Raw genomic sequence first — 121,896 nt, forward strand, 5'->3', positions numbered from 1 at the left:
CTTCTCTAGCCCGTGCCGCGCCCGTTTAGCAACCCTCGATCACGGATTGGGCATGCGGGCTACATGACCCAACCAACGCAGCCTTGCCTGCCGGAGGAGCTCACCGATGGGACTTTGTCCAGATCTTTCAATGATTTGTGAGCTCCTCACACAATGCAGTCTGGTTAAACCCAGGATGGATCGTAGGCAGGCCAGCCTAAATGTTTCCAATCGGCGAAGATGCTCCATTAGGGGGGTCCACACACACACACACCGACACACACACACCGACACACACACGTGGCATACAACCCACTATGTAACTAAAAAGGCAGACCATTCGCCGCATTCCCATGTCCATCTCTCATACACGTGCGTGAGTTTGTGTGCAACACGTGTGCATCATGTTTGACTGTGTGTGTGTAACTGTGTGTGTGACTGTGTGTGTGACTGTGTGTGACTGTGTGTGTGACTGTGTGTGTGACTGTGTGTGTGTGACTGTGTGGGTGTGTGACTGTGGGGAGCGGTAGTGTAGCGGTTAGCGCTACGCTGCGCTATGAACCTGGTGACCCGGGTTAGATTCCCGCTCACCTAGGTCGACTCAGCCTCAAATTTGTACCTGGTACGGTGTGTAAACATCGCCACTAGGGAGACAAAGGCGGTCGGGGTGGCGCTGGCCACCCACCCCCTCGTGTACCGTTCTGGCCTTCATAGGTGTTCGCTAACAGCACTTGCCCCTACAGTCTGTTAAGGCTATATGGGGGATCTTTGTCTTTGTGTGTGTGTGACTTGTGTGTGTGACTGTGTGTGTTACTGTGTGTGTGTGTGACTATATGTGTGTGTGTGACTGTGTGTGTGACTGTGTATGTGTGTGTGTGACTGTGTGTGTGTGACTGTGTGTGTGACTGTGTATGTGTGTGTGTGACTTGTGTGTGTGACTGTGTGTGTTACTGTGTGTGTGTGACTGTGTGTGTGTGACTGTGCGTGTTACTGTGTGCGTGACTGTGTATGTGTGTGTGACTGTGTGTGGTGTCTTATACAAGTACGGGGGGCGGTAGTGCAATGGTTAGCGCGCTGCCCTACGAACCTGCCGACCCAGTGACGTTTTTCTTAATCGGACCTGGGCCTCCCCGAGGTCAACTCAACCTGGTGCGGTGTGTGAACGTCGCAACTGGGGAGACAAAGGCGGCCGTGCGTGGCGCTGGCAACCCACCCCCTCGTGTGCCGTGCCGGCCTTCATAGGTGCTCGCTAACAGCACTTGCCCCAACAGCCTGTGTGGGCTACACTGTACAGGGAATCTTCGTTTTTTTGTATACGCTTAGCAAGCAACCCTTAGGGCTGGCACCGTGCACCCATTTACATCTCTTTCCACTGGCACAACCGGGCGGCCGTGGTGCCGGCCGCCCATCCACCTCCTCGTGAGCAGGCCGTGCCGGGCTTCAGAGGGCACCGCTGCTCGCTAACCAGCGCTCCCACCCCCCAGCAGTCCGTGCTGAGCTATACGGGGGGTGGTGGTGGTGGTGGTGGGGTGGGGGGGTGGAATCTGTCTTCGTGGGCCTCCCCTAGGTCGACTCAGCCTCAAATGAGACCTGCTGCACGCACGCACGCACCTGGTGAGCCTGCAGCAGGGACGCCGTCACGGGCTCGTAGCAGTACTGGCACGGCAGCTGCTCGTCAAGAGGCTGCGCTGCTGCTGCTGTTGCTGCTGCTGGCGGCGGCGGAGGCGGTGGAGGTGGAGGACCAGAGGTCGGCACCCCGTTCAAGTATCGAACTCGGCCGTGAGCGACGGTCGGATTGCATCCACTCTGCGACAGGGCGGGTGGGGGAGAGGGGGGAGGGAGGGAGGGAGGGAGGCTCAAGACAACGTGAATGCTCACCGTTCAGGGTGTCGCCTGATGTCTGCATCTGTAGGTCAACTCAAAAAACTATAACAACAACAACAACAACAAAACTGCGAACTATTAAAAAAACAAACTGTGAACTATTGTTATGTTACCAGGTAAGGCCCCACTGAGCTATGTAGCTCTTTTTCAGAAGCGGCCTGGCTATCAGCAATGAGAGCTCAACGAAGTGGCTTGTCATCGTGTACGTGTATAGGAGCAGCCAAACACTCTGAACGCGTGGTGATGTTGATTCTGAACGTGGAGGGGAAAAAACCGGAGGATCCGGAGAAAAAGGCACTCGACCACGGGGAGAACATCCAAATATACGGCAGCAGCAGGCGTCAGGGTCGGGATCGAACCCACGACCTCCTGCACACCAGGCGAGGTAGTTAACATCTCCTAGCCACCGTGATGATGAGAGAGAGAGAGACACGCAGACTCCAAATATACAGCAGCAGCAGCAGGCGTCAGGGTCGGGATTGAACCCACGACCTCCTGCACACCAGGCGAGGTAGTTAACACCTCCCCAAAGGCGGCCGGGCGTGGCGTTGGCCACCCACCCCTTCACAGGTGCTCGCTAACAGACCCAACAGTCTGTGAACGACAACATGAGGGGTGATCTTTGCGTTGGTGCATGCACGTCCTCGCGTTTCATCATGGGTCCCCCATGCATCCAACCCGAGCCTCTCCCCCCCCCCATCTCACCTGGTGCAACACCAGCTCGTGCGCTGGCACGGGCTTAAAGCAGAACTCGCACGGCAGCAGCTCCTGGTCGTCCTCCAGGAGCTGCGTGTCCTCCTCCCCCCCCTCCTCCCCCCCCTCCTCCCCCTCCTCCTCCTCCTCCTCGGCGCCCCCCCCTCCCTGCATTGAGGATAGCAGCGCCGCCGTGGTCAACTGGGCGGCCGTCTCCCACAGGCTGGAGGCGAACGAGCTGCCGCTCGCCGGGCTCCCCTCCTCTTCGTCTGCGGGTGGCAGCGTCGCGCCGTTAGGGGCGCCGTGGTGGCTGGGAGATGTTGACTACCTCGCCTGGTGTGCAGGAGGTCGTGGGTTCGATCCTGACTCTGACGCCTGCTGCTGTATATTTGGAGTTTGCGTCTCTCTCTCTCATCATCATCACGGTGGCTAGGAGATGTTGACTACCTCGCCTGGTGTACAGGAGGTCGTGGGTTCGACCCTGACTCTGACGCCTGCTGCTGTACATTTGGAGTCTGCGTCTCTCTCTCTCATCATCATCACGGTGGCTATGAGATGTTGACTACCTCGCCTGGTGTACAGGAGGTCGTGGGTTCGATCCCAACCCGTGGCGGCTGCTGCTGCTGTATATTTGGAGTCTGCGTGTCTCTCTCTCTCATCATCATCACGGTGGCTAGGAGATGTTGACTACCTCACCTGGTGTACAGGAGGTCGTGGGTTCGATCCTGACCCTGACGCCTGCTGTTCTGTATTTGGAGTTTGCGTCTCTCTCTCCCCGTGGCCGCGTGGATCTTTCTCCGAGTCCTCTGATTTTTTCCTCCCACATTAATAATCAACATCACCACGTGTTTAGAGTGTTTGGCTGCTGTACATTTCCACGTGATGATGATGATGATGAGCCACTCTGTTGAGCTGTCATTTGTGACCCCAGGTCACCTCTGAAAAAGAGCTACACGGCTCAGCGGGGCCTCATCTGGTGAAATAAAAAATGGTTTAGTTATTTTGTATTTTCATGACCGTCACTCACCATCGTCGCTGTCCAGGAGCTCCAGGTACTTCTTATATTCGGCCATCACCTCGGGGTCATCGTGCAGAGCACTCATGGCGGCCGCCAGGGCGGCGTTGGCCGCCTCCGTGACGGTGGCGGTGCCGGCTGGGTCGGGGGCCACCGGGTGCCCGGGGCAGGTGACCCGGTGCACCTCCTCGTCCTGCTTCTGTACGTAGACGAGGCAGGCGTCGCACCGCTCGGTGCGAGCGCCGCAGAAGTCCTCGTGCTCCCGCGTGGTGGCGCGCGGCTGCTCCAGCCCGCAGTAGCGGCACACCGCCGCCTGGCGCGGGCACTCGTGGACCTGGCGGGGCGCGGGGGGAGAGGATTGCCGGGCGGTGGCGCCGGCCGGGGAAAGCGAGGAAGAGGTGGCGGACGGTTCGTCCGTTGACGGTTTCCCAGATTTCGCACGCGGCTTGCGTCGAAGGCATTGCATGGAGCCGCCCCCAAAGTGTTTTGAAACCGAGTCGTTTCGTCTCTTGGCACCTCCATTCTGAATTTCTGTGTGGGTCTCTGTGTGGCTATGTGAGTCTCTATGGGTCTCTGTGCGGCTATGTGAGTCTTGCGTGAGTAGTCCATGTGCCTCTGCGTGAGTACATTCTTTGTTTATTTTCGGTAAATTCACCTAGATAGATGTGATAGTAGAAATCAAGTGAGTAAAAATATCACGACGTTTTGATCGCAACACAAGCGGTCGTCGTCAGGCAAAGAGGGTTGGCCTCTAAAGACAAACTCTTCATCAAGGTTTGGAGATGGTTATAACCCAAGTGTGTCAGCAGCACCAGCAGCATTGGCGGGGCAGCAATGGAACCGCGGGATAACATTGCAAGCCGGATAATCGCGCGGTGCTGGATAATCGACGATCAACTGTAGTTTAGTAGAAGAGAAAAAAAAATAGTAGTTTAGTGTTGACACGAGATGGGATTTATCGCGCATAAAGCGACTCCGTGACGCCCGGGCGTAAAGGAGGGTGTCTCTATCGAGACCAAAGATCGAGATTACTATAATACAACGATTATAATAATACAACTATTATAGAATTATTATTGCTACAGCCTTCTCCATGCCGCCCGGCAGACAAATGCCTGGACACAGTGCGCAACTCACCAAGTGGTCTTCCAATTTGCACTTCTCCAGGGCCTTTCCACACTTGCACCTTACCTGTGGCACACACACAGAGACAAAGTTCCCCCGCGTAGCCTTCAAACAGACTTCTGGGGCAAGTGCAGTGAGCGAGCGTGAACCTTTTGAAGGCCGGCACAGCGCACGAGGGGGTGGGTGGACAGCACCCTGCCCGCCCGCCTTTGTATCCCCAGTGTTGATGATTTAAACACACCGTACCAGGCACGCACACACACATTCGCATTCACACACAGAGCATTCAAAATTACGTCATATCGTCTCGTGTAGGTGTACACGCGTCACGGCTCGTACTGCCTCGTGCTGTCTCATGCTGCCTTGTGCTGTCTCGTGCTGCCTCGTGCTGTCTAATGTTGTCTCATTCTGCCACGTGCTGTCTAATGATGTCTCATTCTGCCTCGTGCTGTCTCGTGCTGCCTCGTGCTGTCTAATGCTCTCTCATTCTGCCTCATGCTGCCTCGTGCTGTCTCGTGCTGCCTCGTGCTGTCTAATGTTGTCTCATTCTGCCACGTGCTGTCTAATGATGTCTCATTCTGCCTCGTGCTGTCTAATGCTGCCTCGTGCTGTCTCGTGCTGCCTCGTGCTGTCTAATGCTGTCTCATTCTGCCTCGTGCTGTCTAATGATGTCTCATTCTGCCTCGTGCTGTCTAATGCTGCCTCGTGCAGCCTCGTGCTGTCTAATGATGTCTCATTCTGCCTCGTGCTGTCTAATGATGTCTCATTCTGCCTCGTGCTGTCTAATGCTGCCTCGTGCAGCCTCGTGCTGTCTAATGATGTCTCATTCTTCCTCGTGCTGCCTCGTGCTGTCTAACGTTGCCTCGTGCTGTCTAACGCTGCCTCGTGCTGCCTCGTGCTGCCTCGTACTGCCTCGTGCTGTCTAATGATGTCTCATTCTGCCTCGTGCTGTCTAATGCTGCCTCGTGCTGCCTCGTGCTGTCTAATGATGTCTCATTCTGCCTCGTGCTGTCTAATGATGTCTCATTCTGCCTCGTGCTGTCTAATGTTGTCTCATTCTGCCTCGTGCTGTCTAATGATGTCTCATTCTGCCTCGTGCTGTCTAATGTTGTCTCATTCTGCCTCGTGCTGTCTAATGATGTCTCATTCTGCCTCGTGCTGTCTAATGATGTCTCATTTTGCCTCGTGCTGCCTCGTGCTGTCTAACGTTGCCTCGTGCTGTCTAATGTTGTCTCGTGCTGCCTCGTGCTGTCTCGTGCTGCCCCGTGCTGTCTAATGATGTATCATTCTGCCTCGTGCTGTCTAATGTTGTCTCATTCTGCCTCGTGCTGTCTAATGTTGTCTCATTCTGCCTCGTGCTGTCTAGTGATGTCTCATTCTGCCTCGTGCTGTCTAATGCTGTCTCATTCTGCCTCGTGCTGTCTAATGTTGTCTCATTCTGCCTCGTGCTGTCTAATGTTGTCTCATTCTGCCTCGTGCTGTCTAATGATGTCTCATTCTGCCTCGTGCTGTCTAATGTTGTCTCATTCTGCCTCGTGCTGTCTAATGATGTCTCATTCTGCCTCGTGCTGTCTAATGATGTCTCATTCTGCCTCGTGCTGTCTAATGATGTCTCATGCTGCCTCGTGCTGTCTAATGATGTCTCATTCTGCCTCGTGCTGTCTAATGATGTCTCATTCTGCCTCGTGCTGTCTAATGATGTCTCGTGCTGCCTCGTGCTGTCTAATGCTGCCTCGTGCTGCCTCGTGCTGCCTCGTGCTGCCTCGTGCTACCTCACCTCCGTGTGCTCGCTCTGCACGTGCTCCTCCATTTCTGCACGTGGCACGCGCTCATCGCAGCGCTTGCACACCAGCAGGTTCCTGAAGCAGTGCGTCTCGTGCAGGGACAGGTTGCTCACGGCGATCAGATGCCGACTGCGGGGTGACACGGGGACAAACAAAAGACAAAGCTCCCCCCGCGTAGCCTGTAACAGACTGTTGGGGCAAGTGCTGTTAGCGAGTAGTAGCACCTATGAAGGCCGGCACGGCACACGAGGGGGTGGGTGGCCAGCACCACGCCCGAGCCGCCTTTGTCTCCCTCGTGGCGATGTTTACTACGCACCATCACCAGGTACTCAATGGAGGCTGAGTCGACCTAGGGGAGGCACAGGACCCGATTCAGATAATCGTCACCGGTGTTGGTGGCCGTGGTGGGGGTGCGGGTAAAGGGGAACACGCGCACTCTATATACACCAACCTCTCTACGACTTCTCCATGCGTCTCGACGTATCTCGATGAGCCTCGACGCGACATCGCCGGCTGAACGGGACCGTCCACGTGACCAATCAAAATAAGGCCCGAGCGTGGCGCGGGAGCGCAGCCCGCTGGCTAACGCGCGTCACCACCGTCGCCCTATCCAGGGCGACGTCGCCCGCCCCCCCCCTCCCACTTCCAGACAATAAAAACTAAACTCGTAAAAACTGTAGTTACATTGGAGAAACCAAACGACATGTCTCGGACCGCATTCGTGAACACAAAGCAGACCTAAAACACGGTAGGACCAACACCTCGGCCGTGGCAGATCACTGTTATAATTCAGTAGGCTCACATGACATTGACTTCTCCAAGACAGAGGTTCTCTGCAAGCCATCTGACTACCATGAGAGATTCGTTCATGAGGCTATCCACATATACAAACACAGAGACAATTTAAATCGAGAAGATGGATTCTGGCTTAGCAATCATTGGAAGGATTTGATAAACCATTTCGGGTCTTAAGTTATTGTTCACGCTTATAGTGGCTTTCAGACCGCATCCATTATTTTCGTCTCCCCCTCCTCTTTTCCGAACATAGATGGACTCGTCCATCTGAACAAACTGTCAAATCGCTCTCCGTGGTGCTAACGTTAAAAATAACCGCCACTTTTTTAATTTCTTGCTGTGGTTTTCACACCTGATGATGGTTGCTTGTGTTGCAGTCGAAACGTCGTGAGAATTGTATTGTTTTATATTTTTATTATTTTATTGTTTCCCTTCTACGTGACTTTACCGAAAGAACCAATAATATGAATCCCTGCAGTCACGAAAGCTTTAAATAAAAATTTTAACTATGTTTTATTTTACCAGGTAAGGCCCCACTGAGCTGTGTGGCTCTTTCTCACAAGCGACCTGGCCCATCACAAACGATAGCTCAAACGAAGTGGGCTTATCGGGCGGATATTTATAGTCGCAGCGAAATACTCTGAAACGCGTGGTGACGTTGATTGTAAATGTGGAAGGGAAAACCGGAGGACCCTGGGAAAAATCCACGCGACCACGGAGAGAGAGACACGGGGAGAGACACGGGGGGAGAGACACGGGAAGAGACACGGGGAGAGAGACACGGGGAGAGACACGGGGAGAGAGAGACACGGGGAGAGACACGGGGAGAGAGACAGGGAGAGAGACGGGGAGAGAGACACGGGGAGAGAGACACGGCGAGAGAGAAACACACAAACTCCAAATATACAGCAGCAGGCGTCCGGGTCGGAATGGAACCGCTACCGTTCTCCGCGGCGAGCACAACGTCTTTAAAAACAACGGACGCTACGACGCCTCTCTAAATGAAACGAACGGCCGAATCGGCTCACGCGGCCCGAGATTCAGCGGTGAGCGGGACACCACCCACCCTGCGACCCGCAGACCTTCCCGGAACGGGAAAGCGGTTAAAGACGAGTTGACCGTCAAACTCCCAACCACGCGCCGCCTCTCACCAGTTGCCGCACGGCTTGGTCGCGTCGGCGTCACCGGTCCCCGGGGCGGGCGCTGGCGACGGCCCCCCCGCGGGATCCTTCCCTGCGGAGGCTGCGGCAGCGGCGGCTCCGCTCGCCGCTGCCGGCAACGTTTCCTGATCCCCCCGCGGCGTCGATCTCCGGCCGTCCCGCGGAAACTTTTCCGCCGCTTCTTCCTCCGGAACGCTCTCCGAGGCTTCCCGCCCCTCATCCTCGGGACAAACCTGCGGGATGCGTCTTGGGACCCTCTCGGGAATACCGGCGCGGGTAGGTTCGGGAATGCTTTCCGTGCCGCCCGTACTCCAGCCGTTACGTGCGCTCGTCCCCGCGGAGTCTCCGCGAGTGATCTTCGGTCCCTTCACGTACATCACCCGCCCGGTGCCCTCGTCCGCGAGGTCCACCGAACAGTCCTCCAAAGTTTTTTCCGGGCACACTTGCGGAGTCTCCATCTCAGCTTCCTCCTCAGCGCCCACAGAGAACTCCCCGTTCATATCCATGATTCCCTCCTCTTCCTCCACCTATAATAATAAAAATGTTCAATGTGCATTCCATCCCAGGATCACAATGCCCAATACATGAAAAGCAGGAAACAAAAACGGTGCCAGGGGCAACCGACCGAAATAAAGAGGGAAGGCCACTTTAAAGCGATGGGGTTTCAAAGCGGACTTAAATCTATCTACCGACTCTGATTGCCCTGATTTCAAGTGGCGAGACGTCCCATAGTTTGGTTGCCATGCTAACAAAAGCACCGATCGCCAAAAAAGCGCAGCCTAGACCTGGGAGTACTGAGCAGTTGGAGATCACAAGATCTTAAGGACCTTGATGGAACATATACATTTATTAGTTCCTGCAAGTAATGTGGGGTGAGCCCTTTTAAAGCTTCATAAGTTCATAGCAGTATCTTAAAATCCACTCGGAATTTGACCGGTAGCCAATGAAGAGATGAGAGGACCTGGTGTAATGTGCTCACGTAACGGTGCACGTGGTGTGAGCACTCGAGTAGCTGCATTCTGAACAAGCTGGAGTCTGCCCAGTACTCTGCTCGGTCTCCCAGCCAGTGAGGCGTTGCAGTGGTCGAGTCGGGAAAACACAAAAGCATGGACCGGTCTCTCCAAGTCAGCGGGTGACAGGACGCGATGCATTCTGGTAATATTTCTTAGGTGGTAAAAGGGCATTTGGAGCACCTTAGATAGATGTGCCTCAAGGGATAATGACCGGTCAAACTGAACCCCGAGGTTACTGAGCTCCCGTGTGGGACTGACACCGTGACCATCTATCAACAAACGAGACGAACCAATTTTAGAAAGATGCAGAGAAGAGCCGATGAATGTGGTTTCGGTCTTGTCGGCGTTTAGTTGCAAAACGTTTTGGCGCAACCACGAATTCACTGCAGTTAGTGATGCAGATAGCGCAGAAGATGCTGTTGCAAAATCTGGTCCTAACCGGATATAAAATTGAGTATCATGTGCGTAGCAATGGTGATACTACCTAGTCACGGATCCCTCTTTATCTCCGGGTTGGATCTAAACACAAAAACACATCCTTCAGCAAGCTTCAAAGGAGGCTGCGGAGACACGTCGTGGGTTTTTGGCTGAGTCAACCTAGGGGAGGATCAGGACCGGTACAAACATACGCCACTGTTTTTGGTTGTGAGCGGGAATCGAACTCCGGTCGCCGGGTTCGTAGCGCAGCGGCTGCAGACATGCACACACACATTCACACGGTATTTCTAGAGTTACCTGAAATGATGATCATTTCATAGATCGTTTTTGTGACAGCAACTCCGCCATTGGATACAGGGCCTCCCAATGGCATTGTGGTCATGGACGTGGTTTGACCACACTTGACGCTTATCAGTGCGGCTTGGTGACGTTGTGGGGAGAGGGGTGGGAGAATGGGTAGTGTCACCCAGGACCGGTTTATGACGACAACTCTGCCGCCACTGCTGTTAGCCGTGGCCGGGAATTGAGCTCGGGAAGCCAAGCAGGTGATGAGCCTTTGATAAAACATTTGATGGAATCAAACCACCACGAGTGCCCCAGGCGCAGCGCCACCACTGTGCCCAGTGAAACGCAACAGTTCCTTCAGCAGAAACGGGAACTTTGGCAGTAAAGCGAAACTTGATGTCATGCCAAAATTGCGACGTAAATATCCTTGTTCGTATCGAAGCAATTATTTATTCGTTTGCGCTGGAGTCTGAGCCGAGACTCGGCGCTACGTTGTGCTCCATTATCGTACTCTACTTCTATGTTCCCATAGAAGGGGCTGTGTATGTACAGCTCCTTTTGGAATGGGGTGGGCAGGAGTGGTGGTGCAGTGGTTAGCACACTGCACTCCTGACCCGTGACGAATATCTCCAACAGAGCTGGTCCTCCCGTAGGTCAACTCAGCCTCAAATGAGTACCTGGTGCGGTGTGTAATAAACATCGCCACTGGGGAGACAAAGGCGGTCGGGCGTTGTGCTGGCCACCCACCCCCACGTGTACCGTTCCGGCCTTCATAGGTGCTACTTGCTAACAGCACTTGCCCCTACAGTCTGTTAAAGGGTATACGGAGGGTCGTTGTCTTTGTTATGTAGGCGACAGTACACGTCTGATGTGATCTCAGCTCGCTCCACCATTCCCCTCCCCCCAGCTATAGAAGTGGCAAAGTGCAGATTGGACCCAATGCGAGTCCACATTCACCAGCCGTTACCGTAGTAACGGTGCCAATCTAATCCATTTGCGCTCCAACACTTTATCAATCCACTGCTGGACGAAGGCATCCCCACACCGTGTCAGTGATTTAACCATACTTCACCACGCTGGTCAGTGCGGGTTGATTAAAGAGCGTGTCCCGGAGTGGGGCGGTTCAGATTCCACTCGCCGCTGATGTTTTGGTGGTGAGACGTTAACTACCTCGCCTGGTACACAGGAGTTGGTGAGTTCGATCCCGACCCCGATGCCTGTATATTTTGAGTGTGCATGTTCGCCCCGTGGTCACGTGGATTTTTCTCCGGGTCCTCCGGTTTTTCCCTCCACATTTAGAATCAACATCGCCACCACGCGTTTAGAGTCTTGGGCTGCTGTAAATTTCCACGCGATAAGCCACTTCGTTGATCTATCATTCGTGATAGCCAGGACGCTTCTGACAATGAGCGGCATAGCTCAGTGGGCCTTACCTGGTAAAATAAAAATAGCATAGTGTTTAGTTTATTTTATAGCCGGGGCCCGGGAATCGAACTCAGGTGGCTTGCACGGGTTGACGGTGCAGGGCGCTAGCCGCTGCATCACCGCCACTCCACTCCCATGGCGTGTCTCTGGAATGCCTCTCTGACTCAGATACACTGAGCTCGCATCTACTATTTATAGCGTTCGTTACGTACGGGTAAAAAAACCCATAGGGTCGCATTTAAAACACACTAGGCCAGACAAGACCCACACTTCTTCTTTGGTTCTTTCGGTAAAGTCACGTAGAATGAGAATAAAATAATAAATTGATAAAATAAAATAACACAATAAAATTCTCACGACGTTTCGGCCACAACACAAGCGGCCTTCACTCCAGCGCAGTCTTCGAGACAGGCTGGTCCCTTCACCTGATGAAGGCCGCTTGTGTTGTGGCCGAAACGTCGTGAGAATTTTATTGTTATTTTATTTTATCAATTTATTATTTTATTCTCATTCTACGTGACTTTACCGAAAGAACTAAAGAAGATGAATCCTTGCAGTCACGAAAGCTTTAAATCGAAAAAGACCCACCCTGCCAGCTCTCCTTACACAAAGACAAAGGTTCCCCGTATAGCTCTTGTGTTTTTTTGGGGGTTAGATCGCATAAATATAAAATGTGTCTTTAAAGCCGCCACCACCCAACACAGCCAATTAATAAGGTTTGTCATGTAAACAGAACGTGGCCAATTCGTTACTACTACAGCACACCGATCGTGTGTTGGAGAGCTAATCCACAACATTTACAATCCGAGCACGACGTTTTGCCAGTAATTACAACCAGCATCATCAGGCAACAGCCAGAAGCCTCTATTATACACAGAGGTCCCACAGAATGACCGGAGATGACTGGCAGGCGGAGGACCTGTGTTCCCCACTCAACACAAATAAATCGTTCACAGTTTACGCACACCCGGGACTAAAGTTCGAGCGTGACCCGGAGGCACGGAGCCCGGCTAGGAGTTCCTCGGACGTCGGAACAGCGGCACCTTTAGGAGTTTACTTCTCCGTGGTGCAAGATGACAGAACCCTGCGTACGTCATGGGGGGGGAATTCCAGGCGACTTGTGTGCCCTAACGCAGACAAAGATCCCCCGTATAGCCTTCAGCAGACTTTTAGGGGCAAGGGCCGCTTGCCAGCAGCCAGCACAGGCGCACGATGGGGTTGGTTGGTGGTGGTGTGGCTGGGGGAAAAAAAAAACAACCCACGCCCCGTCCGCCTTTGTCTCCCCCAGTGCTGACGTTTACACGCTGCGTCAAGTACTCTCTCTTGCGGGGGTGATTGTCCTTTTATTGAACAGGTGACAGTCAGCTGAGGTTCATTATCTTTTGAAAATCGCCGCCTGTCTCTTGTGATAATATCTTGGGGGGGGGGTGTTTGTTACGGTGGGGGGGGGGGGGTTCTGACCATACTTCACCACAACTTGGCCACTGGATTTTAGGCGTGGCCTGGAATCAACCGACGATGGGAGTCGGGAACGTGGAGTGGGAGCGCGGTGCACTGACCACACTCCACTTCTGCTGCCACTGTAATCTCTCAAGACAAACACACACACCATAGCTGTCAACCCCTTATCAGTGCCTTATTACAGACCAACTCACACCGCACTGGTCACCCCGTGCCCCTTATACAGTTCAAAGTTCATCCTACAAAGTCCCGCATGGACGTGAAAACTCAATTCCCCGGCTTCACAGCTGTGCACACACATTTTATAAGACGCACAAAGTATATCTGAAAACTACTGTGTATTTTTTTAAGGTTCGTCAAGAAACAAAAAAATACATAAAGGATGAAAAAGAGCAAATCGCGTTAAAGTGTTAACGTGAATTAAACCCAGAAAGTATTTCACAGCAGAAGACTCTACATCATTCAAAACGGAATGAAGGCTGAACCATGAAGAACTACCAACAGACACGCACACACACATAGATGATTTGTACATTATTATGATTGCTTTGTTAATGGGATGGTTTATTTCATGTAACGCACTGTGAGGCCTTGCGAGCATGTCGCCGTGGAGAATCAGATTTCAAGTTCTTTATCCTGGTAGGAACTATCCTGGTTACACCAGCCCACAGGGGATTATTGTGTCCGTCCGTCCGTCGTGCATCCAAAAATGGGAGGGGTGGGGCTGGGTGGAGAGGGGAGGGTGGGGAGGGAGAGGCTGGGTGGGGAGGGGAGGGTGGGGCTGGGTAGGGAGGGTGGGGAGGGGCTGGGTGGGGAGGGCTGGGTGGGGTGGGGCTGGTCACCCCGTGGTGCCCTTATAAAACTCAACGTTTAACCTACTCACGCCGGCTTGTGCCCGCCCTCACAGTCGGGCATATTTGCGGAATACACCACGTGGTGGTGCCGCCGTTGACCCTGGCCATTGACCGAGCAACCCAACGTTCCTACCAGCTCCTTCCGCAGGAATGCATTATCGACACACGTGCCCAAACACTCAAGAAGAAATTGGCCAAAGGGGCCGTCCATAAATGACGTCACGCACCTAGGGGGGGGGTCAGACATTTGTTCCGATGTGTGACGAGGGGGGGGGGGGTTGAGAAATATGACGTCACATAAAAATGCGCAACTTTAAATTAATATAGACAACACATTCTACTTAATTAAATATACTTTATAATAAATGTTTTCTCCTACAACATCAGAGTGCAGCGCCACATTAAATACGCACTAAAATGACAATAGTTTAAAACGATTTGAAGCATGTTTTATTTGGGGGGGGGGGGCAGAGCTTTGTGACGTCATATTTGAGGGGGGGGGTCTGACTTTTTGTAACGTCGTGTGACGAAGGGGGGGGGGGTCAAAAATCGTCCAAAATCGCGTGACGTCATTTATGGACGGCTCCAAACAACAAGATCAACAACTTACCTTCGTTCGGCACTCATCAATTAACGGGCATCCCACTCATACAGGATGCTCAGGAGCTGTGGGACACAGCCCTTGTGGGTGCACTACTACGTGGAACTTCTTTTGCACCGTACCATGCTCATCGGGGGGCCTGGGAATCGAGGTCACCGGGTACATCGCGCGGCGTGGCGCTGACCACCTGGCCCACCGCTCCAACCACACACAAAGACAAAGATCCCCCCGACAGCCTCGCACACTTCTGGTGGCAAGTGCTGTTTGCGAGCACCTATGAAGGCCGGCACGTACACGCGTGGCCAGCACCACGCCCGGCCGCCTTTGTCTCCCTCGTGGCAATGGTTTTGTTTTTACACATAGCACTAGGGTACGCAATTGAGTCTGAGTCGACCTAGGGGAGGCCCAGGACCGGTTCAGATAATCGTCACCGGTGTTGACCGTGTGAGTGGGAATCATATCGCCCGGACATGCACACCGATATACATATTTGTCCACACATTTATACAGCATTTAAATCTGGACACACATTCGTACGTATACACATGGACATATTGATACGCACACACATGACATAAGTACCGTGCCCTATACACAACGCACATTGATACATACACACGTTGACAAGCTCTGTGTGCATTGCGTACACAGGATTGTCCCAGATGTCTTGTGACCCCAAATTAATTTACCCATTTTCTTTTGTTTATCCCTTTACACGACGTTCATTCCCGTTCTAAATGAACCTTACTTCAAAAAAATCATTACGTTTCATGGAATTAAATGGGGACCACAAGACATGTGGACCCCCCCTCCACAGTACTACTGTATTGTCGACTACAGCTGTAGCACGTTTTACATTTTCCGTACAGGTTGTTGTTCTGCGATGTCCTCGCACGTAGATGTTCCCCCTGTTCAACAAACCCGCGCTGACCAGGGCGGTGAAGTATGTCCCCCCGCCCCGATAGACACAATAACCCACAACCACTATTCATGTACCTTGCAGAAGGGCCATTGCCCGAAACGTCTACAAAACACTGCTGCGTAGAGACGCACCCGCGAGCTCTGACGATGATATCGCGACGTGTACGCACGAACTTCCCCGTGAGCCCCCCCCCCCCCATCACAACGTGGCAATTGCCCTCATCCAGCAGTGGAGTTAACAGCAGGGCATTGCGAACAACGCAGGGGACGGGGGGTTGGTTAAACCCACAGTGGCAACGTCGTCTCCCGACGTCTGTTCCGACGACAAACGCTGTCGCCCTTCGCTGGGAAACATAAAACAATACGCTGTGGCACACACACGCACACACACTGACGAATGCGCACGGCAGGCACCCATACAGCAGTGGATTTACCAACACGGAGCGGCACACGCGCGTACGTTGAGAACAATTGCGACACCGATTTGATGCAAAAACAAAACGAATTTATTGACGGCGAAAGCTCACTTCTTGATTTTTTTCCTGTGTGCAGTTTGGTGTCTCTCTCTTTTCCCCCTCATGAGCAACGGGGTTTGGCTACATGCGGTGCGAAAGAAGTTCAACACACACACATCACAAAGACAAAGATCCCATCGCCCTATAGGCTCAACGAGCTGTTGGGGCAAGTAACGTTGAGCGACGCACGGCACATCGCGAGGCGCTGCTGATGTTATCACACCCAGACCGCACCACCAAATAATCCCATCACTCGTTTAACGCCGAATCACCCTAGGGGAGGCCCAATAATTAAAAGGTTTCAGATATCAATCTGCGCCCATGGTTAGTCGAGGCCACGGTGTCAGAAAGAGTGGCATCACCGCAACGCGCTAAGCACTGCGCCACCGCTCTCACCAAAAACAGACAAAGATCCCCCGTGTAGCCTGTAACAAACTGTTGAGGCAAGTGCTGTTAGCGAGCGCCTATAAAGACCGGAACGGCAGAGGAGGGGGTGGGTGGTCAGCACCACGCCCGGCCACCTTTGTCTCCCCATTGGCGATGTTTACACACCGCACCAGGTACTCATTTGAGGCTGAGTCGACCTAGGGGAGGAGACCTAAAACAGGTTCAGAATAATCGTCACCGGTGTTGGCCGTGAGCGGGAATCAAACACACAACAACCACACACAACAACACACACAACAACACACACGTACACACACAACTACACACACACAACTACACACACAACAACCACACACAACAACCACACACAACTACACACAACAACAACAACACACACACACGTACACACACAACTACACACACACACAACAGCCACACACAACTACAAAGACAAAGATCCCCCGTATAGCCTTAACAGACTGTAGGGGCAAGTGCTGTTAGCGAGCACCTCGCACACAACTACACACACAACCACACACACAACTACACACAACAACCACACACAACAACACACACACAACAACCACACACAACAACACACACAACAACACACACAACAACCACACACAACAACACACACACAAACACAACCACACACCACATTGGGCAGCCTTACCTGCGCACAGGAATTCCCCCAGTGGAAGTTCCCCTTCTCCCAGATGCTTTAGTCCCCGAATCTCTTGAAGTCAACCCCAGGTATCACTCGTCGGGGTCCGGTCCCCGTTGTTTTTTGCTGCTCGAGCCGAGATGGCAGCCAATTGGTTTCAGTTCCGCAGTGGAAATTAACAAAAATATAATCAATTTAATCAATTAACAAAAATATAATCAAATAAGCACTCACAAGCACTCACAACCAGGAACCTTTGCTCGCGTATATATATATCTCGGCGGGGTCTAGGAAAGTACCGAAAATTCACACTGCACATACACACACCCCACACGTGTCACTGTGTGTGCGTGTGGTGGGTGGTACAGGCTGTATATGCCGAGAGCGGTGGCGCTGTGGTTAGCGCGCTGCACAACGAACCCGGTAACCCGAGTTCAATTCGTGCTCACCGATCAATGAACTGGGCGGATATTTGAAACCGGTACTGGGCTTATCCCCAAGGTCAACTGGGGAGACAAAGGTGGTCGGACGTGGTGGCTGGGTCGCACCGTACAATCCATTTGTGAATCGACTCGCTAACATCAGGGGCAACTCAGCCTTAAATGAGTACTGTACCCTGTGAAGGCGTGTAAACATCAGCCCTGGTGAGATAAATGCGGTTCTGGCCACACAACTCCCACACCGCTAACAGGGGTTGTTTGACTATACATCACCACGTTGGTCAGTGCGGATTGACGAAGTCAGGGGCCCAAGACCGATTTAGATATCATCGCCACTGATGTAAATCAGCTGGAGCCGGAAATTCATCTCGGAAGCTAAGCAGCGACGGGCCTGGATCGTGCTTGTACGGGCCGCAAGCCCACAATCGTGCATAAACAGGTGTTATAGGCTGCGGGGTTATGTGTGGAGAGCAGCAGAAGTCCGTCCAAAAAAATAAACTGTTGTACTGTACTTCAATGTTCCCTCCTTCATAAATCCTCACTGCCTTTAGAGGCTGACTCCTTTGCCTGATGACGACCGCTTGTGTTGCGATCGAAACGTCGTGATTTGTTTTATTTTATTTCTAACTACGTGACTTAACCGAAAGAACCAAAGAGTATGGATTCCTGCAGTCACGAAAGCTTCAAATCAAGATTACTCTAATGAAGTTCAACATCAGATGATGATCCAAATTTAATTTCTGTCACTCGAACACAGATAATAATTCCCAGAGCAAGTTGCAATTTAATGTGTTTGTGAGCTGACGACGAACACGGACAGCTAACGCCAGTGATAATTAAGTGGCATTTCGCCCTCTTCTGGAAATTAAGTGGCATCTTACCCTGTTCTGGGAATTAAGTGACGTCTGACCCTGCCAGAGGAATAAAGTGACATCTGACCCTGTAATGGGAATTTTGTGACATCTGACCCTGCCCTGGGAATTAAGCGACATCTGACCCTGCCCTGGGAATTGAGTGACATCTGAACCTGCCCTGATAATTTTGTGACATCTGACCCTGTCCCGGGAATTGAAGTGACATCTGGCCCTGCCCTAGGAATTAAGTGACATCTGACCCTGTCCTGGGAATTGAGTGACATCTGACCCTACCCTGGGAATTGAGTGACATCTGAACCTGCCCTGAGAATTTTGTGACATCTGACCCTGTCCTGGGAATTAAATGACATCTGACCCTGCCCTGGGAATTGAGTGACATCTGACCCTGCCCTGGGAATTGAGTGACATCTGACCCTGTCCTGGGAATAAAGTGACATCTGACCCTGCCCTGGGAATTGAGTGCCATCTGACCCTGCCCTGTGAATTGAGTGCCATCTGACCCTGCCCTGGGAATTGAGTGACATCTGACCCTGTCCTGGGAATTAAGAATCAAGTGACATCTGACCCTGCCCTGGAAATTGAGTGACATCTGACCCTGCCCTGGGAATTGAGTGACATCTGACCCTTCGCTGAGAATTGAGTGACATCTGACCCTGTCCTGGGAATTGAGTGACATCTGGCCATGCCCTGAGAATTGTGTGACATCTGACCCTGTCCCGGGAATTAAGTGACATCTGACCCTGCCCTGGGAATTTAGTGACATCTGACCCTGCCCTGGGAATTGAGTGACATCTGACCCTGTACTGGGAATTAAGTGACATCTGACCCTGCCCTGGGAATTGAGTGACATCTGACCCTGGCCTGGGAATTGAGTGACATCTAACCCTGCCCTGGGAATTGAGTGACATCTGACCCTGTCCTGGGAATTGAGTGACATCTGACCCTGCCCTGGAAATTGAGTGACATCTGACCCTGCCCTAGGAATTGAGTGACATCTGACCCTGCCCTGGAAATTAAGTTACATCTGACCCTGTCTTGGGAATTAAGTGACGTCTGACCCTGCCCTGGGAATAAAGTGACATCTGACCCTGCCCTGGGAATTGAGTGACATCTGACCCTGCCCTGGGAATTGAGTGACATCTGAACATGCCCTGGGAATTAAGTGACATCTGACCCTGGCCTGGGAATTAAGTGGCATCTGACCCTGCCCTGGGAATTCAGTGGGATCTGACCCTGCCCTGGGAATAAAGTGTCATCTGACCCTGTCCTGGGAATTGAGTGACATCTGACCCTGCCCTAGGAATTAAGTGACATCTGACCCTGTCCTGGGAATTAAGTGACATCTGACCCTGGCCTGGGAATTAAGTGACATCTGATCCTGTCCTGGGAATTAAGTGACATCTGACCCTGCCCTGGGAATTGAGTGACATCTGACCCTGCCCTGGGAATTGAGTGACATCTGAATATGCCCTGGGAATTAAGTGACATCTGACCCTGGCCTGGGAATTAAGTGGGATCTGACCCTGCCCTGGGAATTAAGTGACATCTGACCCTGGCCTGGGAATTGAGTGACATCTAACCCTGCGCTGGGAATTAAGTGACATCTGATCCTGTCCTGGGAATTAAGTGACACCTGACCCTGCCCTAGGAATTAAGTGGCATCTGACCCTACCCTGGGAATTAAGTGGCATCTGACCCTGTCCTGGGAATTGAGTGACATCTGACCCTGCCCTGGAAATTAAGTGGCATCTGACCCTGCCCTGGGAACTAAGTGGCATCTGACCCTGTCCTGGGAATTGAGTGACATCTGACCCTGCCCTGGGAATTAAGTGACATCTGACCCTGTCCTGGGAATTGAGTAATATCTGATCCTGTCCTGGGAATTAAGTGACATCTGACCCTGTCCTGGGAATTGAGTGACATCTGACCCTGGCCTGGGAATTGAGTGACATCTGACCCTGTCCTGGGAATTGAGTGACATCTGACCCTGGCCTGGGAATTGAGTGACGTCTGACGCTGCCCTGGGTATTAAGTGACATCTGACGTTGTTCTGGGAAACCCCTTCTGTCGAATTAGCTTTGATGAGTATCTCAATGCAATGTGGAAATACCAGCTTATGGGGAAGGACAAAGGTGGCTTGGCGTCGAGAGGGCCACACCACACCCCTCATAGGTGCCATTTGCTCCCATAATAAAGTATTCTTAATTTTTACGTGCTATAAAAAAATGGCCATTTCCCGAAACTCTCCTGTAATTTTTTTTTTACATTGAAGAATGTGTTCGAGTGTTTTTGTTAATTGTCCTGTCGCAACACTGCCAACACAGCAGCAGCATCACCGAATCATCATGCGCAAAAGACGGGTAGTAAACTAGATGTCATGAGCAGGAGGAGGCACAGGGCAGCGATATGGAATTGCACATCAATCGTCACTCACCCATACAAAATGGGGTGAGAAAGCCCTCATCTAGCAGTGGATTGGCAAAAGAGTGCACACATTTTTTATTTGGTCACGTAAGTCGAGAGTAGGCCTCCTTCACGTATTCGTCCATCCGCGTAAAAGTATTTTTCCACAGCAACACGGCCTGCTTTTTTTGTAGGAGTGTACACAATCTCAGCTGCATTGGCTCAACTCAAGCACAACGCTGATCCCGGGTTTCGATTTTGAGTTTCACATCAGCTGTGCTCAGCGCGCGCAGTCGCCCCCCCCCCCCATCTCTCTAGCCCCTCCCCTCTTACACCCCCACCCCGCCCCTCCCCCCCTTAAACCCAGGCCCCTCCCCTCAGAACTTGGTCTTCACGAGCGGCCGTGAGACGGCGGCGCGGTGGGGGGAGGGGCTTCTCCTGCCAATGACGCGCACGCTAAGCCCCTCCCCTCACCGCCCCTGCCCTCACCGCCCTCGTGACGTTCCCTGGTGCAGTGGCAACAGCGGGCGCGAGGCGGCGCTCTCTCGCCAAGCGGCGCGCGCTCACGACCTCCCACCCCCCCCTCCCCTCACCCCATAACCCCCTCCCCTCACAACACCCCCCCCCCGGCCCCGCCCCCTCGCCTCGCCCTTGCCGCCATGGCGGATAGCAGTCGGACTCACGGACCAGGCCTCAAGTTTTGCGTGGCGCAGCTCCAGAGCGGCTGCGCGACCGCCGTGGTCAATGCCCTCGTCACGATCCGAACCAAATTCATCAAAGAGAGGGGCGGCATCGAGAAGTTCCGCCTGCACGGCGGCCTCAGGCCGCTCGTGGCTCTGATACAGAAGCCCAATGTGAAGATAGTTGACATTTCGCTGAGCATTATCGCCAATTGCTGCACAGAGAGCGAAGCGAGAAAGGAGGTACAGCGATCGAAAGGGGGGGGGGGGGGGCATCATTTGCGAGAGTTTGTGGTGTTTTTATTTCGTGTTCAGTTGGTGGGGGGGTGGTGGTGGTGGTGATGGTGGTGGGGGTTTACCCCCTCAGGCATGCTGTGTGTGTAAACCGCGTGTGTGTTGTGTTGTGTGTCGTGTGGGTGCGCAGGTCCGCAGGCTGGGCGGGCTGCCCCCCATCGGTGAGTGGCACGAACCCGCACGTCGCGCGCGCCCATTGGTGGCTCGACTTGCCCTCCCCCCTCCCTCCCCGAACACGTGACGCGGCTGGGGTAAACACCGCGTCACGTGGGTGGGCGTGCAGGAGGGGTGGGTGGGGGGGATGGCAGAGCGAGCGCGCGGTGGAAGGGGGGAGGGGGGAGCTATGGGCCCGCATTGTCACGTGTGCCAGGGTCAGGGGTTAGAATCTTAGGAGTTATAATCTTAAGAGTTATAATGTACGAGTTATGACGTAAGAGTTATGATGATTACACTGTAACAAAAAAAAATTCCTGGGTAGTGTAATTTCCTAATTGTACAGAAAAAGGCTATTATTACTCTTTGTTTTTTTCGGTAAAGTCACGTAGGTAAAATAAAATAAATGAAAACAACTAAATTAAATGACGACGTTTCGGAGGCAACTCAAGCTTCCGTCTTCAGGTGGAACAGACAGCAAAATTAACTGTTAACAGTTAATTAACCTGAAGACGGAAGCTTGTGTTGCCTCCGAAACGTCGTGATTTAATTTAGTTTTCATTTATTTTATTTTACCTACGTGACTTTACCGAAAAAACCAAAGAGTATGAATCCTTGCAGTCACGAAAGCTTCAAATCTAGAATTAGGGCTATTATTCCCCACAAACTTTGCTTTTGACCAGGACAGTGCTATTTTGAAATGTACCTATTTTCAATGATAAAATGTGGTGTGCATTTGTGTCTTTCCTTCACGTATAGTCCTGGTTACAAAAGCAAGTTTATGGGGGAAAAATAGCCATTTTATATATATATTTTTAGGCATAAACAATTAAAACATAACACTTACTACCCAGGGACAAAATCGTGTTACATAGTGTTATTGGTGTGATGGTGATTGATGTGATGGGGCTGGAGTGAGTGTGATGGTGTTGGAGTGAGTGTGATGGGGCTGGAATGAGTGTGATGGGGCTGGAGTGTGATGGTGAAGTGAGTGTGATGGGGCTGGAGTGTGTGTGATGGGGCTGGAATGAGTGTGATGGGGCTGGAGTGTGTGTGATGGGGCTGGAGTGTGATGGTGAAGTGAGTGTGATGGGGCTAGAGTGAGTATGATGGGGCTGGAGTGTGTGTGATGGAGCTGGAATGAGTGTGATGGGGCTGGAGTGTGTGTGATGGGGCTGGAGTGTGATGGTGAAGTGAGTGTGATGGGGCTGGAGTGAGTTTTATGGGGCTGGAGTGTGATGGTGTTGGATTGAGTGTGATGAGGCTGGAGTGAGTGTGATGATATATTCAGTGATGGCGGATGAAGTTGAATTGAGTATGATAGGGGTGATGGTGGTGATAGTCTCTGGCCGAGTGATGCTATCATCAGATGGTGATGGGGCTGGCTTGAGTAATGGTGTTGTTCAAGCCTAAGTATGATGGCGTGATGGTGGTTGATTCAGTGATGATGAGACTGGATTGGGGATGGGACTTGATTAAGAAGTATGATGATGGTACTTAAGTGTAATGGTGATGATGGTGCTGTTTATTGGAACTTGATAGGCTGTTGTTTAGGCTTATTCGCTTTGGCTTAAGTATGATAACGATGATGCGGCTTGACTGAATTCCCCTAGAAAACTACATCATCTTACAAATGGAATGGTTGAAATTAACTTTGAACCAGTGGTGGAAATTCCACTTTCCTTTGTCTGGCACAAGGCACATTGCACATTTTAACCTTATGGCGGGACCCCGGGGTCCCGAAAAAACGGAAGTCAAAATCGTAATTAATGAAAAAATTTTTGGCGACTCTGTCCCACCGCGCACACAAACGCCGCGACCCACCTGGCGCGGATCATTCTGTGGTCCTGTCATCCAAGCGCAGCGAGGACGAATGCGCAGAAGAAACAAAACTTTTAAACTGTGATGAGTGCATCGTGTAAAGCTCGTCGAGAGGAACAGATTGCCGTGTCGTTCGCCTTCAACAGACATAAAATGACGTCGCAACGCAGTTTATGCGCGAGCCGGGGGTTTATGGGACCCCGGGGTACAGCCATAAGGTTCATTTGTATACTTGTACATTCCTCTTTTCGATCCATTGCCATATGCGACGGCCTCTCCACACCCTTCGTGAGGGTTACTTGATGATACATTACGCTAGTCGGTGCAGGTTAGCGAAGGCTGTGGTGGTGGGCATAAATATGGAAGCATAGATGTACAGTACAAAAATGTTGTATCTGCACCACCCACATCATAGCTCTGCAGCAGCCTTCAACACCTCTTTAATTCGCAGTGTTCATCCATTTAAACCTCCGATTATCACGGTTGGCTACGTATGGTGCAAAAGAAGTTGAACATACATACATAAACACCGCCCTAGGCTCAACCCTGCTTGGTTACTGAGATCTGATGAGATTTGGTGCATTCTGGCTGATTTGGTAATGGGCTAGTCATTAAAAACTCATCACATGAAGCATAGATCCCATACGTGTGTGTGTGCGCACAGTTTAACACAATTTTATGTTTGTCATAACCGCCTGTGTCTCACCGAGCAGTGTTGGTCCTGAAGTCGGTGACGGTGGAGAGCATTCAGAACCGGGCAGCGCGTGCGCTGGCCAACCTTGCTCAGGACAAGCAGAACAGCGAGATTCTGCACAAGGCTGGTAAGCGCTGCAGAGAGGCTCTCGGAGTTTGCCAGCCGGGTCGGACCCCAGGGCGCCTGAGCGGGCACTGCTATGACCTATCTGAATTGGAATCCAAACAGCCGCCTGTGATAAGAATTCGACGTAAAAGCAGGTGGATTGATTGTCCAGCACTCGCCCATTCAAGTCACGCTCTCGCCTTATCTGTTCTCTGTTACTACCACGGTCGCTGTTCCCGTAAGCTTGGCTCATTGATTCCTCCAGTGATGTTTGGGGAGCAAGTCATATTGGGTACAGCCGATAATAATGATGTCTACTGCTAGTTAGGAGTGCTGGCACATGCCTGCAATTCAACACTGCGAAGACGGGTGGACTAATAGGTTCGTGAAATTCCTGAATCTAGTGAGATGAAAGATGGTCATGGCATGGCAGAACAATAAGTTGGTTAGAAAACCTGTCTGTGTGGCACTTAACCAGTGTTACCTGCTCATAAGTAGATATGTGGTCGTTTCAGTTTCTTTCATATGCAGAAGATTTGTATTTCTGTTTCATATTTCTTCATCCTGAGCACGTAACTGTGTACAGTACAACGGTGCAAATCCGATCGACTGGAGGCATGGGCAGATATGTGAAAAGGTCAGATTATGTGAACAAATGTAAAACGACGGCTAACACCATGCACAAAAGAGTTACCGGGCAAAGTAAGTAGGTTATTAAAGAATACAGATATAATATTTCTATTTATATTGTACCCATAAAGTAACAAAAAGTCTCGGAGGCAGCTGTATTCGCCGAGGGGACTCCGAATGGCAGCTTGTCCATTGTACTAGACATTAATATGCAGTTTATAATTTAAGACAAGATGTCGTTTCCTACCAAGAAGTTTAAAAGTTATAAACGGACAGCAACTTACATTGAATGGCTTCTTGTTAACTTTTAAAATCTTAAAAAGTTCTTCGTGTTTTTTCTCTGCAAAGGATTTCTGTTGTGAAGCCATGTTAACCACTGATCGGGCCGAGTGTTCATTGCTCCGGTGTTGCCTCGGGCCGTCTCGGGCTGTCGTTTTACTCTTTGTAGCCACTGCGGATGCTGCGAACGTCGCGGACTCATTTTTCCCTGAACTGTGTGGGGGTGGGGGGTGAGATAATCGATGAGGGCCGACACGCGACACTATAGTCTTACGATTTTGGTAATGCGCGCAGGCACGGTGTCGCATCTCAAAGCGCTGCTCGAGTCCGGCCGCGACGACGAGTGCCTGCAGAGCGCCGTCCGTGCCGTGAGGAACCTGGCCGACTCCCCGTCTCACCGCGCCGCCATGGTGAGCCAGGGCGTGGTGGAGCCGCTGGCGCAGCTGCTGAAGAGAGGCGACCGCTCGGGCGTGGTGGGGGCCAGCGCCCGGGCGCTGGCCGAGCTCAGCCGCCAGTGCTCGACGGAGTGCGCCGAGGTGCTGTCGCGTGTCGATGCGCCGTCCACGCTCGTCGCGCTGGTCTGTGGCGGCGACGCGGCGGTGCGCGCCGATGCCATGCAGACGCTGAGCAGCCTGTGCTCCCAGGCTATCGTGCGGCCCACCCTGGGCAGCGCCGGCGCGATACGCTGCTTCGTCGACGAAATCAGAAGCGCGCGCAACAGCGGCGGCGGTGGTAACAGCGGCGGCACCAGCAGCGGCGGCACCAGCAGCAGCACCACAGACAGCACCACAAACAGCAGCACCACCAGCAACAGCAGCACCACCACCAGCAGCACCACCACCAGCCATACCACCACCACCAACAGCAGCACCACCACCAACAGCACCACCACTAACAGCACCACTAACTGCACCACCAACAGCACCACCAACAGCAGCAGCAACATCAGCAACAGCAGCAGCTGCACCAGCAGCAGCACCAACAGTAATACCTGCACCACCAGCAGCAGCACGTGCACCAGTAGCACCACAAGCAGCAGCAACAGTAAGAGCTCTTCCAGCAGCAGCAACAGCTGCACCAGCACCAACAGCTCCAAGAGCAGAAGCATCAACAGCTGCAACACCATCAGCAACAGTGGCAACAGTACTCCAGCTGGCAGTGCAGTGCTGAACGTTGTCCGAGCTCTGTGCCTCTGCTGTCGTGAGGCTGTGAACCGGGCGAAGGTTGTGGAGAGCGGTGGCATCGAGCTGCTCTTCTCGCTGCTCAAGGACTCCCACTTCAAGGCGTCCCACGACCGAATCATCTTGGCCTTCCTCAGTTTTTTCTATGAGGAGTCCGCGCTGGACGTGCTGCTCGGGTACGGGTTGGTGCCCATCCTGGTGAGGCGGCTGGAGGAGTGGACCCTCGTGTCCGATAAGTTCCAAGCGACCGCTGTCGTTGCCGACATTGAGGACGAGAGGTATGCCGCCTCGTACGACTTCCCGACAGAGTTCAACCGCAAGCCGGACATGGAACCAAATGCGGAGTCCTCGAGCTTTCTTAGCATGAGGTGGGGGTACTGCTGATTATTTTTGTTTCTTCGCATGCACTGCTCACCTTAAACACAGGTGGCGGAGCTCTTCCTTGCCGAGGAGTCAATAGGATTTTCATATACAGTCTGTTCTCCTGTAACGCCGCATGTTTTCTTAATGCGAACTGGATATAACGCGATTGAGTGATCAGAACTACGCTGTAGCGCGAGTAGGAACAAGCGATTGTACGAGTGCCTCGGTGTAGCATCGCACAAGGCGGGATGCTGCTGGATGCTTCTAGATGCTACCCATGCACCTCCGTCTTTGTTCAGCCCGCGTACGCATCTCACGTGTTATTACAGACTGCGATTTGCCCTGCATTATATATTATTTATTATAACGCGGTGTTCTTCAGGAACGTGGCTACCGCATCATAGTAGAACAGACTGTACCTTTGGCAAACAACCACACATGAACACACACATCAGTTTATTCTGTCACTGCAAGAGGCCCCCTCGGTGATGGCAGTGATTGAACGGACTAAAATTAGGAATGCGGTGTTGCCAGGTCAAATACATTCCCGTCTGGTACCTGATTAGTGCATCTAAGATGCTTTGAACGACAAATAAATATATTTTTTGAAGGCTGTTTCGAAGTCATTAGCTCTTCGTGTGGCCACGGGGCTGTATAGAATTAAGGTGTGGGCCGTATGTTCCCCCACCCTGCCTTAAAAGCTGATCAGGTGGCACTGTGGGTAGAGCACTTGACACAATCGGAAGGCTGAAAGTTCAAATCCCTGTTGGTTATAACTCAGCCAATCAGCTGTTTGACATCCATAACACGAGTCATACTGTGGGAAGTCTGCATCACGGGCTCTGGACCACTGGTAGGGATGAGCGCCACTCGTGGGAAGTTATTGATTTGACATTGTGAAAAGTAAAACCGTTATATAATTCATGGCTCTTGCTGCCGCGCCAGTGTGAACACAAATTATTACCATTTGGTTACTGCAACTTTTATTAGCCTCATGGCTCCGCTATGCTCTTTGCGTGTAACTGTCCATTAATGGCAGTGTGTAGCGAGGCGTGGCTCACCGATGTGCCCTAATTAGAGGAAAACGTGTCCACGTCTCCTATGCTGTGGACTGCCCTAATGACTTGAAGCCCGATGAGCAATTGAGATATATTGAGTGAAACCCACTTTGTGCTACAGTGCTTTTGTACTCATTGCTTTACTTAATTGCTGTTCTCTGCTTTGCTGTTGTCATTTTGGTGACCCAAGACACAAATGAGACTCATACTGGTCTCTTTTAAGTTCTCACCTGATTAATGAATTGAACTTGTACTGCTTGCCAAAGCAGCATCATTAACCAGTGGGTCCCGTTGACCGCTGATTCTCGGAACGCGCGAGCGGTTCAGCCTTAATTTTATTTCGAGAGGCGTAGCGCCGCTGTTTTTAAAGATATTCACGGCGGAGAACTGTAGCGACACGACCGCCGCACTCTATGATAGCTGACGCCAAACTGCGCCACACGCCCTCCTCCCGCATTGGCCTTCTTCTTCCGATCCTGTTTGTAATCGATTCGACGTCATTCGGAGTCGATTCCGTAACACAGTCTGCTTTTCCGTAATGTTTTCTCACTCGTGCTTTTGTGACGACAGGTCATGGCTTCTCACGCAGGGCTACATCGTGAGCCCGGGCGACATCTCCCCGCGTTGGTGTCCAGACGGCAGCACGGGAGACACGGAGCTGGAGGACCTTGAGGCGGTGCCGCGGTGCAGCAGCCTCGTCACGCTCCACTCCTCCGTGACCGACGCCGAGGCCGTGGAGGAGCCCGGCAGCCCCCGGGTGGCTCGCCGTTCCGGCGGCGACGTCGACAGGGCGTGCGCCGATGCCAAACGGGCGAAACTTGACGACGACGATGAAGACGATGGGCGGACGGCGACGGGTGCTCACGCGGGTCGTAGCTCGGAGGTCGAGAACTCGGGAGGAGCTCGGCAGCAAACTCTGCCGGCGCGCCGACGGAAACGACTGCTCACCCACCCTCAAGACCAGCGGCGATCCCCGCAGGCCTCCTCCACCCGTCTCCACTTCAGGCTCCTCAAGTTCTGCCAGAACGCCCGATCGGAAGCCACGTCCGTCAAACTCAAGAAGGAAGCTTGTTTGTCGTCGTCGTCGTCGTCGTCGTCGTCCTCACCGGCTCTGCGTGCTTCCGACCTCGCGAGCGGCGAGGCGAACCGAAGCGCCGCCACGAAACGCAAAGAGAACGACGCTCGACGACACGACCTCCCCACGCCTCGTAAAGCCCCCGCCCAGGGAGCGGCGACGACAACAACAACAGCCGTTGCCGCCGCCGCCGCCGCCGCCACCGCCGCCACCGACAAAAACTCCATCGCCGACGGCAAAGCAACGGCGAGCGGCGCGGCGGGCCCCAGCGGCGCCGCGTCCCAACCGGAGCAGGGGCACGGGTCGGAAACGGAGCGGGCGGTGGGGCCCGACTTCGCCATCCTCTGGCTGCTGTCGCGCTTCTCCATGTACGTGGACCCGAGCTTCCTGGTGACGACGGCCGTCCTCCGCGGTCTGCTCAACTACGTGCTGGGCGCGGCGCGGCCGAGCCCCCGGGCCGCGCGCATCCTCCTGCGCCTCGCCGCCAATCCCAACTGCCTGGAGGCGTTCGTGCGCACGCACGGCATCTCCACGCTGCACCTGCGCCTCTGCCACGGCCTGTGCCCCGACGGGGAGGTGGAATGGGCGCGGGGCGACCTTTCCGCGGGTGAAGGGAGCGCCGGAGGAGGCGTCGAGTCTCTCGTGCAGAGGACTGCGAACTTGAAGCTGACCACAGCGAGTAACCGCGAATTGGGTAAGGGCGGTGTGATATTTCCGGTTGGGAGCAAATGCCGGTAGATGACGATAAACAACTCGTAGAGGGCAGCCGGCTTTGTTAACCACATGAGGGCGTTTAACATCGGCACTATACGTGGGGGACACCGCTTTGGAAACTGTCGCCCGTGTTATGGCCATGCCCAGGCGGTCACACGTCACCATTACTTCGTTGCCCTGTTGACTTGGACTCAAGCACTCTGTAGCGGTAGTGTAATGGTTAGCGTGCTGCCCTGTGAACCCGGCCACCAGAGTTCGATTCCCGCTCATGGCCAACACCAGTGACGATTATTTGAACCGGTACTGAGCCTCCCCTAGGGTCGACTTAGCCTCAAATGAGTACCTGGTTCGGTGTGTAAACATCGCCACTGGGGATACAAAGGCAGTCGGGCGTGGTGCTGGCCACCCACTCCCTCGTGTGCCGTTCCGGCCTTCATAGGTGCTCGCGAACAGCACTTGCCCTTACAGTCTGTTAAGGCTATACAAGGGATATTTATCTTTGTATCCTGGTAGTGGTTGGCACACTGTGCCACGATTCCGGCGACCTTTAGATTTTACACCCGCTCACCGCCAACATCAGCTACAAATATCTAAACCTGTCCTGGGCCTACCCCCTAGGTCGACTTGAGTACCTAGTGCAGTGTCTAAACATCAGCATTGGGGAGATAAAGGTGGCCCAGGCATAATGCAAGCCGCACCAGCCATGTATGCGCCATACTCGCCTTCATCGGAACGAACAACACTTTTCACAACAGCCTGTTCAGGCAACCACGGGGATCTTTGTTCCCAGCCAAGGGTCGACTTGGCTGATCATTGTAATAATTTCTTCAGGGTCAACAAAACAAGTACCGCTTTGTGGAAAGCCGGGCGGCTGCACGTACATTTCAATATGTGGGTAGAGGCCTGCGTATAATTACCTGATGGGATTTTGAAATTACAACTGCGAGGTTGCCTGAAATGTCCGGAACGGCTCATCACGGCTCCCATTTCCGACGTAGGATGTGGAATTTCCACCACTGGCTCGGGGCCGCCGGTGCATTTGCTGTCATGCCACGCATGCACTCTTTTACATTTCAGCATTTTTTGGGGGGCTTTTTAATTTAAACATATTTTGAGTTCAACTTTCAACATTGCACCAGTCTGAAGCAGACGACTACAGCCGACGGCAGGATATTTTCAGCCGCAGCAAAAAGAAGTTATATTTAGTGCTGCCATGTGTTCTGCCCATGCCAATGATGACCACCTATCTTTGGCCACACCCTGCTGCAGCAGTTATTGCTGCAATGCACTTGAAACAGTTATTGCAGACTTAAGTTAAACCTGCTAGTGCGGTAGCTGTATTAGAATGGAGCGGCCAAACGTCGCTCTTTTAAACACTGCCCTGTGTGTATGTGTAAGCCTCTGCTTGTATGGGCATGTGTGCTTGAGTCTCTGCAAATGTGTTTGCATCTGTGTGTGTGCTTGTATGTGCGGGGTGAGTGGTAGTGTAGCGGTTGGCGCGCTGCGCTATGAACCCGGCGACCCGAGTTTGATTCCCGCTTACGGTGAACACCAGTGACGATTATCTGAACCGGTCCTGGGCCTCCCCGAGGTCGACTTAGCCTCAAATGAGTACCTGGTGCGGTGCGTAAACATCGCCACTGCGGAGATAAAGGCGACCGGGTGTGGTGTTCGCCACCCACCCCCTCGTGTACCGTTTCGGCCTTCATAGGTGCTGCTCTCTAACAGCACTTGCCCCAACATCTGTTAAAGGCTATACGGGGGATCTTTGTCTTTGTGCGTCGATGTGCTAGTTGCACGTATGCATATATTTGTATCCGTGTTAGCCCATGTGTGTGTGTGCATTGTGTATGTGCTCGCACGTGCATGCCTGCATGCACACGTGCCTGCATGCCTTTGCGCGTGCATACCTATACGTGCATTCGCGTGTGCGCACGTGTGCGCGTATATTGCCGTGTTTGTGTGTACGTTTGCTTGCGTACGTGTATGTTTACATACTTTGCCGCACGTGTTTTTGCACGTGTGTCTGTGTGTGTATCGGCAGCGTGGGGAATGTTGCGGAGTCTGCGTATTCAAGCCGAGTCGGGGTTTGGAACCGGAACCCTGAACCACCTCCTGCTGTCGACCCGACAGGGAGACAAGGCTGCCTGCGCCCTCGCATTGCTCTACCTGTGTCGGTAAACGATGAACACTTACAGCCATCACTACCCCCTGGTGCTGTCCCTGTGTCGGTAAACGATGAACACTTACAGCCATCACTACCCCCTGGTGCTGTCCCTGTGTCGGTAAACGATGAACGCTTACAGCCATCACTACCCCCTGGTGCTGTCCCAGTGTCGGTAAACGATGAACGCTTACAGCCATCACTACCCCCTGGTGCTCTCTCTGTGTCGGTAAACGATGAACACTTACAGCCATCACTACCCCCTGGTGCTCTCTCTGTGTCGGTAAACGATGAACGCTTACAGCCATCACTACCCCCTGATGCTGTCCCTGTGTCGGTAAACGATGAACGCTTACAGCCATCACTACCCCCTGATGCTCTCTCTGTGTCGGTAAACGATGAACACTTACAGCCATCACTACCCCCTGGTGCTCTTCCTGTGTCGGTAAACGATGAACACTTACAGCCATCACTACCCCCTGATGCTCTCTCTGTGTTGGTAAACGATGAACACTTACAGCCATCACTACCCCCTGGTGCTGTCCCTGTGTCGGTAAACGATGAACACTTACGGCCATCACTACCCCCTGTTGCTGTCCCTGTGTCGGTAAACGATGAACACTTACAGCCATCACTACCCCCTGTTGCTCTCACTGTGTCGGTAAACGATGAACACTTACAGCCATCACTACCCCCTGGTGCTCTCTCTGTGTCGGTAAACGATGAACACTTACAGCCATCACTACCCCCTGGTGCTCTCCCTGTGTCGGTAAACGATGAACGCTTACAGCCATCACTACCCCCTGATGCTGTCCCTGTGTCGGTAAACGATGAACACTTACAGCCATCACTACCCCCTGGTGCTCTCTCTGTGTCGGTAAACGATGAACACTTACAGCCATCACTACCCCCTGGTGCTCTCCCTGTGTCGGTAAACGATGAACACTTACATCCATCACTACCCCCTGATGCTGTCCCTGTGTCGGTAAACGATGAACACTTACAGCCATCACTACCCCCTGATGCTGTCCCTGTGTCGGTAAACGATGAACACTTACAGCCATCACTACCCCCTGGTGTTGTCCCTGTGTCGGTAAACGATGAACGCTTACAGCCATCACTACCCCCTGGTGCTGTCCCTGTGTCGGTAAACGATGAACGCTTACAGCCATCACTACCCCCTGTTGCTCCCAGTTCCACACTTGTAGTCTCTTCTGTTGTGGTACAGTGCTAGTGGGCAGCCCTTCCTGTGGACAGCGTGACATGACACTCGCGTGACACACTCCGGTGACATTCACCACTCGGCTGGCACGTCTGTGATCCAGCCAGCCTTATTGAGGCAAGGATTGGTGGATCACACAGATTTTGTGAGCCTCCCATGCCCACGAGACTGCAATGTGGTGATGAGGTGGCAATATAGCAAGTGTATTGAGAACCCATCTCCCAAGGGTATTATTATTATTGTGCATGTACATATTCAATGCGCTGCCAGATAAGCCTGGATTTTTTTTCCGGGTGCTCCGGTTTTTCTCTCCACATTTAAAAACACGCGTTGGCTGCTATAAATGTCCACGTGATAAGCCACTTCGTTGAGCTACCGTTTGTGATGGCCAGGTCGCTTCTGAAAAAGAGCTACGTGGCTCAGTGGGGCCTTACCTGATAAAATACAAAATGCTTTAGTTTCATCGCTTTTATCACCGTTGTTATTGACGCGTGTTGCGCGTGACGCGACTGTGATGGCACAGGAACGAGCCGCTGCGGCGAAGGCTGCTGGTGGACCAGTGCGGCCTACAGCTGCTGGTGTCGCACATGCTGCGCTCCCCGGACCCCAGCTACGTGGTTCGCGCCACGGGGGCCCTGCTGGAATTCTGCAGCTTGGAGGGCAAGAGCGGCACCCCCTCTTCTTCTCCTCCTCCTCCTCATCCTCCGCCGGGAAAATTAACTTCGGGAAAGTGGCGCAAGCCGCCGGGCTCGGAAGGCGGAGTCGCCTCGGCTTCGAGCAAACCGTCGGGCGCGCCGCCGCGGGACGGGACCTCGTCCTGCGGCTACGCGCGCTGCGTGGCCGACGACGCCGCCGCGGACGTGAAGTTCGTCCTAGACTGCGGCGCCAAGGTGTCCGCCCAGCGCAAACAGCTGGTGTCGCGCTCCGAGGTGTTCGGCGCCATGCTGCAGGGACACTACTCGGAGGCGCAGCAGTCGTGCGTCGCCGTCCGCAACGCGTCGGACGCCGCCTTCACGCTCCTCATGCACCACCTGCACGGCTGCTGTCCGCCGGCGTGCTGGGCGCTGCGGGCGGCTTACTCGCCCGACTGCGTGACGCCGCCTGCGGGAGAAGGGGCGGCGGTGGAGAGCGCCGACCCGGGACCTGCGGGGAGCGGCGAGCGGCGCGGGAAGCCGGGCGGCTCGCTGGCGGGCAGCCTCCTGGGCGAGCTCATGGCGCTGTCGAATCAGTTCCTGCTGCCGGACTTGAAGCGCGAGCTCACCGCGGTGGTGCGCTCGCGCTGCCTGCACGCCGAGTCGCTGCCGGCGGTCTACGCGTTTGCCGAGCGGCACTGCTTCGGCGAGCTGTGCCGCCAGTGCCTGGAATTCCTGCTGACGGCGCCGCTCACGATCGCACAGCGCAGCAGGGGTTTCTGGGAACTCTCGCAGGTGCAGTGCAACGGCAGCGAGATGGAAGCCACCCTCCACTCCGTCCTCCTGTCCTTCATTTAGAGACACGCGCGCCCAACAGCAGATGCGCCCATGATAAGGGTTGACATTGTTTGTTCACGCCGCTGCTGCTGGCACAAGGGCCTCCACTCCGCTAGAGGAAGCTCTAGAGAGCCCCCCCCCCCTCTGATGGAGGATATTTGATCTACTCTTTCACGCTGAATAAATGTCTTAGAAGAGGTGGGAAAACCAACACCTGCTGGCTGACTAACTACGGTGTAAGCCAATTATACTGCTCGGTGAACAGAGACGCCGGAAGATGGAATTGAACTGGCGACCTCTGGATTGCAGTTCCAGCGTGCTCATCATAACGCCACGACAGCAGCGATCCCTGCGCTGATGGACTCTGATGTTTAAAACTGACTTAACTTGACGGGACCTGCATCATGTTGACTTCACTCCACAGGTCGAGGCATTTCTGAATGGAGTTCATAAGTACGGATATCATGGCTTCACATAGCAGCGACAGAAATATATTGAAGTATATTGCAAAGTGACGCTTGAAATTAGTCTCGAGGTTCATTTGCTCTATAAACAAACAATACCCCACCTCGTTGCTTTGAATTTGTGGTATTTTTTTTTTAAACCGGAGCAACGTTTGGGACCATTGAACCATCATCGTTAACGTCTTAAGCCGTTGTCCGTCGACTGCTGGATTAGACAAGGCCCTCCTTAATCCATTGCTGTCCCTCGTGATCACGTGATGCTGCACTGCCAATGTTATTGACGGCGCAAGCCCTATCGTACAAGAGAAGCATAATGACTACTTTTTAAAACATCGCTAAAATGTTGATAAAATCCATTCTCTCAAGCTACATCTCATCCGAGCGTTCGTTAGTAAACCAAGTAACCCTTCAATATGCGCGACCTAAATCACCTGCTGCTTTGCCCGCATCTGAGCAAGCATTTGGTGCAACAAGGGGAAATTTAAGCTCGTATTCAGGGTCGTAACAAATAAAGCGCAGCTCGCAAACGCGCGCTCCCGCGCTTCGCGGAATACGTCGCCACAAATCGCTGAGCAGATCGACGCCTCTAAAGCCGAGTCTGTCTCTCCCCCCGCAAGCAACCAGTGGTGCAACTGCTCGCAACCGGCTGCAGACATCCACGTGAAAGCGGTTCACTTGTTGTTTGCGAAGGAAGTTGCATGTGAACGATCGCTCAGCTGTTGGACGGGCGCTTGAGAGTCGATATTTTGTCAAACTCTTTTTGTGGGGAGCGAGTCAGGACGAGGTCAATGGGCACCTTGTGTTTGTTTGATAATGTCAGTCGCGTTGAGCGATCCCTTCGCTGTAAGACATTTACACATTTCATTTGCAGGACCTGTGGCTATAGCACGAATGAATGAACTCGCAACCGTTGTCATTACTCCAGTGCCCTACAATGGAGAATTAATTAATTCAGTAGCCCCAGTTTTCGAGTGCTGGCTTGTTCAATGTAGTTTGTGGTAAGGCGGTGATAATGACCCACACGGTGAGTGAAATTAGTGCTTGTGCAATAATCAATGTAATGTGGTCCCTTTTGTTTAACTGACCGCACTCTTTACTATTTTGCTGTTCGATTTTATTTTGTTTTCATTCCCCCACAACGTTTTCCCCGATTGCGCCACTATCGCCGCCGTCACCACGTTATTTGATGAAGAATGAATTCTCGCAGAGCGGCGCAACCCTTCGTTGTTAGAGAACGGCGCACGGAAGCGGATATCACAGAGCTAACTCTGCAGTGAGTAGGTGGTGGTGGGGGGGGGGGGGGCATCACCAGATTTCCATGCGAGTGCAGTGTTCGACACATGACGGTTTAAACCAATTTTTAAATTCTTAGAGCTGGAATTTAGCCAAATTAAGTACAGAAACAAATTTAATAAGATGAGGTTTTTATTTTGGCTCTTGGGCTGAGACCCATCAATTCGCTACATTTGACACGGCGAGCTGGATTTGAAACCATGACCTCAACTCTGCCAGCTAGGTGCCCTTTGACCTCAGAGCCACCTCTTCACTCGAAATATCTGGCGGGATGGGGCTGTGATTGGAGTTCTCGGCTCGCAAGCGCAACGTTGCTGTTGGGAGTCGGCCAACTCGTACCGCTGTGTGGAAGGCGGCAACGGTGATTGACCGATGGAGCGTCTGACTCCTTCTGCGGAGTTTGTGGATTCCCACCACCGCTAGCCTGAGGTAAAATCCGCACAATATGTAACTGATTTAAAGCTTTCGTGACTGCAGTAATTCATATTCTTAGCTCTTTCGGTAAAGTCACGTTGAAGGGAAACAATAAAATGATAAAATATATATAAAACAAAAAAAAATTCTCACGACGTTTCGAAACGTCGTGAGAATTTTTATTGTTTTATATTTATTATTTTATTGTTTCCCTTCAACGTGACTTTACCGAAAGAGCTAAGAATATAATATGTAACTAGTTGAGAAGGGAAACATCTTGGCTTCTCTTGGCGAGAGGAGAACGGGCCAGTTCTCGTGTTAAAACTCGGGCGAACATATTTACGCGTGCGTCCTGGTGAGTGAATCCATTCGTTCAACTTCAGTAGTCTTGGCAACGAGAGCAGAATTTCCAAGTTTGATTTTTTTTTTCCTCAATCGAAGTTGTGGATGGTAAGGAATGTATTCAGCATAAATCGGCGCTCACTTACCGCACTTTCCCCAACAGTCTGTGAAGGCTATACAGGGGATCTTCGTTGTTTTTCAGTATGATTCATAACCTAGTCTTAATTGCTTCTTTTGTTTGCCGTAGAGTTTTCCTTCGTCTCCCAATTATAATTAAATTGTGCCATTCGACCTCGTGCTACGGGACACATTTCCATTCGGAAGAGAAGTGCATCAACCTTGCGTTTGAGAATGACCCAGGAGGTGTCACCCAAAACTCCTGAACTCCATAAAATCAGTGGTTAAGGGTTTGGGTTAGATTGTGTAAATATAAAACCCGCCACCAACGCGGCACAGCTAATTATTATTAAGGTTCGTCACGTAAACAAAACATTTCAATTTTAGTTACCAATGTCTCGAAAGCCTACGCGTTATCCCCAATCCCGTTCGGTTGGCTCCTTGTACACACGAGGCGGTGCGACATTGCGTGCGACGAGCGTTTGTCGATGCGGCAGTCCACAACGTACCAGTCTCAAAAATAGGAAAAAATCTGAATCAATTTAGAAAACTATTTTAATATTGGTTTCTTAATCAATTCACGATACAATCAAAAGCGGCTGAAGCTCGGGATTCCTCAGCAGCGCCGGTCCATTGTCTCGGGAAAATGAAATGCATTCCAATATAAAATGCATGTAAAATTAAATTTAAATCAAGACTTACGTGGAATCGTACAATCCTGAAAAATAAAATAATGGTCCACCATTGCATGTTTTGAGGACAATTTCGCGGTATTTATTTCAATATGTGGATCCGTTATCATTATTTAATCATTTGAAGTGTCTTTGTGCTCACAGACGTGATGTCACCCGAGGCAAAGTGACACCACCTTTGGCAGGAAAAGCACAGAAGTGATGTAATGTGACAGCATACTTTGGAATATATCCAAAACGATTGTTTTCTCTAATACAGAAATTCGTATCGATGGCTCTTTGTGATTTTTTTGTTGATAACAAATGTTGGACCGTACTTAGACTATGATACGCAACGGCCTCTTGGGGCGGAGGGGTGTGGGGGGGATATTGCCTCCCCTCCCTTCCCTGGGTGCACCTCTTTCTCTGACACCATCCCCAGTTCCCCAAACCACTTCTGCCACTACCCTTCCCGCATTTTTAATAGCAATTCATTGCCCGGTTTAACAGGCTTTAATATTTCACCCCAGCAATGTCACAAAGTTCTCCACTGCAAAGTAAAACAACAACAACAAAAACAACAAAAGCCAAGTCTTCTGGATGCACTAGGTGACATTTTATTGTCGTGTTGCGCTGAAAAAAGTAAAAAAAACGTTTGAAGGGTTTTGGGAACCCAATTTGGATTCCTGCTACGTTTGCCCCCCTCCCCCCCCCCCCGGAAGTTTTTGCCCATTTCTCACGCATCTTAGAAAAATGTCCTCACTACGGACATGAAACGTGACCTGCATTTACTCCTGCGGGGAACAGTGGGTGCCGTGCCATCGGTTGGCGCACTCCACTACAAAACCGGCGGCCCGAGGTTGATTGCCGGTCGCAGCAAACGGGAGCGATATCTCAAACGATTCTGCCTCCCGCCCCATCTTCACCAACCCACACTGGTCAATGTGATCAAGTGTGGTCAAAACAGCCCCTATGACTTGACACAGCGTGGGAGGGCGGCCTTGATCCAGCAGTAGATTGACATGAGGACTGAAAGTCTTAATAGCATTATGCAGTACTGTTGAGGCTGTGTGTGAGGATTATAGCATTACAGTACATTATATCGCACTATAGGCTCTGGTCAGTGTCATATATCGTGTCACGTGATATCAGGTAAATATCAATAAAGAGCTACTTCTTGCATCACTTTTGTCACGTGACTAACTCCTTGAGTTTGCACTTCAGCAGTCTTGCTACCAGATGGAAGGGTGTTTCCTTACCTCTCGGTGTCGTAGACATTACTGTGGGGGGAACGTGTCGAGTGGATGATCAGTCTAGCAGAGGAATCGACTGAAAGTTGCAATTGCTTTTTTTTTGGGCCAATTCCTCGGGGGGGGCAGGGGGGCGCTTAAAAAAGTTGTAGCTGACAGATTCCCTGCCTCCCGAACGTTGCAAACCCCCTACAAGCCACGCCCAGCGTGACCGTGGCCGATGATGCCCATGCTGTCACTCAAGTCCCGCCCGTCACCACCCGTCCAGCGGCACGCACAGGTTCACAATTCAAATCCGGCGGCTGCCCCGCCTTTAAAGATCCCCTGACGCCATTCGCAAGAGTAGGCCATTGCGTGCCGGCGTCACGGTCCCAAGTTTCCCACATTGCAAAAGATAAAATACCCGCAAATTAATCTCTTGGGTTACACGAAGAGTAAGAGCTCCCCTTTACGTCGAGGGCTCGTTCATGAAAGGCGAGACGACGCGAATCAAAGAAGCGTACGGTGGTGGTGGTGGTGAAGGCTGAGACGAGACGGATAACGAGAAAGGGGCCGTCCATAAATGACGTCACGCACCTAGGGGGAGGGGGGGGGTCAGACATTTGTGATGATGTGTGACGAGGGGGGGGGGGAGTGAGAAATGTGACGTCACATCAAAATGCGCAACTTTAAATAAATATATAATTGTTTTAACAACGCTCCTACAACATCAGAGTGCAGTGCCACATTAGATACACACTACAATGACAATACTTTAAAGCGATTTGAAGCATGTTTTTTTTAAATGGAAATATGGTTTTGGGGGGGGGGGTGCGGGGGCAGAGCTTTGTGACGTCATACTTGAGTGGGGGGGGGTCTGACTTTTTGTGACGCCGTGTGACGAGGGGGGGGGGGGTTAAAAATTGTCCAAAATCGCGTGACGTCATTTATGGACGGCCCCAAAGGACGGGACGACGACGCTGCCAGCGATGTGGGGTCGAGGCGACGACAAATCAGGTAGTGGTGGTGTCAACAGTAAAGTGACGACGTATTTGCGAAACGACGTTAAAAAGGGGAGGCGTAAATCAGGGTATTAGGGGCCGTCCATAAATGACGTCACGCGATTTTGGACGATTTTTGACCACCCCCCCGTCACACGGCGTCACAAAAAGTCAGACCCCCCTCAAGTATGACGTCACAAAGCTCTGCCCCCCCCCCCCAAAAAATGAACATGCTTATTTTAAACTATTGTCATTGTAGTGCGTATTTAATGTGGCGCTGCACTCTGATGTTGTAGGAGAAAACATGTATTAAAATTAAATAAATGAAAACAACTAAATTAAATCACGACGTTTCGGAGGCAACACAAGCCTCCGTCTTCAGGTGGAACAGTTACAGCAGAATATCTGTATCAAGTGGAGAGCTCTGAGACAACCGAGATTATATATACAGGTTAAGGGGGGGGGGGGGGGAGGGCTGAGTTAAGGCGCCTTTTGTTATGCTGCAGGGGGTTCGGGGGGAGAGATGCATGAGTACACGCAACCCACTGAAAGCAATGGAAATGGCTGTGCAATAATAAGGCAGCTAAACTTTGACTTGGTTTATAACATCTTTTCAGTGGTTGATGCTGTAGGGGCTTCAGGGGAAGAGATGCACGAGGACATACATTGCTCTCAGTGAGCTGTTTCATTAGCAGGTGTAGTGGCAAATTGAGCAACAAGTATGGACGCAAAGTAGCTGTTTGGGTAGCTGTTTGTAGAGTTGAGTGTGGCACTAGATATGGCCGGGAGGGATAGCAGTAGGATACACACCAGGAGAATTGCCGTCTCTAAAATATCCGGGGTAAACACTGATTAACACACAAGCGGAATATAAAAATATATGTACTTGTAGGCCGAGCGCGAGAAAACGTCTTGCCGCACTCGTCACACATGCACGGCTTCTCGCCCACGTGCTAGGGTTGAACAGCGCCCCCCCGCCCCCCCCAGACAGGGACAGCAGATTTGTGGCTGTTGTGGACTCGGCTGAACCGCTTGCACCGCCTCCTTTCCCCGCCGCAGGATGGTGCTCGAGCTAGCCCTCCTTGAGCTCAGCCCACGACTGGAATGTCGTTTCTTGGCCTCTCGTGTCTCTGCTGCCCGACCAGACGGCCCCACTGAAGCCCGCACAGGGGACTCTTCATTCACCACCCTTGGCCGTCTGCACCAGCACTCCTTCAAAACTTCATTCTGCTCTTGACGTCCTATTGACAAATGCCCCTCACAATTTCACACTGACTGGTGTTCTGGGTAATAACCTTAGTGATCACTCCTTCATTTTTGGGGTGAGATCATCAGCCAGACCCAAAGCCCCCCCTAAATTGTTTGAGAAGCACTCTATGAGACACTTCAGCACTCAGGCATTTACTAATGATGTACTTCACTCGGATATTGACAAGGTCTGTGATATCCCCAACCTGACTACGACTTGAGAGACCTTCAGGTACACGTTTCTCCAAATTCTTAACAAACATGCTCCGTTGGTTAGATTTAAAACTAAAGGCAACCGTCCACCATGGTTTGATCCTTTGATTACAAAGCTCATGAAAACTAGGGACAAGGCTTGGGCATGTGCTCACAAAAGTAATTTGGTCAATGACTGGCTAGAATACAGGATTTTAAGGAATAGATGCGTCAAAAAAAATACGGCATGCAAAAAATGCCTACTTTTCCTCCACTCTCCTGGAATCACATGGAAATGCCAGGATTTTCTGGATAACAATCAAATGTATCGAAAAGGCATCCAAAACAGACAATCTGCCCGTTGAGCTTAACCGAAATGGCGAATATTTTCCAGATCTCCAAAAAATAGTTGACAATTTTAACCTTCATTTTTCTGAAGCTGGTAAACTTTTTGATAATGTATTGGGAGTCACCCCTGCTCATGCAAATTCCTACACCCCTGTCCAAACATTAAATGAATTTAGTTTCCAGCCAATCCACGAAAGTAATGTTCTGAAACAACTGTCCTACCTCAAAGGGTCCTCCTCTACCAGAGCAGATAGTATGCCCGTCTTTGCTCTACTAACTGTTGGTCACCTAATATACAAACCTATAGCCCATATTTTCAACCTGTCCATCAAAGAAGCATCAGTTCCTCTAGAATGGAAACATTCCTATGTCCGTCCACTTCACAAATGGGGCCCTAAAGATGATCCAAATAACTACCGACCTATCTCAATTTTGTCCCCGTTGATGAAATTTTTTAGAAAAATTATTGACCTACCAAATTAGCAGTTTCCTGTCCACCAACAATCTACTACATCTAAAATAATCTGGGTTCCGAAAAAAATACAGCACCACATCTGCTGCATTAGACTCTCTGAATCACATTTACAGTAGCCTTGATAATATGCAGTACTGTGCCTGTCTTTTTCTAGAGCTGTCCTAAAGCTTTTGATACAGTAGACCACAACACCCTGCTTAGTAAACTAAGTTGCCTCGGTTTTTCCGAAAACGCAGTAAAATGGTTACAAAATTACCTCTTTTCTCGCACCCAAACTGTATTCACAGATGGTTGGAGATCAAACAGTGTTAAGATAACAAAAGCGGTTCCACAGGGTTCCATCCTCGGCTCCCTTTTGTTCTCTCTTTATGTCAATGACTTGGGCACTGACCTGGATCATTCCAGGGTAAATCTTTTTGCAGATGACACGATACTGATTACTGCTGCCGCTCTCCGGATGACGTGATTGCTAAGCTACAGGGTGATTTCAACAAATTACAACATCAGCTAGTTGCTCTTAAACTAGTCCTGAATACCTCCAAAACCAAGGTGCTATGCTTCTCACCAGGACTAAACCAGGAAGTTCTTTTTCCCCAATTACATTCCTTAAATAATTATCAAATAGAGCAAGTCAAGATCTATAAGTATCTTGGGGTCATCCTGGATTCAAAACTGAATTTTGAAGATCACATTGATTATATTGGTAAAAAGACAAAAATAAAAATTGGTTTTCTGTATCGACACAAGCACTGCTTACCCCCAATGTTCCGTTTGGAATTGATAAAATCTACCATACTGCCTCTACTTAACTACTGTGATATCGTGTATAAATCAGCCCCAAGTACCGTACTGAAGACGCTTGATTCCATCTATCACTCGGCCTTAAGATTTACATTGAACTGCCCATATAGGACTCACCACTGTGATCTCTACATTGGGTCAAATTTAACATCTCTTAATGTTCGACGGCTTGTGCACCAGATTTTATTTATTCACGATGTACTTACAAAAAAATCCGCAGACTACCTGCTTGATCTCCTCTCTGTTTCAAAGAACAAATTTGACCTCAGGTCTTCGCTCATTTACCAGTTTCACATTCTCTACTGCCGTGCAAAAACTGGAGGAAGGGCCTTTGCTATTGATGCCCCCAGAGTCTGGAATGGTATTGCCAATAAACTGCAACTTGAATCGCTACCAATGAGATCTCTCAAAACTGCTCTAGAGGAGTTGTACACCCCTAGCTGCCACTGATATTCATTGGCGAAAAATATAATACAATGTTTCGCTCCGGATGACGCTGCAAAGTATTATCTGCATTTTGATTTAGCGTGCTGATCTTAAAGGTGCATTGAAAATTTTGATACTCCGACTGATGCTTCTGTTGTTGTGGAGAAACTCATGCAGCCAGCTATGGCTCAAGGATTTGGTGTTACATGTTATTTATGTAGTTTATTGTAAAAATTCGGTCACAGTCCCTATGATCACTGTTATGTTGCAATTATGGCTTTATTTTTTGGTGATTTTCGAAAACTTTTTTTTGGGTTGGACATGTTTGTTTTGTTGTAGTACGGAGTTAGACTGATGGCCTTAATCTAAGTTTTCTTGTGGTTGTTGTTGTTGTTTGACTTGCATCCCACTGGGATTTTTTGCACACAGCGTTGGTGTACGGTGCTTTTTTTCAGGAATATTTTGCTGTTTTTTTCATGGATTTTCTGTCTGCACAGTCACATGGTCACTTTAAGATGTTTTTCTTGTTCGTGTTTTTGTTTTTTTTGTTTGTTGTGGTTGCACCCGATTCAAGAGCCGAATGGCTCACAGGGCTATACCAAAATAAATAAACTGAAAAACTGAAAGGTGCACGTGGGGAGTCAACTCCCCGAGATGACCGGCAGATTGACGTCAATAAAGAATCGATAACGTCATCGAATCAAAACCATCGAATCGATAAATGGTGGGGGGAAATTGTGTCGTCACGTGGGTTCCGCCGCACAGGGTCACGTGACGGGCCGGCATCCATTTTAATCGCATTCTGAGGTGAGAGTGCTGTGTTTTTATTGACATTAATCGACTCTAAATGTAGTATTTATACGTTAATCCGAGCTACATTTAATGTTTGCTCCAGCTTACAGAACGGTGACAATGTATGATTTAGATGCCAGGGGCGTGCTACAAGATGGGGAGATGTTAACTACCTCGCCAGGTATACACCAGGTGTATTTTGTTACTTCATTTCGGTTTCTTGGTCGAGTTTAGCATTATTAATAATAACAGATCAAATGCTAACCTAAAAAAAAACTTATAAGAGTGATTTAATGCCCGTATTAAAGTAAATGAAATAACCCGATGTGTCCTGACTTTTGGGTCACCCTGTAAATGGAATTGGGCTGTCCAGTGACTGCGGATTCCAAAGAACCCTTAAGACTTTCGATTTAAAGCTTTCGTGACTGCAAGGATTCATCTTCTTTGGTTCTTTCGGTAAAGTCACGTAAAATGAGAATAAAATAATAAATTGATAAAATAAAATAACACAATATTCTCACGACGTTTCGGCCACAACACAAGCGGCCTTCATCAGGCGAAGGGACGAGACTGTCCTCCAGACATCAGGTGAAGGGACGAGACTGTCCTACCAGACAGTCTCGTCCCTTCACCTGATGAAGGCCGCTTGTGTTGTGGCCGAAACGTCGTGAGAATATTATTGTGTTATTTTATTTTATCAATTTATTATTTTATTCTCATTCTACGTGACTTTACCGAAAGAACCAAAGAAGATGAACCCTTAAGACCTTGAGAGCGCGTGAGGGCACCACGAAAACCATCAATTGTTAACTAGTCGATGCCCACACTCGGGAAGAGACGGTGATGGAAATTCTACCTTCCCATGGCAGGGTCAAGTACGGTGTGTTACGTACGCTGCTCTGTACGTGTCCACGTGATGAGCGACTTGGTGATGTGCAGGTCGTTGCTGAGAAATAGCTACGTAGCTCTGAGGGGCCTTACCTGGTATTAAAATATAAAGTTTAGTTTCGATTGAATAACACTTGATAGCGATACTGTACAGGTTGGTCTAGATGTCTTGTGACCCCCACCACATTTAATTCTCTAAGCCATATATACAGTGTATTAAAGTAAGGTTCATTTCAAACATGAAATTGCAAAGGAAAATAATATTTAGCGGGTGAATTAATTGGGGGGGTCACAATACATCTAGACCACCCCACCCTGTTGTAGACTTAAACAGGGAAGGGAAAGAGGTTTGAGGCGGCTTTGCGAGAGTGCACGTTGACGATCTCCAGTGGCGGCAGCACAAGGCATGCGGGCGTACCAACGTTGGCATAACGTGCCACGTGTCGCTCGTCATGCCACGTGCTCATTGCCCCCAGGCCCGGCCAGGCCGTCGGTGAGGCCTGCCGCTGGTCCTGAGAGCCGTGCCACGTGGCGACGCTTGGGATCGGCCTCCGCGTTGTCCTCTCTCTTGATGATGACGTCCCCGCGTCGTCTGAGCGCGCCCGGCACCATTCTGTGATCGAGTTTGTTGCCTCGGTTGATGATTGGCGGCAAGCTCTTCTTGGGCGAGGCTGTTAATTCAGAATATTTATACTGGACGAGGAATCCGATGAGCTATGAAGCTCTTTTTTTTACCCATTGACGTCAAGTAAGGTGCACGAGGGTCGTAACGTTACAACAACAACCGCCATTCGCCACAAAGTGGTGGTGACGACACCACGACGCCTGTGCCAGGCTAGGTGCACGTTGAGGCCACGTGAAGTGTCGAACTCCCGCTGGCAGGAGGTCACGGGGCAGACCCAGCTGGTGCCACGGGTCGACTGACTGAGACGAGTGGCTGATGCACCACCTGTGCCCCCCTGCTGTGCCAACCTGCTGTGCTTTAGCCGCCCGGCGCTCCGCTCGTTGTTGTGAGCGTCGCTCCTGTGCCCCTCATAACATACAATACACGATTGCAGTGCAGAGCAACAAGTCACTTTTTAAAAATGTACATATATATTTTTAATCTTACCAGTTAAAGGCCACCGAGGTATTAAACTTATTTTTCAGAGGCGACCTGGCCACAAATGATAGCGCAACAAAGTGGCTTATCATGTGTAAGTATGTACCAGAAAACAATCGAATGCACCACAATTGAGGCATGCCAGTGACGACTAAGCTTGCCACGCGTTGAGTGAGACACGTGCCACCACATGCTCTAAGAAATCAGAATATTTAGACTGGGTGGAATCCGATGAGCTATAAAGCTCTTTATCACACGTCCAGTATGGGCATGGGGTCAGCGAGTTACAACAACCAAACTACACAACAGCACCACGATAGGAGTGAAAAATAGAAAAAAATGGTATGCAAGTGACTCTGAATACATTTGTTGATATACATCAGATTCATCAAGCTTGGGCAAGGCAGCAGAAACATCAACACAACAGTTGCACACCACACCAATGTAACCAGACCCTTTTGCTGCGCGTATACCTACATCATAATCCTCCGGCTCTCGCATAAACTGTGTTGCGACGTAATTTTATGTCTGTTGAAGGCGAACGACACGGCAATCTATTCTTCTCGACGCGCTGCTAATCAAAGTTTAAAAGTTGTGTTTATGACTACGGCAATTTTGGTAACGACGGGTGCTTGTTGAAGAACGAGAGGATTGGTTTCCGGTGGGTCGCGGCGTTGATGTCCGCGGTGTGGGACGGAGTCGCCAAAAATAAATTAATTGCGATTTTGATTTCCGTTTATTCGGGACCCCGGGGTCCCGCCATTTTTACAGTCTGTCTTCTGCTTCTCCCTGGATCTCTATCATCTCTTCCTGTTCCCCTCCGCCGCCTGCCTGTCTCCTCTCTCAAGCTCTGTTCTCCTCACTTTCCCTGGTCTCTTAGTCTCGCCATCACTCTGTGTCTCTGTTTCTCCCTGTATCCCTCTCTCTCCATCCACCTGTGTTTACATCTCCATGTCTCTCAACTCTCCCGATCCATCTACATGCTCTTCTCTCTCTCCATCTCTTTATTTCCCTGCCTCTTCATCTCCCTCGCTGTCTGTCTCTCCAACACCCTATATCTCCATCTCTCCGTGTCTTCCTCTCCTCCATCTACCTGTATTTTTCTCCTTCTCCCTGTCTCTCCATCTCTCCGTGTCTCTCCATCTCTCCCTGTCCCGCTCTCTTTATCTCCCTGTTTCCTCTCTTCTTCTCCCTATCTCTTCATCTCTCCTTATTTCTCCATTTCTTCCTGTATCTCCTTTTGTCCCCATCTCTTCCTGCCCATCTCATCGTCTCTCCCTGTGACCCCCTCTATTCAGCTCCCTATTTTCTCTCTTCATTGCCCTGTCTTTGCATCTCTCCCCGTCTCCCTATCTCTCCCTGTCCTCCCCCCCCCTCTTCATCTGTCTGCCCCCCTCCCCCCACTCTCTTCATCTCCCGTCAGTCTCTGCCTGCCTCTCCAGCGCAGGCCCGGGACACGATGGCGGAGAAGCGCGAGGAGCTGCTGGTGAGCGTGAAGCGCCTGCTGCGCTCGCTGCTGCTCTCGGAGAAGGACGGCCTCACCCCGGAGAGGCTGCAGCTTGACTACCGCGCGTTCACCGGCTCCGCGCTGCCCTACGCCAAGCTGGGACAGTCCTCCACGCTGGGCCTCCTGCAGTCCATGCCGGACGTGGCGCGCATGGAGATGCACCCCACGCGGGGGCTGGTGGTGCACGGTACGTCCGTGCCAGCCGAGTGCTCTGACCTTTTTGAGCCACGCGGCCACCTCTCGATCTGTTCCTCCTTAATGTTGCTTTGTTGAAGGAGCGCAGACTATAGTGGTTTACTTTATGGTCCAACAGATGGGGTACTATGTCTGTGTCTCTCCATGTCCGTGTCCCTTCCCGTCTCTCCATATCCCTGTCTCTACCGTCTCTCCCATCTCTTCGTCGCCCTGTCTCTCCGTGTCTGTCTCGGATAATGTTCCCAGCGCCGCTCGTCTCTGTCAACCCTTGTGGATGAGCTCCCCGCGGTGACAATGCTTGCGCGTTGACTTTGCGTTCTCTTTCGCAGCCATCTCTGTTGAAGTCACCAAGGGGATGTCGCGATTGATTTCCAGCCACAAAAGCAGGAAGAGGGGGAGGCCGCGGCAAGCGGAACGTGCGCGCTGCGTCTCTGCGGTGAGCTCGTCTGCACCTCGTTCCTCGTCGCGTGCGCTTGCCATTGGCACCCCACAATGCAAGTCGTGTCTTGATATCGCTTTCGTGCCATCTCCCACAGTGCACTGCGTACCACGATGTTGCTGTGGTACCGGCCCCCACAATGCGCTGCATGCATTGATGTCACGTTATTCCCGGCTCCCACAGTACACTGCATGTCTTGAAGTTGCGGCAGTACCGGCTCCCACAATGCACTGCGTTTCATGTCACTTTAGCACCAGCTCCCACAATGCACTGCGCGTCTTGATATCTCTGCAGTACTGGCTCCCACAATGCAGTGCGTGTGATGATGTCGCTTTAGATCCCGCTCGCACAATGCACTGCGTTTCATAATGTCACTTTAGTACCAGCTCCCACAATGCACTGCGTGTCTTGATATCTCCGCAGTACTGGCTCCCACAATGCAGTGCGTGTCATGATTTCGCTTTAGATCCCGCTCCCACAATGCACTGCGTTTCATAATGTCAATTTAGCACCAGCTCCCAAAATGCACTGCGTGTCTTGATGTCGCTTTAGTACTGGCTCCCACAATGCACTGCGTGTCATGATGTCACTTTACTACTAGCTCCTGCAATGCACGCCTGGCTGCGAAAGGGTTGAAGAGGTGGCAAACACAATGATCGGCTCTTCTCTCGCCATTGAACCAAGCTAGTGTTTACATGTGTTTATACATGCATGTGCGTGTGTGGTTAGCGTGACGTGCTATGAACCCGACGACCCGAGTTCTATTCCTGTGACGATTATCTGAAACGGTCCTGGGCCTCCCCCAAGTCGACTCAGCCTCAAATGAGTACCCAGTGTGCGATGTGTAAACACCACTGGGGAGACAAAGGTGGCCGGGCGTGGTGCTGGCCACCCACCCCTTGTGTGCCGTGGCAGGCTTCATAGTTGCTCGCTAACAGCACTTGGCCCAACGGTCTTTTAAGATTATACGGGGGATCTTTGTCATTGTGCGTGTGTGCCCGCGCGAAGCCTCTGCCGTCGTGGCTGCGTGTGATGCTGGGCTCCGTGCTCCATGCCCACCCGTCCGGCCTCGCCGTTGCCGATCTGCCCGACGCGTTCATGCGCCGCACGGGAATCTTCCTCAACTGGCAAAGCCTCGGCTACGACTCCCTGGAGGCCATGCTGGCCTACACCATGGACATCGTCGCCATGGAGACGCTGCCCACGGGGCGGGTCGTGTTGCGCAGCGCGGTCGACGCGGTGCGTCTTGAGGGTCTGGGCCGGGGTCACGACCTCCGTACGGGTGAACTCGCTCAGCCAAAGGTGGAATCCTGCCTCGCCGTCCGTGGTGCCTTGCCGCCCAGCTCCCGTGTCGTCGCCGCGCTGGGTAGATTTTGGAGTAAAGCGGCCGTCGTGCGCCCTCCGTGAGGTGGCGACGCGACGTCACTGTTGTATTCCCTCGGGCGCGTGGCCAGGAAGTCCACGTGCGAGGCGTCGAGAGCCCCTCGGCGTTTAGTTGGTCCGCTCGGGAACCTCGTTCAATCGGTTTCCCGGCCTGGTCTGCTACTCATCGTATCTGGGTCTGAAAGAACGCTGGGCGTTTCGCCACCAGGTGACGGTCATTAGTTGCATCTAAAGGAGCATCGGTTGTGTCGAACGTAGCGGTAAGACGCGTGGCGGGCGGGGGCCTCGTGACCGTCACCGTCTCGCAGCAGACAGAGCCCAGGTCGCCAAAAAGAAAAACCACGGCCAACGCCGTGGGGCTCCCACGTGCAGCACCTCACCGGTTCACTTCGGTCTCTCGCCGGCGGTCAGCCGCCTCCTCGTCACTCTTCTGTGGCTACTACGAACTACCACTGGAAGTTCCGCTGTCACCGTTGTCGTGACCTTGGCTCATTCGTTCCTCCACCCATGTTGAGTGCTCAGTGCCCCCTCCACCCCCCCACCTCTTCCCCCCCTCCTCCCCCTCTATCTCCCCCCCCCCCCACCCTGACATGGGTGGCCATGATCACCTGCAAGTCCAGTTGTACTCCGGTGCACGGAATGTACCGGAGATGTTACTTCCCTCGCCTGGAGCGCAAGAGGCCATGGATTCGATCCCCGGACCCTGGCGACGCCTGCCGTTGTATATCTGGAGTCCGCGTGTTCTCTCTCTCCCCGTGGTGGTCGCAGCGTGGATTTTCCTCCGGGTTCCTCCGGTATAAGAATAGGTGTTCAAACACCAAATAGATAACTTTAGCATGGCATCAAGTCGGCATCAACCACACGTACTTGTGGCAAAACATGCAAACTAACATGCTCTGATAATCGTGTACGGATTGGCCTACACCAGACACACAGCCTTCATTATGGCCTTGTCTCCGCACCGATGTTAGACCAGAGAACAACGGCAAAAGGCGAACAGTACCGGGGCAATGCCAAGTATCAGGGCACCTCTCGCTCCCGCGGTGCGGCCGACGACCGCTCGCGGCGTTGTTGGTGGCGCGTTGCCCTTCCTCGGCCGCTGGTGGAGCCGCCGCTGCGCTCGCGAGTCTGACGCTCGACGTGTGCCCGCCGCAGAGCCGGGGCGCTCCCAAGGGGAGAGGGCAGTCCACGCAGCCCATGCAGTCCACGCAGTCTACGCAGTCCACGCAGTCTACGCAGTCTACGCCGTCGCCACAACAACAAGGTTCTGGGCAGGTGCGTGCGCTGCACCTGTGTGTGTGTACCCCACACACAGGTGCGTGCTCAGCACCTGTGTGTGTGTACCCCACACACAGGTGCGTGCGCTGCACCTGTGTGTGTACCCCACACACAGGTGCGTGCTCTGCACCTGTGTGTGTACCCCACACACAGGTGCGTGCGCTGCACCTGTGTGTGTGTGTACCCCACACAGGCTGCTGTGCAGAGTGTTGACGAGCAGCACCTGGCGAATTGCCCGATGATGCTGGATGTAATTACCAGCGAAACGTCACAGTACTCAAACTGTAAATGTTGTGGATTCACTCTTCAACACACCGGTGGGCTAAAGTAGTGAACTATTTGTCTTTTGTCAACGTGACACTTTTTTGCTGATTGGCCGTGTCGGGTGGTGGAGGGTTACGACACATTTATAAATAACGCGATCTAACCCAAAAACCTTTATTATGAATAATATTGGTCGCGAAAGCCTGCTACGTGTTAAACTGAGCAGCACCTGCGAAGGCCGACGCAAAAGGGGTCGGTGCGTTAAGCACCACGCGTGGCTGCCCTCGTCTTCCAACGTACGCATGAGCGTACGTGCTGCTGCGTGTGTGTGCCCGCGCCCAGGTGAGAGCGACTCCGGCGAGCAGATCGTCGCCGGGCACCTTGGAGCCGAGGTTGAGGGTGCGGATTCACAAAGTGAGTGCCCCTCCCAGCAATACACAACCCGCCACCCCCCCACCAACCCCCCACCATCATTACCCCCCCACCACTACACCGCCACCGTCACCCCCCCCCCCACCACCGCCTCCCCCCCCCTACCACCACCACCCCCCGCCACCTCCCCACACTGTGCGGCCATCGGAATATCGTTGATATTTACACGATCTAACCCAAAAACACCTGCATTATGGATGATATTGGTCGCGAAAGCCTGCGTGTTAAGTGGAACATCTTTGGGTTTTAATTACGATGACAGCGTTCACGATTTTGCTGCAGCCAGCTAAAGCTAGGAACAAAACAATGTGCCGAGCGAGCGAATCGCACGGTACGGTGTGAACAAATTTCAACACGGTGCACACTTACTGGTAGAATAAAAAGTTGTCAATAATAGTAAGTAACAACACGGCCCTTGCCTGCGAGGCCAGCGTAGCACGGTTGGGCTCCGGAGCGGCACGTGGACGACAGTCGCTTCGATCCCGCGGCACGTACCCGCGCGGTGAAGTATGATAAAACAAAACCTCCGGTGAGCTGACACGCCGCGGGGAGGTGTTCCTCCGGCCAGGTGAGACGCGCGACCCCCCCCCCCCCACCCTTCGTGACGCTGTGCCCGCGGTGACAGATGGTGTCCGAGAGTCGGGACGGAATCCTGGCCTCTCAGCTGCCTTCCAAGTTCAAGGTAATTGTGTTTTGCGAGCGTGCGTATTTGTGCGTGTGCGTGCGCGTGGGGAGCGGTAGTGTAACCCGGCCACCCAAGTTCGATTCCCGCTCACGGGCAATATTAGCGGCGATTATCTGATGCGGTCCTGGGCCTCCCCCTAGGTGGACTCGGCCTCAAATTAGTACCTGTTGCGGTGTGTAATAAACATCGCAACTGGGGGAGACAAAGGCGGCCGGGCGTGTTGCTGGCCACCCACGCACATGGTGTGCCGTGCCAACCTTCATCGGTGTTCACGAGCAACACTTGCCCCAAAAGTATGTTAAGGCTATACGGTGGATCTTTGTCTCTGTCCTTTATATGTGCATTGGACATCTGTGAAAAAAAATCTCCATAGCTCAGATTCCTCCAGCCGATCCTGTCTGTCAGCATAGGTATCTGTACGCACCATCCGATTTAGCACGGTTGGCTACGTACCGTGCGAAAGAATTTCAGTGTACACGCTTACGATATTGTGTGCGTGCGTGCAGGCTGCCTATGGCTCCGAGCTGCCCATGGTTCGCCTGGGGTTCACGAGCGCCTGTGCACTCGTGTCCGCGCTGGGAGTGGCGTTCGACCTCGCGCCCACGCCCAATGGCGATTTCGTCGTCAGGATAGCGGAACATCCCCGCCGCCACCCCAAGAGTGAGTCCCCCGTTTCCAAGCACCCCCCCCCCTCCCCTCCTCGCGGGGTGGCTCCGGTGGTAAACTTCCTCCTGCACGGTGTCCACGCCGCAGCCTGCGCGGCACCTCTTCTGTCCACCGCCGCCCATTCCGATGAGACGTACACACACACGCACACACGTGTCATTTATTTAACTCGTGGGCTTTCACCTGCCAATATTCTTCGTGACAACGTCATTTCTAAACCTACCTCCACCTGCACTTCCGATTAGCCCAGCACCTCCGATTTAGCACGGTTGGCTACGTACGGTGCGAAAGAATTTGAACGTACACACACACATACAACACAGCCAATTGCTAAGGTTTGTCTCGTGAAGAAAACGTGCCGTTTGGTGGCTACTTCAGCACACCCGGTGTGTTAGAGAGCAAACCCCCAACGTTTACAATTTGAGTTAACGGCGCTTCAACGCCCATGGGCCGCAGAACGAGCACCACCTTGCGGGGAACTCGCTCCCGCCGTAGGAATGTGTAATTTCCATCGCCGGCTCGGGTGCTGTAAACGGAAGATGTGAGCACCAACGCCTCGATGGCCAATTGTGCCGGAACTTCACGAGATGGAACATCTCGTTCTTTTGCAAGGATGTTCACGGGCGCACGCCAAGCTGAAGCTGAAGTATGGTCATTCGACCCCTATTGCCGCCGCAGCGTGGGGGAAGGATGATGCTGCCTCCAGCCCCATCTTTGGCCAGTTGCCCTTTGATCTACCGAATCTGGTGGAGGGCCTCAAAAGTAGCAGCGGGTTTGGATGGCAGGCCCGGTGCTGCGCGTCGGCGTTGGGGGCACGGCGTGTGCTCGCGAGACCCGCGCTCCCTATGCATGGCGCTGTAACCGGGTGCTGTCCCTCCGTGTGCCTGCGTTTGTGCGTGCGTGTGCGCGAGTAGAGGACTCTGCAGCCGCTGAGGCAAGTCGACAGGTACCCCACGTCACCAAGGGCATCCACAGATCGTCGAGCTGTTTTCAAAATCCATCCCAGCTGCCCGCCTGCAGAGAGGTTGGGAAACAAAACTGTTTACAATCGCATGCACAAAATGTGTTTTTAGCCATGTATATATAAATATAAGGACCTGTTTAAAAAGCTTTGATATTTTTGATGATTATGTACGTACAGGCCCGTACGTCATCATCATCATCACATTTCATCATTTGTTTCCACTATCCTCTCTGTCTTCTGCCAATATGCGTAGTAGTGCCACAGCTATCTGATGATCTGCATTTTCGGTTCCGAAGAGATGGGATGACGCTGTGCAGGTTGCCCAGTAAGGCCTCGATGGTCGTTGGGATTACACAATGGGGCTAAACTAAAACATCGCTGAAAAATTAAAATTACGTGAACAATTTTTGTTACCAACACGCGATCATCTCCAGCAATGGGCGGCGGGCGGGGGAGGGAAGACTCGGGGGAAGATGTTCGCCGATGGGCTGCTGAGAAGGAAAACAAACACCACACCCGCTTCTACCGTCTGCACGCCGATAACCCGGCGGTAGTATTCGTTGTTGCCTCGCTGAAGAACTCCGCGTTATGGAAAAAATCGCGTTAAAATAAAAAAACGGAGGGCAAAGCGCGCAGTCCACGGTAACGCGCGCGAGGTGCGTGCGCAGGCCGAACAAAGACCGAGGGGCTCATGGGTGGGCAGCGTCCAGAAGCATCCCCAATGCGCATGCTACACTGAGACAGCCACACGACCGCTTATTCCTGCTCGCGCTGAGACGTGTCGTTAGGTTCACTCGATCGCGTTATAGCCTTTTTGCGTCCGCGTTATGAAACAAAAAATGTTCCCTAACGCACTCGTCATTGCGCGAATCTATCCAGTTAGTGTTGTGTAAACACCGCGCGGCGGTTGTTGCAGAAGAACAGGCCGTATTTACAGGGCGCACGGGTCGTTCACATTTTCACTATGAAATCGCTTTACGTGATTTCTAAATATTTGTTTGATTCAAATTTTGATTTAAAGCTTTCGTGACTGCAGTAATTCATATTCTTAGTTTTTTCGGTAAAGTCACGTTGAAGGGAAACAACAAAATAATAAAATATATATAAAACAATAAAAAAATTCTCACGACGTTTCGACCATAACTCAAACGGTCGTCTTCAACACACCTGAAGACGACCGTTTGAGTTATGGTCGAAACGTCGTGAGAATTTTTTATTGTTTTATATATATTTTATTATTTTGTTGTTTCCCTTCAACGTGACTTTACCGAAAAAACTAAGAATATATATTTGTTTGATTCGTTTTTAAAAGATAGAGAGGGGGGGGTGAAGGAGACCCCTTCCTGATCGTTTCATTCAAAGAGGCTTCGTTAACCGAGGCATTACTGTGCGGTACTGCGGTTTGTACTAACCGTGGCTTTAACACTACGCGCCATTTGTTTCATTCGCAATTAACTATATGTATTTAAAAAAAATTAACGAGTAAGGCCCCACTGAGCTATCACAAATCATATCTCAACGAAGTGGCGGCTCATCACGTGTAGATTTATAGCAGCAGCCAAACACTCTGAACACGTGGTGACGTTGATTGTAAATTTGGAGGGGAAAACCGGAGGACCCGGAGGCAAATCTTACGCGATCATGGGGAGAGAGAGACACGCAAACTCCAAATATACAGCAGCACCCGTCAGGGTCGGGATCGAACCCCCACGACCTCCTGTATACCACGCGATGTAGTTAACATCTCCTAGCCACCGTGGCGGAGTTGGACGCGTTCAAGGTCCCGTGACGTCACCCGCAAGAGTCGGCGCCATCGAGCGACGCTCCAAGTAACGGCGAGTTTAAAAAAATTGTCCCCCAAAAGATGGCTCGTGAGGAATCTCACACTCGGCGGCGATCGTCGTCCGAACCCACTGGGAAAACTGTGTGCAGGACCTACCTGAAAAAGGTTCTTGAGGCTCCGTGAGCCTATGCTGGTTATGGAAGCGTAGATCATGATCATAGATAATTGCGATGAAAATCGTGCCAGTGGCCCCCCCCTCCCGCTGCGGTTGAGTGATTTGTCGCGGCTTCGGATCGCACGTCGCCCCGGCTCGGCACGGAGGCCCTCGCAGCCGACCGTCGTTGCGACGGCGATGATGGCTTGTGGGTGAGGCCTGGTACACGAGCAGCACCACCCCCCCCCTCCTCCCTTACAGGAGCGCGCCCACACCGCCAATGGACGAGCCCCTTCTGCTCGACCCTTGCGAGCGAGCAATGGCTGTGTCGCCACGCACGCTGCACCATCTACTGCTGCAGTGTCTCCCGCTCCGCTGTCTACTGCTGCACAGTATTCTGCTCCACAGTCTACTGCTGCACATTCTTACACTCCAATGTCTACTGCTGCACATTCTTCCGCTCCAATGTCTACTGCTGCACATTATTTTGCTCCAGTGTCTACTGCTGCACATTATTCTGCTCCAGTGTCTACTGCTGCACATTATTCTGCTCCACTGTCTACTGCTGCACATTCTTCCACTCCACTGTCTACTGCTGCACAGTATTCTGCTCCAGTGTCTACTGCTGCACAGTATTCTGCTCCAGTGTCTACTGCTGCACATTATTCTGCTCCAGTGTCTACTGCTGCACAGTATTCTGCTCCAGTGTCTACTGCTGCACATTATTCTGCTCCAGTGTCTACTGCTGCACATTATTCTGCTCCAGTGTCTACTGCTGCACATTATTCTGCTCCAGTGACTACTGCTGCACATTATTCTGCTCCAGTGTCTACTGCTGCACATTATTCTGCTCCAGTGACTACTGCTGCACATTATTCTGCTCCAGTGACTACTGCTGCACAGTATTCTGCTCCAGTGTCTACTGCTGCACATTATTCTGCTCCAGTGTCTACTGCTGCACATTATTCTGCTCCAGTGACTACTGCTGCACATTATTCTGCTCCAGTGTCTACTGCTGCACAGTATTCTGCTGCACTGTCTACTGCTGCACTGTCTACTGCTGCACATTATTCTGCTCCACTGTCTACTGCTGCACAGTATTCTGCTGCACTGTCTACTGCTGCACAGTATTCTACTCCACTGTCTACTGCTCCACTGTCTACTGCTGCACAGTATTCTGCTCCAGTGTCTACTGCTGCACAGTATTCTGCTGCACTGTCTACTGCTGCACAGTATTCTACTCCACTGTCTACTGCTCCACTGTCTACTGCTGCACAGTATTCTGCTCCAGTGTCTACTGCTGCACTGTCTACTGCTGCACAGTCTTGCGCCCGAACGTCCACTGCTGCGCCGTCTCCCACGCCACGGTCTCCCGCTGCACCGTGTCCCGCGTGGCCGGTGGACGGGGTGGGGCCCGGCCTGCGGTTCCGTCGGCACGCGGTGGTGGCCCGCGAGTACTCGATGTGTCCCCTCTACGTCTCCTACATGGACTCGCCGGGGCAGTTCTTCGTGCAGAATTACGGCATGGACACGAGCGAGGCCCTGGAGGACCTGGTGTTGGAAATGAAGTGAGTGGGGGGGGGGATAGGTTGGGGGCGGGTGGCGGGTAGGTGGGGGCTTAGGGCGGTAGGTGGGGGGCTCGGTGGGTAGGTGCGGGGTCGAGGGGCACGTAGCGGTTGTAGTGGTTGTGGTGGGTACTGCAATGCACCCACAAACGAGGGGTGAACCTGTGACCATGAAGGACGGCTTCGTCAGCGCCTTGTGAAGAATGCCAGTAGCGCCATACTTTAATAGCAGTGCGTAGCTTTTAACTCGTTCCGAGACACCTGCAAGTTGCAGGTTGTAGGTTCCCGCTCACCGCTCACTCCTACCAGTCACGCTCACCACTCACTCCTACCAGTCACGCTCACCACTCACTCCTACCAGTCACGCTCACCACTCACTCCTACCAGTCACGCTCACCGCTCACTCCTACCAGTCACGCTCACCACTCACTCCTACCAGTCACGCTCACCACTCACTCCTACCAGTCACGCTCACCGCTCACTCCTACCAGTCACGCTCACCACTCATATCAGTCACTCTCACCGCTCACCCTCTTGCTCGCCGCACACACTCGTACCGGTCGCGCTCACCGCTCTCCTGCTCGCCCATCACCGCCCCCGCGCAGGCGACTGTACGCGAGCCCCGACACCGGCGCTCTGTACGCGCTGCCGGCCGCCATGGCGCTGGAGGGGCAGGCGTGCGCCGCCTTCAGCGACGACGAGTGGGAGCGCTCCGTGCTGCTGGGCCCGCCGGGCGCCGATGGCACGGTGCCCGTCTACTACGTGGACTACGGCCAGATGGGCGCCGTGCCGCTCCACCACCTCCGCCTACTGCCGTGGGAGACTCGCGCAGAGCGCCCACCGCGACCCTCCCCCCCCTCCACGCCCCCCCCCCCACTCCATGCCCCCCCCCACTGCACCCCCTCACTCCATGCCCCCCCCACTCCACGCCCCCCCCCCACTCCATGCCCCCCCCACTCCACGACCCCCCCCCTACTCCATGCCCCCCCCACTCCACGCCCCCCCTCACTCCACCCTCCCACTCCACACCGCCCCCACTCCAAGACCTACCACCTCCACGCCCCCCCCTCCACGCCCCCCCCACTCCACCCACCCGCACTTCACACCCCCCCACTCCACGCCCCCCCCCCCCCACTGCACGCCACCCCCCCCACTCTATGCCCCCCCCCACTCTATGCCCCCCCCCCACTCCACACCCCCCCCCCCACTCCACGCCACCCCCAATTCACCCCCCCCCCCACAAACTCCATGCCTACCCCACAGACTCCACAGCCCCCCTCCCCACCCAGTGTGGTTGTAGAGTGGTTGTAGTGGCTGTATTGGTCGTAATGTGGTTGTATTAGTTGAAGTGTGGTTGTATCGTGGTTGTATTGGTTATAGTGTGGTTGTGGCTGTGTGGTTGTCGTGTGGTGGTAATGGTTGCCGTGGTTGCTGTGCGGTGTGAAGGTGCGCCTTCTTCTCGCTGCCAGCGCAGGCGGTGCCGGCTCGACTCGCCTGCGTCGCGCCAGCGGAGGTGCGTGTGGCCACGGCGTCACGCGGGGTGCCGTGGGTCTACGTGCACACACGCACACACGCACACACGCACGCACACACACACACGCACACACACGCGCACACACACACGCACACACACACACACGCACGCACTCACACGCACACACACACGCACGCACACACACACACACGCACACACGCACACACGCACACACACACACGCACACACACACACACGCACGCACTCACACGCACACACGCACACACGCACGCACACACGCACACACGCACGCACACACACACACACGCCCACACACACACGCCCACACACACACACATGCACACACACGCACGCCCACACACACACGCACACCTCGGTTCGCTCGCACGCTCCAACGGCAGCTACGGCGGCCAAAGCTTGCGCCGGGCTAGGTGCACCTTGCGGCCGTCAAGTGCAGAAGGCTCCCCTGCTGGCAGGAGGACAATGGATTAATACGTTCCCGTGTGTCCCCCGCGTGTTCCCTCATGTCCCCCGTGTGTCTCATCAACCTTGCATCCGCTGCACGTCGTACCTGCCATTAACACGGTCGGCCACGTACGGAGCGAAAGAAGTTCTACGTACATACACACACACGTTCCCTCTCGTGCGCCCCCCCCACCCCGCCCCCCACAGGGCTCCTGGTGCACCACCTCGCGGCGCCTCTTCCTGCAGCTGTGCCACGACCGCGTGCTCATGGCGATCGTGTGCTCCACGCGGCACGACGTGCTCTCGCTCTGCCTCTGCGACACGATGCAGAGCGAAGACCTTCACTTCAACGACCTCTTCGTGAGCCTGGGCCTGGCGCTCGCCGTGCACCCCAAAAACGACTGCTACCAGGTAGGGGGGGGAGCGGGGGCGGGGGCGGGGGGGGGGGCGTCGGGGGCAGCGGGCGCGTGGCCCGGGCTTCACGTGCGTGGTGTGGCCAGAAAGAAACTCCACCTGGAGTGGCGATGCTTGAACCACGCCAACCCCACCTCCAGACCCACCCCATCCTCGGCCGCGTGCCGTGCCGGTCTTCTTCTGAGGAAGTTCTCGTGGACAGCTCTCGCCCCAACAAGCCCGTTCACTGGGCATCGGTGAAAAAGAGCTTCATGGCTCATCGGATTCCTCTTCCAGTATAAATGAATATTCCGATGATACAAGGCCGTAGAGGGTGGGGGGAGGAGGAATCTTTGTGTTTGATTGTGGGGAGCGGTGGTGCAGCGGTCAACACGCTGCGCTACGAACTCTGTGATTCGCGTTCGATTTCTGCGCTCACAAGCAACGCCGGTGATGATTGTCTGAACCGGTCCCGGGTGTTTCGCCTCTCATGTTCTTGTACTGCTTGCTGTTGTAACGTTCTGACCCCGTGCCCCTGCTGGACACCTGTGCAAAAGAGCTTTATAGTTCATCGGTATAAATACTGAGTCTGATTAGTCGACTCGGCCATAAATTAATACCTAGTGCGGCGTGTCAAGTTCAGCGCTGGGGATACAAAGGCCGGGCAGTCGTGCTGGCCACACCATCCCATCCTGCACCGTTCGGGCCTTAATAAATGCTCTTGAACCGCTGTCCCCAGCAGCCTACGTAGGCCGCACACAATGCATTTCAACGCCGATCATCTCTCTCGTCTCTCTCCCCGCAGGGCCTGAGTGATGATCACCCCTACTGGAGATATTTGCAAGCGGCCAGCGATCGCGCGGGCCCGGAGGAAACCGTCCCCTACTGGGTGGGCTCACGACCACCACCACCACCACCAACATCACCGCCATTGCCACCGACATCGCCGCCTCCGACGTCAACACCACGTGCTCCCATTGCGGGTGCGGCATCAGCCCCGGTTCTCTGGGACCGTTGGGACGACGGCCTGATTGGCGCGCCCGTCTCGTTAGACCGACCGGTGGCCCCTCTGCCAAGTGGAGCCATTGGCGGGCACGGCACCGTGGCCGTGTCGCCGTTCGGCCACTCCGAGATTTCACCGCCCTCGCCCATCACCACCACCATCGCCACCACCGATCCCCCCCGGTCTCCGGTTTTCCCTTCGGAACGAAACTACCGACTCCCGGCCTCGGCTCCCGGTTTCAAGAATTCCACAGCCGTCTCTGCGCTAAGTTTCACATCGTCCCACGCAAGCGCGCCTGCGTCCACCCCCTGCGGTGGAGGTGGCGGTGATGGCGGTGGGAGCTCCGGCTCGAGTGGACAGGGAGCGCCTGCAGCGCCAGGGTTCACCGAGACTTGTGCCCGGTTGGCAGCGTTCATCGCCTGCAACGGCCCCGGCCTGTGCAGCAGACGGTCGTTCGGCCCGCCACCGGCGGCTCGCCCGCCAGGCCGGGACGACCACCAGGCCGTGCTCCGGCCCGGCACGGAGGAGCCTGTCGGCTCGCTCGCCACGGTCGGCCAACCGCCAACTACAGCGGTTGCTTTATATGATGGCGCCCGCGTGCCACCAACAACAGCGCCGTCGTCGTCGTCGTTGACGGCGGCGACAGCCCTGCCGCAAAGCTCGTCTGACAAATCCAAAGCCGCGTGGCTCGCCGTCACTGCGGAGTCCATAGGTCCACACGCTGCTGCGCCGCCGCCGCCGCCGCCGCCTTCCGGTGGCCCCGCGGCCCACGCGGACGCACCGCGCAGCACGCCGTTCAAGGTCAAAAGGTGAGTGTCCCTCCGCGGGCGTGTGTGCTGCGCGGCGCGCGAGATCGCGCTCCGTTGCCAGCAGTAGAGGGCGGTGGAGCAGCGGTCCCGTTGGACTGCGACGCCGCTGCCGCGGTGTCACGGTCGGCACGCCACGCCATGGATCGCCCCCGCCACGGTGCCGAGATGTTAACTATCTCGCCTGGTCTACAGGAGGTCGTGGGTTCAATCCCAACCCAGACGCCTGCTGCTGCTGTATATTTGGAGTTTGCGTCTCTTTCTCTGCCTCCGGGTCCTCCGGTTTTTCCCTGCACATTTGGAATCGGCATCAACACGTGTTCAGTATATTTTGCTATTGCTATAAATGTCCACGTGATCAGCCACTTCGTGGCCACTCCTGAAAAAGAGCTACATAGCTCAGTGGACCTTACGTGGTGAAATAAAAAATAATGGAGTTTTATGTTTATTTTTTTAAGTGATTTTTTTTTTACTTTTCCTCTACTGTGCACTCCTATCGTGTGTTTGTATTGTTGTTTTATTGTCCTGACCCGCCCCTACTTGACAACTGTGAAAAAGACCGAAACAGGAGAAGGATTTATCCACAAATCTGGCTGTCGCCTGATGATGCTGCTTGTTGTTGTTATTACCGGGGAAACGTCACGGTAAAAGTTGTAGTGCGTTTACTCTCCAACACACCGGTGTGCTGAATTCGGGACTAATTGGCACGTTTTGGTTGCGGGTTTAACGACACATTTATATTCACGCGATCCCAACAGACACCTCTGTGGGTAATATTAGTCGCGAAAGCCTCCGTGTGAAACTGCAAAAGAGCTTCATAGCTCGATCGGATTCCTCCAGTGTGAATCAATATTGTGATTGTGTACGCACGTGCGTCTGCTGCACTGCCCCCGCCCGCTCCACGCCAGGGTGGAGCTGGGAGGCACGTGCCACGTCCACGTCGTCTTCTGGAAGTCTCGGAGCTTCTGCATCGAGTCAGAAGTCTCCTCCGTGCTCTTCCCGGATCGCACGGTCCCCATCTCACAACTCGGGGACTGCCAATCGGTAAAAGGGCGGTCGCGGCCCACCGGCCGCTTGAGTTGACGGCACCGGCGACGCCCGATGCTTTGCCCGTCGCCCTGTATGCGAGCCCGCATTGTACGTACGTGTGTGCACGTTGAACTTCTTTCGCGCCGTACGTAGCCAACCGTGGCTAATCGGAGGTATGGGGGAAAGGCAACAAACTAAACACAGAAAAGCAGTTCTAAAGAAATTCGTTCTCAATGTAGTATCGTGGTGTAGTGTATGTTATAGTGTAGTGTATAAAAGTGGAGCGTATAGTGTCATGTGAAGTATGTTGAACCATGCTGACGAGAGGTGCAGGGGGACAACAAACCAAACACAGAAAATCTATTCTAAAGAAATGAGTTTTGCCAATCTAAATGATTATATCAAAGTACAACTGCAGTGGCTTCTTTAATATCGGAAGCGGAAGAGGCGTTCCAGACGGCCGCAGAAGCGGCGCATCTTGAACGCGGCACGCGGCGATGGCGATGACGCGGTGTTCCGCTTATCCCCGTTCAGTAGCTGCTCTGCCCCGCGGCGCGCTCCGTCTCGCGTGTCCCAACGTCGTCCCGTTGTCGTGCGCCGCTTGCCCGCAGCCCCACGCGGCGGTGCTGGCGCTGCCACGAAGCTCGTGGCCTGGTCTCTTCGAGGAGTTGGCGTCGCGCGGCGTGGCCGGGGTGGCGCCCGAGACGTCCGCCGTGGCGCTCTACCCCGTCGTCGAGTGAGTAGTGCGCGTGCCCCTTGCGCGTGCCCCTTGCGCGTGCCCCTTGCGCGTGCCCCTTGCGCGTGCCCCTTGCGCGTGCCCCTTGCGCGTGCCCCTTGCGCGTGCCAGGCGCGGTGGCCGCGGGGGTCGGTTGGAGGAGACCTCGGATCTTGCATTGCGCTGTTTCGTGTAGTTCGTTTAGACGAGCATTTAAACTGGGGTCTTGCACTGTTTGTGTGTGTCGGTGCGTAGTGGAGCGGTAGCGTAGCGGTTAGCGCTACGCTGCGCTACGAACCCGGCGACCCGGGTTCGATTCCCGCTCACGGCCAACACCGGTGACGATTATCTGAACCCGTCCTGGGCCTCCCCTAGGTCTACTCGGCCTAAAATGAGTACTTGGTGCCGTCGGGCGTAGTGCTGGCCAACCACCCCCTCGCGTGCCGTGCCGGCCTTCACACGTGCTTCATAGCACTTGCCCAACAGTCTGTTAAGGTTGTATACGGGGGGGATCCCTGTCTTCGTGTGTGCGCGTGCAGCGTATGCTCGCTCCTCTGGCGGCTGGGACACCGGCAGTGGCTGTCCTACTGCCACCTGCTGCAGTCGGCCGTCACGGCCGAGCCGTACCCGGAGGCGACTGTGCAGGCGGTGCACCCCGCGGTAAGCGAGCGGCGCCACGCCGCCCGAGGTTGTCGCCGAAAGACATCGCCACTCCCCCCCCCCCCTCTTCTCACTCTCCGGAGTCCGCACCTCCCGTTAGCACGGCTGGCTACGTACGGTGCGAAAGAAGTTCAACGCACACACACACACACACGAGTCTCCCAAACGAGCGTTGAGAGGCGCGGTTACTCGTCTTTCGTTTTACGCTACCCCACCGCACTTCCCCCCACCCCCCGCACTTCCCCCCACCCCCCCGCACTACCCCCCAAAAGGTCCGATTTTGTTAATTCTTCTGAATTGTATGTTTGATTTTTTTCAAATTGTGCATTCTTAAGCATTTGTGATTGTTGTAAGGGGGTCAAGTCGAGAATGATCCCAGTGTGTGCTCTCCCGTTGCCCTGGGTGAAGAGTGCTGCTTCCGTGTCCTTGCCCAATCCTGGCGCAGTCACACTCAGAAACTCAACAAACAATCAATAACCCAAACTGTGGACCCGTACGGTGAAACCACTCTAGCCTGCACTCCTTCAACAGAGGAGGAGGAACAGCAAACTACAAGGGCTCCTCTACTTACGAACGAGTTAGGTTCCAGAGGTCTATTCGTAAGTCAATTTGTTCGTAAGTTCAACTTTACTCCCGTCGATTCTAAACATGTTGTTATGGCGTGTACACTAAACACGGGGAAATGGCTTTAGTTGTGTAATCTGCTATAGATGTAGATGCCACTGGTTCTTCATGTACTGCAGGCATAGATGCCACCACCACCTATTGCGCGGCGGTTGAACACACGACTGGACATACGGACAGCTTTGTTCGTATCTCTGAAAGTTCGTAAGTCGAATGTTCGTATGTAGAGGAGTCCCTGTACACGACACCGCCTGCAATACAGGCACACCTCTTACAACGCTGTTGAGTTATCTGTAACGCTCTTTGTCCTGAAGGAAAGTTCCTGCGCTGACCGGTCCCCCATATAGGGAAGCGAGTAGGCGTGGCGTTGTCCGTAGGGGCGTGTCTATGCCCACACGTGGTCTTGTGGAACCCGAATCGAGGTGTCTGTCGTATCGATTCTGCTCACGGACCCGTTAGAGGAGCCATTCATCGAGGGTTAATCGCTGCATCAATTCATTGGCGATCTATGGATCGAGTAATCCCATCGGTTAGTGCTGTATCGCTTGCCGCGGAGCATGTGGTTACAGCCGACGGTGGTTAATCTTACGCAAGTTATTATTTTTATTTATAAAATGCCTATACATTTATCCTGTGTACAGTATCATTATTAAGGCTCTTACCGATACCCCAATGAAGTCCTCGTATATCATCGCTCATCGGTAAAAAAAAAGTAGAGCTGTAGGTCACGCATCTCTACTGGAACCGTGTTATAGTGACCTCCTATAGCGCTGTTTCCTATAGCGCTGTTAATAACGCATCTCCACTGGAACCGTGTTATAGTGACCTATAGCACTGTTTCCTATAGAGCTGTAGGTCACGCATCTCAACTGGAACCGTGTTATAGTGACCTATAGCGCTGTTTCCTATAGAGCTGTAGGTCACGCATCTCCACTGGAACCGTGTTACAGTGACCTCCTATAGCGCTGTTTCCTATATGGCTGTTAATAACGCATCTCCATTGGAACCGTGTTATAGTGACCTATAGCGCTGAGGGTAATGGGTCTCCATTGGAACCGTGTTATAGTGATCTCCTATAGCGCTGTTTCCTATAGGGCTCTAGGTAACACATCTCTATTTGAACCGTGTTGTAGTCACCTCCTATAGCGCTGTTTGGTACAGCGCTCCGTTGACCCGGAATGCACCCTGAGCGCTTTATGCTGTGTGTGCCTGTACTTAGTTATTTGTCTTCTCCGATGCAACATTGTCCGAGATCCTTTTTTTGTAAAAGTCGCCCACGCAATGGACAGCAGATCAAGGTTTTCCCTCCCATCGCGGTGTTAAAAGAGTCGCTGGGTTTAACGGGCGAACGGTTTCTCCGAGGCCCCTGTGGTCCAAGGTGTGCTGGCGATTCGGGACACCGATCGGTATTTGCAAACCGAGGAGTCTTTGGCAGCCAACGTGAACCCTGCCAAGAGCAGACGAACTCGCGCACAGCCAACCAGCCCTCGTATCGAAAACTTTGATGATGGTGACGTGACGCTGACGAAATGTTGGCACGACGTTGGAGCGGTGTTGCTTCGATGTCACGATGTCGGTGCGATGTTGATACAATGTTGGTGCGATGTTGGTGCGATGTCACGAACGTGGCGCGAAGTTGGCGCGACATTGGGGTGATCTCGCGTCCTCCGTCCGCAGGCTCCGGATTCCACGGACGATTCCAACGACTCGGATGTTGAAGCGGAGATGGCGTTGATGGAACAGCACACCGAGTACCTGCAGCTGAAATGGTGAGGGTTTGAAACTTGATTTGGTTTGACTCGGGTGACAACTCCAGTGGACGGCCGTTCGAATCTCGTTGGCAAAGGGTGACCGGGAGATGGGGGGAGGGGGGGTCGCCAAACAAGAGGGAGGAGCGATAACAACGAGCACGACGGTGAAGCGAACGGCAACCGGCGCAAAAGCAACTGCAGAGAAGTTGAAAACGGTGCACAAATATTAATCACCGTTAGTTTAAATCAGGGGTCACCAAACTTTTTTCACAGTGGGCCGGATAACTGAAAGAATGACGAGCGTGGGCCGCATAATAAATAAATATTTCTGGAGCGTCGGACCTGTGTTGACAGCTGGAAAATCTTGGGGCGGGAAAGATGCGTGTTTGTGTGTGTTGCCATGGAAACCATGGTAACGTGTTGCCATGACGTTGCCATGGAAACCATGGTAACGTCAGAGCGTAGGCGGAGCTACCACGAGCCGGGGAAGTACTTGGGATGGTGCGAAATAAGCAAACATCACGATAAACAAGAAAATCTAGATACAATAATTTTAAATTTAAAATAGTAAATTTAAGGAACATAGCAGTCAGGAGGTCTCCGCACGCGTGAAGATCTCCTAGTATTCTAAACATAAAATTTAAATTGTATCACAACGTCTCGTGTTCCATACGTTTTATCAAACAAATTCAAGTACCGTCGGCGGGCCTGATGGACTGACGTCGCGGGCCGAATCCGGCCCGCGGGCCGTAGTTTGGTGACCCCTGGTTTAAATGAATGTCCTCGCTTCTGCCGGTCTACTTGGCAAGAGCTCTTTGTTTCACTTCTGTACCTTAACGGGTGTACCCGTGGCTCCCCATGGATACCTGTGGCAGCCCGTGGCTACAACCGGCGGGTATTCGTGGCTACAACCGGCGGGTATTCGTGGCTACAACCGGCGGGTATTCGTGGCTACAACCGGCGGGTATTCGTGGCTACAACCGGCGGGTATTCGTGGCTACAACCGGCGGGTATTCGTGGCTACAACTGGCGGGTATTCGTGGCTACAACCGGCGGGTATTCGTGGCTACAACCGGCGGGTATTCGTGGCTACAACCGGCGGGTATTCGTGGCTACAACCGGCGGGTATTCGTGGCTACAACCGGCGGGTATTCGTGGCTACCCGAGGGTCGCGACGCGATGAACGCGACCTGACCCGCTCCTGAACGGCGGCGGGCAAGCTCCCCGATTCGGGACTCTCCTGTGCATCTGCCTCATGACGCTGGTTACCGTGGGTTGTCTCCGGTTGTACGGAATGACGTCCGACGTTTTGCCCCACATGCTGGGAGCTTCAGGGAGAAGAAAGAAGCTCCCAGCACGTGGAGCGGAACGTCCGACATCGTGCTGAACAGTGCCCCGGCAACAAACAATAAAACACGTTGGAGACCTGTAACGCTGTGTGTCTGATTGTGTGTCCGTGTGTCCGTGTTCTTTGTGTTCGATTCCCGTTCACGGCCAACACCAATGACGGATTGTCTGAACCGGTCCTGGGCCCCCCTCCCCTAGGTCAACTCGGTCTCAGATGAGTACCTGGTGCGGTGTGTAAACATCGCCACTGGTTAGCCAAAGGCAACTGGGTGTGGTGCTGGCCACCTACCCCCTCGTGTGCCGTGACGTGCCGGCCTACTCGCTTAACAGAAATATGTTGACGCTATATGGAGGATCTCTGTCTTTGTTGTGATGTGCGCAGGAGCTTGGAAGACACGTGGAAACTTTCGCCCGTCTGATTCGAATGCTCTTGACCAAATCATCTACTAGTGTGCCCGTGACGTTTGCCCGGGCAGTCCTGCCGCAACGACAACAACAACGTGCCGTGCCGATACCGCAGCGTCGACTCGCTGTCGAGTTGCCGTCCACTCCAGGGAGTCCACGCGCTGAGATTAAAGCGTCAAAGTGCCCAGTTGGATGTCGGCCGTTGTTGCGGGGTTTTTTTTGCGAGTTTTTTTCGTCGCGCTTGTGTTTTTTTTGCCGGACCGTTGTGCCTCAACGTCTCGGCCCCAGCTGCGGGGGCTCGCAAGGAGCCGTTGATTTTTTTTCCCCCACCGCCTCTTTTTCCTTTGCCTCGGCGTGGCGGAACCAAATCGCGATGTGCCGCTGGTCCCCCGAAGCGTCCCAGTCTGGCTCGCCAGGGACTCGTTGGTTGTGTGCAAATGTTTTAAGCGGCACGACTCTCTCGGCTCTTGCAGTAACGTTGCCGCGTCTCGCCTGCCAGGCTGGGCCGGGCTGGGCCGGGCTGGGCCGCGCTGGGCCGGGCTGGGCCGGGCTGGGCCGGGCTGGGCCGCGCTGGGCCGCGCTGGGCCAGGCTGGCCTCGGCACGGCCCCAGCGCGGCTCGACTTGTGCTGTGGGAAAGGAGGTGAAACGTTGTCCTCCGTGCTCGCAGCAGGTGGTTCGGCCTGCACTCATCTCCCGTGTCCGCCCTGCAGCCACTGAGTGGGGGGGGGGGGGTCGGAAATTCTACATTCCCATGGCTGGAGCCAGTCTTGCCGTTTAGAGGATCACTTGACTTACCATGATCTGTAGAGGGATGATAATTAGGGTAGTGATGATGAGCTGAGTTGACCCCGACTGAGATTTAAAACTTGAGTCCTTCCAGCTGGGAGCGGAGCACTCTGACGTGAGGGCACTTGACTCAAAAGTAAAAAATCGATTTCCTGCTTCAACATTCAGTCCTCCGACGCAGTGGTGAGAAATCCACGTTCCCATGGCGGATGCCAAGTCTCCCCCCCTCCCCAGAGGGCAACTGGCGGAGAGTTGTGATAGGTTGAGTCAACCTCCGACCGGGAATTGAACTCGCAACCTTTTCGGATGGCGAGTCGCCCGCTCTCTTGCCGCTTGCGTTGACGCTTCGGAGGAACGGTACTCGAGAGTGAAATGGTCCTCCTCGAGAAACGCGTCGGAGCTTGGTGCTACCCGACCTTCCCTCGGGTTCGCTCAAATTCACTCGAGTGAACGCCGGCCGTGTTTACCTACGCGGTGTGTTGGTACCACGTGGTGGGCACTGCTGGGGGGGGGAAGAAAGCTATTGTTCTGTACCAGGCTGCCACGCCGATGTTCTCTGATTTCACTCACCAGCACGGTGAAGCAAACCCCCCCCCGCCCCGTGACCCATAATTGTGGCTACCCTGCCAGGTGGCTCGACAGGAGATTGGGTGGCCTGCAGTCGTGGCTATCAATGGGGATTAACTCGGGGCCCATCCTGCCTCCGGAGTCAGTCAAATGAGTACCGCTTGCGGGGAAGTCTATAATTTTTTGCTATCTAGATTTGAAGCGTTCGTGACTGTAGGAATCCATACTCTTTGGTTCTTTCGGTAAAGTCACGTAGGTATAAAATAAATCACGACGTTTCGATTGCAACACAAGCAATCATCAGGTGGGAAAACCACTGCATTTTTTTTTATTTTACGAAGTAAGGCCCCACTGAGCTCTATAGCTCTTTTTCGCAGCGGCGTGGCCACAAATGATAGCTCAACGAAGTGGCTTATGTCGAAATATATATATCGGACAAATGCCGTTTCTAAATGTGGAAGGAAAAACCGGAGGACCTGGAATAAAATCCACGCGACCACGAGGAGAGAGAGACGCAAACTACAAATATACAGCAGCAGCAGCAGGCGTCGGGATCGGGATCGGGATCGAACCCACGACCTCCTGCACACCAGGCGAGGTAGTTCACCATGGCGCCCCACGACCACAACGGAATTTGCATAATTGAAAGACTATGTATGTATGGTGAACTTCTTTCGCAGCGTACATTACCAACCATGCTTGACCCTGCCATGGGACAATAATATAGTGCCATACTTCCAATTATTAGGAATGTAGGCTGTACAATAATATGGGATTATTACGGATAGGCGTGCATTGTACTCGTGGTAATCGCGCTGTGAGCTGATTATCCATTCTCTAAGCCAGTCTTAGAGAAAATATCGAGTGAGAAATGAATCCCTGGGGTATACCGGATGTGGCGTGCCGGGTGTTTGGTTTCGAGCTCGAACGTCCAGGCAACGTCTGTCAACGCCTCTGCGCGCTGCAATGTAAACATCTGCCGGTCAGTGATTGCTGGCGAGTGTTACACTCGGCTCTGCAGGGATAGTCGCTCACCCAGTGAAACCAAAACTTCCGAGGGGAAATGTCTGCCTCGGTTTGTATTTTAAATCCGTGCATGGGATGAAAAAAAAACTCCACACAATCGTCAGCAACACCGTGGTATTTAAAATATACTTTTGAAGTGGCAACGTTTCGGGCGATGGCCCTTAATAGCGCAAGGAAGGGATCCATCGCGGGGCTTGCATTCTCAACTCTCCGCCGAATCTCGAGCGATGGCGTTGCTTGTTCTTGTTTTTCTGCGTTCGGTTTAAAGTTTCGTATTTTTAGCAATTGAGAGCCGTGTACAATTTTTCACAGTTTGTTGGCCCCGTTTCGCATCATAAAGGAAAATAAACCAATTTACTTCAACCGAGTTTTGCCTCAACACGTTTTTGTTGTTGGAACGCCGAGTGAGACAATGACGAACAGTTGTATTTTTATTCATGGTTTGGTAAAGGCGGCACTGCCACGACGGTGGTGTAACGGTGAGCGGCAGCTGAAATCGACGATGCACGTTGCTTTAATTCCCCCTCCATTGTCGCTATGTTCACCTAACAGCAGCAGCATACATTGGTTACGCGAAAAACTATTTAAACTTTGTTTTTAACCAGCTAAGGCCCACTGATCTATGTAGCTCTTTTTCAGAAGCGACCTGGCCACAAATAATTGCCCAACGAATTGGCTTGTCGCGTGGAAATGTACAACAGTAGCCAAATTACGTGACCACGGGGAAAGAGAGAGACGCAGACTCCAAATCTACAGCAGCAGCAGCAGGCGTCAGGTTCGGGATCGAACCCACGACCTCCTGCGTGCCAGGTGAGGTAGTGAACATCTCTGGATCGAACCCACGACCCCCTGCGTGCCAGGCGAGGGTGTTAACATCTCGAGATCGAACCCACGACCTCCTGCGTGCCAGGCGAGGTAGTGAACATCTCTGGATCGAACCCACGACCTCCTGCGTACCAGGCGAGGTAGTGAACATCTCTGGATCGAACCCACGACCTTCTGCGTGCCAGGCGAGGTAGTGAACATCTCTGGATCGAACCCACGACCTCCTGCGTGCCAGGCGAGGTAGTGAACATCTCTGGATCGAACCCACGACCTCCTGCGTGCCAGGCGAGGTCGTGAACATCTCGGGATCGAACCCACGACCTCCTGTATACCAGGCGAGGTAGTGAACATCTCTGGATCTAACCCACGACCTCCTGCGTGCCAGGCGAGGTAGTGAACATCTCTGGATCTAACCCACGACCTCCTGCGTGCCAGGCGAGGTAGTGAACATCTCGGGATCTAACCCACGACCTCCTGCGTGCCAGGCGAGGTAGTGAACATCTCTGGATCGAACCCACGACCTCCTGCGTGCCAGGCGAGGTAGTGAACATCTCTGGATCGAACCCACGACCTCCTGCGTGCCAGGCGAGGTAGTGAACATCTCGGGATTTAACCCACGACCTCCTGTATACCAGGCGAGGTCGTGAACATCTCGGGATCTAACCCACGACCCCCTGTACACCAGGCGAGGTAGTGAACATCTCGGGATTGAACCCACGACCTCCTGTATACCAGGCGAGGTAGTAAAGATCTCGGGATCTAGCCCACGACCTCCTGCGTGCCAGGCGAGGTAGTGAACATCTCTGGATCGAACCCACGACCTCCTGCGTGCCAGGCGAGGTAGGCAGGCCGCGTGTGGTGGTGGGGTGAAGTTTGTGTGCCACTGCCGTGGAGGTACCTCCATTAACAGTGGCATGAACAAATGCTGTAATTTCACGTGTGCGCCTTTATCTTTTTTTAACCTATGAGGTAAAAGTTATTTCATTATTACAGTACAGTAATTGACTGTTAACATTTTTTTTAAATAAAGTCCCTATTCAGCTTGCACCAAGGCTATTTTATTTGATGTAAAACGGCTTCCCACGACCACAATCGCCCAGATAGCGGCCCCGATCTCGAAAGATCCTTTGCAAGTTAAGGGGCCGTCCATAAATGACGTCACGCACCTAGGGGGGGGTCAGACATTTGTGACGAGAGGGGTTGAGAAATGTGACGTCACATCAAAATGCGCAACTTTAAATAAATATAGACAACACGTTCTACTTAATTAAATAGAATTTTTAATAAATGTTTCTCCTACAACATCAGAGTGCAGCGGCACATTAAATACGCATTACAATGACAATAGTTTAAAGCGATTTGAAGCATAAAATTTTGATTTAAAGCTTTCGTGACTACAGTAAACAACAAAATAACAAAATATATATTTTGTTATTTTGTTGTTTCTCCTCAACGTGACTTTACCGAAAAAACTAAGAATATGATTTGAAGCATGTTTTATTTTTGTTTTTTTTTGGGGGGGGGGGGGGCAGAGCTTTGTGACGTCATACTTGAGGGGGGGTCTGACTTTGTGACGCCGTGTGACGAGGGGGGGGGGTTCAAAAATCGCGTGACGTCATTTATGGACGGCCCCTTAGCGAGGGTTGGTCCTGGTTCATACTTCACAGTTGTGGGGTTGTTGGTGACCACAGTGAGACACGTGTCACGTGCTGCCGAGGGGTTATTGTTGTCAGCAAAGTATTATTATAATAATAACGTGATGTGATGTGCTACGCCTACAACGTATATGCTCCCACATTCACCCGCCTTAACTCGCTGACCCCGTGCCCCCCCTACTGGACGTCTCTGACGAAAGAGCTTCATAGCTCATCGGATTTCTCCTGCGGTCTCGATAAAGATGCTGGGCCTGCAATAACCGTCCAATCCCCCTCACGACGCGAATGCCATTGGGAAGACTCATCCATACTCTTTGGTTCTATTGGGTAAAGTCACGTAGGTAAAAAAATAAAATAACAAAAATCACGACGTTTCGGCCACAACACAAGCGGCCTTCATCAGGTGAAGACTCATCCAGCAGTGGATTCACGAACGGGCCGTACTTTGTTTGTACGAAAGGGACTCTTGAGATACGGGTTAAAGGTTAAAGATTTGTTTTTCATGCGTTTGGAGTGTTTTGCTTCTGTACACTTCTTCCGCGATGAGCCACTTCGCTGGGACGTTATCTTAAGCGATATTTTCCCCTCAGTTTGCAATGTGAATCCCGTGTGAGCTGACGGGAAATGCCGCCTAAGGAATTCTACGGCACTAGCAACAAGTTAAGCATTTTCTGAAAAACAAAATTGTTTTACAAATGCAGATAGCTACAGGGTATTATTGTACGACAGTTTTTCATAACGCATCCTACATCACAGTCCCCCCCCTCCCCTTCGGTGTGCAATGTAAATAAAGTGTGAGCCCGTGGGAAATGTGACTTCAATAATTCTACGCCGCCAGCCGCAGGGTTTAAAAAAAACAAACAAACATGTATTTTAAAATGTGCATAACTAAACGTATGAGGTGATATTTCCCCTCAGTTTGCGCTGTCAATCGCTGCGCTGCTGTTGCTGCTGCTACCCCCGCGGGGGTGGGGGTGTAACGGTCGCGCCCACGCGGGCCGCTTCACCCCCACCACCACCAACCCCTCCCGCGCCGCGCACTACTTTCCCTCCCCACCACCACCACCAACCCCTCCCGCGCCGCGCACTACTTCCCCTCCGCCGCGCCCCCGCCTCTGGGGCTCGTCGTTGGCCGCCGTGTATCGCTCCGCGCGCGATTTCCCCCTCCCCCCCCCGACTCTCCCCCCCCCCCACCGCCACAAAGATGGCGACGCTGCGGTGATGGTCGAGTCAGCGGCAGCAGCAGCAGCAGCAGCGACTGTGATTTCGTCTTCCCGTACTCCCCGCCACTAACGAGGAGCCACTCGCTCGTAGCGACGACAACGACGACTCCACCTTCAGCCACCACCACCACCAAACTCTCTCTTCAAGGAGCTCTGCGGTCCGCCTGTGACACCTCCATTCCCCGTCGTACCCAATGGACGACCTGGGTGAGTGAGCGAGCGAGCGAGTCGCCTCGTCCCCCACCGCCGCGCGTCAGCTCTCCCCTCCGGCTCCCTTCACTCTCCCCCACACTTTCCACTCGCCCCGTTGTCTCTCGCTCCGCCCTCGCCGTGCACCGTTTCGACGTCTCCGCCACCACCCCGGGACCCCGCGACCCCGGGACCCCGTTACCCTGCCCGACTCTCTCCGCTGCTCCCGACTTGCTCCCCCGGTGCCTCCTTTGGCTGCCCCCCCTCACTGCGTGAAACTCCCCCGAAGCCTGACCGCCTTTCCCCCCTTGATTTTTGCTCGACTAATTCTCGATTTATTGACTCCCTCACCCCCGCCCCCCCCCCCTCCGGCGATGAACTGATTAACGCCACCCTCCGCTATTCTGACTCCCGTCACTGCCTTCACACTTTGGAGACTTCCACCGCTCCATTGTGTCCCCATCATCTTATCTCTCTCTCTCGCCTGCTGACCGCAGTCAACTCGACCCTCTTGCTGTGCACCGCCTTTGACGCCAGCCTCCTTGCCGTGACTCCCCAGCGCTGCTGCTGCTGTTTCTTCTTCTTCACACCTTGGAGTGTTGCCCTGCGACTTTGTCGTAGTCGACTCTCTCTCCTCGAGTGCCTTGAAATGTCTCCGTGTGTGTTCGAGTCGCCCCGTGCTCTACGAGGCGGAAACCTTTCACGAAGTCACAGACACCTCACTCGGAACCCCGCCACACGCGCGAGTTCTTCTCGCTTTGGCCACACATTTAGTGAGCGAGGTCGCGTCGTGGCGCACAGGACTCGAGCTGATGAAGTCACTCGGGTTTAGGATAACGCGTGACAGGTACTGTGTGGGGGGGGGGAAGAGTCATGCGCGTGTACTGCGAGTGAAAGTGTGGCGAGAGTCAGGTACTGGAATCATGGGGAGTACTTCGGCTTTAGGTACCGGAGTGTACGAAGTAGTGAAATGTTGGAGAGTCGAGTTCCTGTAAACTTGCAGAATCTAAGTGCTTCAGTTATGCGCTAGAGAGTATTGGGTTGTAAGTAACCTACTGGGGAGATAAATACTCTCCTATCAAGTATTGAAAAGTCAGGTATTAGTTAATAAGTGCAGCATGTTATAGTATTGGGGAGTGTGGCACTACTGCGTGTGAGTGGTGGTGTGGTTGGTGGAACTTGTCACTACTGTGATTGTGTGGGTGGTGGTGTGGGTTGGTGGAACTTGTCACTATTGTGATTGTGTGAGTGGTGGTGTGGGTGGTGGAACTTGTCACTACTGTGATTGTGTGAGTGGCGCTGTGGGTTGGTGGAACTTGTCACTACTGTGATTGTGTGAGTGGTGGTGTGGGTGGTGGAACTTGTCACTACTGTGATTGTGTGAGTGGCGCTGTGGGTTGGTGTAACTTGTCACTACTGTGATTGTGTTGGTGGCGGTGTGGGTTGGTGGAACTTGTCACTACTGTGATTGTGTGAGTGGTGGTGTGTGTGGTGGAACTTGTCACTACTGTGATTGTGTGAGTGGTGGTGTGTGTGGTGGAACTTGTCACTACTGTGATTGTGTGAGTGGTGGTGTGTGTGGTGGAACTTGTCACTACTGTGATTGTGTTGCTGGCGGTGTGGGTTGGTGGAACTTGTCACTACTGTGATTGTGTGAGTGGTGGTGTGTGTGGTGGAACTTGTCACTACTGTGATTGTGTGAGTGGTGGTGTGTGTGGTGGAACTTGTCACTACTGTGATTGTGTGAGTGGTGGTGTGGGTTGGTGGAACTTGTCACTACTGTGATTGTGTGAGTGGCGGTGTGAGTGGTGGAACTTGTCACTACTGTGATTGTGTGAGTGGTGGTGTGGGTGGTGGAACTTGTCACTACTGTGATTGTGTGAGTGGTGGTGTGGGTGGTGGAACATGTCACTACTGTGATTGTGTTGGTGGTGGTGATGGATTGGTGTAACTTGTCACTACTATGATTGTGTGAGTGGCGGTGTCGGTGGTGGTACTTGTCACTACTGTGATTGTGTGAGTGGCGGTGTGGGTGGTGGAACTTGTCACTACTGTGATTGTGTGAGTGGCGGTGTGGGTAGTGGAACTTGTCACTGCTGTGATTGTGTTGATGGTGGTGTGGGTGGTGGAACTTGTCACTACTATGATTGTGTGAGTGGTGGTGTGGGTAGTGGAACTTGTCACTACTGTGATTGTGTTGATGGTGGTGTGGGTGGTGGAACTTGTCACTACTGTGATTGTGTTGGTGGTGGTGTGGGTTGGTGGAACTTGTCACTACTGTGATTGTGTGAGTGGTGGTGTGTGTGGTGGAACTTGTCACTACTGTGATTGTGTGAGTGGTAGTGTGTGTGGTGGAACTTGTCACTACTATGATTGTGTTGGTGGTGGTGATGGATTGGTGTAACTTGTCACTACTGTGATTGTGTGAGTGGTGGTGTGGGTAGTGGAACTTGTCACTACTGTGATTGTGTGAGTGGCGGTGTGGGTAGTGGAACTTGTCACTACTGTGATTGTGTTGATAATGGTGTGGGTGGTGGAACTTGTTACTACTGTGATTGTGTGAGTGGTGGTGTGGGTTGGTGGAACTTGTCACTACTATGATTGTGTGTGTGGTGGAGCGATAGTGTAGCGGTTAGCGCGCTGCGCTATGAACCTGGCGACCCGGGTTCGATTCCCGCTCACGGCCAACACCAGTGACGATTATCTGAACCGGTCCCGGGCCTCCCCTAGGTCGACTCAGCCTCAAATGAGTACCTGGTGCAGTGTGTAAACATCGCCACTAGGGAGACAAAGGCGGTCGGGCGTGGTGCTGGCCACCCACCCCCTCGTGTACCGTTCTGGCCTTCATAGGTGCTCGCTAACAGCACTTGCCCCTACAGTATGTTACAGGCTATATGGGGAATCTTTGTCTTTGTGGTGGAACTTGTCACTACTGTGATTGTGTTGGTGGTGGTGATGGATTGGTGTAACTTGTCACTACTATGATTGTGTGAGTGGCGGTGTCGGTGGTGGTACTTTTTGGGAGTTGTGGTCAGGGCGTGGCCCCGTCCAATCCCACTGCTGCCGAAGCGGGGAGGGTAGACCCATACCACGTTGCCAGATATGGAGCGTAAAACCCTCTAGATCCTCTTGCCTTGTGAGTAAATGAAACCCTCTAGGTCCTCCTGCCTTGTGAGTGAATGAAACCCTCTATTTTCTCCTGCCTTGTGAGTGAATGAAACCCTCTAGTGCCTCTTGCCTTGTGAGTGAATGAAACCCTCTAGTGCCTCTTGCCTTGTGAGTGAATGAAACCCTCTAGTGCCTCTTGCCTTGTGAGTGAATGAAACCCTCTAGTGCCTCTTGCCTTGTGAGTGAATGAAACCCTCTAGTGCCTCTTGCCTTGTGAGTGAATGAAACCCTCTAGTGCCTCTTGCCTTGTGAGTGAATGAAACCCTCTAGTGCCTCTTGCCTTGTGAGTGAATGAAACCCTCTTCCTCCTGCCTTGTGAGTGAATGAAACCCTCTAGTGCCTCTTGCCTTGTGAGTGAATGAAACCCTCTGTGTCCTCTTACCTTGTGAGTGAATGAAACCCTCTAGTGCCTCTTGCCTTGTGAGTGAATGAAACCCTCTAGTTCCTCCTGCCTTGTGAGTGAATGAAACCCTCTACGTCCTCTTACCTTGTGAGTGAATGAAACCCTCTAGTGCCTCTTGCCTTGTGAGTGAATGAAACCCTCTACGTCCTCCTACCTTGTGAGTGAATGAAAACCTCTAGTGCTTCTTGCCTTGTGAGTGAATGAAACCCTCTAGTGCCTCTTGCCTTGAGTGAATGAAACCCTCTAGTGCCTCTTGCCTTGTGAGTGAATGAAACCCTCTAGTGCCTCTTGCCTTGTGAGTGAATGAAACCCTCTAGTGCCTCTTGCCTTGTGAGTGAATGAAACCCTCTACGTCCTCTTACCTTGTGAGTGAATGAAACCCTCTAGTTCCTCCTGCCTTGTGAGTGAATGAAACCCTCTACGTCCTCTTACCTTGTGAGTGAATGAAACCCTCTAGTGCCTCTTACCTTGTGAGTGAATGAAACCCTCTAGTGCCTCTTGCCTTGTGAGTGAATGAAACCCTCTAGTGCCTCTTACCTTGTGAGTGAATGAAACCCTCTAGTGCCTCTTGCCTTGTGAGTGAATGAAACCCTCTACGTCCTCTTACCTTGTGAGTGAATGAAACCCTCTAGTGCCTCTTACCTTGTGAGTGAATGAAACCCTCTAGTGCCTCTTGCCTTGTGAGTGAATGAAACCCTCTACGTCCTTTTACCTTGTGAGTGAATGAAACCCTCTAGTGCCTCTTGCCTTGTGAGTGAATGAAACCCTCTAGTGCCTCTTGCCTTGTGAGTGAATGAAACCCACTACGTCCTCCTGCCTTGTGCGTGAATCAGGGTTGGTGGGCGGTAATAACGGCCGTGTCAGAGCACCGAGCCTCCTCCAGCCCTGAGAAGCCTGGGTTCAGGTCTGTGGCAGGGGGCGGCCAGTGAATTTAACCGGGTTCTCAAGTGTAATCTGAAAAAAAGAGTTTCATAGCTCATCGGATTCCTCCAGTCTTAACTCAAGATTCTGATTTTGAACAATGTGATGGTACCCGCCTGATCACCAATTACTGCACAAACAAAACAAACCATTGTTCAAACATTTAGTAAATCTTGTTAATTCCAACTCGGAATATATAATAAGCAATTGACATGTTATGTGAAAAGGGTGTCAGTGTAAAAACGTCTGCAAATATGTTGGTGCACGTAGCCTCTCCGATGTATTTTCGGGTTGTGCCACGTGTTGTTCAGCACAGTCAATGAGAAAGTTAATTCATTGGACATGGAACCGCGATGCAAGTGCTACCCGAAAAACTCACCACTCGGTTCCACCGCACAACAGCTCTCGGCAATTGGAGCGAAGCATTGAACATTCCAAACAACACCCCGAAAAACATGTCAGCTGTACAGCACAAAAAACGTGACATCCTACGTGGTAGCTGTACCTCCCTGAGTACAACGTAAGACTTGCCCCCATCGCCTACAGGAGCTGTGAACATGAAGCCCATGTGTAGTGTTCCAAATCTAGAGAATGGAAACGTCTTGGCCGGTGATTATAAACAAAACAACAATTTTCTCCCCTTGTTAGTCTTCCCGGTGCAATGGAGCGTGGGGCGATGCTCATCTCTACTGGCAGCACAGAGCCGCGGGCAGAAATTCCACATTCCCATGGTTGGGGCCCAGTGCCGTTTTCTCATTAGAAAGGTCACTGGTGACTTCCCGCAAAGTGTCTGTTACTTGTGAAGTGAGAAATCTCATGAGATAGTGAAGTTTTGTACAATTTCTCCAGATTTGGACAAAAATGTCTAAGCTTTGTGAAAAACGCTGGTCCAGTGGAGCTTGCAACTGTGCAGCATAGGAGACTATAATTACAGTACAACAGTGGATTTGACTGAACGACTTCCGCTGTCCCCGCAGCCCTGTCTGGTCGCCCAGTCACGCACGTCCCAGGCTCAGGCTTGCTGAGCTAGTTCATGTATATTACTCACAATACCTTGCTGACTGAACCACAATACCTTGCTGATCTCGTTAAGGAGCATAAACCATCATCACGCGATGTCCGCTCATCCTCGGAGCAGCGGCTTTTGGCTAACCGTCGAACAAAGACGGTGGTCACCTCATTGCTCGCTTTCAGATGCGCTTCTGCGGCCGTCTGGAATGCCCTTCCTTCCGATATTAGGAAGGCACTTGAGCTGTGCACTTTTAAATCTAGACTGAAAACTCATTTCCTTAGAACCGCTTTTTGTGTTCAGTTTGTTGTCCTTCGGCGCACCTCCGGTTAGCACGGTTGACTGTGTACGGTGCGAAAGAAGTTCTACGTACATACAGTACGCATCTTCATCTGGCCAGCCCAGAGAACACAACGCACTATTACAATATTTACTTCTCACCGTGTGTGAATACCTCAAAGGAGAACACGTGTAACCCTAAAGCTCACCTCAGCATTTAAAAACGACTCATGTCAATTCCTTGCCAAACACTTAGCGGTCCCTAGGCCCGCTTTTGTCAAAAAGGGAAGTCTCGTTGAAGTTCTGTGGTTTTTTGTCGCGCTTGCAAAGTTGTTGCCAAGGACAGAAATTGTAATTGCTGAGGGGGGGAGGAGGGTGCGGTGAGGCGCGTACTTCCGGGCAAAGTTTAAGCTGCAATGAAAACCTCTTGAGAAAGACTTCGTGTATCGGAAAACGGTTGCGGCACTGCACAAGACATAGTTCTCGAGAAGCCTCCTTGAAAGAGGGAATCATTGCCTACTTTTACACGCTGGCCAGACTATACGAGAACAATTTTTTTTATTGTACCAGGTCAGGCCCACTGAGCTACGTAGCTCTTTCTCAGAAGCGACCTGGGCTACAAATGACAGCTCAACGAAGTGGCTTGTCACGTGGAAATGCATAGCAGCCAAACACTGTCAACGCGTGTTTATAAATGTGGAGGGTAAAACTGGAGGACCCAGAGAAAAATGAACACGACCACGGGGAGAGAGACACGCAAACTCGAAATAGACAGCAGGCCTCGGGGCCGGGATCGAACCCACGACCTCCTTGGAAGAGGTGCTGTTAGCCACACGTTTTACCCCACCACACGGGGAAACGCTGCCAGTTGACTTTTCTGGTAAGACCAATGCATAACTTGCTTTGCTGAAAGAGAGATGGTCGTGTGATTTAAGAAACTTGCCAATTGTTGTTGCAACTTCCGCGCCGGGAAGATTGCAGCGGCGGCCTATATTTGTCGAAGACTCGGTGCTGTGCCTTGTGTGGGTGAGCGAGCGCAGGGTGTGGACAGGTGGACTCGCGGACAAGGTGAAGCCGCAATATAGTGTCTCCCAGAGATCCTCTCCTTTGTATCCATTTCAGTGGATGCCTTGGAGAATTGTAAGAGCCCACTTTGATGCACATCTCCTGACAAAGGAGAAATTAAAGTCCCGATGAATGGAATCGCAAGGAGAAAAGAACACGTGCTATGCAAGTACTGCAATGCATAACAATGAAAACGAATCGGCGAAAAGGGCATTCATGTTAATGCCTTTGCCAACCCGCACTGACGGGCGTAGTGAAGTATGCTCATTGAGTTACAGTGCACCAACTGCCCTTGCCCTCTGAGCCCCAAAACCAAGCAACCGGTCATTCCTCCCCATGGCATTACTATTGTGTGAAGCGTATATATGTTAAACGTCTGTCGCACCGTACGTAGCCAACCGCGCTAATCGGAGATCTTGCCCATAGTATTGACTTGCTCAGAATTATCTCCGTGACCACACTCCCCCTTTACACCCGCGCGTAGCGGCGGTGGCCGGCGGCGAGTTCACGTGGATACAATTTCACACCCGCCAGCCGTGAAATATTCAACGCGCCTGAGAACCGTACATGCCGTACAATTACGGGGTACACATGTTTATTTTACTCTTTGAGTTTTAAAGTGCCCCTGGCGCCCCCGTTCCACAACCCCCCCCCACCCAGCCGCACTGACTTACAGTTCGTGTTTATTACGGGAAGGGAGTGTTTGGGCAGCTTACTTTGGTTGGGCCACTGTGACGCATATCACTGGACTGTGCAGGAAGAGGAGTGGCTGGCTGCCTGGGGAATTGTGCTCAAGAGTTCGTTTTTTTCTGTGTGTGTGTGTGACAGGATGTGTGGCAGCCTTTCCTATCTCTCCAACCCGCACTCAAAACAAGACTCGTAAATTTTGTCAACGATTGAAAACATAAAATAACATAATCGTGAAGCATCGTTTTGGAGAATGTTAACGAGATATAACACTTTTTTTTTCTTTACCTTCCGGGAGTGCATCTTAGCAGCAGCATTGGTTTGTTGCGAGCAAACTCTGGAACGGATTTGACATGCAACTGTCGTCATTAGAGTCGGGCTTATCTGAACCAAATCTGGTGAAGTGCCCGATATTTATCAACATATCACCTTCACGTAATCAATGGGGTCCCCGTTTTACCCGAAACTTAATGATAATGCGCAACGCAAAATTATCATCGTACCTCGCGGGGAATGTTAATTACAAATAAATAATGCCTCCTTCCCATATTTGGCTCTCCATATGCAATATATGGCCTTCTGGGAGTGCATCTTATCAGCGGCATTGGTTCAATACGAGGTGAAGACGAACTGCATACAAATCCTTTCAAACGAAGCCAATCGCACAGTTCTTGTGGGAGACTGTTGCGTGTATAAGTAAAAAAGTAAAGTTATAGTGCGAAGAAATTTTCAAGCGCAGCCCTTTAGTCAGTCCACTGCTGGATGGGGAGCCTTCGTATGCCGTATGGGTCGTCGTATTCATGATTTGACCATTCCTTACCATGCCCGCCAGTGTGGATCGGTGAAGGCGGGTAGCATAGATGCGGTAGCAGCGTGTAAGTACAGCCCAACAATGGATTTAGCTGCACTGGCATCTGCTGCCCATCACATAGCTCCCACAGCAGCAGCAGCAGCAGATAACAACCCGTTGTGCATGGTGGTCCCTCATCCAGATACTGCCCAGACTTCAAATTCTTGCAAAGCTTCTGCGATCTGATGAGAATCGGGCACATTCCAGGTGATTTTGCTCATAGGCCTGGGTGTTGCGGTGGCGAGATGTTAACTACCTCGCCTGGTATACAGGAGGTCGTGGGTTCGATCCCGACCCTGACGCCTGCTGCTGTATTTTTGGAGTTTGCAGTGTCTCTCTCCCCGCGGTCACATGGATTTTTTCTCTGGGCACTCCGGTTTTTCCCTTGACATATTTCCCTCGAATCAACATGCGTTTAGAGTTTTTGGCTGCTATAAATTTCTACACAATAAGCCACTTGGTTGAGCCATCTTTTGTGATAGCCAGGTCACTTCTGAAAAAGAGCTATGTAACTCAGTGGGCCTCACCTGGCAGAATCAAACGGTTTAGTTTATGAACGAATCCACTTTTCCCCTGGCGTGGTGGGTTGCCACACGGCGCGTTCAGCCAGTCGTGTCACGGTTGCCACTGTTCACACTTATCAGCTCACTGTCCACCGTCGACACTGCCTTTTGAGTTTGTTATAATGGGCTGCACTTTCGATCCATGTGGCTTGATGACGCGTGGGAATACGACCACATGTAGACCACGTCTACCGAGGAGGAGAGGGGGCGGGTGGGGTGAATTCGACCGCTATCATATTCCTACTGCCCGGCACGTAATCAATATCAATAACACGCCACCAATAGGTTCTGCTAATTATGTTTTAGTTTATTGATCTCGGTGATTGTTAAGGGCATCGATTGAAACATTGTGACTATGGGGAATCAACGCATGTTGTGTTCATTCCCCGCAGTGATAAATTGCCTTTCTGTGGAATGAACATATCGGGCCCAGTGGTTGTTTTGCACCAATTTGACAAATGGTGCAATTCTGAAAAATACTGTATTGCTAATAAATGTAGATCTTTTTCTACATTATACATTAGCTGAATCTCAAGAGGGGTGATTCGGGAGGATGCTGCAAGTGGGATGTTTTGGTTGTTTCCTAAGAGAGAGTTTTGCGTCCGAGAGGAACCCAGAGGGCCCAGATAAAACCCACGCATGCGAGAGGGCAACAGTTAACGTCTGCAGATGGTCAAGAACCCAGATGAGACTTTCAACAATTTAATAACATGCAAAAGAATAGACTTTTAAGAAATGTGGAATGAATTAAATTTGTCATAGGGTTCTGAATAAATTATTTTGGCCTCTGCCATAGGAATGCAGAATTTCCACTACTGGCTTTCGGCTGTCAACGGATATTGGCAATCCGAAAAATACAATTGAGCGGGAAACGCTTTTGATTTTACTCATTTTATAAAACATTTCCCCATTTTAATAAAGAACTTTGCAATGTTCTCATTCTTGAGGAGTAAATGTGATTTTATCATTGGTATTCCTTTTTAGGGTGTGTTTAATGCAACGTTATTTTATCTTTGCATAATTTGTGAGCTCGTAAATTATGGGAAGTGTAAACAAACACATGAGGAAGCAAAGTCGTAGTAAAACAAATCTTACATACTTGTGGAATTTGCCGTACTCCGGACAATACCTGTTTATGTTTCAAAATGTACACGTGTGTCAGAAATGCATTCACATATGCATGCCGGCAATTTCTCTTTTGAAAATGCAAGCCGTTTTGATCACATGTATATGGCCAAAATATGGCAGTGCTGAGTTTTTATACTTCGCTGAACTTTCACATTCCACACGGGGTTAAGTTGTGATCATAATGATGTGTTTTTTCCCCATCCCCTACAATTAAAAGTGATATCTCCGTGTCATAGCCCAGAGGCCGGAACAGAAGATTGTGTTTTGTACCCCGGTAAAAACTTGTTTATCTAGTTAATACCGCCGTTAGGTTTCACTCTGATGCAGAGATAATGTTTGGGAAGGCACCATATTGCCCGTCCCTGCCGCCTTACTTATCCAGTCCACTACCCCACTTATCAGCCAATTTTTAAGGGAGAAGAAAACGCAATGATTGTCACATGAGGAAAAGCACGTGGAGAAGAGCAGGCGAAAGAGAAATGTCTTGACACTGCAACGGAGCAGTGAAGATTCCCGGAAGTGTTAAGTGTCGCGAACACTGACAATTGAGGTAAGGACATGCATAGAACCAACGCGTGACTCCTGATCATCAACACGTGATGTGTCCTGACACAACTCTCCCGATGGTTAGAGGATTAGCCTAACCGGGGGATGGATGGTGGTGAGACCAGTAGATGGAAGCATGGACTTGAATTTTTTTTCAAGTCCATGCCGTTGTCCACTGGTTACTTAGATAAGCTTAACAATTAGCAAATAGCACCAAAGCTGGTAATCTGGGGAGGTAAGGCCACTCCTCAAATGGCAGCAGACAGAACTGCTCTCCCGAAGGAGGCCAAGGTGTCCAGCCTAAGTGGTGCTTTGCAAATGTATGCGGCGACTTCCAAGTTGCCACCCTGCAATTGTTGGATTCTCTGGCCCACCACCACCACATCACCACCGCTCTGATGGAATGGACCCTCAAATGCTCCTGCCGTAACTTGGGACGTGAAGAGGACCTGGTCAGAAGGGCGTCGAGATTGGGATAGATGTGGTTACCCAGTCTCCTGATTGCTGTCACCAAAGCCACCTGGATGTTTGTGAAAACCCTTGGGGCCACATCGCCCCTCCCTCGGGTGTAGAAATCGGCGAGGATGCATCGGCATGTGGAGGTAAGCATCCTGAAGATCTACCAATGTAATCCAGTCTCTTTGTTGCAGGGAGCTCCTGATAGAGCCCAGTGGCTCCATTTTGGGACTTGAAGATGTTGCGCCTTGAGGAAAATGTTGAGTTTCCTTAGGTCTTCTTTGGTTCTTTCGGTAAAGTCACGTAGAATGATAATAAAATAATAAATTGATAAAATAACACAATAATATTCTCACGACGTTTCGGCCACAACACAAGCGGCCTTCATCAGGTGAAGGGGGCGAGACTGTCTGGTAGGACAGCGCTGGAGTGAAAGAGCCACGTTCAGATACGGCCTTTAAGCCTCAACTTTAGCAACACGGATAGCTACGGGTCCCGTTCAGACGGACGAGTTAATCCATGGTCGGAAGAGAGGAGGGGGAGAGAGACAGCTGCGAGGCGCTGTTATACTCCATGTTGTACACCATACCATTAACCGTGGTGTGAGAGGTATTAAGAGTCAATGCCAGCGAAAGAGCTGCGGTCTGAAGGTCATCGTAAAATACCATTAATTAAGAACGGAAATGGTTTAAAACATCTTTCCAATGGTTACTAAGCCAGAATCCATCTTCTCGATTGAAATTGTCTCTGTGCTTGTATATGTGAATGGCCTCCTGAACGAATCTCTCATGGTAGCCGGTTGGTTTGCAAAGAACCTCCGTCTTGGAGAAGTCAATGTCATGTGAGCCCACTGAATTATAACAGTGATCTGCCACGGCAGAGGAGTTCGTCCTACCGTGTTTCAAGTCTGCTTTATGTTCGCGGATGCGGTCCCGTAGCTATCCGTGTTGCTAAAGTTGAGGCTTAAAGGCCGTATCTGAACGTGGCTCTTTCACTCCAGCGCTGTCCTACCAGACAGTCTCGCCCCCTTCACCTGATGAAGGCCGCTTGTGTTGTGGCCGAAACGTCGTGAGAATATTATTGTGTTATTTTATTTTATCAATTTATTATTTTATTCTCATTCTACGTGACTTTACCGAAAGAACCAAAGAAGATGAATCATTGCAGTCACGAAAGCTTTAAATCGAAATTTCCTTAGGTCCTTTGCCCTAACGCCCCAAGAATGTTTCCTTACTACGGAACATCTCGTGTAGAGTCCCTGACTTTGTTGATGAACTGGCGGCACTGATTGTATGGCCTGAATGTCGAGCAGCCGTGAGACTTCCTGGTTGAGAGCCTGAGAGAGTTCGCTGGATCCTCGGCTGGCGGTATTGGTCGAAATCCGCTGAAGGAAGGTAGCCCTTGCACATTCAATCGGTAACCTTGTTCCACGACGCCACCTACCCATGCGTCTGTTGTCGTGCACATCCGGAATTACGGCCCCCTTTTGGACTCGGGGTGGGGGGGGGGGGTGGTATGGGGAGGCCTGGCCGCTCTGCTGTGCGTCGTCAGCACTGATCACGCTTGTTCGTCGGAGCGGCTGCGTCGTGCTGGCGCTGGAGCCGCTTCGGCTTGTCCCTCGCCTCTGGCGAAGCGGAACGTGCATGCCGGTTTAGAGGCGAGTGTCCTGCTGAGCCACTGGGTCAGATGTCCAGGGGCGCGAAACAAGCGAAAGGACTTGAGTGGCTCTGCTTTCTTGGTATCGGCAGAAAAAAACCAGTGAGCCTTATGAGAAGTGGGCGGAGAAAGCATCACGTTCTGTGACCCTCGCGGGAAATGCTCGTATTTACAGATAAATAAGTGACATGGACGCAGAAAAATTGTTACCATCTAAGGATAGCGCAACTTCAGTGATACATATTTATTAATGCGGCCAGTATGAGTGAATTACTTGGTAACCATAATCATTTCTAATTATTATCACATAATTCACTGTTATTGGCCACATGAAAGAAACTGGAACCACTAAAGTTACAGCACCCTGGGTGGTACCGACAAGTGAAATATCTGCCCTGGCCTCGTGGACTATCAGCCAACTCTCCTTAAGATAATACAGAGGTTCGGGATGGTAGAATTGTGAATGCACAGGATATGGTTTGCGAGATTGCGTCAATGCTGTTGGTACAGCACCGGTTGTCGAGTGAGTGTGGGGGCGGGGGTGTGTGGCGTTTTGGAGTGGCCTCTGAGTAATGATTTCCATACACACTTGCATCACGTGTGCACACTTGTCACGCACAACACACATGTTACGACCATTTTTGCCAAAGAATTTAGGCATCAAGTGCGGTGGGATGTTTCAAGTATGCGGTTAAACACGTTTAAGAAAGTTTAACTTTCTTCAAATGTAACCGTCCTGTCCGTGTTGTGTAAAGCAAAAACGCCGTGACGCGAATGTGTGCCGTTAAGGTCACCCACGGCCAGTGCAGCTGATGCCAGTGGAGCTGATGCCACCACATGAAACCATTGCCTCCTTCCGTCTGCTAGATCCCGCAGCTGTTCCCGTCGTCCTTACCGGACCTCTGAAGGCAGCTCTGATCGTCCAATCGACCCAACCATCTGGCGTTAGGTTTTCCCCTTTTGTGTCCTCTGGCCTCTTGGTGCTACCCCATCCTCAGCTCGGTCGCCTGGCCTCCTCCATCCTGAAACGCTTGCCCCACCTCTCTGCAACTTCCTCTTCCAAATTGCATCTTGCGTTGCTTTTCCGACAGACACGCTCTCTGCACAGACCTCCACGTTGCTCGCCCCCATATGCTGCTGTGATAATTCCTCAAATTCTCCGCGTGTGTCTTGTTTTTCAAAGGCCAGACGCTTGCGTACCGAGCTGCTTCATTAGAGGCCCCCAACCCTTTGATGTGTCCGTTTCCATTTGTGGCTATAGAGAATTAGATTAGAAGCAAAGTTGTTTTAACAGTTGACCAACGGTACCCTTTAGGGGATTTGCTCGTTGTCCTTTTTTTTTTCCAAGTACAGGCATCGGCAAAAAAGCATTGTCGTGTGGCAGGTGGCCACTGCAGAGTGACACCAAAGAGCGCTCCGCTCTTTGGACCCGAACACGTGGCTTTACAGCTCCGAAATGCCCGAATGGCGTCTTGTAAAGCCATTGAAACTCGCCCGTCTAAATCAAACGGCAAACACTCGGTTGTAGCCCCAGCACAGCCATAGAATAGCCACCTCCGCTTCGGGTGCCCTCAGGTCTGTAGCAAGCACGACTTGTGGTCGGGTGTGTGTGTGTAACATTTTTATTTAATGAGGAACAAAGTGTGCCATACTCTTGCTCCAGCTCAGCAAATTCAGTCAAGTTGTGCTGTTGGCAAGAGGGCTCACCTTGCAAGAGAAAAGTTGTGACTTCAAATTCTTCTTGGGCAACAACTCGGTTTTTTATCCATCTGGGGTAGATACAATGAGTCGCACTTTGCAGGAAGCCCACAGTGGTAATCCTGTGGGAAGACTAGAACTTGGCACAGGAATGTGTAATTTCCACCGCTGGTTCAAGGCTACCGATGGAGATGAGAATCGATGTATTTTTCGCTTGATATAAGTAAATTATGACGGACAGTTGAATGCTTGGAAATTACACTGAGAACCACGATAGAAGAACATGTGGATTAAAGAACGTAAGAAAGTTATAGAGACACCATATCGACTACGAAGACTAGCGAGTGAACTTGGGCAGGGCACTCCCCCTGGAAGGGATGATGCCCGGCGGTCGAGGCCTAACGACTGTCGAGGCCTAACAACGGTCGTGACTTAGCGGCGGTCGTGACTTAACGACGCAGCGGCTACCAAAGGAGTGAACATGCCTGAGAGGGATGTCCACCGCGCAGTTAAACTAAGCTCGTGCACAGCGGTGCTCACATGGATCGTTGCCGTCACGTGACGGTGGGAGATGGTGGCGGCGTTGGGCAGAAGCCTTCATCCAGAAGTGGATGTCGTGGCGTCGTGGCACTTTTGTTATCAGCAGGATAACGAGCTGAGGTTGAGTCACTGTTTGTACGTTTCAGCGTTGGTTCTAGTTTCTGGATTTGGTATTTAAAAGTCAATGTTGCTTTCCCCATTTTTCCAGTTCAAGCGCACGTTTGTTTTAATTGCATTAGTCACAAAATAGACTGGCACTTTTTAATTTATATAAATGAAAATGGACAATTTTATTCTAGACAGCATCGGATGCCCCATAACACTTATATTAAATGTGGTTTATCTTGTGCAGTCTATGCACTAGTTTTGCCACACAACTGCATCTACTCACCCTATTGTGACCCATTCATTCCAGGAGAGCCTCTCTGAGGCTCAAAACCCATTTTTCCACGAGGGTATTCCATTGGTATGTTTGGCCAATTCCACCTTGTGGAGTATTTTGAATGGCTATTGTGCTCGACTCACAATTGAAAGGAAGTGAGTTAAAATCACTCTGCAGGGTTGACGCAGTCCTTCCTCCTGATTCGAGTTGGACTGGACCAGTGGTGAGGTGACTGCAGAGACAAAGATCTCCCGTATAGCCTTAGCAGACTGTTGGGGCAAGTGCTGTTAGCGAGCACCTATGAAGGCCGGCACGCGACACGAGGGGGTGGGCAGCCAGCACAGTACCCGGCCTCCTTTGTCTCCCCAGTGGCGATGTTTTTACACAGCGTACCAGGTACTCATTTGAGGCTGAGTCGACCTAGGGGAGTCCCAGGGCCGGTTCAGATAATGCCCACTGATGTTTGCTGTGAGCGGGAATTGAACCCGGGTGGCCGGGTTCGCGCTAACCGCTCCCTGTAAGAGGTGCCAGCACATGCTGTCTCACCCACCACAATGCACGTGTGTGCGTGTATGTGACATGCGTGTTTAAGATCTAATGTGCTTATTTTGGAGACACGGTTAACTGTCTTGTTCTTGTAGAGAATTGGCAAGAGTGGTGGCGACACGTATGGGAATCGAGTCTCCTTACAAGCGCTGAAAGACCGCTGCGTAGTGGCCGCGCCTCGTTGGGGACTTAGTGGGGCGTACACCTCCGAGTGCTGGGCCACACGGAGAGGAGTGGGAGACGGACGCAGCGTGGGGCGGTTGTGCGGAACGAGAGGTGGGAGAAGAGTCTGTGGGACGTGTGGCATGAGGGATGGGAGATGTATGGAGTGAGCGAGGTGGAGACAGGCACCGTGAGGAGGATCTGTCGAGTGGAAGAACTGGGGACAGCGTGGGGAGAAGCAGAGACGCAGAAATGCATCGCGCGCTTTCAGATGCGCTTCTACGGCCGCCTGGAATGCTCTTCCTATATTAGGAAGCCACTGGAGCTATGACTTTTAAATGTAGATTAAAACACATTTTTTGAGAATTGCTGTCTGTCTTTAGTTTGTTGTCATTCCCCCGGACCTCCGATTGGCACGGTTGGCTAATGTACGGAGTGAAATAAGTTGATAATACACACATGTAGTACGGAGATGTGGTGTGCGTAGTGGGAGGGGTTTGGACAATATGGGGAGAATTGGAGATGCAGAGTGGACATTTGTGGAGGAGGAGGTGTGTAAGGTGGGAGGTGTACGGAGTGAGAGACGAAGAATTATGTCGCGCGAATATGCGTGGAGTTTGATGCAAAGAGACGCGTGGAGCAAAAGGCAGATGATGCACGTAGCGACAGAGGGTGGCGGCAGGAACGGCACGGGAATTGTGCGGTGTGGGAGAAGCCAGGAGATGGATGGAGTGAGGGACGTGGAGAAATGCAGCGCGGTAGAGGTGGTATGGAGTGAGAGAGCGTGCAGAGAGATGCCCAGCATCGTATAGACGGTGAGAGAGAAACAGAATCATGGAAACACACAGCATGAAATGCATGCTTATTGTTGGAAGAAGGAGCTAACATTTCCTGTTCCAACATGTACGTGCTCTCTCATGTTAAATTTGTGTCTGGTCCTCTGAAGGGCATAGTATCGAGGTTTCTCCGAATTCACACACGCGCGCACGTGCACGCTCACCGTAATGGAATAGCCATTTCACTCTGAAGCGGTGATCGCCCCACCCCCCACCACCGTCTTTTGGGACGTGCCAAAGGGCGCGGTTACGCGCCGGCCCGTGATGGGGGAGAGGGACCGGGACAGCGTTTGGTTGATTTGCGGGGCCCGTTGGCAGCCTCCGATGGCGGCCTCCCGATGCGGTTGGAGGTGAAGCGAGGGAGAAACGCACGCTCGGCACGCGTAGCCCTGCCGTCGGCCCCACCGCCGCGCCCCTGGCAGCACGGCCTCCCGACGCGACCGCCGGTTTACAAAGTGTTGCATATACCCAACGGTGTTGCGGTTGTTGTGTGATTCATTGCTGTCTTTTGCCTGGGGATTTCTTTAGGTGAGAAGTCAGAGGTTTACTCACCGCTCAGTCCCCGAGTCGTTGTTTTTGGTACGTATATAGTCGGGCCGCGCATGCCTCCTGGCCTCTCGGCCGCACGCCCCATGCGCCTCTTGCAGCCTGCATGGTACGCTGCGAATCTTATTAACCGTTGATTGCCTTGCCCCACGAGTCCGCCACCTTGGGCTGTGCGCTTTATACACGCATTTGCATTGTGTCCTTCCAGTGGCACATTGAGCTTGTGGTGAGGCACGGTTGTGGAGGAGGAGGTGGGGGTGTCTGTAACGCAGAAAATGCCGCACTGCCATTTTGCCTTTTCCGGTGAACTGGTCTAATTGTGAAAGTTGACATTCCAAGCACAGAAGGGTTTGCCCCCAGGGCTCACTCTGAGCCACTCTGCCCCCCTTCCTTATCTCTGCATGACTCTGGCCACACGAAATGTCTGCCCAACTCTTTCACCTCTTTTAATATTTCAATTATATCTCGAATGCCTGCAAAACTTTTGTTAATTTGTTTTGAGACGTCGATTGACGGGCACACTATTTACTTATCCAACCCACTTGCTCTGATTGGAGCTAGCTCAAATTACAAATGCCTACTAAGTATCACCTGCTTTGTGTCGTGCATTTGTGCAGATGATTTATAAAAATGTTTACATTTTAAGTTCCATTAATTTTATTAGAATGAGTAAAAAATGCAGTAAAAAAATAAATCCAGTGCCATATGCATCAATGTCCCATTTGAACAAACATTGTTGTGACGTTGCCAGTAATGCACGCACACAAATAACAAAAGCTTATTAAGTTTGTCCGCAGCACTACCTTGAACATAAACGATTCTTGAGACTGATTGTTGTGTTGGTGATAAGATTTTTTGCGGTAAAAAATGGCAAAATGCACAAGTATTGTGTTGAGATTGATGTTTAATATTGGAAATGGCCTTCCAGCAACATAAGTTAGATCCCAATCTCCATTTCCAGGCAGTGGAAGGGCCTACTCTTACACATCCGTAGATTTAACCACATTTCACCCTGCTGGTCATTGCTAATTGAAGGCGGGGGAGCATAGACGTTGCAGCGCGGAACAGCACAACTTAGAAGTTTTTGTCACGTAGGCCCCTTTCCCCTGACGACGACATGATAAGCGGTTTGCGTCCCAGGAGAACGATTTGGCGACAGCCGTAGATGACTGGCACACCGCATTACTACGGCATACGGGAGGGTCGGCAAAGTACCAGTGCCGCCTATGTAACTACGCAACTTTGAAACATCGCAATAGGCGCAACTGCAATGGGTGAGTGTTGGGGTAAGAGTACGGTAAGTCCTCACTTAATGCGTCTCCGCACATGGTGTTTTTGCCCCAGCACGATTATTTTTTTCCAAAGGGAACACTTTTTTTGCACTGTGCGGAAACGCGCGTCGTTCTACAACGCGGCTCCTGAGCGGTCGAAGACGAACTACTTTCGTGATTTGCTCGGCCGAGCGGTACGGGAGCTTCAGGGTGCACGCGTGGAATGATATGGTACCCGACGGCTTGCCCTCATCTCGGTTCGTTACCAGGCGTGCGTTCACCGTGTCTCGTCACAATTGCACCGTTGCGTTATTTCTTCCGGGCAAGTTGTTTTTGCCCAGCTCGTTTTCGCCAAACGCGGCACTTTTCAGGGGTCTCGTCAACCGCATTAAACGAGGACTATGCCGTGCGTTACCTTTAGGAAGTATAACCACGTTTCCCGCCGTTAGATCAAACACCGTCGTTTATTTTACGAAAGAAGTCTTTGACAGCACCATGTTTGGCGGCTAACACGTTCCTCATTAACCCGAACCCTAAAAGTGGGAGAGAGAAACCCCCCCCCCCCAAGTTATTTAATTTAAAATACAAACTTTTGCAGCGATTTTTTTTACTTTACACAAATGTCAGTATTGCCCATGCATTCTTGCGTTCTTGAAACCGACCGCGTTTTCCTCTTACTTCACTTTCTGCAAAGGTCGAAAATTAAACGTATATGCCAGCACCTTTTGTGGGTTTTGGTTTGCGAATAATTTCGACGCCTTAATGAAACCATTAGAGTTTCCACTACTTGCGATGCACAACGGGGGAACATTTTAAAGCTCCTGGTAACTGACGGATGTTATCCAGAATACGTTTAATCACGCGCTAGTTTAATACCAACGGTGCTTGTTCAAAATAGTGGTCGCCCACACCTCCCAGTGGCCCCGTGTGATTTATTTTCTGCCAATCGGAAGCATTTAAACGCTCGGGTCTAAAACCCTCTCACGTATCACTGCGGTGGACTGCTGTGATGCATACAACTTCTACGAACTTACAACTTCTACGAACTTACAACTTCTACGAACTTACACTTACGAAATATTGTCCACATTTGGGGGTTTCTTTTGATTCCTAAAATCACGTAAAATATTCTTGGGGTCTTTCGGTAAATTCACGTGGATGGGTTAAAAGAAAATAACAAAAAACTACGACGTTTCGATCGTAACACAAGCGGTCGTCGTCAGGAAAAGGGGTGTAAGAAGAAAAAGGGGGTGAGAAGCTCAACCCCCTTCACCTGATGACGACCTCTTGTGTTGCGATCGAAACGTCGTAGCTTTTTTTGTTGTTTTTTTGTTATTTTCTTTGAACCTATCTACGTCAATTTACCGAAAGACCCAAAGAATATGAATTCCTGCAGTCACGAAAGCTTTAAGTCAAGATCACTTAAAACTATATTTTGGTTTTGTTTCCAATAATTCAAGCAAGCTGAGGTTTAATGAGTGGAGCATTGGCAGTAAAATTATTTTGTTTGGGATGTGTCTGTTTTGATAAGAGGGGATGATGGTTTATTTAACGAGATGAGGATCTCCCATTATTGATACCACTTGATTACCATTATTTAACCAGACGCAAAGTCACGGTGCATTGCCACAGAGAAATATGGGTAAAAATAAATATCAGCAGGATTCTGTTCTGTTTCTTCAAGTATGAATTCAAAAATAATTGTTAGCCCATCGGTTTGTTGGCTCTCCAGACCATTATCACTAAGCAGCGTTTATTAAGTAAGAAACAATTCTGGACGAGAATACTCTTGCCCATAGCATCGGCTCATGCAGCAGCGTTGATTTGATGTGCATTGTTTGGCCGATGAGACCCATAATTTTGAAACTGTTTCAGAGTTTGCTTGCTTGAGCTAATGCATTCTGCTTAATAATATTGGTTTAGGAAGCCAGTACGCTCACTGATTCAACATTTTTATTTGTGTTCAGACAGAATGGGGTTCATCGTTTTATTTGGTCACGTGTAGCCCTTTTGAGCTTAACTCAACTCGAAGAATCGGTTTACATCCCGAAGGATCGGTTTCCATCCCGAAGGATCGGTTTCCATCCTGAGGCTCTTGAGTTGACCCTCCTACGGAGGGGGGAGGTAAAGGAGGTGGTAGCTCGGCAAGTCTCAACAAATAATTAACTAAAACTAAACAATTTTTATTCTACCAGGTAAGGCCCCATTGAGCTATGTAGCTCTTTTTCAGATGTGACCTGGCCGCCACGACTGATAGCTCAACGAAGTGGCTCATCATCATAATCATCACTTGGAAAGTTTAGGCAGCCAAATACTCTTAAACGCGTGACGTTGATTCCCAATGTGGAGGTGAAAAACCGGAGGACCCGCCGAGAAATCCACGCGACCACGGGGAGAGAGAGAGAGAGAGACACGCAAACTCCACATAGACAACAGGCGTCAGGGTCGGGATTGAACCCACGAACTCCTGGAAACCAGGCGAGGTAGTTAACATCTCCTAGCCACCGCGGCGCCCTGGCGATGCAGCGTTGGGGAGCGCAGAAAAAGCATCGAATTGTTAATTCACCCAGCCAGTCACCGAATACATTTTACGGCGCAGTGCGGTGAAAAGCGAACAATCTGGTCTTGCGTTCGGTAAGTTGCGGTGGTTATCAGGGCACACAGGTGCCTGGTCCTGCACATGCTTTGCTTTTTGTAGCTGCATTCCAGAGATTCTATCTGGGGACTTCTGCTGCACAAACACACACAAAAAATATTCTGCCCAGAAGATGTAGTTAGTGGTGCAGTGGGCGCGAGTAGTGGAATGGCGGTGATGCACACACACACAGGCAGGATGCCCACGCATTTTTGCTTCCATTTAAGGGCAAATAGCGCTCCGCCAATGCGCTCGTCCACATAAACAGTTCTGCCACTCGTAGAGGGCAGATATAATTGTTTGGTCCAATTTGTTGCGAAGGTTTGCATCTCTCTCTCTCTCTCTCTCGAGAGAGAGAGAGAGAGATTGTTTAACACGTAGGCTTTCATGACCAATGTTATTCACAAAAGAGATTGTATTTGGATTTGATCGCGTGAATATGGATGTGTCGTTAAACCCGCCACCACCCGACACAGCCAATCAGTAAGGTTTGTCACGTAAACGTATTTAAGAACGGTTGTAATTACCGGCGAAACGCCACAACACTCCAATTGTAAATGTTGTAGTGGGTTTACTCTCCAACACACAATCGGCGTGCTGTACTAGTCACGAATTGGCCATTTTTTGTTTACGTGACAAACCTTACTAGTTGGCTGTGTCGGGTGGTGGCGGGTTTAACGACACATTTATATTTTTACGCGATCTAACCCCAAAAAAAAAACTCTATCAAGGAGAGAGACTGTTGGCAGCATCTGTGCATTCGTAATGTTTACGTGGATTGCATATAAGAGGAAAACCGGAGTGGACGCCCCTTGTGGATGAACTGACCCTGCCTTGGGAATGTGGAATGTCCATCCCCATGTTTTCAGGGATGCCGCCAGACGTAAGTGCCACCCCTCTTCCCCCCCCCCCCCCCCCATTGCTCAGTCAGAATCCACTTTCACTCTTGACTTAGCTTTACAACCATAGGATGCAACATTTTACCCCTCAATGTATTCACGGTTGTCTTTTTTACCCGGGAAAGTCTCGGGTGAGTTTCAAGACTTTTTCAGACAGGGGCCTGCCAAGTTGTTGCAGTCCGGGGTGATGCTGCTGCTGCCGCTGCCGCCGCTGCTGCCGCTGCTGCCGCTGCTGCCGCTGTTGCCGCTGCTGCCGCTGCTGCCGCTGCTGCCGCTGCTGCCGCTGCTGCCGCTGTTGCCGTGTGTAATCTCAGTTGAGTAGTTTTGCAAGTCAAATTTCAGCATTGGGATGTATGCAAATACCAGTTACATTGATTTAAACAAAAAATATATTTAAATAGGACTTCACTCTTCGTAATTTGTGAAGCATTGATCGGCAGGTGAGATATTGTCTGGTCTCCCTTAGCTGGTGGAATAATGGGGTTTGGACTGAGCCTCTCGTTATTGGGAATGTGGATTTATAAAGAGACTGCAGTCTTCTCCCGTTGTTGGCAAGGGATATATTCTGGAGGTGTTGGTGAGTAGCACATTTTACAAGAGATGATGATATTGGGCTACGTAATTTTATCTTTTACAGCTTCGAGAAGTGATCTCTCTCTCATCATATCACTTTCTCTCTCATAACTTTCTATCTCATAACTTTATCTCATAACTTTCTTATCACTTCATCTCCCATCACTTTATCTTATCTCTCTCTCGATGCAGCCGTTGTGTAGAGTTCCAGGTGCGATTCGCAGATAGCCAAAATTGCGGATAGCAAGTTCGTGAATAACGAGGGGATATCGTATTTGAGTAACAGGTTGGTTTCACTCAGATATGCAAAACTCATCAGGATGCAAGGTTTACCATGAGATGGTCGTGCACCACATAGATTTTAAAATCTATCTGTGCAGATGATAAATGTTATTCCCTCGTATTGCGTGTGTTTTCTGTAGGCACTCTGGTTTTCTCACACTATTTTCTTCACTCATTGAAATTGTCCAAAACATCCTATCCTGAAGAAACTCCAGTAATCTTAGGATTCAGTGAGGCTTACTAGATAGCACTTTATTATATACATAATGAACACACTAAGGCAGTTCACGATCATTTACAATATACAATATGAACATATTTACGTACAGTAATACCCCGATTTACGTCTCCTTTACGTCGTTAATACGCAGATACGTCGTCGCTTTATTACTAACACCGCTACCTGATTAGCGTCGCCTCGACCCCACACACTCACGTCGCTGACAGCATCGCCGGCCGTCCTTTCTCGTTATCCGTCACCTTAAGCCTCCACCGTCCTCTGTAAATCGCTTCTTGGATTGACGTCGTTTCCCTATTCCTCGTCGCACCTTTCAGGAACGCATCCCTGACGCAGACCAGAGTATTGCTGACCTATACCTGACCGTACAAGCACATTAAACAATACTTGACCCGTCGCAAGCGGTCGGCGCGCCGCGCTTTGAGTCCGGTGTACCGGAGTTTGATTTTTCTAACTGTTGGCTAACATTGGTGGCGAGTGGCATCGTGAACCAGTCGTGCCTGGGCTCCTCACTTCACCAACCTGCACCGACCACAAAAGCTCAAAAGTGCCACGCCCCCAATGCCATGGAGAGTGAAGATCACACGGCGCATAACGGTTTTCGATGCACACTGCATAAGTATAACTGCGAAAATGAACACAAATTCGTTACACATTGCATAATAAGCACACAACCCAGCGGGACACGTAATAACTCGACATACAAGTGAATGTGGCCTTTGGACTTGGTCAATCAAGTCTGCTGAGATATTTTTCACTTGTGTCATCTCGTGAGATCAGAAGAAAAAATGTAACTGTCCCCACGCCCAGCAATTCTTTGCTCAGTCTCGCGGCGAGGTTTGTGCGTTCTTAGAACTTGGGGAGACAGAGGCGGCGGTGGGCAGGTGGTGGGTGATTTAGAAATGTATCCGTGCCATGTAGGCAGTGATCACTGAAATAAATATAGAGAATATATCAGACTCAGTATTTATACTTCCGGAGGAATCCGACGAGCTATAAAGCTCTTTTTCACAGATGTCCAGGAGGGGCACGGGGTAAGAACGTTACAACAACAAACAGCACACAAACACGATAGGAGTGCAAAGTACAAGAAAAGTAAACAAATCACCCAAGCACGTACAAATACAACTGAACAATCCCCATCCTACCAGGAAAAGCACACTGCGGTTTTAACTTACTTTTTCAGAAACAACCAGGCCAGAAATGATAGCTCAATAAAGTGGCACCATCACTCGGGCATTTATAGCAGCGCAATAATCTAAATGCATGTTTCTAAATGTGGAGGGAAACACTGGAGTACCCGGAGAAAAAATCGACGCGACCACGGGTAGAACGTGCACACTCCAAATATACAACAGGCTTCAGGGTCGGGACCGAACCCCCGACGTCCTGCATACCAGGCGAGATAGATAACATCAACATACGTACGTATGCGAGGCAATTGGCAGCAGGCACTATTTGTCTTGTCTTAACTCCCCCCCCCCCTAAATTGTCCAATTGAAAGTTGAGTAAGGGCTTAGCACCTCGGCGGCAATATGCTTTCGGAAATGCCGAGGATTAGGTGAACACAGTTGTGCGTGTATGTTTAGTAGAAAAAGAGGGTATGGGTTTGTCAATGGCAGGTTGGGTGATGTGAATCAGTTTTTAAATTCAGTTCACCAGACCGTGAACAGCTGAATGCGGGGGGGGTAGTCTTGTTGAAGATGAACCACAAAAGATACGCTCAGCCATCGTGTCCTGCCTTTCTGCACGTGAATGGGACTGTGCTCAAAGCCATCAGTACATTTTACTGTGCAGGACGCCACTGTGTCGAGTGTAAATATTGTTACTGCGCCAAACGTGCATCACTCTGCCTGTCTTGTTATGTAGGCCAAGTCATCTGGAGAACGGTGACTTGGCCTACATTGCCTAGCCTGGTTCACGGTTTGAATCCAGTGGCCGCCCCGATTTAATACTGCGTGTTTAATGACCATAATACTACTACTACTATGGCACGCTATCCGCTTCACAATGGACTTCAAAAATCCCGTGACGCCATTCGCGAGAGCGGGGCCGCTTCATTGTCTGCATCACGGCCCTCTAGAATTGCCAAGAATGCCCGCAAATGGCACAATTGGGATTATATACGTACCGGTGGCAGACTTCGGTCGCTTTGAGTTCCTCACCGGGTTCAACGAAATACACTTGACGCTCGACATCTCCTGCACGAGGCGCGTTGCGCCATGTTTGCCGCGGCACGCGCCGACGCGGTCTCACCGACCGTGGCCTTTGGGTCTTGCCATTGCCAACCTCGGTAAGCCGGTCGCGAAATATTTCCTATCCACATGACCATCTGTGGGCCCGTTGCATAACTTGTTTTTTTTTACCGGAAGGGAGAAGACGCGAAATTTGTTTTCGAAATTTGAACAAACAGACACCGTGGCCTGAACGCGCGGCTTGACCTCTGGTGACCCCCTGCAGTGTGTGATGTTTCTGCAGGCATACCACGCATGGTTATTGTAAATCTAGAGTCTACGCGTGCGTGCGTGTGTGCATGCGTGTCACAGGCATATGCTGTGCATCGTACATGTGTGTTGCATGTTATAGAATAATGACCTTCGTGTGTGTGTGTACACGTTTGTCCCCGACAACAGTTTGTACACTGACATGCTCAAGTGAAAGGTGGAGCCCTGCAGTATCTTTGTCACGTCACTGCTGGCGGAAGACGCTCCGCTAGACGGAGCTCTAGAGCACCCCTGACGAGGGTATTTTGGCCTACTCTTTCACGCCGGACAGACCGTTTTGAAAGAAACGGGCCTGCCCATACTTTGCTTCGCCGCAAGGGACCTGCCGATCGGCTGACTGTGGTGTAGCCGTTTATACAGCCGGGTGGACGGAGGCGGTGGTGGTGGCGGGTATTTAAGAAACGTGCGCCGTTGTTTCAACTTCTGTGTCTGTAGATGGAGCCGCCGACCTCTGGAATGCGAGCGTAGGGCGGTGCTGTGACCGTTGCACCACGTGGTGCAGTCGTGTAGAGTAAAATCAACAGTTGGATTTCGGACGCAGCCCCATTTCACACTCGACGTGAACAGGACACGAAACCTTCACTTGCATTATTATAAGGTCGCAGTCGTTGCACACACAAAGTGCTTGCCACAATTGAACCGCAATACCTTGCTGATCTCGTCAAGGAGCAATAAACCATCATCACGTGAACGCCGGTCATCCTCGCAGCAAGCCGCTTTTGGCTAACCGTCGAACAAAGACGACGGTCACCGCATCGCGCGGCGCTTTCAGATGCGCTTCTGCGGTCGTCTGGAACGCTCTTCGCTCCGATATAAGGAAGCCACTGGGAGCTATGCACGTAAATAATCATCGAGATTGACAAACTAATTTCTTGAGAACTCCTCTGTGTGTTTAGTTTGTCGTCCTTCAACACCTCCGATTAGCGCGGTCGGATACGTCTCGCGCGAAAGTAGTTCAACACACCAACGCGCATGCTAGTCCGTCTTCAAACAGGCCTCTCCACATTCATCACTGTGCACACACTGATGAATTGCGTTCCAAAAGGAATTTCTATCCGACCAGCCGGTCCCAAACGCCGCCACCCTTCCTGCCAATGAACGTCCGCGTTTCCTTTTAAAAGGCCAGTCGGCCAAAACGTTGCGATTTAAACCTTCTCTCAAAACAATTTAATTTCATTTAATCAGATTATGTATACGTTCATTGAAGCAGCAACTTGATCGTATTTGTTTATGTGTGTGTGTATATAGAGTATATGCGGAGCGGTAGTGTAGTGGTTAGCGGTAACCCGAGTTTGTTTCCCGCTCACGGTCAACACCAGTGACAATTGTCTGAACCGGTCCTAGCCCTCCCCTAGATCAACTCGGCCTCAAATGAGTACCTGGCGGTCGGGCGTGGCGCTGGCCACCCATCCCCTTGTGTACCGTACTGGCCTTAATAGGTGCTCGCTAACAGCACTTACCCCAACAGTCTGTGGGGATATGCAGGGGGATATGTTTGTCTTTGTCCGCGAGATGCTTGCACGGCAAAGGTTGAGGTGGGACCGACTGCCTCGCGTCAATCGCGCGCCCCGCATCACGGCGTCAGCCACACAGCACCGTCACTCGAGATGCTGCTCGAGTGATACCTCCGTGTACACCCCGCGAAAGGCCAAAACTAACCCCCGCAATAACTAAATCGGTGCACAGAGAAACCGCGAATGATAAACACGCGATGTGCTAGGGTTTACCTGTAAGTTGTGTGTGTATATGTGTACATGGCGGGAAAGTATATGTGGTTACATATGTGTGTATTTGTTGAGAGGGAACGACTCGGGAGGTATGAGGAACTATAGGCGGTGATCCGGAACCAAATCTCCCCCCCTCCCCCACTCCCTCCCCAAGCTCTGCTGTTCCTCTGGATATGAAGGCGTTCATAGACAATTAATGAGGGCTTACACTTGCATGGCCGTTCGCGACAATCGACGCTCCTCAGTGCCAGGCGCTATTCCAGCGGTGGGCAACCTGCAGCCCGCGGGCCGCGTGCGTCCCGTGCAGCCCCTCGTGGTGGCCTGGTCTCGGTGCGTCTCTGGGGTGATGCGTGGGGGTCACGATGAGTGCACAAGCACGGTGTCAAGCATGCAGCCCACGGGGGTGGAGGAGGGCCACTCACGTGGCCCACTGACCATAGTCTGGGGTTGTCCATCACTGCCCTGTCTATTACAAGGCAATATAAGCATCTTCGTGAAAAAAAAAGTATGCAAAATTTAAAACAGATGCATCGGTGCACCATAAACGGTAACGTTGCATTTAATTAAGAGTTTTAGCGGCGCCACGGTGGCGAGATGTTAACTACCTCGCCTGGTATAGGGAGGTCGTGGGTTCGAACACGACCTTGGCGCCTTCTGTATATTTGGAGTTTGCGTGTGTCTCTCCCCATGATCGCGTGGATTTTTTTACAGATTCTCCAGTTTTTCCCCTCCACATTTAGATTTACATCGCGTGTTTAGAGTATTCGGCTGCTATAAATTTGCACGTGATGATAAGCCACTTCGTTGAGCTATCATTTGTGATAGCCAGGTCGCTTCTGAGAAAGTTACATAGCTCAGTGGGCCTTACCTGGTAAAATAAAAAAATAGTTTAGTGGAAAGACGCTTTCTTTTATACACTCGCCTGGGTCAGAAGAAAAATCGATGATCGTACATTGCCGAGCGTGTTGCTTTCGTCGTAAGGGTCAGATGAAAACGGCTGGCTTGGGCTTACAAATAGACACGCTCCATGAAAGTTACATTCACCACTATAACTTGAACGTGACCGGGAGTACGCCCACCGCGGAGTGTGGAGTGGTGAAATCGGCTCGTGTTCTAGGAGCTAGATGGATCATTACATCCCAGCACTGTCACTCTTTTGAGTTCTTACCCAATTAAACAAAATAAAACTTGACTTGGAGAGATGGCGATGTCTTTGGGAGGCCTACATCCAGCAGAGGATCGATGATGGCTGATGAGGATGATGATGAATCAATAGGACTAGTACAAATATGAATGTGTAAAAATTATTATTAACTTTAAAAACGAGGTGCTAAATAAGTTCAACGTACACACATACAGCTGTGGAGGTTACCTGCGGCTTCTCAATGGCGGCAGTGGCCCTGTGGCGACCTGTTGTGGACCCCCTGAGCATCGACACAAAATCATCTGTTGCAAGGGAGACCTGAGGTCCTTTTCCTTTTATTCGTGAATGCACCGCTATTGACGGTGGCTGTCGACGGTCGTGCGAGGCGGACTCAAATCTGCCCTCAACAAATCGCGTCCCTTCGTGTGCCCGCTTGCAGACGCCTTGCTCGCCGACCTGGAGTCGACCACGTCGCACCTGTCCAAGCGTCCGGCGTTCCTCCAGGAAGACCCGTACACCGTGCCCACGGCATATCCCGGGGACGCCGGCGCCCCGCACGCCGCCTTCGGCAACAGCCACGCGCAGCGCGCGAGGCCAGGGGACGACGTGCCCCCGCCCATCCCACCCCCGCCGTCCCTGCAGGCTCTCAACGGCGGCGACTCGGACGACTTCCACCCACGCCCGCCGCCACCCCCCGCCTACGTCCCCAGTTACAACAACCAGGTGCTTCATCCCGCCGGCTCCGAACGTTTGGCTGTGTCGCCGCTGGCGGCGGGTTTTCTTCTGGTGCTCTCCAGCTCTCTCCGATGAATCAGAATATGTATATATATTTTTTTACAAATGTCCAGTAGGGGCACGGGGTAAGAACGTTGCATCAACAAATAATCACACAAACACGATAGGAGTGCAAAGTACAAGAAAGGTAAACAACTCGCACAAACAAACACAACACATTAATCATCCCCATCCTACAGTTTTTCCCTCCACATTTAGAAACATGCGTTTGAAGTATTTGGCTGCTATAAATTTCCATCTGATTAAGCTGCTTCGTTGAGCTATCATTGGTAATTGCCAGGTCGCTTCTGAAAAATAGTTATATAGCTCAGTGGGGCCTTACCTGGTAAAATAAAATAAAAAAATGTTTTAAATAGATGCCGATATTTATCATTTAAGTTGGTATTCACTACGCCATATACAAGAAGAAGAATACAAAAACCACAAGCATTGTGTGACGACATTGAGCGTCGCTTGTGTGGTGTGGCACAGCGCTAGTCCAGCAGAGTTTGCGAGGCCACAGCTTGGCTCGAGTTTATTATTATTATTATTGAACCACTTTGAGAACCGGCGTCTTGTATGCCCTTCTGCGCCTTCAAGGTGGCGGATAGCAAGGGGCAAGCGAGGCCTGGCGTTCCCGGTGCCCCACGTGTGGTGGCTGCGTCCGGAGACCACGAACACATCTACAGGTGGGTGGCGCGCGTCCCTAAGGTTTGCTCACTCGTCTCATCCACTCGCGTACGCTCACGTACGCCATGTCATGTGTTTAAGCACGTGACATGGCGTACGCTCACGTACGCCATGTCATGTGTTTAAGCACGTGACATAGCGTACGTTCGCGTACGCCATGCCATGTGTTTAAGCACGTGACATGGCGTACGCTCACGTACGCCATGTCATGTGTTTAAGCACGTGACATAGCGTACGTTCATGTACGCCATGCCATGTGTTTAAGCACGTGACATAGCGTACGTTCATGTACGCCATGCCATGTGTTTAAGCACATGACATAGCGTACGTTCATGTACGCCATGCCATTTGTTTAAGCACATGACATAGCGTACGTTCACGTACACCATGCCATGTGTTTAAGCACGTGACATAGCGTACGTTCATGTACGCCATGCCATGTGTTTAAGCACGTGACATAGCGTACGTTCACGTACGCCATGCAATGTGTTTAAGCACGTGACATAGCGTACGTTCACGTACGCTATGTCACGTGTTTAAGCACAGCTGCCACATTTCTAAAACACCTCATGTAATTAGATGCAAACGTCTACCCTGCGGCGAGATGTTGACTACCTCGCCTGGTGTACAGGAGGTCGTGGGTTCGATCCCGACCCTGACGCCTGCTGCTGCTGTATATTTGGATTTTGCGTTTCTCTCTCTCTCCCCCCTTGGGAGTGTGGATTTTTCTCCAGGTCCTCGGGTCCTTACCTCCACATTTAGAATAGAGTATTTGGCTGCTACAACATTTCCACATGATGATATGCCACTTCGTTGAGCTATCATTTATGGCCTGGTTGCTTCTGAAAAACAAGTTAATACCTCAGTGGGCTTTGCATGGTAGGATGGGGATGGTTTAGTTTTATTTGTTTGTGTTTGGGTCATTTGTTTACTTTTCTTGTACTTTGCACTACCATCGTGCTTTGTACTGTTTGCTGTTGTAACGTTCTTACCCACCCCTACTAGACATCTGTGAAAAAGAGTTTTATAGCTCATCGGATTCCTCTAGGGTAAATAAATATGCTGATTCTGATCCACTCCTTTTAAAGCCACGTTATTATTGATTCAGTGTCTTGAGTGTTGTGTTTAGTCCATGCGCGCCCCTGCCAACGCAGCAGCAGCATCACCAAAGAATGTCTTCACACACTGTGTAATTGTCATTTATGACAAGCTTTGGACAAAATATTGCTTCAAATTGCAACTCTCTTTGCGAAGTAACGCTTGACGGAAATCTGGGTGGACATTACTGGACGTCTGTGAAAAAAAAGTTTCACAGCTCATTGGAATTTATCCTGCAGTCTAAATAAAGATTGTGATTCTTTATTTCTACGTGACTTTCGGTAAAGTCATGTAGAAGGGAAACAATAAAATAATTAAAATATAAAACAATAAAAAATCTTCACGACATTTCGACTGCAACACAAGCAATTTTCTTGCTGTGGTTTTTACACCTGATGATGATTGCTTGTGTTGCAGTTGAAACGTCGTGAGAATTTTATTGTTTTATATTTTTATTATTTTATTGTTTCCCGTCTACGTGACTTTACCGAAAGAACCAAGAATGTGAATCCCTGCAGTCACGAAAGCTTTAAATCTAAATTCTGATGGTGCTTGTGTGATCAGAGCATCCGTGCGTGCAATGCATAGTCCACGTCTCTACCGTCTTTCTACACTACCGTGTGCAAAGCTCTTTGCACGGTGCAATCTGCTACCAAAACCCCCTTCGTGGACTGTTTTTGCCAGGGTCTTGATCCTACATGCACACTCTTGAAAATTAGTTTTTTTGCTCATTGGAACTTACCCAAAATAAACTGACCGACTAAACACACATTGCGCGTGGGTTCCAACAAAAAGAATTGCCCGCAAATTAACCAATTGGGATTATGCATTGGGAGTATCTCCCCCGATTCGCAGACCAGCTTGGGCACTCGTAGGCTGGGGTCCGTGGCTGTCTCCCCGTTACGTCTGTGACTTCCTGCACCTCCGCGGATGCAAATTGTACAGTGTTGCGAGATGGAACTTGGCAGGAATGATGCGATGTTCCAGAACGGTAGAGCCAGCATTATGTAAAACACTGCTGGACACAACCTCCACTATTTCACTTGGCACGTCACAAGTCGTTGTTCCACTAGTTGGCCTGCGTTTCACTAGCTAATGCCGTATTTCACCAGCTGATTTTTGCGTTTCACCACGTGGTCCTGTATTTGACTAGTTAAAGCTGTAATTCACTCGTTGTTTTTTTAGTTTCACTACTTGCCGCTGTTTCTCTAGCGGGCCCTGCATTTCACTGGTCGTGTGTAACTCGTCTGGCCCTATGTGTTTTCTCCAGCTGCCCCCCCCCCGTAACGCCCCGTGACGAGTGTATGCGTGTGTGGTTTTTTTCGTGGCTGGCCGTATTTTTTTTCCAGTTTGCCGAACAAGCCCAAGTCGGCCGAGCCGTCGCCCTCCTACTCGTCGTCCTTCGGCCTGGGCAGCAACCTGTCGGAGCTCGACCGCATCCTTCAAGAGCTCAACTGCGATCAGTACTCCTTGCCCGGCAACGGTAAACCACCGCGAATGCCGCGCTCCGTAACCGGGCACGAAGTTGTCGTTGCGCACGTCTCAATATGTAAATTACGCCGGTTCCTATTTTGCACGTGGGGGGGGGGGTGATATATAAGAGCTTCAAAATGTACCTGTGGCAGTGTAAACCGCACGTTAACATTCAACTTTGCGTTATCGAAAATAACAATAATAATAACAACGTATAAAATAATTCTGTTTCGCCTTTGCGGAGCATGCCAATATTGGAGACAGACGGTCGTTGTTGCCAGGTTGCAAAAATATTCCCCCTCGAGTATCCCGTTAGTGAGTGGGCCGAGATGCTCACAGTGATGGATAATAAATATAGATGATTTTGGGCCGTTTCCAAATGGTAGGACTCGGCTAGCCACGGTCCATAGGAAAGCAATTCTACGGCCCTATCCGGCCTGTAGGCCACAGCAGCAGGTGTCAGGGTCGGGATCGAACCCACGACCTCCTGTCCACCAGGCGAGGGCCAGCCGTGCTAATCGGAGGTGCGGTGGGGAAGGGCAACAAACTGAACACAAAAAGGAGTTGTAAAGAGTTTTCAATCTAAAATGCGTGCACGTGTGTGTGTGCGTGTGTGTGCGCCCACAGATGCTGTTGCCCCCACCGGTCAAGTGCCGGGTGGCCACGACGCCGACTTCCCCAGAAAGGAAGGAGGGGCGGCGGTGGTGTTTCAGGGCGGCCCGGGGGGGGTACCACTGGCAGGTGGAGCGGCCGGGGACAAGGGCTTCGGCCCGGTGGGGGCCGCTGGGGGCCGCGGGGTGCAGCCCCAGGCGCGGCCTAGCGTGGACAACCTTCTCAGCGAGTTGAAGGGCTCCGTGCCGCCCGCCGATGCCGCCAGGTATGGCGACGCGCTACACCGCGGTGTTATTGGTGAATGTGTTGACTTTTATGTGATTTGTCCTTGTGCACCGCTGGACTTTACCACCCCCCTGGTTCTGGCTATTTCTCGCTTTCTGTACGTGGGGGGCGCTTTGGGAGTTTTGGACGAAATGCACCTCATAAGTGTAATTGATTATTATTACAATAATGGAAAAAGAAGAAGAGGCTTCACCCTTTTCTGGCAAAAACACAGGAGGTGTTAAGATGTGCAAATACCAAATAGACACACACCTATTGTAATGCATCAAGTCTGCAGTAGGTGTTCTTCTTTGGTTCTTTCGGTAAAGTCACGTAGAATGAGAATAAAATAATAAATTGATCAAATAAAATAACACAATATTCTCACGACGTTTCGGCCACAACACAAGTGGCCTTCATCAGGTGAAGGGACGAGACTGTCTGGAGGCCGAAACGTCGTGAGAATATTATTGTGTTATTTTATTTTATCAATTTATTATTTTATTCTCATTCTACGTGACTTTACCGAAACAACCCAAGAAGATGAATCCTTGCAGTCACAAAAGCTTTAAATCGAAATCTGCAGTAGGTGCTTATTTGGTGTTTGAACATATTTTGATACTGGCAAAAAAGGTCCCATTACACATAATTAAAATGTATAATAATGATACACAGCCTTTTTATCAATCCACTGTTGGCTGAAGATCTCCCCACTGCTCGTCCGTCGTGGGTGTTGTATGACCTTATCTCTTCACCACACTTGTCGATGAGAGTTGGCGAGTGAAAGCATAGCAGTACAGCACAACACAGAATATTGCTCTACCGCCCCCTGCTGTCTTCCACTCGCTTGAGTTAACAATCGCGCTCGATGCTATTGGGTTGTTCGTCAGGACGGCCGTCGCCGCTCATCCGATTTCGCAGCCGTCGGTGAAGCTTTCCGCCGCGGCCGGCCACGGCACAGCCTCCCACGCCGCTCCGAGCCTGCAGCAGCAGCAGCAGCATCAACAGCTGGCACAGCAACAACAGCAGCAGCAGCAGCAGCCGGCTATGAACATGGCCGTGGGTCAAGGCGGCGCCATTCAAAACAGGCTCCCGCCGGGCGGCGGCGGCGGCGGTGGCGGTGGCGCTCCGCTGCTGCAGCAGCAACCCGGCGGCCAGTGGGAGGGCCCCGCAGCCGGCGCGGGCCAACCGCAGATGCTGGGGGCGCCGCTGCCTCAGCCGCAGCAGGCTCGCATCTCGGCGTCGTCGGCGACGCGGGAGCTGGACGAGCTCATGGCGTGTCTCTCGGACTTCAAGCTGCAGAGCAACGTCAGTGGGGGCGCCCTCACCACCCCCTCCTTCCCCTCCACCCCCTCGCCCCACCCCCCACACCTCTCCACCAGCGTGAGTCGTGCACCGCGAGCAACCGTTTCCGTCTGAAAATCTGAAATGTCGGAACGGATGTCGGAGAGGCGGTGCCCATCTCTCCGTTGCCAGCGGTGGTAACGCCATTCTTTGATATCGGTGTCGCCGCCCCACAGCCCGGACGTCCCTTGTCGATAACAGTCGCGTATCCCCATTGGGGTTCGCCAGGGTGTAAGAGAGGGGGCCTTTTTTCGGGACGGGCACCAATTTGCCCTCGCCCGCTCGTCCCGGCGACGAGGCAGCAGTGGAAGTTACCTCTGTTCGCTGGTGGCCACCCGTCTCTCGCTCTCTCTCCTACGGGCTGCCCGGCCGCATCGGGTCCGTGACTTCATTTCACACGGCGCGCAACGTGATACCTACCACTTGAAAACAGCCCGTAAACAATGTTTACACGTCGCTGCAGGACATCTTAGGGTTATTTTGTGTAACTGGCTGCAGTTTGTAAATATCAGAAGTGGGGAGACCAAGCAAGCCGCATGTGGTTCTGGCCAATTACCACCCACCTGCATGTTTCTCTATGCCAGCCTTAGTAAGCGCTCACTCATGGCACTTATTGTTAAGGTGCACGTCCTCCTCTAAGGCTCAACGTTGAATCATTCTATGGTGTACGTAGCCAACCGAGCTCTTCGGAGGCGCGTGGTTGTGTGCGCGTGTGCAACTGCTTGCGTGCGTGCTACTGCTTGCGTGCGTGCATGTCTGTGTGTGTTTTGCATGCGCCAATGTGGGGAGTGGTAGCGTGCTGCGCTATGAACCCGGTGACCCGAATTCGATTCCTGCTCGTGGCCAACACCAGTGATGATTATCTGAATCGGTCCTGGGCCTCCCCAAGATCAACTGTGCTACAATTGAGTACCTGGTGTGGTGTGTAAACATCCCCACTGGGGAGCTGGGGAGGCAAAGGCGGTTGGGCGTGGTGCTGGCCTCCCACCCCCCTCGTGTGCCGTTCTGCCCTTCATGGGTGCTTGCTCCGACAGTCTGTTAAGGCTTTCACGGGGGATCTTTGTCTTAGTGTGTGTGCGTGCAGTGTGCCGATGCGTGAACGCGTGCCACGTGCTTGCCGCCGTTTCGACAGATCCCTGGGCAGGCCGGTGGTGTGATCCAGAACAAAGGTGGAGCCCAAACAGGCGACCAGCTGGACAGCATGCTGGGCAGCTTGCAGTCTGACCTCAACCGCCAGGGAGTGGCCACCCTGGCCAAGGGCCAGTGCGCCGCCTGCCTCAAGCCGATTGCCGGACAGGTAAGAAATATTTATCCATAATAGAGGTTTTTTTGATAGAAATATTTAGATCGAGGCTCAAGGTTATTTTGTTTTATTCGGGTGAGAGTTCGAGAGAACAGGATGAGCATCTCACTGGGGAGGGTCGCCTGGGTCGCGACGAAAGCAAAAGAAAACGAAAGAGAAAGCGGAGCTGAAACGACCGTGTCGTGTGAGAATGAAAATAATATACGTTTGCATTGTCCGCGATTTGTTTTATCTGGGACAACCCTACGCCAGGCCCCATTACCCCCGATAATTTAAGAGTTTTATACCGTGCATCGTATCTTCCCAAAAACACCGGTGTGCTCATGCAATTTGACCTTGTATAGAGGTTTATCTGTTTTGCGTATTTATTTTTAGCGATATGCCTACTTGTCCTGTACTTTGCACTCCTATCATTGTTTTTGTATTGTTTGCTGTTGTAACTTTATGAACCGCGCACTGCTGGACATCTGTGAAAAAGAGATTTATAGCTCATCGGATTCCTCCAGTATAAATATTGATTGTGATTCTGGATCTGTCGAGATCCGGCCCCCTACATAGGTGGAATGTGGTCATGGGAAGCCATTTTACATCAAATAAAATTGCCTTGGTACATGCTCAACTGACTTTATTTAAAAGTGATCATTAAAACGCGCCCAGGTTTATTCTGCGTTTGCTGTTAACGGGCAATTACAGGACAAACGAAGGTACGCTTACCCCGTAGGTAAAGAGATAAAGGTTTCCGATTCCGATCGTGTGGCACGCTTCACCCTCAAGCTCTTATTAAACGCGAGCGACCGCGTAGCCCCGATTCCAAAGCCGCCGCTGCCGCCCCCTTTGCAGGTGGTGACGGCCATGGGCCGCACGTGGCACCCGGAGCACTTTGTGTGCACCGAATGCCAGGAGGAGATCGGCGCTCGCAACTTCTTTGAGCGCGACGGCCTCCCCTACTGCGAGAAGGACTACCACTTCCTCTTCTCTCCCCGCTGCGCGTACTGCAGCGGCCCCATCTTGGATGTAAGTGGAGGGCGCGCCCCCTTGCCCCCTAAGCTCCGTGGCTTAAACATTCTGTGCCCGCACGGGGGCAGGAAGGATCCTACGTCGCTGTTTCCACGATGAAGGGGGTTGCGGTTCGTGCTGTCCTCACAGCGGCGAGGCTGTCGTCGCAAAGGAAGGGGGCGCCGCGGTTTGTAGATGATCGCCGTTTGCCAGTCGGGGGCGATGTCGCCGTACGGTTTTACCCAGCACAATCATTCTGCTGATTCTTTTTCTGTCCGCTGCGAAGCCACGGCCGTGCTTGGTGTGTGCCGCAGTGTTGACCAGGGTTGTGGCCGGCAGGTCTCCAAAGCCGCCGGACCTCTTAAAAAAAGCCCAAGCGGCGAACGCGGTATATATACCACCGCTCGGCCACGTCGCCACCGCTCGGCCACGTCCGCCCCCCTTAGTGCGCGCGCCTGCCTCTGTGTGACGCAGAAAGTGGTGACGGCTCTGGACAAGACCTGGCACCCGGAACACTTCTTCTGCGTTCAGTGCGGACACTTCTTCGGAGATGAAGGTGAGGGCAGCGTTCCTTTCTTGATGAGCTCACGCAGGTGATTAAAAATAATTATTATTTAAATAGGAAAGGCGCAGCCCTGAAATCGCTTGCTTAGCCACTGCTGGCAGAGGGGCTCCATGAGACCGAGCACTTGCTCCACAAGAGCTCCACAAGAGCTCCACAAGAACTCGGAGCGCGACGGTGGCTAGGAGATGTTAACTACCTCGCCTGGTATACAGGAGGTGGTGGGTTCGATCCCAACCCTGACGCCTGCTGTATATTTGGAGTTTGCGTCTCTCTCTCTCTCATCATAATCACGGTGGCTAGGAGATGTTAACTACCTCGCCTGGTGTACAGGAGGTGGTGGGTTCGATCTCAACCCTGACGCCTGCTGTATATTTGGAGTTTGCATGTCTCTTTCTCTCCCCGTAGTTGCATGGATTTTTTTCCGGGGTCCTCCGGTTTTTCCCACCACATTTAGAATCAACACCACCACGCGTTTAGATAATTTGGCTACTATAAATTTCCACACGATAAACCACTTCGTTGATCCATCATTTGTGGCCAGGTCGCTTCTGAACAAGAGCTATATAGCTTAATGGGCCTTACCTGGTAAAATTTAAATAATTTTTAGTTCCCGTTCATTCTTACGAACGAATGTCTAAATTTTGATCTCAGTTCGTTCATTTCTATAAAATATATACAAGCTGTATTATGTTTTGTTTTCGTTGTACCTTGTTCTTGTGTCGCTGTTCTGTCTGAGTTTCTGATGAGAACGTTGTGTTACGTGGCCTGTGTGCGTGTCTATCTGGTGGGGAGCGGTAGTGTCGCGGTTATCGCGCTGCGCTTCGAACCTGGCGACCCAAGTTCGATTCCCGCTCACGGCAAACACCACCAGTGATGATTATAATTATCTGAACTTTGTCCTGGGCCTCCCCTCGGTCGACTCGCCCTCAATTGAGTACCTGGTGCGGTGCGTAAACATCGCCACTAGGGAGACGGCTGGGCGTGCTGCTGGCCACCCCCACCCCCTCATGTGCCGTGCCGGCCTTCATAGGCACTACTCGATAACAGCACTTGCCCCAACAGTCTGTTATGGCTATACTGGGGGGTTATTTTTTTTTTTCTCTCTCTGTTTGTGGCGACAGGTTTTCACGAGAAGGATGGCAAACCCTACTGCCGCCAAGATTACTTTGAGATGTTTGCCCCCAAGTGCGGAGGCTGCAGTCGGGCGATCGTGGAGAACTACATCTCCGCCCTGAGCGCGCTGTGGCACCCAGAGTGCTTTGTGTGCCGGGTAAGCGCCGCCCTTTCTTCAACATTAAACGCAAATAGCTCGCGCATGGAAACAAGGAGCCGGGGAAGAGACGGAAAACCGGGCAATGGATGAAGTGGCAAACGATAGAACGAAGCAGTAATACTCGCCAAGTCACGTGCTGTTTAATAATCGATTGTGTTTGTCTCTTTTTGTACCATCACATTTGAAATATCCGGCTCGTATCATTTTGCTCTGTTCGCCTGATTTGCACGAATCGGGTAATTGATGAGCGTGGGACAATTCAATGTAGGGGTAAGTCCTCGCTTTAAGACGCAGCGTTCGCTTGACGCGCTTTCGCTAAAACGTTATAAAGCGGAATGGGCACACCGTTGCAAGGCGGAAAACACCGTTGTAACGTAGTACTCGGCCCGTCATGACGCGGAACATGCCCCGGTATGACGTGGCTTCTGAGTGGTTGACGGCGGCCTACTTGTGCTGCGCTGCTGAGCTCAGTGATACAGTACGCGGAATGATCCAGTACGCGACAGGGTACCCTTGTCTCAGTTGTTTGTGCCGCCATCTCACCACGTGTGTGTTCGTGTCGTATCTCGCCAGAACGCGGCAGACACCACCGCGGCATTCGTTCTCATGGGCGGCGGGGGGGCGGGGGGAGATTGTTTTCGCTCGGCGCGTTTCTACGCTTAACGCGGCGCTTTCTCAGCAACGCCATCCACCGCGATGAATGAAACTGTCCTTACGCGCGTGTCTTCTCGCGCGTGTGCGTCCACCAGGAATGCTTCACCCCGTTCATCAACGGCAGCTTCTTCGAGCACGAGGGCCAGCCCTACTGCGAGGTTCACTACCACGAGCGACGCGGCTCGCTCTGCTCCGGCTGCCAGAAGCCCATCACGGGCCGCTGCATCACCGCCATGGCCAAGAAGTTTCACCCGGAGCACTTTGTGTGCGCCTTCTGCCTGAAGCAGCTCAACAAGGGCACGTTCAAGGAGCAAAACGACAAGCCCTACTGCCACCCCTGCTTCATCAAGCTCTTCGGGTGATGCGCACGCCATCTAACCGACGGCGTCTCCCGAGGCCCACAGTGTTCTGGACTTTGCCAACCGAGAGGGGTCATGAGCGGAGATTCAGTTCAATGGGGGGCGTTGTTGTTGTTGTTTGGCGTAAGTTACTTTAGAATGTGGGAAAGGCTAATTTGGCGAGGTGTAAGTACACCCCAGGGGGCATTTAAAACTTTTGTTTAAATTCCCCACTTTAAATATCCTCTCCAGTGGAGGTCCTTTTGCCAGCGGTCACTTGAGCAAGTCATTGCAGAGCTGCGCATTTTCTACTTTAAAGTGTAACTCCCGAAAATATTTGACCGCAGTTCGTGCGTCCGTCTTCTTTAATCTTGAGACTAAATGTAATGTTTAAAATTCATGCCTCGGTGCTCAGATGAGCTCTTCCATTGGCTGCGCAGAGCTGTGGGTGTAAATTCCACATTCCAATAGCAGGGGCCAGCATCTCCATCATCGAGAAACCACATTTGGCTTCTCTTAGAAGTGGTATTTTATATCGGTTTTGCATAGTTTTTTAGGGAAACTGAAGTCATAAACGAGAGAGGATGAATTGGAGTTAATGTTAACATTCTTGCCTTGAAAAGGCACTCATGCCAACAAACCCTGTTGACTGAACCTCTTATTACATGACTCAGAATGGGCAGAGGGATATGGCCATATACTGTGTCCAGGGATGACTTGTATACCCACCTTGACACGCTCGTAGATACCAAGTTGCAACGCGTTTTCAGGGGTGCCTGTCCCCATAACGGCAGATCCCGTTGTAGTACTGCTACATTTAAAACATCGCATTGGTTGCAGTACTGCTAAATTTAAAACATCACATTGGAAGAAAGGGAGCCAGGCTCGAGAGATGGGCTACATTTCTAAGTGTGGTTCTTTTGGCCACGGGTCAATAATGTTTGTTGCAGTCAAAACTCGTCATGGATTTTACTTGGGTGGAGCTTGCTAACCTTTGGAGTTCATGGAAGAGGTTGTGATATGGGTGGGACACATGGGCAGGATGGAGGGGAGGGTGGGTGACTGAGATGGGCATTGCAGCGGCAGCCAGAGGTTGGTGACCCCCGGGAAGACCTAAAGCCAAATCATGGTGGTGGTGGTGAGGGTGATGAGACACGGAGTAGAACCTGGAGGTGAGGTATTGACTCCAACATTTGCAATATCTTAACAGACAGAATAAAGTGGTGGTAAGGTGGTGGGGCTTGAATGGCATTGGCTGTGGTGGCATCTTGACCTCTGCCTTTGAGATAATGACATTTCTAACACAACTCTGTGTCCTCGAGTCATTTGCTTAGTGACCCTGTGGTTGATTTAGAGTGGTTGACACGTCCATCAAATGTCTAGCGCCCGATGAACTGCAAATTGCATTTCAAGGGTTTGACTCGCATTTGCCTTATTCTGGGTTTAGCATTCAATCTGAAATTAAAATGTAAACGCCCTCTCTGAGTTGCCATCACATACACCCACATTCGGCTTCAAATGGGACTCATTAAAGCAATAGCAACCCCATTCTGATTCCACTTACATTGAGGTCACAAGCGTCATCGCCATCTTCCTGCTGTGGGTAGCTTCATCCCGTTGCGTCTCTTTCGACAGACAGGGTACAGGTAACATGTGCCAAAACATGTCGCGCGGAGGGTTGTTGGTCATTGCCGTGCGGTGATTACTCGACCTGGTGCTATCGTTGAAGTGTAAGAGATTCCACAAAGCATGAGGAATAGGACTGTTCATCCCAAGAATAAAAATTAGAACGTTTGGTATTTGCGCAATTCTTGCAGCGTAAGGCGCTACGCTTCACAGATGAGTACAGCCTTCAGTAATTCTTCAAATTCGGCAAATACGGACCGTGATGCCCGGCGCACGCGGCTTCCGACTCATCTTCAAACAACGTACACGGGATCTCAGAATCAGAATCCTTCTTTATCCTGGAAAAAGCCGACGAGCTACGGAGCTCTTTTGCACAGATGTCAAGCAGGCGCACGCGGTCCGAAATCTCCAACGTCCGCTGTGATCTCCGATGGCCACCTTGAAGCGGACCGCGCGTGGTATTATATATATTTTTTTACCGTCAAATGCGCCCGCGGTATTAACCGGGTGGGGCGACCGCGGGGCTCGAACCGCGAACCTTCCGCGACGGCAAAGCGCGCCCGCTCTCCCTCTCTGCCGCGTCGCCGCCCCCCCAAGCGAGCGCCACTGCCCCCCTCCCCGCGTTGTGGAGACGCTCCGCGCCCACCGCCGAATGTTGACTGCAGCAAGAGGGCAAGAGGCCACAATTTCCCAAAATGCATTGTCCACCAGCAAAGCAGGGCCTGCGTATGGCTTCAGAGGCTTAATGTCATTGGATTTTACTCTTATATCGCATCCTACACATGGCAACATTTTCAGTGTTTTTTACATATATAGAAAATTACGGTACAGTACTCGGGAAAAAAAAAACAAGGTAATAAATCATGCAATCGCCAACGGTCCTTTAGGCATTCACAGTTATTCGTTTGAAAACCACAGCAATATCCGATCCTTTTAATTCTTCGATTATTGACGGCACGGCCGACTTGCTCCACTTGCTCTTTCTTCTGTCCAGTGAGCTTTGACGGTCATCTCCTCGCCGATGTTTAAGTGTCCCGCTGTCGCGAATACTGCGCCACGCAGGGATGGTTTCTGCACCCTGTTACACAGAACCAGTTTGTACCGATTTAACCACGGGCTATAATCATGTGAAGACGGGCTTAAGGATTTAAAAGAACAGGGTTATGGACATGTGCACACACCAGTGAAGTTCCTTCCGTTGGGAATGTTAAAAGAGTTATGGACTGATAAGAAAGAGGCGTTTTTTGAGGACTATTAAAAAAAATGTGTTTTCATTTCAAGCGCCGTGCATGTGACGCTTAAAGAGCGTGCACACATCACACGTGATGGTGCATAACGCTGCCAACATCGGGCACTGTGTGGGGATGGCAAAGCGCGCGGGGCCTTGAAGATATTTTATGCATTGCGATGTAATGGGAAGAGAAGGGCCTCTTTATTTTTGTAATCCGGTGGCGTCCGTGTCAGAAATGTCGGCGTCTCCTTGCTCAAAAACGTGCACGGGAAATTCTGCTCCCTCTTTTGTCACACTCCCTGAGGCCGTCGGTGAGAAATTCCACGTTCCTGTGGTAGGGGCTCAAATTGTTATTCGTTCTGTTGATGCTCGAGAGATAACGGTATTGGGGTGAGTTGAATTCCTAACCTATCCTATTGGGGGTGGGGGGTGGAGGGGGAGTCGAGTGGTCTTGTGGCGTAGGAGGGATTGGGGTTCTCACGTGCCATGGTCACGATGCGAAGATCGAAGACTCGGATTTGCCACAGAAGTGGGTCGTCGGTTGGCAGTGCCTTGGGGTCAATGTTGAGGTTTGTCCAGAAATATAAGGAGCTTTTTGCCGATCTCACGTCGGCAAAAGTTGGGCCGGCAGACGGAGCAAATGTGGTCGAAAATCACCCCCTTCTAATTGCCACGGTGTTGGGTGGCATTCGTACTGAACGTGTCAGAGTCTCTGTGCCTTTTTATTTTTATTCAGTGGTGATTTCCAAGTGAGGTTTTTTTGTTTTATTTACATTTATAGAATGCCACTTTGGCGCATTGCATCCTGGTTTAGCTGTTTTGAAAGGCCGGGGACATTCGAGTCCCATTATCGGTGCAGTCTTCCCTCGTTTGCGGAGGGATACGTTCCGGAGATGCTCGTAATTAGCATGATAGTGGCTCTTCAGATATCGTACGCCCGACGTCTGCAGATGCTTCGAGAAGTTCTGTATCTCTCTCACCACTTCTCACATGAAATTCTCTCTCATAGCTTTATATCTCATCATCACTTTATCTCTCTCTCGATGCAGCAGTCGTGTAGAGTTCCAGACGCGATTCGCGGATAGCCAAAATTGCGGATAGCAAGTTCGTGAATAGCGAGGGAATACTGCAGTTTAAATTTCCCACATCCAGGGTGAACTTTGTCCTGTGTGGACCCCACTGGGTTATAACAGTTGAGAGACTGCTGTTCCCCTCCTTCATAACCACCGTATTACCGTGATGACTAACCAGAGGTTTACTGTTTGCCAATCTATGCAAAAATAATCCGATATGTAACGTTAATTAACTCGATAAGATTGGTTCATTCCTTTACAACTGTGGTGTGCTGTTTGCGTTGAAGATATTTTGTCATTCATGTGTTAATGTACACGCAACATTATTTGTCCCTAACGGAGGTTTTTTTCGAGTTAGATCGTGTAAATTTAAATGTGTCGTTAAACCCGCCACTACCCTACACGTTTATGTTTACGCGATCTTAACACGGAAACCCTCTTGTGGTTAATTTTGATCGCGAAAGCCTCCTACGTGTTCAAATGATTCGTCCGGTTTGTAATGCGTTTGTCAATTGCTGCTGTCGCATTTTGTAGTCATTTCATTGGTGTAGATTAGATTGGTGAATTCATAAATAAGTTTGTTGTACAATACACAAATTAATGCTTTTTTATTTACGTTACAAAATCATCATTTGGTGCACTAACAAACAGCTTCTTTTGTCGGTGTAGAGTTTTGCATTTGAAATAAACAAAAAGTCTGGGTATATATAAATATAAAGTCTGGTATGCAAATGAGCACAGTTCTGATGACTTGCATGGTTTTCGTCAAATTAATTGTCAAAGTTGCTGCCTGGCCCCCAAACGATGAGCTAATCCAATCAGAGCTTTGAGCCAGCCACCACTAAGAGTTATGCGTTCGAATCCAGGTTCATTTCTACATCATTGCCTCCGTTCGCCACGAGCCTTCTCATTCGTACATTTAGCGCGGTGGCGAGGCGATGTTAACTTCATCGCCTGGTATGCAGGAGGTCGTGGATTCCATCCCGTCCCTGACGCCTGCTGCTGCTGTATATTTGGAGTTTGCGGTGTCTCTCGTCGTGGTCGCGAGGATTTTTCTCCGGGCCCTCCGGTTTTCCCCTCCATTTGGAACCAACGTCACCACGCGTTTATACTATTTGGCGGCTGCTATACATTTCCACGCGATAAGCCTCTTCGTTGATCTATCATTTGTGGCCAGGTCGCTTCTGAAAAAGTGCTCCATAGCTCAGTGGGGCCTTACCTGGTAAAATACAAAATAGTTGAGTAATCCCGCACGGCCACGGAACATACCCAGGGAGGGATTCTGAGAAGGGCACCGGGTTGCCCTCCCGCCGTGCCACCTAACTTCAACGAGTCAATGAGTCGACCTCTAGAGAGTCTAGAGAGTTGATGATTACAGCCCGGTCACCAACGACCAAACAAAACAAACAAAAACCATTACGTTCAGCACCGCAGTTCGTTCGGTTTATTAAAGGTCTGGGAAATAAACATTTTGGTTTTGATTGCCACGCAACAAGCACCCTTTGGCTTGGCATTTAAAATGTTTGTCCCCTTTAGTGTCCAATAAAGGCCCTAATATCGTTCTGCAATGACTTTTTCTGGGGCCGTGCTATAACACAACGGTGCTTCACTGCCGGTCGTGAAGTGTCTTTGTACCCGTGACACCGACACGGATAGCACAAATGTATTTGCGGCAGAAATGTGTTGAACGCGTTTCTGCAATCCTGCCTGTGTTGAGTCAACGTTGCTGTGGCAGCTTAAAATATCGGGGCGCAGTGTTCAGGAAGAAGGGTGCCCTGTCTTCTTTGGTTCTTTCGGTAAAGTCACGTAGAATGAGAATGAAATAATAAAATAACACAATAAAATTCTCACGACGTTTCAGATGAAAGGTACAGAACTGTCGGGATGACAGTTCTGTACCTGAAGACGGCCGCTTGCGTTGTGGCCGAAACGTCGTGAGAATTTTATTGTGTTATTTTATTATTTTATTCTCATTCTACGTGACTTTACCGAAAGAACCAAAGAAGATGAATCCTTGCAGTCACGAAAGCTTCAAATCAAAATTTAAGGGTGCCCTGGTTCAGTTGTATATTCAGAATTCTCCTGCAGCGAGTTAACAAAATAACCGATTACGAATTAACGTGAAGGAGTTGGGCAAAAAGAGTTATGCAAATGTGGAATACAGATACCGTATTGTCTGGATTATAGGGTCCTTCTGGAAAGTTAGACCGCACCCCAAGCGTGTGCCCGGTGACAATAAGGTTGTAAAAAGACGAAGATCAACCTCTCTTATAGCCTTCACAGACGTTTTGGGACAAATGCAGTTAGCGAGTGGCCCCTGTGAAGGCCGGCCGCTTTTGTCTCCCTAAGTGGCAAGGGTTTACAGACTCCACGCCAAGCTTTGAATCTTAAAATACACGTGAAAATCGTTTTTTTTTAATCTGGAGAAACACAGCAGATGGCAGAAATGCTCATTTAACATTTTATACCATTTAATATGTAATGTGCGTGCATCGTGATAAGAGTGCATTACCAGGTGTCTGAGTTTTGGTTATAAAACCCCCTCTGAAAGAGCAGCGCTTCTGAAAGAAACGCCCAATGTTTAAATTTGTCCTCAAATGTTTGACCCAGTGGCCGCAAACAAGTGAAACACATTCCTGTGGAGGGAGGGAGCTGGGTTGCACGGTCAATGGCCAGGGTCAACGGCGGCACCACGTGGTGTATTCCGCAAATATGCTCGACTGTGAGGGCGGGCACAAGCCGGCGTGAGTAGGTTAAACGTTGAGTTTTATAAGGGCACCACGGGGTGACCAGCCCCTCCCCACGCAGCCCCACCCCTCCCACCCAGCCCCTCCCCACCCAGCCCCTCCCCACCCAGCCCCTCTCCACCCAGCCCCACCCCTCCCATTTTTGGATGCACGACGGACGGACGGACACAATAATCCCGTGTGGGCTGGTGTGACCAGGAGGTTCCTACCAGTATAAGTAGATTCTATTTTTGTTACTATTCAAATCCGAGATCATATAAAATGTATTTTTTATAAAAGATCTCTTCCGCGGTTTTGATGCGATAGGTTTTAATAATAATGACAAATGTAAAGCCGTATCTACATTGGCGACTACACAGAGCCCCTTACCCCCCCGAATGTTTTAATTCGTGCACGGAACGCCAAATTCTGTTCCT

At 51.4% G+C, this 121,896-nt stretch overlaps 4 protein-coding genes across 10 annotated transcripts in view; 3 read left to right on the top strand and 1 right to left on the bottom strand.

The window, feature by feature from the left end:
• LOC116950305 (uncharacterized) overlaps positions 1 to 17,374 on the bottom strand; it is a 29,744-nt gene extending 12,370 nt beyond the window's left edge. The window contains exons 1-7 of the mRNA XM_076072473.1: positions 17,012 to 17,374; positions 8,427 to 8,962; positions 6,474 to 6,609; positions 4,709 to 4,762; positions 3,584 to 3,905; positions 2,569 to 2,825; positions 1,591 to 1,785 (exon numbers count right to left, since the gene is read on the bottom strand). Of these exons, the coding sequence (XP_075928588.1) occupies positions 1,591 to 1,785; positions 2,569 to 2,825; positions 3,584 to 3,905; positions 4,709 to 4,762; positions 6,474 to 6,609; positions 8,427 to 8,941 (1,479 nt within the window). The 5' untranslated portion in view covers positions 8,942 to 8,962; positions 17,012 to 17,374. The remainder of the gene's footprint in view (positions 1 to 1,590; positions 1,786 to 2,568; positions 2,826 to 3,583; positions 3,906 to 4,708; positions 4,763 to 6,473; positions 6,610 to 8,426; positions 8,963 to 17,011) is intronic.
• A 3,958-nt stretch (positions 17,375 to 21,332) lies between these two features.
• On the top strand, positions 21,333 to 39,105 carry ARMC5 (armadillo repeat containing 5). Its single transcript, XM_076072680.1, has 7 exons — positions 21,333 to 21,643; positions 21,825 to 21,855; positions 24,382 to 24,489; positions 25,671 to 26,925; positions 28,549 to 29,747; positions 31,812 to 31,944; positions 33,677 to 39,105. Exons 1-7 carry the CDS (start codon positions 21,380 to 21,382, stop codon positions 34,641 to 34,643), a joined length of 3,957 nt encoding a protein of 1,318 aa, XP_075928795.1. The 5' UTR covers positions 21,333 to 21,379; the 3' UTR covers positions 34,644 to 39,105.
• Positions 39,106 to 44,260: 5,155 nt separating this feature from the next.
• On the top strand, positions 44,261 to 71,180 carry LOC116950304 (uncharacterized). 6 transcript variants are annotated; one of them, XM_076072683.1, is made up of 19 exons: positions 44,261 to 44,450; positions 47,868 to 48,119; positions 48,457 to 48,563; positions 49,575 to 49,868; positions 51,105 to 51,224; positions 51,834 to 51,905; positions 52,549 to 52,605; positions 53,115 to 53,268; positions 54,189 to 54,298; positions 56,437 to 57,743; positions 58,346 to 58,555; positions 59,187 to 59,253; positions 59,908 to 60,111; positions 60,899 to 61,905; positions 62,811 to 62,946; positions 63,543 to 63,667; positions 64,186 to 64,306; positions 66,608 to 66,699; positions 68,016 to 68,155. In XM_076072683.1, exons 2-19 carry the CDS (start codon positions 47,885 to 47,887, stop codon positions 68,125 to 68,127), a joined length of 4,530 nt encoding a protein of 1,509 aa, XP_075928798.1. In that variant the 5' UTR covers positions 44,261 to 44,450; positions 47,868 to 47,884; the 3' UTR covers positions 68,128 to 68,155. The 6 variants fall into 6 exon arrangements, with proteins under 6 accessions (XP_075928798.1, XP_075928796.1, XP_075928797.1 ...); XM_076072681.1 differs by having other exon boundaries at positions 44,262 to 44,450; positions 47,849 to 48,119; XM_076072682.1 differs by having other exon boundaries at positions 44,262 to 44,450; positions 47,873 to 48,119; positions 68,016 to 68,154.
• Positions 71,181 to 74,473: 3,293 nt separating this feature from the next.
• LOC116950087 (paxillin-like) lies at positions 74,474 to 120,301 on the top strand. 2 transcript variants are annotated; one of them, XM_032967523.2, is made up of 12 exons: positions 74,474 to 74,723; positions 92,129 to 92,179; positions 103,859 to 104,142; positions 104,794 to 104,882; positions 107,331 to 107,464; positions 108,082 to 108,331; positions 109,221 to 109,638; positions 110,807 to 110,971; positions 111,818 to 111,991; positions 112,448 to 112,529; positions 113,660 to 113,808; positions 114,561 to 120,301. In XM_032967523.2, the coding sequence occupies exons 1-12, from the start codon at positions 74,711 to 74,713 to the stop codon at positions 114,825 to 114,827; spliced, it is 2,076 nt and encodes a 691-aa protein (XP_032823414.2). In that variant the 5' UTR covers positions 74,474 to 74,710; the 3' UTR covers positions 114,828 to 120,301. The 2 variants fall into 2 exon arrangements, with proteins under 2 accessions (XP_032823414.2, XP_032823415.2); XM_032967524.2 differs by lacking the exon at positions 92,129 to 92,179 and having other exon boundaries at positions 74,475 to 74,723.
• Positions 120,302 to 121,896: the final 1,595 nt, after the last annotated feature.

Source organism: Petromyzon marinus, chromosome 38 (assembly GCF_048934315.1).
Source record: "Petromyzon marinus isolate PM22_M1 ecotype Great Lakes invasive population chromosome 38, UKy_Petmar_22M1.pri1.0, whole genome shotgun sequence".
Taxonomy (NCBI): Eukaryota; Metazoa; Chordata; class Hyperoartia; order Petromyzontiformes; family Petromyzontidae; genus Petromyzon; species Petromyzon marinus.

Excerpts from the sequence above, each read along its gene's own strand:
- LOC116950087 (XM_032967523.2), top strand. Across the intron at positions 108,332-109,220 it reads CCGCCCGCCGATGCCGCCAG|GACGGCCGTCGCCGCTCATC; the intron begins GTATGGCGACGC and ends GTTGTTCGTCAG. Across the intron at positions 110,972-111,817 it reads TCAAGCCGATTGCCGGACAG|GTGGTGACGGCCATGGGCCG; the intron begins GTAAGAAATATT and ends CCCCCTTTGCAG.
- ARMC5 (XM_076072680.1), top strand. The coding sequence starts at position 21,380 with ATGGCGGATAGCAGTCGGACTCACGGACCAGGCCTCAAGTTTTGCGTG. Across the intron at positions 21,644-21,824 it reads AGAGCGAAGCGAGAAAGGAG|GTCCGCAGGCTGGGCGGGCT; the intron begins GTACAGCGATCG and ends GTGGGTGCGCAG. Across the intron at positions 29,748-31,811 it reads AGCGAGTAACCGCGAATTGG|CGTGGGGAATGTTGCGGAGT; the intron begins GTAAGGGCGGTG and ends GTGTATCGGCAG.
- LOC116950304 (XM_076072683.1), top strand. The coding sequence starts at position 47,885 with ATGGCGGAGAAGCGCGAGGAGCTGCTGGTGAGCGTGAAGCGCCTGCTG. Across the intron at positions 48,120-48,456 it reads GCGGGGGCTGGTGGTGCACG|CCATCTCTGTTGAAGTCACC; the intron begins GTACGTCCGTGC and ends TCTCTTTCGCAG. Across the intron at positions 53,269-54,188 it reads TCCCCGCCGCCACCCCAAGA|AGGACTCTGCAGCCGCTGAG; the intron begins GTGAGTCCCCCG and ends GTGCGCGAGTAG.